The 127,621-nt window shown below is 42.8% G+C and overlaps 4 protein-coding genes across 9 annotated transcripts; 3 read left to right on the plus strand and 1 right to left on the minus strand.

Moving 5' to 3' along the window:
- The first annotated feature begins 10,106 nt into the window (after positions 1–10,106).
- Positions 10,107–26,960, plus strand: LMOD3 (leiomodin 3). Of its 2 annotated transcripts, XM_084901720.1 has the most exons (4): positions 10,107–10,382; positions 10,761–11,080; positions 13,690–15,090; positions 25,577–26,960. In XM_084901720.1, exons 2-4 carry the CDS (start codon positions 10,790–10,792, stop codon positions 25,601–25,603), a joined length of 1,719 nt encoding a protein of 572 aa, XP_084757846.1. In that variant the 5' UTR covers positions 10,107–10,382; positions 10,761–10,789; the 3' UTR covers positions 25,604–26,960. The 2 variants fall into 2 exon arrangements, with proteins under 2 accessions (XP_084757846.1, XP_084757845.1); XM_084901719.1 differs by lacking the exon at positions 10,107–10,382 and having other exon boundaries at positions 10,430–11,080.
- A 2,861-nt stretch (positions 26,961–29,821) lies between these two features.
- ARL6IP5 (ARF like GTPase 6 interacting protein 5) lies at positions 29,822–48,088 on the minus strand. Of its 2 annotated transcripts, XM_084901727.1 has the most exons (4): positions 47,464–48,088; positions 33,659–33,876; positions 31,118–31,322; positions 29,822–30,034 (listed from the first exon to the last, which is right to left on the minus strand). In XM_084901727.1, exons 1-3 carry the CDS (start codon positions 47,637–47,639, stop codon positions 31,150–31,152), a joined length of 567 nt encoding a protein of 188 aa, XP_084757853.1. In that variant the 5' UTR covers positions 47,640–48,088; the 3' UTR covers positions 29,822–30,034; positions 31,118–31,149. The 2 variants fall into 2 exon arrangements, with proteins under 2 accessions (XP_084757853.1, XP_084757852.1); XM_084901726.1 differs by having other exon boundaries at positions 29,822–31,322; positions 47,464–48,020.
- Positions 48,089–51,679: 3,591 nt separating this feature from the next.
- Positions 51,680–78,762, plus strand: UBA3 (ubiquitin like modifier activating enzyme 3). Of its 3 annotated transcripts, XM_084901722.1 has the most exons (18): positions 51,680–51,772; positions 51,955–51,996; positions 53,637–53,757; positions 55,268–55,348; positions 59,995–60,077; positions 61,971–62,051; positions 66,453–66,496; positions 68,014–68,078; positions 68,374–68,529; positions 69,100–69,202; positions 69,334–69,447; positions 76,146–76,199; positions 76,710–76,746; positions 76,832–76,913; positions 77,232–77,332; positions 77,450–77,513; positions 77,606–77,660; positions 77,985–78,762. In XM_084901722.1, the coding sequence occupies exons 1-18, from the start codon at positions 51,753–51,755 to the stop codon at positions 78,071–78,073; spliced, it is 1,392 nt and encodes a 463-aa protein (XP_084757848.1). In that variant the 5' UTR covers positions 51,680–51,752; the 3' UTR covers positions 78,074–78,762. The 3 variants fall into 3 exon arrangements, with proteins under 3 accessions (XP_084757848.1, XP_084757849.1, XP_084757850.1); XM_084901723.1 differs by lacking the exon at positions 51,955–51,996 and having other exon boundaries at positions 51,694–51,772; XM_084901724.1 differs by lacking the exons at positions 51,680–51,772; positions 51,955–51,996 and adding an exon at positions 52,023–52,310.
- Positions 78,763–81,229: 2,467 nt separating this feature from the next.
- TMF1 (TATA element modulatory factor 1) lies at positions 81,230–117,472 on the plus strand. 2 transcript variants are annotated; one of them, XM_084901715.1, is made up of 17 exons: positions 81,230–81,556; positions 84,226–85,436; positions 87,048–87,151; positions 88,702–88,828; positions 91,701–91,806; positions 99,106–99,248; positions 99,486–99,652; positions 100,597–100,753; positions 103,701–103,793; positions 104,198–104,354; positions 107,923–108,115; positions 108,839–108,908; positions 109,103–109,195; positions 111,150–111,251; positions 111,526–111,678; positions 112,996–113,121; positions 116,585–117,472. In XM_084901715.1, the coding sequence occupies exons 1-17, from the start codon at positions 81,415–81,417 to the stop codon at positions 116,726–116,728; spliced, it is 3,288 nt and encodes a 1,095-aa protein (XP_084757841.1). In that variant the 5' UTR covers positions 81,230–81,414; the 3' UTR covers positions 116,729–117,472. The 2 variants fall into 2 exon arrangements, with proteins under 2 accessions (XP_084757841.1, XP_084757842.1); XM_084901716.1 differs by having other exon boundaries at positions 81,247–81,556; positions 84,232–85,436.
- Positions 117,473–127,621: the final 10,149 nt, after the last annotated feature.

Here is a 127,621-nt window from a genome sequence, read left to right on the forward strand (position 1 = left end):
AATCGAGAGCGCCCACCAGAACCCACCGCCGCCCAGAGGCTCAGAGGCCTCAGGAATGGCAGAACCAGACACTGCCAAGGGAACAGGCTCGCTGGACTTGTCCACTCCAGTGTGTTCGTTAATAAAAATCACGTTTACCGCCGTTGTGGCCATGTTTCCTACACAGGGTTAGGTTATAGTGTTGCTATGTTAGTAGGAAGAGATCATCCACGGAGAAATATTACTACTTTGAAGTTACAGAACAAATTTTATAAATGCTAACGTTCAAAAGACAAATTTAGCACAGTGGGTAGAGTGTCAGCCTGCAGACGAAGGGTCTCAGATTCGATTCCGGCCAAAGGCACATACCGCGGTTGCAGGCTCCTCCCCAGCCTGGCACCTGCAGGAAGCAACCAGTTGATGTGTTTCCCTCAAGCCCATATTTCTCTGTCTTTCCCTCTCTCTTCCACTCTCTCTAAAAATCAATGGGAGCTGAAACCGGTTTGGCTCAGTGGATAGAGCGTCAGCCTGCGGACTGAAGGGTCCCAGGTTCGATTCTGGTTAGGGGCATGTACCTTGGTTGTGGGCACATCCCCAGTAGAGGGTGTGCAAAAGGCAGCTGATCAATGATTCTCTCTCATCAATGTTTCTAACTCTCTATCCCTCTCTCTTCCTCTCTGTAAAAAATCAATAAAATATGTTTTAAAAAATGATAATAAAATAAAAAATAAATAAAAATCAATGGGGAAATATCCTTGGGGGAGGATTTTTTTAAAAAATACAAATTTAAGTCTGGCCTGCATAGTTCAGTGATTGAATATCAACCCATGAACCAAGAGGTCACTGGTTCAATTCCCCGTCAGGGCACATGCTGGGTGTGGCAGGATCCCCAGGAGAGGATGTGCAGGAGGCAGCTGATCAGTGTGTCTCCCACCAATCTGTATTTCTATCTCTCTATATCTCCCCTTCCTCTCTCTAAAACCAATAAAAACATGTTTTTAAAAAAGACAAATTTAGGTGCTTGTCTAATGGGACAGGTGCCACTCTCGAGAGTGTGTTAAATGTCTCATTTTCACCACAAAAAGAAAAATGTAATTTCTCTCGTCTCTAGAAAAAGAGAAACGGAGAAAAGCATTTGAAGCTCACCCCGTGAGTCTGGGGTCAAACAGGATTAATTACATGATCAGCAAGGACAGCCCCGGGTTCCTGCAAAGTGAGATTCACAGAGTGGCACTTCGGTAATAGAAGAGGCAGAAACAGCTTAAAAGAAAAAATTATGGCATTGAACAAACACCTCACGTTAGGAGTGGTTTAACTGATTTCAAATTTGTTCTTCCTGCTTAGCTGTGGTTTCTATTTTTTCTATAATAAACATTTACGATTTATATAAATTAAATCCAAGTCCTTTTAAAGAGAGAAGAAGCATTAACGTGTCTCCAATGACCACATTCTCAGCCCTTCCTTTGGAAAGGTGCCAGAGAAGAGGCCTGCTCAGACCTCCGTGAGATTTGATAAAATTCCTGAGACGCCACACCTGGTTTCAGGTTGTGCTTCTAACGTTTCTGGAGGCTCCGGCCTTTTCTCTGATGTCCCGATGCTTCTCAAGTAACGGAACGGTGATACCCGCGCTTCTCCTTGCGTTTCAATCAGCCGCCGTGCCCTCGCCTCGCGTCCTCGGCCAGCGGTGCCCGGGCCTGCGTGCCGCCTGCCGCTCTCAGGGCCCAGCATGCCTTCCTGGCTTTGCCTTTGTCTCCACCCAGTCCGTACGGGGAGGGGAGTGTGCGTTAAGGGAAAGGCCGGCATCGGAGGGGAACAAACGGGGGGCTTGGGCCCAGCACCCACCTGTGTAACCCACACCCCAATCAAGATACCGCTGTCACCCCAGAAGCCTGCCCGTGCCAGCTTTCCAGGCAATCCCACCCGAGGAGCCAGTGCTCTCTGATTTCCATCTCCGGCTCTCTGTGCCTGCTCTGGTCCTCATTTACATAGGGTCTTGCTTCCAGTATTCTGTGTTTGGGTTCCTTCATTCAACCCAGTGTCTCTCGAGGTTCGTGGTTTCTGTTGAGCAGGCTCCCCTCGGTGCCTCTCCCGCAGTTCTTCCCCCCTTCTTCTGGGAGGGACTGAGCCGTCCATTCTTCTTAAAGTGGCTTTTCATTTTGTGAGATAATTCAGAGAAATTAATAGAATCTCATATAGTAAATCCTAGTGGGAACATCTTTATCATCTAATTATTTGCTTCTGATATTTTTATTCCACATTTTTTGAGTATTTTTAAATTGTGGTAAAAAGCATGTAACATACAATTCATCATGTTGCTCACTTCACAGTGTACAATTCAGTGAAGTTAAGTATTAATATATGTACATCCTGGGCAATGGATCTCCAGAACGTTCTCATCTTGTAAAACCGGACGTCTGCACCCCCAAACAGCACCCCGTTTCTCCCTCCCCTCCCCCCGGCAGCCACCATTCCTGACGCTGAACCTGACCAGGGCAGGCACCTCATACGTTGGTCTTTCTGTGACCAGCTGACCTCACCTCACAGAGCGGCCTCCAGCCTCGTTCCTGTATCGCTCATGCCGAAATGGCCTTGTGTTTTAGGGCTGAATAACATCCTCTGGGTGTGCACACCACGTGGTGCTTATCTATGTATGTGATGACGGGTATTTGAGTTGCTTTCACCTCTTGGCTATTGTGAATAATGCTGCCATGAACAGGATGTACAAATATTTATTTGAGATCCTGCTTTCAATTATTTTGGATCTAAACCCAAACGTGGGATTGCTGAGTCATGTGGCAGCCACATTTTTAAAGTTCGGAGAACCCGGCAGCCTTTTCCACCCTCGCTTGTGCCATTGACATTCTCACCAACGGTGCCTGAGTGTGTCTGAAGGAGCCAAGTGTTAGAGTCACATTGGCGGCCCCGGCCACCTCTCCTTTCCTTCTTTCTCTGCCAGAGAGTCGGGCCTGCGTTTGGTCTCTGCCTCCCAGCGTGTTGTGATGTCCTGCTCCTGAATGACCGCATCTGCAACTGCAGAGAAATGGCTCCAGCGAGTAGCCCTGACTGTCCTCCGCCGATGCCTTTCCTCTCTCCGTAGCTGCCTGGCGATCTGCGGGGTTGCCACAGTTCTCCACGGCGGCCACGCATTCCGAGTGGTTTTACATGTCATGAAACTGACATTGCTCAGTGGCAGAAAACGCTTCCATTCCGAAGGCCGGGGTCTGTCTTCAGTTCTGGACAATCAGCAATAATCTCTCTTCAGATATTGCTTTTCGCCATTCTCTCCACTCCTTACTCTGGAATTCCTATCCAGCCAAGCCCGGGCCTTGGCACCGCTCTGCCTCCTCCACCGCCTCCTCAGCCTCCGCTCCCTCCGCCTGCCGACCGCGTGGTGCTGAGCCCGGGCACAGCACTCCCGTCCAGCCAGGCTTCATCCACCCATGCGTGGCTTGTTTCCACAACCTCATCACTTCCTTCCAAGGTTTTTAATTTACATTTTCCTGTTTAGTGATTTATAATTATTTCTTTTTAAAAGTTTTATTACAGCCGAAACCGGTTTGGCTCAGTGGTAGAGCGTCGGTCTGCGGACTGAAAGGTCCCGGGTTCGATTCTGGTCAGGGGCATGTATGTTGGTTGCGGGCACAAACCCGGTAGGGGGTGTGCAAGAGGTAGCTGGTCGATGTTTCTCTCTCATCGACGTTTCTAGCTCTCTAGCTCTCTTCCTTCCTCTCTGTAAAAAATCAATAAAATATATATTTAAAAAAAAAAAATAAAAAAATAAAAAAAATAAATAAAAGTTTTATTACAGTTGACATACAATATTAGTTTCAGGTGTATAGCATATTATTACTTCTTAAAGGGAAATTGTTTTTAATTTCTCTGAATGCCTTTAAATATTATTATGTTAAAGTCTATCAAAATCTATAAATTAATTTATTCTGCAATGAACAAATATTCAAAATAATGATTCTGTTGGTTATGATTTTTCCATATAATTTGTCTCCCTGACCTATTTACTTGTTGTCTTTAAAAAATATATTGTCTTAATTCTTATACTTTTATTTTAAAATAGTAAAAAAAGAGGGAGATGCTAGCCTCCCCTGATAATGCTACTATAAGTAGTATGCACAAGGATATTCCCTATATATTAACACACTTAGAATATGGTTTCAGCCCAGCCAGTGTCGCTCAGTGGTTGAACATTGACCCATGGTTCAATTCTTGGTCAGGGCACATGCCCAGGTTTCGGGCTTGACCCCCAGTAAGGGGTATGTAGGAGGCAATCAATCAATTTTCTCTTCATTGATGTTCTCTTTCTCCCTCTCTCTGAAATCAATATATATACCTATACACATATACATATATTAAAGAATATGGATTCAGACTTTTCTGCTTATAAAATTATATAATATATACTAGTGAAATATTCAAATAACTTGTAAATATTTAAAGAAGAAAAGATGATCTGTTTCATGTTGATATAGATGCTATCAGACTTTTTTCTGTGCTTACATACAAAATAAATACATGTTTTAAAATTTTTAACAAAATGTGCTATTTTAACAATAAGCAGTTTTGTGGCATTGGTAGTAGGAATAGAACAAAGTTTGTCTTATTAATCCCCCATTGTTGAACTTTTGGGCTGTTCCCAGGCCTCTGTAATAAACAATGTTATAAACACACTTCTAATACCTAAAGTTGTGAGGAAGTTTTAAAACAAAGTATGCACCCACATCTATGTCATTATCCCTGCTTTTTGTTATGTAGTGAAATATACAGAACATAAACTTTACCAGGTTAACCGTTTTAAAGGTACAGTTCGGTGGCAGTAAGTCCATTCACATAGCTGCGCACTCACCCTTGCTCTGATTGTGAATTCACCAGTTGGTTAAGGAAATCTCTGTGACAAAGCGCGCACTGACCACTCTCAGGAAACCTGGGGCTCGCTGTCGGTTTTTAAGCGTTTTCGTGTCTCTGCCTTGGAGACGGGGACTTTGTCAGAGTGGCTGGGCAATGTCTGCGCTGGGGGGATCCAAACAGGAAGACTGGAGTTTGCCTGCTGCACGCACACATGTCGTGGGAGGTTATTAATGGGTTGTTGTTGATGCTGGTCATGGAAGGGTGACGTGTCTTGACCTGAAGACTAGTCAGGCCTGCGTTTATTTTTCACCTGTTTTAGGGGGTCAGAGCCCATGCTAGGGAGGAGACTAAAGCAGCGATTCTAAAATTGACTTAAAAAGCATCTGGAGTTACTGTCCCTGTTTTAAAAAGAAAGCAGCATGTACTTGTTTTTCTGGAACCAAAAAAACACACCCCTTGATCATGAAACAAAGTAAAAATCATTGGTAACCCCTCCACTTGGAGTTGTACCATTTTAGAGTGTTTTTTTTTTTTAATCCATTCTTCTTTTCTATGTTAACATATAATATATAGTTTGCTTTCTTTATTTTATTTGTCTTGCTTAGATCAACATTTCACAAAATGTGTTCTAAGGAATATTAATCTATGGTATGTACTAATGTAAAAAGTTTTCTGTGCTCACCAGTTCAGAAAAAATATTTTCTCAATTTAGACATTCACAGTTCTCACTGACATGCCCAAAGCTCTTGGGTTAAGAGACATCTCTAACTTCTGTAACCCAGCCTTCTCCAGACCGATTTTGATCCCGGAACCTTTCTCTCCATGCCTTACTGCTCTCGGTGGTGTTTGAAGGTGACCGTGCTGCTGTTGCTAATTCCAGCATCTGCAACCTGATCGTTTTTTTCACCGTTTCATTCCCACCAGTGAGCAGGCCTGGGAGCTGCCCTCTGCTGGCCCGGCGGGTGGGTCGGGACACCAGGAAGAACCGGCTCGCAGGCCGCCAGCCTTGGGCTCAAAGGCCTATCTCAGCTCTAATATCTGCAAAAGGAGGTCAATAGAGGTGACGAAGCATTGAAGATTGCTGGGTGAAGAGACGGATCTATCCTGTTGGGCTCCAGGGGATCGCCTGCCTCACAAATCCGGAGGCCGCGCCGCCACGGGCCAGGGGGGTGGAGGAGAGGGCCAAGCATTTGTTTCGAACTCACGAAACCGTCTGGGAACTTGGAGCCAGTGAGCGGAGTGTTGGTGACCCAAGCGGAAGGGCTAAGTGAGCAGACGCCACAGCCAGGACGGAACTGATTCCTTTGGGAACACTGGGAGGCAGCGGGAGAAACCCGCCCAGGTCCCGCCAGGGCGCGGCTGGAGGAGGTGGCAGAGCCAGGCTGGCCCGCCGTGGCTGGGGGTGGGGCAGCGACCGCGGCGGCAGCGTTCCTCTCGCCTCAGGCTCCTCATGAATGTATCCAAGCTGCACACACTCTTTGACATGGACGCTCCGTGCTCTTTGGGAAGAATGGAAAGCCATTTATTTTTTCAGTCCTGAACAGTATCTGTTAGGAATCAGACACTTTCTAGACAGAGAACCACACAAATCATTGGTGCTGTTATAATAACAGCTAAGTGTTTACCATGGCTTATTTTTGGGTTTTTCAAAACTCCTGTGAAGGAGGTCCCTTATCATCCCACCTTTGCTGTGAAGGACGCAGCTAGGTTGACTTGCTCAGCGCAGAGAAGGAAGAGTTCTTGTTCTTTTTCCCGCTGCTCTCCGTCTTGCCCAGGGGCCCGTGGATCAAACTCACTGAGGAAAGATCGGTGAGCAGGAGGCGTGCACATTCCCTTCATGTATGTTTCTCACTCATGGAGCCTTCGTGAGGGACCGGAGGCTCCGGGAAGGTTAAACTGTTTTTATACTGGCCACACGAAGAGCAAGTTATGGGGACATGTGACAGGCCCGAGGGTGTAGAGGTCAGAGAGTCCTCCTGCACCTGCTGTTTCTCAGATGCCTCCAGCCTGGCACATTCAACTGCCAGGTGCATACTGGGGCAGAGAGTCTCCTAAGCTCAGGCTGTAAAGCAAGTCACCTGCCCTAGTGCTGGGACTGTCACACCTATTTACCCCTCAGACTCACCTGAAGAGCTTTCAAAAACTACAGATTCCTGAGCCCAAACCTGAGCACCCTGACTCCGTGGCCCCGGGTGGGGCCCAGGGTGTCTACGCACTCCATGGCCTCCGCTGGGGACTCTGACCTGATGCCCATCGGGCCCTGAGGGTGGTCAGTTACCCCCAGTTAGCTGCGTCCGCCGCTGTGGTATCGGAGCAGCCTTCTGAGGTGAGAAGCTGCTGAGGTGGCAGCCGCAGCAACTCGTTAAGAGAAAGCACAGCTAGGTCATCTGTGTGCCAAGTGAGGCTGACTCCACCACAAACCCTCCCTGTCAGCATGTGGGCAGAAGCACAACGCAGGCAGCTGGGAGGATGTGCCCGCCCCAGACTGAGTCAGAAGATGGGCATTCACTGAAGGTGCGTCTCTCACAGAGATTCCAAAATCTGCTTGCTCATCCAGCACATTTAATGGCATCAAATCAAGTGGAATTCATCGGAACAGAATTTGAATCTGAAAGCTCACTAGCAGCAGTTCAGATCATTTTCTGGGGAAAGCTTCATATTTATACATAAGATGTTTTTCTATTTTCTTTATAAACAATTTCTTCTAAAAATCTCAGAGTTGCCGAAATCGGTTTGGCTCAGTGGATAGAGCGTCAACCTGCGGACTGAAGAGACCCAGATTCAATTCTGGTCAAGGGCATGTACCTTGGTTGCAGGTACATCCCCTGTGGGGGGGGTGCAGGAGGCAGCTGATGGATGTTTCTCTCTCATCGATGTTTCTAGCTCTCTGTCCCTCTCCCTTCCTCCCAGTAAAAAAATCAATAAGATAGATAGATAGATAGACAGATAGATAGAAGTCTCAGAGTTTCTTTCTGTAAAAGCAAGATTTTTTAAGTTCTTTTGTTTCTTGTCATTAATATAATGGTTTCAATTGTGGAAATGGTTTACAAAATGCATTACATCTTATGACTGGCTTTGTTTGTGTGATTATCCATGAAATACGAGAATAGTAATACTTAACATTTATTGAGGGTTTACCCTGTTATGCACCATCCCACCTAATTTTCATATATCTCTCTATATAACATCATTTAGTTCTCCCAATAGTTGCATATATTAAATCTTATTCTGCATCCCTTTTCTATGATGAGAAAACTGGGATAGGTCGACAAAGGTCACTCAGGTAGAGCTGGGGCTTGAATCCTTCAGACTGATTCCAGACCTTCCTCTCTCTTAATCAGGTCGGTATTTTCCAAAGTGTGAATTTTGGAAAGTTAATTGCACAAGATATGAAGGGATTTTTGGAATAAAAAAGTGTGCATTAACTAAATAAGGTTGGGGAATTTGGGCTTAAACAAATGTGCTTCTTTCTTCTATGATTTTTCAGAGTATCTTAAAGATAATAAACTTTAGAAATCTCTAAAAGACAAATGCAGAATGTAGGATGGCCCGGTTTTCCTTGAACACAAAACTCTTTCTGGTCAAGTCCTTTTAGACCACCGGCCTGCAGACTGAGTCTATGAAATAACTGCCTGCAGATCAGTGATGGGCAACGTGGTTCACAGATCTCTCTGCATGGGCCAAGCTTCCACTTCCCTCTCCCAGGGCATAGGAAGACCTGGCTGGGGTTGTACGCTTTACTTTAAAATGATTATGCAGGTAAATTGGCAATACCTTTCTGGGGAATCATTTGCCTGTATAAATGGAAAGCCTTCTAACCTTGGGGAATTCAAGGTCAACCACTGAGATAGGAAAAAAATATTAAAACATCAGTTTAAAACTCACTTTTGACTTTTTTCATATAAGTTTTGCTAGATATGTGTGTGTAAAAATGTGTCAAAATTATGAATTTTATTTATAATTGTTTATTATTATTATAACTACAATATTTAAGAATATATTATTTGAGCCCTGGCCAGTATGGTTCAGTTGGCTGAGCATCATCCCATGCACAAGGTTCTATTCCTGATCAGGACATAAGCCCAGGTTACAGGCTCTATCCCCCGTATGGGGCAGGCAGGAAGCAGATAATCAACATTTCTCTCTCATTGATGCTTCTCTCTTTCCTTTACTCTCTCTCAAAAATCAGTAAAAAACATATTTAATATGTATATATTATTTCAATATGTATTATATTAAATATATACTATATACTAGAAATATTTATAAATAATATATTAGAATTGTAAAATTTTTATACTTCACAAATAATTTTGTATCTATATATACATTTTTATATGATGGGTTGCAATAATATTGTAATAGTGAAATATACAATAGCCTAGAGCAGTGGTTGGCAAACAGCAGCTCATGAGCCACATGTGGCTCTTTGGCCCCTTAAGTGTGGCTCTCCCACACAATACCACATGCGGGTATGCACGTACAGGGCGATTGAAGCTTTGTGGCCCAGGTGCAGCAGTCAGTTTTCGGCCTGGGCCAGTCTATTCTGAAGAAGTGGTTCTAACACCGAGCCACACTCAAGGGGCCAAAGAGCCTCATGTGGCTCACGAGCCGTGGTCTGCCAACCACTGGCCTAGAGAAAAACCCTGTAAATAAAAAAATAAATAAATAAAAAGTAAAAAAAGTACCACGATGTTGGGTTTATATGCTAGCAGAAAGGACTACAATGACAAACGAAAATGTTCATAGTGATGGCCCTTAGTAGTGGGATAAGGGGAAATTTCCATTTTCTTTGTGCTTCCTTGTATTGTCCTAGTTTTATACAATAAATGTATATTTTTAATAAGTATTACACTCACAGAGTTCACATTTTTAAAGGACACAGAGAAACAAAGTCTTTTTCAGACAGCCCGTAGCCTTCCAATTATCCAAGAGTGTTATGTCTTGTGAATCTTTCCAAGGATGCATTATGTTGACAAAATGTGTTCAATTACATGTATTCTTTTCACGTTTCATCACACACACAACACACAGTGTTTCCCTGTGGTGTTAAATAATCTTGTGCGCCTGTTATTTCATCCATGTGGGCTGTACCTGTGGGATGAAAACATGGATAAAAGATTCCAAAAGTAGGATGGCTCGTTCAAATCACACCTTTGCCAGTGGGATAAACATTGCTGTGTGTGAAAGGTACCAACGTCCTCTGAAGCCAGGAAGCACTCCCATGCTCGGGCTTCTGGTTTTTGTTTTGACCCTTCAGTTCAGATCCATTGCCATGGATCCCGGCTGCACGGACACTCGAGAAAAACAAATGACTTAAAATGTTCAGAGTCCCCCTCGCAGAGGCAATCCAAGCACCGTCCGCCCCACCTGTCAGGTCACAGGATCTGGGCGCAGATGAGCCTGTCGTTGAGGTTCGGCTTTCACTCAGGGACAGCCAGGCCGGCCCGCGGTCACCTGCGTCCGGGCCGCACCGCAGAGAAGAGGCGGGTCCCACTTCAGTAGACCCCAAGGCGCTGGCTGGATCTGCATCCCGAAATATCGTGAGTTGCTTTAATTGTTTAAATAAAAGGAAGGGCTCCGGGAGGGTGGTGGTCAGCAGGAACAGACAGAATGAGAGCCTGAGAGGAGCTCCCCACCCCCCCCCCACCCCCCGCCACTCTGCAGAGGAGCTGGAGCTCCAAGCCCGGCAGCTGCCGAAATGTCAGACGGATTTGCACAGCTGACTCAAGCTGCCCGAGAGAGCCGCGCGGTGGCTCCCCAAGCTGCGCCCCAGCCAAGCCGGCTTAATATAGCCGCCGGGGCCCGCCAGCCCGGTCCCTGCGGGACTCTGTCCCAGGGTGGTGGCCTGGGACGTTTGTCAACCGGGGAGCCTTCTTGAGAGCTTTTTAAGTCCTCTCTGACTGTTCCTCCTTTTCTAGGAAGACAGAAACGAGCACGGAAGAGAATCATGTCCGAGCACAGCAGGAGTTCAGACCCAGAAGAGCTTGATGAGGAGATTGATGAAGATCAGATCTTGGCCAACTTGTCCCCCGAGGAGCTGCTGGAGCTGCAGTCGGAGATCGAGGTCCTGGCCCCGGACCCCCGGCTCCCGGTGGGGATGATCCAGAAAGACCAAACCGACAAGCCCCCCACGGGCAGCTTCGACCACAGGTCCCTGGTGGACTACATGTACTGTCAGAAGGCGTCCCGGAGGCTGCTGGAGGACGAGCGGGTCCCGGTCACCTTCGTGTCCGCCCAGGTAACGGGGCTGAGTGCCGGCAGCGCGCTGGCCTGCCAGGGGGCCGCGTGGCAACGCTGATTTCGCAAGATGACGTGTCATGAGTTGTTTTGTTGCCACTTAAAGATTAAATCATACTATTTAAGATTGGGACTCTCTGAAACACTTACATGGGGAAAGTTGGTCATGTCTTATAAATGCCTCTTTTTTTAAATGGCTATTGAGTTTGCCGTGTAGGAAAGCTTGTAGTCTACAGGCGTGATATTTAATGAATTAACTCACAGCCCAGGAAAAGTTGCTCTTAATCATTTTTTGGCTCACGAGCCCCTTTAAGATGCTGATGGAAGTTCTGTGCCTTCGCTTCAGGCATGTACATACATGCCGTCCTTCACATCAGCTTCCAGGGCACAGACTTCTGAGGTCCAGCCCGTACCCTACAGCTGGGCCCGTCAAATAACTGAGAGTGTCCAATATTCCCGCAGGCCACTTGATAATTTACCAGATTAGTTTAGAGATTAATACCTATTAAGCTGTTTTAAATATTGTCCTATGACAAGTAGAATTGTGGTTGAATCTATAAGTGGATTGTATTTAGCAGATTTTTTCCAATAGAGACCCCCCTAAGTAAAGTCTCTTTTCATTATCCCTGATAATACCGATAGATTTTTGACACATTAACTGTCACACAGGCCGCAGGTGGACAAGTTACAAATTGTTCAGGTCAGGAGAATGTAAACATGTTCTGAACTCAAGAAAACAAATGGCTTGCTTGATAAGGTTAGAAGTTTAAGATTCAATTTTCAGACATTTTATAATTGGAGTAAAATCTAATTCTATATGAATTATTCCAGAAGAAAACTGGATACTTTCCACATCCTTTCTTCTCTTGATAGAATGTAAACAGCTTGATGGCTGCTCCCCCTGCTGGGGAAGATGACAATTGCTAAGGGACTGTCAAGTGTCACTCCCAACCTACCATTTGTTATGTGCAAAAAGATCAAGTTCTTGTTCTGATGAACCTGTGACTCCACTGCTAAAACCGGCTTTCAAAATGTCACCTATGAGACATACTGGGCAACAATCTAATGGACAGTATTGATAAAGATGGCCACTTTCCTTCCCGGACTGAGCAATTTCCCCTAACGCTCTGCATAATCCTGGCCCTCTGCAGCTGGAAATATTTGGTTTCTCCTAGAGACCGCCTTCGAAAGGAGAGAGACTAGTGAGCCTGCTCTGGAGTGGCCAGGGCAGTTTTCACAGAGCTGAGGGACCAAGCCAAGGCTTTCGGTACAATCCAAAATATCAAACTGCTCCCATTTCCCCCATAATGTTATTTTTAGGGAAACTTGATGTATACAGTTTAGTAGATTAGCAAGCATATGAGGAATGTAAATGTTGGTTATAATAATAAGGAAATTGTTGTGTAACTCTGGGTTATTAAATACAAATATATCTATTCAGCTATATACAAAACAGTGTGTTGGTAGACAACTCCCGGAGTTGCAGTGTTTCCCAAAGTGTGGTACGCATACCCCCAGGGGTACGGGAAGAGTTTGGTGGGGATATGCACTGCACCGTGCTTAGCTGCGCCTAATTCTACGTTCTCATGAGTACAAGGGGTACTCAGCGTTACGAAAATTATGGAAGGGGTACACATATGTCAAAAGTTTGGGAAACACTGAAACCTAATGGTTTCAAAAAAATAATTGTTAGCTGCTTCTGAAATTGTTCAGCATTTAAAAAAAATATAAAGAGTCTGAACACTAAATCTAGGTTTCATTTTAATATATCGAATGAAGTAAAACACAGCCCCCCAAAATGTGAGTTTATCCTAACTAATAAAGAGGGAATATGCAATTGCCCACCACACCATAACAAATATGGTGGCACCCATAGCCACAAGATGGTGGTGCCCAGTCCCTTCAGCCCTGCCAGAGTCCCACAGTTCTTTCAGCCCAGCTGGGGGGTGAGGGACGGCAGGCACATGATGCAGCCAGAACCACCCTCAAGCCCCAGCCCCCCAGGGTCAGACTAAGGCACAGGTAAGCCTCAGATGATGGCTGCCCAGCCACCCAGGGCTACCGGAGGCTTAGGTAACCAGGGCCGGCTGAGGCTTGCGCTGCCGGTAGTGGCAGCAGTAGAAATGTGATGGAAGCATCACCTTCCCCTGATCGCCAAGTCACCTCCTGCCCCTGAGGACTCCCAGACTGTGAGAGGGGACAGGCTGGGCTGAGGGACCCCCCCTCCAGTGCATGAATTTTCGTGACTGGACCTCTAGTGTGTCTATAAAAAATTAAATCTCTACAAAGTTTAAAACACACAAATACCCCTGAATTGCACACTATAACAAGTGAATAAGCTCTAAATACTTTCCCTCTTCACTTACCTTAATGGTTACCTCTCTTCCTAAAAGATAACTACTAATTTGGTGAATAATTCGACAGACTTTTCCCCTACACATCTATAAACTTTTCTATGCTGTGTGTGTGTCCCACAAATTGAATACTATACATAGTTTGTTAGCTTAGTTTTTCTCAATAATAAATCTTTTTATTATCTCCAGTAGATATTGCTCTTCTTCATATTTCTGCACCGCTATGTATTCTAACCCTCATAAACCTCTCTTTCAGAAAAACACTCAAGAGCAGCATGAAGAAATGGACAAAGGTAATAGAAAAGTGGCCCAGTATTTAAGGGAAAATCTCAATAATGAAATCACTGCAAGTAAAAAGGGCAGCAACGATGTCCAAGAAACAGATAGTGAGGATAACAATGATGATGATGAGGAGGAGGAGGAGGAGGAAGACGAGGATGACGAAGATGAAGATGATGAAGATGAGGATGATGACGGAGAAGATGAGAGTGAAGGGAGTGATGAAGAAACAAAAAGAGAAGAGAAAGGCAAAATAAAGGAGCCAATCAGAAATGGCGAGAGCAACTGCCAGCAGAAAACCAACACAGCCTTTGAAGAACAGAAAGACAGACCAGAGGCCCAAGAAAAAAGTGAGAAAAAAGTATCAAAATTAGACCCTAAAAAGTTAGCTCTAGATACCAGTTTCTTGAAGGTAAGTGCAAGGCCTTCAGGAAACCAAACTGACCTAGACAACAGCTTGAGGCGAGTCAGACAGAACGATCCTGACATGAAGGAACTCAACCTGAACAACATTGAAAACATCCCCAAGGAAATGTTGCTAGACTTTGTCAACGCGATGAAGAAAAACAAGCACATCAAGACCTTCAGCCTAGCCAACGTGGGTGCGGACGAGAACGTGGCCTTCGCCTTGGCCAACATGCTGCGTGAGAACAGGAGCATCACCACACTCAACATCGAGTCCAACTTCATCACCGGCAAGGGCATCGTGGCCATCATGAGGTGCCTCCAGTTCAACGAGACGCTCACCGAGCTGCGCTTCCACAACCAGAGGCACATGTTGGGCCACCAGGCCGAGATGGAGATATCCAGGCTTCTCAAGGCCAACAACACGCTCCTGAAGATGGGCTACCATTTTGAGCTCCCGGGCCCCAGAATGGTGGTGACCAACCTGCTCACCAGAAACCAAGATAAACAAAGGCAGAAGAGGCAGGAGGAGCAGAAGCAGCAGCAGCTCAAAGAGCAGAGGAGGCTGATCGCCATGCTGGAGAACGGGCTGGGCCTGCCCCCAGGGATGTGGGAGATGCTGGGGGGACCGATGCCAGATTCCAGTCTGCAGGAGCTCCTCCAGCCTCCTCCCCGTCCTCCCAACCCCCCGGCGGTCCCCTTCGGCCGGCGAAACGAAGCGACGAGAAAGCCATCGCAGTCCCCTCCACACAGGATGGACCCCGACTCCTTCCGGGGCGTGAAGCTCAAGAGGACCCAGCGCAAATCCCGGATGCCAGAAGCCAGAGAAAGCCAGGAGAAAACCAACCTCAAAGATGTGATCAAAACGCTGAAACCCGTGCCCAAAAACAGGCCGCCCCCGTTGGTGGAAATCACTCCCAGAGATCAGCTCCTGAACGACATTCGTCAAAGCAACGTGGCCTACCTTAAGCCTGTAAGTAGACGGAGGGAGAAGCGGTGAGCCAGCGCCAGCCGCGTCTCAGCTCATCCTGCTCATCGTAGTGTCAGGACCATCTCACTAACTGGCTCCCGGGAGGTCGGCATTGCTGGCTACGCCCAGGACATACATCCACTAACAATAATACTAACATCTAAATCACTAGCACTTACTATAGTGAGCTTCATTATACGAACTAACTCACACGATCACCTTCACAACCCCAAAAGGTAGGTATCAGGATTCTCCCCAGGTCACTGAAAGGAGGCTGAGGCTTAGAGAAGTGAAGTCACTCACCTGGGAGGTACCGGCAGGAAGCGCTACACTTGACATTGAAACTCAGCTCTGAGTCCATGGTCAGGTGTTAGTTCCCGCCAGCGGCTCCGAGCTGACGTGGAGGTCTGAGGAGCTGCTGTGGGAATAAGAATGGCGCCCTGTGAGTGAGGCCATCACTGGTGGATGCCTGGTGCCTTCACCCAGCGGGAAGCCGGGTGCATTGTACATAGACCATTTTTGCTTTTGACCGCCTCACTGTGTGGCACACGGTAAACGTCAGGGTAGTGTCTCCACAAATTAGTAGCTTTAAGTATTTTACTACTATTTTCGTCTGAATATTTACTATGATTCACTATTACTGCTGCTGATGGATGAGAATGTTCTTTTCTTTGCAGTTCAGTCACAGGAGTACATTTCTCCTGTCATTGCTAAGATAGATTTTATGGAGGCAGAAAGGTGGATGTCCAAGGGTCTCGGGTGGGCGATGATTCGCTATTATTTTAAAACTTGTGTGTAATTTTAGTCAAGAGATGACATTGACAAAATAGTTATTAATAATATATTATTCATCACAGAGAGTCACCATTTTGTTGTTAATCCTCACAAGAGGATATTTTATCATTGATTTATTTTATTTTTTTTTTTGAGAGAGAGAGAGGAGGGGAGAGGGAGAGACAGTGAGAGAAACATCGATGTGAGAGAGACCCATCTATTGGTTGCCTCCCTCATGAACCCTGACCAGAGCTAGGGATTGAGCCTGCAACTGAGGTCATACCCTTGACTGGAATTGAACCTGGGACCCTTCAGTTCATAAGTCGATGCTCTATCTACTGAGCCAAACCTGCTAGAGCTGGAGAATCACCATTTTTTTCAAGGTGTTTTAAACAATTTTTCATGTAAGCTTGTTCTTTTTCTGCTTCAAAAAGCTATACATTTTAAATGAAGAAAGCTGTTACTTATACACACACACACACACACACACACACACACACACACAGGTCCCCTTTCTCATCCCCTGGCAATGCAGAGCTGACAACATTCCTATGTTCTAGATCAAAGCCGACTGTCCCTTAGGCAGGGGTGCAGAACCTTCTCTCTGCCCAGGGCCGGTTGGACATTCATAACATCATTCTTGGGCCATAGAAAATTACCAGCTTGAAAATAAGCCTGCTCTATTTGGTCAAACGTTCAGTTAACTCACCCCAATGCCTGGGCAGGCTTAATCTCGCCTGTAGGCTGGCCACCCCCCACCCTGACCTGCCTTAGGGGGACTCTGACCCTTGCTGGGGGTCGCATGAGGTCAGGTGAGCGTTCTCTGCCTGTGCTTGGGCACAGCATCAAGATTCCCTGCACCTGCTCCTCTCCTGGCAGCCAGCCTCTGAGGGGGAGGGAGGGTTGTTTTGAGAAACGATCACTTCTGTAACCAGTCACCAGTGAAGCATAGCCAAGCTGCCTCAGTGGTGGTACGGTCTGAAAATAACATTAGTCTGAAAAGCATGAAGAGAGCTCTTTTTAAAGTGGAAGAGAGAATGAAGTTCCAGTGATCATCTGACCCAGCTCCCTGCCCTTTGTGGGAATGCTCTACTGAGCAAACCTGCCTCCCCAAGTCTGTCCCACTCCAACGGACCACGCACTCATTAGTGCAACAAGTATTTACGTGGTGCCCCCAGCCCACCAGGCCCCGCCGAGGGGTCAGGGATGCCACAAGGGGGAAGGCAGGGCCGGTCTCCGTGGCATGGAGCATACAGTGCAGGGGTTGCCATCTTCACAGTCAAAACACTGCCTTTCCCTCACCAGAGAGCACTTGTTTTTGTCCAGATCCTAAAGCACAGGCACCCTCCGTGTACCGTCCACTACGTACTATTTTACATTCCCACTCAGTTCTACAGGGCTGTCACTTTTACGTTGTGTGTTTTCATGTCAACTAAGAAAGAAAAGCTGCTTCGAAGTGCACTCCGGGGCCTCTGCTTGGAAACGCCTTTCCTGTGTGCAGGGCGTGCGCCTCCCACTGCTGCCAGGGCCCGGCTGGGCCTGCAGCAGCCTCTGCCTGTGCCTCAGGGACAGCACGTCCCGCAGCTTCTCTGCTGGCCCTGTAAGACGCCTGGGGGGGCGGGGGGGCATGCATCGCCTCTGATGAAAATGCCCGGGGCTGCTGTCTGCCGCTCCGGCTGCCCTGCCTGTGCCCGCTGCACACACAATAAATGTCTGCTTTAACGCCGGGTCATGGTGTGATCTGTAAAAGACTCATTCTGAAATCATTGTAGACTTTCAGAAGCTCAAATATAATATAAAGAATTCCTACACACGCGTCACATTCTGCCACATTTGCCTTATCGTGGTTCAGAAGGTATTTTAAGTGGCCACACCCCTGTGCACGTGCAGTCAACAGGGTCTGCAGCTCCATGGAGGTGCGAAAACTAAGAAAGGCCCTGGCGGGTGTGGGGCACACGCAGCTGACCACGGTGAACCCACAACTCTGTTCAGGGCGCCTCAACCGTCACAAAATGTGCATCACGGACTCGATGGAAAGCTGTAGATGCCATCAGCAAGGCTACCACAGGCCCCAGCGCGAAGGGAGGCCGCTGGCAGCCAGAGGAGACGCGCCTGTGCTCACTTCAGTCAGAGGAGAGGCACCTCTCACTGGGAGAGGGGGAACTAAGGCTTAGGGGTCCCCCCTCTTGTCCTGTAGGACAGAGATGGCCCCCTAACTCCTGGATTTTTAAGGATACGGTTAAAATTGAAATACAATTTTGAAGTTTTGTGATTTTCCTTTTTACTGAGGTTCCTAACTAGATTACTGAATACCAAAAATGTACTTAGAAATTACTCCTAGAAAACTTTAAGAAGAAAAAGATTATTTTCCTCTCAAGGACTTAGAAATATGATTTTTGTATTTTCTAGAATATATCTTAAATAGTCCATTTATATCCTAAGATTGTATTTTTTCATTTTAATGTTTACCCTCTATCCCATGCTTCTGGCACAAGACCCTGAAGCGAAGTTGGCAGCAGAGAATAAAGGAAAATCTGTTCAACTTGCTGGGCTAAAGGTTACCTCCTCCGAGGAACTGCCCTTTTAACCAGCTTAAAGGAGAATTAGTGTGTAGGCCAGGTACTGAAAACTTTGAAAACTGCCAGACTGCAGGCCAGATCTGAAAGCCTGTTTTGTTTGTCTTGTGTATCCTATATAATAAAAGCCTAATATGCTAAGTGTCTGGTTGACCAGTCACTGGTTCAACCAATCAAACCATAATATGCTAATAATATCCTAAGCCTGCTCAACTGCATGCTATGACGTGCACTGACCACCAGGGGGCAGATGCTCTGACTGGTAGGTTAGCTCAGTGTTTCCCAACCTTCTCTCATGATGAGAATCACCTGGTGGAGTTGTTAAAACACAGATTCCTGAATCCCAACTAAGAAGTGCTAAACTAGAATTTTTGAGAACATATAGGTAAAATTGCATACCTAACTTAGTGCTCTGTATATAAAATCTGTCTTAGAGCACTAGTTAAGTATACAATTTTACCTATATGTTCCCAAAAATTCTAGTTTAGCACTTCTTAGTTGGGATTCAGGAATCTGTGTTTTAACAACTCCACCAGGTGATTCTCATCATGAGAGAAGGTTGGGAAACACTGGGTTAGCTTGCTGCTAGGGTCTGGCTGACCCAGACTGAGTGAGACAGGCTGGACACACCCTTGAGCCCTCCCATGGTCCCTCTCTGGCTGGCCAACCTCCCGTGTCCTTCCTGGGCCCCAGTTGTGCACTGGTGGGGTCTCTTGGCTTGGCCTGCACTCTCTTGCAATCTGTGACCCCTCCGGGGATGTTGGACTGCTGGTTTTCGCCTGATCCTCCGAGAAATATACCAGAGTACCAAGTGGCAGGCAGCCGGGAAGGAGCTAGGGCCTGGCACTATCACTCCTGCTCTTCCTGGCCCTGTTGTGCCTGCCACCACCGCTTGGTAGCACTCCGCAGAGGTGGGAGAGGCTCCCGCCACCACTGCTGCACTAGCCAGCCATGAGCCTGGCTTCTGGCTGACCAGTGCTCCCACTGTGTGAGTGCACTGACCACCAGGGGGCAGCTCCTGTGTTGAGCGTCTGCTCCCTGGTGGTCAAGTGTGCAACATAGTGACCAGTTGAGTGGTTGGCCAGTTGGTCACTTAGCTTTTATATATATAGACAGTAGTCCAAACCAAAGACATTCGGCTTGTATAGATGTATCCCTCACAGCAAATGCATGGTTTCCTTTCATAAGAAAGTTCTGTGGTCCGTTTACTGCTCACCATCTGAGATGAGTATTTAGACTCTTCTCAGAAGCCACCTGTGCGTAAGCTGCTGTGCCAAACTAGGCACCTCCAACATTCTCTCATCCCCTTCGGCCTTGCCTCTCTGTGTGTCCCTGTGCTGCTTCCAGCCGGCGCCTGCAGACATTGCTCAGTGTCTGGTTGGGAAAGTCTTTGGTATAATCGTGTGAGCAGCTGCCGTAGTCAAAACAGTCCTTATGATCACAGAATGTAAGATTCTAGACTCTCGGCCTCATCGCCACCTCTGGCCATTTCTCCCATGTCTCATCTATAAGACCTTCTCTCTCTATAACAAGGCTTTCCAGGTCCTCTCCTTCTGTGATTTTTCTCCTCTTTCCCATCTTACCTTCTCCCCTTGTTTCAATGACCACATAATCCAGGGCAACTCCCAAGTCCCCTTTTCCTTAGGTCACCCAGGGTTTTCTCGGTCCTTCATTCGGCCTGTTCCCCAGGTCAAGCTCTTTCTTGGTAGGCCTGCCATTGTTCACACTTCCGTTTCCCTGCTGTCTCCATTCCTGCACACCTTCAAGTCTAAGGCACAGAGTTCTCTTTTTTAAATTTTAATATATTTTCATTGATTACAGAGAGGACGAGAGAGGGAGAGCGAAATAGAAACATCAATGATGAGGGGGAATCGTGTGCCTCCTGCACACCCCACACTAGGGATGGAGCCTGCAACCCGGGCCTGTGTCCTGAACGGGAATCAAACAGTGACCTCCTGGTTCAGAAGTCGAGGCTCAAGCACTGAGCCACACCGGCTGGGCAGCCCCAGTTTTGTCTTTAACTCCCTTTTTTGGCTCCTTTTTCTTGCCTCCAAAAAAGAAACCAGGAGAAGCTACAAGCCACAACACCTATCCTGGTCATTGCTTTGGAAATGTTAGGCTCTCATGTAGGGAATCTCCATGGGAGAAAGCAAAGTAATGTTTCAAACTCATCTCACAAGAGCAGATAGTCACCAGAAACTAGATAGACCATAAGTTGCCTTTCCCTAATAGCTAGAGGGAAAAAGAGTTTTTATACAGGGTGGGCGACAGAAGGTCTAGAGTTGTATGAGAAACAGAGTTTATTCTTATATTATGTATTAACTAGAGGCCCAGTGCACAAATTCATGCTCGGGTGGGGTCCGGCTGGCCTGGCCCCAATCAGGAGGATCGGGGGAAGAGATGACAGGTGGTTGGCCAACCAGCTGGACCTGATTGGGCCTGATCAGGGCCAGGTGGGCTAAAGGGAGGGGCTGACGGCGATTGGCCAGCAAGCCCCACCCCTGATTGGAATGGGAAGGCCAATTGGGGGAGGGGATGTGGGTGGTGAGCCAGCCAGCCCTGCCCTGGAATGGGGTGGGTGGGGCCAATCGGGGGTCAGAAGCTGGGGGAGGGGCTATGCGAGGTGGGCCAGCCAGCCCCACCCCTGATTGGTTGGGGGGAGGGGCAATCCTGGGTGGAGCTGGCTGGGGGAGGGGCTGCGGGCTAATGGGGATGGTGGAGGCCCATCAAGGTGGAGCCAGCCAGGAAGAGGGGCCTCAGGCAGTCGGGCTGCCGGCCCTGCCCCTGATAGGGGTGGGGGGCCCATCTGAGGTGGGGCCAGGCTGGGGGAGGGGCTTCAGGAGGTTGGCCAGCCTACCCCACCCACTAATGGGGTAGGGGGCGGGCGATCAGGAGCGGGGCCAATTGGGGTGGTGCTGCCCAAGGGGAAAGGCCACTGGGGGGTTGGCCGGCTGCCCTGCCCTCGTTCCGGGTGGGAGAGGCCAATTAGGGGCAGGGGTGGTTCGGGGGAGGCACCAAGGGAGGTTGGGCAGCCAGCCCAGGTTCACTGGCCTGGGTGTCATAGCAACCAGTCATTCCAGTCGGCTTTTTATATATATAGAATCGAGGCCCAGTGCACAAAATTTGTGCAGGGGGATGTCCTCAGCCTGGCCTGCACCCTCTCGCAATCCAGAACCCCTTGGGGGATGTCTGACTGCCAGGTTAGACCTGATCTCACAGTCGGACATCCCTCTCACAATATGGGACTGCTGACTCATAACTGCTCCCCTGCCTGCCTGCCTGATCATCCCTAACCACTCTGCCTGCCTCCCTGATCACCCCTAATTGCTCACCCTAACTGCCTCTGCCTCGGCCCCTGCCACAGCAGCTTCATCTAGATTCTAGGCGACCCAGTGACCCACAGGCTGAGAACCACTGCTGCAGAGTCTAAGACCGTCGGAAAACACAGATATTTACATTACAACTCATTAACAGTAGCAAAATTAGTTATAAAGTAGCAACAAAAACAATTTTATGGTTGAGGGTCACCACAGCATGTATTAAAGGGTCATGGCATTAGGAAAGTTGAGAACCACTGATCTAGAAGGTTGTCCGGAATGACATCCAGAAGGTCATATGGCTTTCTGGACTGATTAGCATATTATGGTTTTATTATTATAGATTATTGTATTATCGTCCTATGTAAACCTCCTTTTGCCTGCTCGGTATTTTGCTTTTCTAATGTCCATGGGAGTGAGTCTCACATTTTAGCGTGCCTCAAACCCCCCGGAAGCCCACGGGTGGAGGCTGAGCCCACCCAGAGCTTCTGAGTCGGTGGGTCTCAGAGGGCCCTGAGAATGCACATCGGACAGGTTTCTGGGTGCTGCTGCTTAATTAGTGTCTATACTTCGGCCACCACGGGTCTGTGACATCCAATGGAACCCATATTCCTGAGACTTCCCCTGACAGGCACCTTTCCTATCCCCCCACCCTCCTCTGTTCAAATTGACCCCACAGGTCTGGTTCTAATTAATGTGACTTTTTAAACCAAAGAAAGTGCATGGGATATCAGGGGTGAGTGTTCACCCTTCCTGATCCACTGCCCGCTATCTGCATCTCTCCCCACCTCTCTTCCTTTCTCCCTTTCTCTCTTCTCTCTCTCTCTCTCTCCTCCCCCTCTTTTCCTTTCTCTTTCTCTCTCTCCCTCCCCCACATTCCACTTCGGGGCGAAGCCCTATGGACACTGTAGGTCTCCTGGTGGATTCCAGTTCCTCCAGCAGGCCTTCCTGGACACACACACACACACGCACACGCACACGCACACGCACACGCACACACACACACACACCCAGGTGCCGGCAGGAGCAGGAACGCGCTCAGGGGTGAGGAATTTGAGAGCCTCCCGCCCTGCCCAGCCAGGCTGTGTGCACTGGTGAGGCACTGCACATACGTGTGCAGGCAACACGCTGTTCTTAGACGATTTTAAACAAGTGAAGGGCAAACGGAGCCTAACAATACTGCTTGTTGCTTCTCAGCTGTTTGTAAGTTGTATATCTTTATAGCAGCACATCTAGCTGTCTCTTCCTTTATGGTTTCTGTCTTCTATGTTCTGCTTAGAATGTCTTCTATGAAAGATTATAAAATACTGTACTAGAGGCCTGGTGCATGAAATTCATGCACTGGTAGGGACCCTAGGCCTAGCTGGCAGTCAGGGCTGAACAGCCTTCTGGCTACTGGCTGGGGCCTCCCTTCCCTGGCTGTCAGCTGTTGGCCAGGGCCTTCCTTCATTCTGCACCACCCCCTAGTGGTCAGCACACGTCATAGCAATCAATCCAACTCCCAGTCCCCTGGTTGAACTCCCAAGGGGACACTTTGCATATTAGCCTTTTATAGATATAGATTTGCCTATATTTTCTTGCTGCTTTTTAAAAAAATATATTTTATTGATTTTTTACAGAGAGGAAGAGAGAGGAATAGAGAGTTAGAAACATCAATGAGAGAGAATCATTGATCAGCTGCCTCTTGCACCCCCCTACTAGGGATATACCCACAACAAAGGTACATGCTCTTGACTGGAATCGAACCTGGGACCTTTCAGTCCGCAGGCTGACGCTCTATCCACTGAGCCAAACCGGTTTCGGCTTCTTGCTGCTGTTATAGTTTTGTTTAACATCCCACATCACAGGCAAATCAAAGCGGGGTGTTGAAGTAGGAAGTAAGAAGTCTGCTTTGCTATTTCTTCCCCAAGCAGCCAGCCACCGGGCATGTCGTGGCTCGCTTCTGCTGTTGTCAGGACCTGGACCGCCATCCTGGTCCTATTTTAAAGTCAGTGGCTCTGGCTTACGACTGGGTCGGTGCCACATTTTGCTTTTTAAAAAATATTTTTATTAATTTGGAGCCCTGTTGTGCGTATGAACAGATATTGAGAGTAGTGCTGTATAAAATGTGTTCTTATTCCACTCAACAATACAGAGAACACACTGTCTTACTCATTTATTGCAGCTTTGAGGCTAGTTTTGCTCCTTGGTTCCTCACTGTTGGTGTTCTCCCTGTAAGCCCTGCCAAGTGCAGTCACGGCTCCCTCCTCGGGCCTGGCTGGGAGGGAGGCCAGGCCACAGAAGGGGCCGCCGTCTGTAGGTCATGAGACAGCAGCACATCAGAGTCCTCTCTGCGGGCAGGAAGTGGGGAAACTTTTCTAGTCAAAGGTCATGGGTGGAGAACCAGCTGCAAGAGGGGCCCAGGCAGATGGCCCAGATGGTTCATCTCATGGGCAGGTGGGCATGGGCAACACAGGAGAGGCAGCCTCGGTCATTGCTGTTCAAACTCTGTGTCCCCGGACCTCCCCAGCACCCTCTGGAAGGTGGCGCGTACGTGAAGGGTGAGTCACCCTCTGAAGATATAACTGCACACAGAACCCCTGAAGAACTGGCCTTAAGTCATTCCTATGAAGCAAAGCTACAAGTTCACTTGCAGTCAGATTTGAGCTTCTCTTTTGTGAATAACATTTTGTTTTTAGATTTTAGAGAGCACTGAAGTAGAAACATGCTTCCCACAGAAAAGATGGGTTGTCAACATAATGCATATTGCTGTGGTGGTATTTTTTGGTGGTTGAGACATAAGTACTGAAATCAGACTGACCTGGGTTCAAACCCTGCTCTGCCACTTCCTGCTATGTGACCTTAAGCAAACTGTAGTGCTTACCCTGTCTGAGTCTGTACCTCTTTACAAGAAATGAGAAAATGTTTTAAAAATAAGTGTTACAAAATAAACAAACAAAATGGAAACAGACTTGCAGATACAGAGAAGAGGGGAGGTTGAGGGACTGGGTGAGAAAAGTGAAGGGACTAGGAAGTACAAATTGGTGGTTACAGAATAGTCACAGGGATTAGCGGCCCACAGAGGGAATGTGGTCAATAATATCTTAATAGCTGTGTCTAGGCGGGTACTTGAAACATCCAGGGGGAACCACTCTGAAAAGCCCATGATTGTCTAACCCAGGGGTCCTCAAACTTTTTAAAGTGGGGGCCAGATCACGGTCCCTCAGAGAGCTGGAGGGCCGGACTATATGAACTACTAATTCCTACTGTAACACCTCGGCTGCGCTCACTGCCCAAAAAACCTGGCGGGCAGGATCAGACTCCTCTGCGGGCCGCATGTGGCCCGCGGGCCGTAGTTTGAAGACCCCTGGAACCACTCTGCTGTGTATCTGAAACTAACGCAGAGTAATATTGAATGTAAACTGCAATTAAAAAGAAAGGGGGGGAATAGCTGTGAACATTAATTACTAATCTGTAGTATATTATTCGATCCTTAAGACAACCATGAGTTAATGCTGCCATCGTCATCTTACACCTGAGAAAGCTGATGCCCAGGCCACACAGCTGCTAAGCCTCGTCCCGGGGGTTGACCCGGAGACGCCAGCACGTGGCCTCATTTCTATGTTGTCTTCACTGTGTGCTCACAGCCCTGGATCGGCTCCCATCACAAGTGCCCAGTGGAGGTGCCTGTGGTGGTTGTTTTGTCATGATTTCAGGGGCTCACTGGCTAGAATTTTCACTCCATTGTACATCCTTTGAGGCATGTAAATGTCGTTTTTGCTGTAAAGCTCTTGAATTTCCAGGACTAATTCTTCCCCTTTCCTTCAAATGCTTAAATCACAGGTGCAGCTGCCGAAAGAACTGGAATAGGAGGCCACAGACGAACCTAGAAGAACAGGAACTGGAGTGAGGACTTGGACTAGAGCTTGAGGCTGCACGAGCAGCATGGCTCTGGCTGCAGGTGGAACCGGGAACAACGCTCACCTCTGATGAAGGGATTTCATAAAAGGCAAAGTGCTTGGCACGTGGCAGTATGTGGCTGAAGGGGAAGAGGAAGGAGATTAAATAGTAATATTTGGGGCAACATTTTCTACTGCCCATCAGTTTGAGTAACTATGGTGAAATTTAGTCATGCTCCCAGCACAAAAGTTAAAAAAAAAACACAAAAACCACACATTTTTCGTAAACATTTGCTTTACTATCGCTTTCTTCTGCTAGGCAACAATAAATACTGTAGAAGTGTTGTTAGTATAGTTCCGTTTTTTCACCTTCCATCTCCTGTGCTGTAGCTCACCACACAGTCTCTTAAAGGAACAGCTCATGTTTCATCTCCGGAAATGTGGTGGGTGACTTGAGCTCCAGGCCCTTCTGCTGCTTAGAAACGGAAGAATCGTTAATTAGCCCCTCTCTCGGATCCACCGAGGTTTCCAGTTTCCAGCCCTGCCTGGCTTTCTCCCTTGGCCATCTCCCGGGACTTTGGGATACACTTCTGACAGAAGTGTCTGTGAGGAGCAGAACGTTTAAGCCACAGGACGCGGAGAAAACAAAGTGTCTCCAGAAAAACTAATGAAGAAGGTGAGCCTTTACGTGCACAAAACCTTCCCTGTTTCCAAACACACGGGGACAGCTACTGTCTCAATGCACAGGTTTTGCCGAGGGACAGGCAAAATTATGCTTTTTCTATTGACCCATTCCCTCGATAAAAATCTCTAAATTGAAGAGTTTAATTTGTTTTTAAAATGTAATCATTTTTCCCAAAATGTTTGCTTCTTGCTTGGTTGCGAGGGGGGTCAGGAGGTCTCACCCTGCCTGTTTAGATAGATGATGTGAAGTGGGCATGCAGGCCCCGGGGCTTCTGCTGCCATTTGGAATACTCGCCACCCGTGGATCCAGCCTTAACGTTTCATTACTAACGTTTTATGACATGTTAGCGATAGCAGACCCCACACAAGTGGGTAGCCAAGCTACTACTGTGAAGAGACAAGATACTGAGAATAGTTTTTCCAAAGATAATCATCATGTGATGCCTGCATTTTACCGTGGTTCTGAGTGTATCCTCTAAAAATGGAATGTAACAAAAACCCAGGGCATTTTTAGAAACTGTATGCTATCTGGCAACCTTTTATAAAATGTTATAAAAATAGAAAAAATGTAATAGTTTAGAGCATTCACATGCTAGTTTTCTAGAATTGACACTGTTACTAATTAAAATGAGTACCTTTTCAAATTTCAACTGGTCATTTTCTCCAAGTTTATTGTGTTTAGTCAGCAGAAAACATTGTGTAGAAAATGGAAGTGGCTAAATGTGTATAAACCCATGTCAGGTTTTTTTTTTTTTTTTTTTTTTTTTTATATATTTTATTGGTTTTGTACAGAGAGGAAGGGGGAGATATAGAGAATTAGAAACATCGATGAGAGAGAGTCATCGATCAGCTGCCTCTTGCACACCCCTACTGGGGATATGCCCGCAGGCAAGGTACATGCCCTTTGACCGGAATCGAACCCGGGACCTTTCAGTCCCCAAGCCGATGCTCTATCCATTGAGCCAAACCGGTCCTGGCGCATGTCAGGTTTTTTAAAAGGACCTCATTGGGACATCAAAATTACAACTACATTATAGAGCAACCATCATTCAGAACCACCTGAAATCGAGCTGAATGGAAGTCCTACAAGTAAGGATATATAGAAGAAGCCATATCGAGGTTGGTAGGAGAGATGGAGACATGGAATAGATGGGGCCCATGTCCACATGTGGCAGATAAAAATCGGGAGGGATATCTCAGCTGCAAAAGTCCCATATTTCAGGGTTCCGATGCCAAGAAGAAAAGTCCCCATAACTTCTGGCTGTAAAAATCAGCAGGGATTGTGGCTGAGGGAGACAGAGGGCTGCTGGAGTCCCAGATGTTCCTCTTAAAGGGCCCACACACAGACTTACTCAGACTCACTCATTCTGAGCTTCAGCACTGGGGCACCAGCCTAATGGGTACCCAGGTACAGTCAGGGAGGAACTGAGTTCTCTGGCTTCAGGGCCAGGGCTGGAGGGGTGGCTTTCTCAGACAAAAGTGCAGGCAGCGGCCATTGTTCCTTTGATGAGCCTTTCTCCACAGAGCTGGTTGGGAAGCTGCCATATCTGAGACTCCATCAACCTGGCTCACACTGTTTGCCTCACCCTGGTGATTCCCCAATACCCAGCCCTAGACAACTTATGGGTCCACCCAAGTTGTTTCCAGTGGCTTTTCCATACAAATGGACTGTCTTGGCTCATGCCTCAGACTTTTTTAAAATCTCTCAAACAAGAAACATCTGGCCTCAGAGTACCTCTCACTAAGTGGATCCAGGCCCAGCTCTAGCAGCAGCCAGCTTTGGTTCACAGCTTGGCCTCTCCTGGGCACCTCCAAGCCCAGCACAAGTAGCAGCCATCTGCAGATCACTTTGTAGTTCATGCTAGGAGGCCTCAGGCAGAACACAAGCAGTGACAGAACTTGGCTTGCACCTCCCAGAAGGCCCCAAAGCCACGGCATCTAGTTAACAGCTTCAGAATACATCAAAGCACCACCCAACTACCTCCACAAGGGACACGCTCAAAGGTGGACTCAGCAGTCACCAGAGCCCAGATGAAGTAGGTCCTTCTGCTTGGGGTGGGCCCCTGCACTCCTGATCCTCCACAGTGCTCACAGCCACTGCTCAAAGCCAGTCCTTGCAACTGATTGGCCTGGGGCTAAATCCTTATTATTGACATGCCAACAGCAATCAAGGCTTACTTCGACAGGAGGGTATACACAGCCCCACAGGGGTTGGGGCACACACCTGGAGTGCCTAGCTCAGCGGAACAGGGAGGCCCTGCCACGGGGCCCTACAGGACACCTACTGCATTAGTCCAGTCTACGAAGCCAGGGAGACTGAGCCGCTCTACCTAATATACATAGAAGCAAACTAGGGAGGCTGCCAAATGAAGAGACAAAGAACCAACAGATGAAAGGACAGAACAAAACTCCAAAAAAGAACTAAACAAAATGGAGACAAGCAATCTACTAGATGCAGAGTTCAAAACACTGCTTAGAAGGATGCTCAGTGAACTTAATGAGAACTTCAACAGCATAAAAAAGGATATGGAACCATAAAAAAGAACGAGTCAGAAATAAAGGATACACTAACTGAAATGAAGAATAATTTATAGGGAGTTGATGAAACCAAGAATCAAATCAGTGATTTGGAATATGGGGAAGCAAAAAATATCCAATCAGAACAGCAAATAGGAAAAAGAATCTCCCCAAAAATGAGGATACTGTAAGGAGACTCTGGGACAACTTTAAGCGCACCAACATTCACATCTTGGGGGTGCCAGAGGAGAAGAGAGAGCAAGAAGTTGAAAAACTATTTGAAAACATAATGACAGAAAACTTTCCCAAACTGGTGAAGGAAATAGACATACAAGTCCAGGAAGCACAGAGAGTTCCAAAGAGGCCACACCAAGACACATCATAATTAAAATGCAAAGAGTTACAAAGAATTTTTAAAAATATGAACAATAAAATGACAATAAATACATAACTACCAACAATTGAATCAGAAAAATAAGATAAATGAACAAGTAAAACAGAAACAGACTCACAGATACAGAGAACATTTTGACGGTTGCTAGATGAGAGGGTTGGGGGATGGATAAAAAAGGTGAAGGGATGAAAAAGTATAAATTGGTAGTTACAGAATGTCATAGGGATGTGAAGTATAGCATAGGGAATATAGCAATAATATTATAATAACTATGTATGGTGTAAGATGGGTATGAGATATATCAGGATGATCACTTAATAAGTTATGTAATGTCTAATCACTGGGGTGTACACCTGAAATAATGTAAACTTTAATTGAAAAATGAAAAAATTATTTAAAAATTTTAAAAGGATCCCATTGGAATTCAATTTTATTCAGACTGGAAATTTATAATAAAGTTCTAAGGTTTTATTAAACAGTATTTGAAATGCAATATGAGTGTTTACTGTGTAGTACATCATTTAAAAAACCAAGTTGTCACTGAGTTTCTTAGACATTTAACATAAATGTGCATTAAATAAAGTCTCACAAACAAACCTTTGAAACATTTTATTCTTCATATTCGGGTCAGGGTACAATTCCCAGACCGTGTCTGTGAAGTCGGGATGCCGTCACTGCGCTAGGGATGAAGGCTGCAGGCTGGCTGAGAAATTAAAGTGCAAGGGAAGTCAGGAGCACATGCTGTGGCCTCATTCTGGGACACAGCGCCCCCTCACAGAGTGCTGCTCCACTGTCTTCCCGATTCAGCTGGAGGGAAAACAAAGTGTGTCCTATTCACCTATGAAATCACTTTGCATAATCTATTTCTAAGCACAACACATGGGGAAGGAGATGAAGAAAGGAACAGAATATATGAACACATGCTATCTTAATTCAATGTCTATTTATAAAAACACATGTTTGTAACAATTGCTGCTTAAAGTTTCTATGAACTGCCAATGCTGGTGATCACTCCCACTTTCATTCCCATTTTAAAGTCTTCCTGGATCATCTGAAGATGCTTTTCAGATTTCAGACAACCAGCTATTAAGTGTCCTTTCTGTGCCCCTAAGAAATTGAAACACACATTCCTTTTAAAGCTGAAAATGAAAAAATATAGGAAATGTTATCTTAGACACCTTTCTGTTATGATAACAAAAAAATGTGGGATATAAACATGGCTTGTTTATTACTTTTTAAAGAAGATGGTACACAGCTGTAAGTGCCTTAAGGAAGATGACATTCAGTTTGCAGCCAATACCTGCTAGTAAAAACACGTGACTAGCATTTCAAAAATTACAAAATTCGACAAAATATTCTTCTAAACAGCTATCTTTATATTTGTAAACAAAATATAAACAACTGGTTTGTCCAGTTTCCTCTGCATGTCAAACAGGAGGCAAAGTGATAGAGATCATTTTTTATTTTAAACAGTAAACACTAAACTAGTTTAGAGCCCACATACGATCCCGGGGAATACACTGGAGGATGCTGGGGGACTGAACAGGCGAATGCATGACGTTATCTACATGAACAGTCTCCCACTGCTCCTCGCCTTGAACTCTACAGTTACTTTTTCCCCTCTAACTGTATTGTGGCTGCACAATCAATTCCTACATTTTCTTTATTCCCCTAGGACATAAGTGTGCTCCATTTCCTATCAGTTTTCATAAGCATAGTTGAAAGTTCAGACAGACTGGGAGGGGGTTTCTTTCGGTCCCTGGGCCTTCTCTGTAACATCAGAGGTGCTAACAGTTTGGCCCGCAGATGCATGCGGCCATCGGCTATTGGTGGTCTGTCCCCCTCACCGCAAAAACACACACAGAAAGTGGGCCTGGACGAGCACTGCACCTGGCGCTCGGCGGCAGCCTCGCCAGGCGCCGTCACTCCCTCGCTTTGCTGAGATAGTCAGTGAGCTTGCCCAGGCCTTCCTCCTGCTGCTCCAGGGCGTCCAGCACGATGCCCATGGGCGTCCTCTTCAGGCCGATGCCCTCCAGCTTATTCTCCATCTTGTTCTTGAGGTTCCTAAGTCTGAGCGAGGCATGGATGAACATCACTGCAGAGAGGGGAGACACGGAGACACGGTGAGCCTCTTCCCTCTCTCCCAGCCACAGCACACCCCCTCCTCCCTCCGTCCCCGCCTTCCTGAGCGGGAGTCCACCCGGCTCTCTGACCGGTCCAAACCTCACATGCCCCTCGGCCTGCACAGCTGCCTCACAGGTGTGTTCTTATCATGAGAAGAAGGGGATTGCTTCCAGCAGGAAGGATGCGGCCCAGTAGCCACTCTTCACACCTGCAGGGTGCCGCCCCCTCCAGCTGCTCCTGCAGGGCCCACATTCAAAGCCACCGACATGCTCCGGCCACAGCCGAGCCCGCCTCGCACTGGCGTCCAGAGAGGAACCCGAGCTCAGCCCTGAGACAACCAGGGCGTGTGGCGAAGCCCAGCCAACAGGCCGCTCTCTGAAGTGTTGGATATAGATTTATAGACAGAAACTAACAGTTCTGTCGATTTTTAAAATAGCTTATTGGTTTTTAGAGAGAGGAAGGGAGAATCTGCCTCCTGCACGCCCCTAAGGGGATAGACCTTTCAGAGCATGGATGCCCACCCCCTGAGCTGACAGCTTTATAGATTTAATGTGTCTCGTGTTCCCCAAGTTTGCTTCATCGTTGAGAATTACCAAAGTTTGTTTATTAAGAAACAGATATGCCCTACCAGCATGGCTTAGTGGTTGAGTGTCGACCTATGAACCAGGAGGTCAGGGCACATGCCTGGGTTGTGGGCTCAAATCCCCAGTGGAGCATGCAGGAGGTAGCTGATTAGTGATTCTCTGTCATCATTGATGTTTCTCTCTCTCTCTCTCTCTCTCTCTCTCTCTCTCTATCTCTCCCTCCCTCCCTCCCTCCCTCCCTCCCTCCCTCCCTCCCTCCCTCCCTCTTCCTTCCTCTCTGAAATCAATAAAAATACATTTTTTAAAAATATAGTTGGAAATTTTATATTTTTGTTTATATAAGCATCCTGGGTGATCCTCACAATCATCGAAGTTTGGGAATCACTTACCTTGTGTAGTTTTCCGTGGTTTATAGAATGTGTGAACTTCGGCCCATACAGTATACCTGCTCGAAACCACATGGCTGCTTCCCAGCAGGTCCAGGAGCAGAAACCAAACCCTCTGACTCCCTCCCTGTGATGCCCCTTCTACACTGCCTGTCTCGGGCTCTGAGGTGAAAAGGTGCTCCAGGTAACAAGCGTGTGCCTAAGAGAATCACTGAACTACTGACCACGCCTCTAGCAGAGAAGGACAGCTTGAAGAATTCAAAAAGTCTGAATCTGCTGGTGTACCGTATTTTCCGGGTATAAGACGACCCCTAATTTTACAGTTAAAACATAAGTTTAGGCCTATATTCGCTGTATAAGACTACCCCCCACTTCAAAGAAAAGACTTACTTTGCTGTCAAGATATGCAGGTAATTTTTGTGCAATTTTGGTCTTTTGCCCCGATTTTCGGTTGACTTTTTTCGTTGCAAAAGTCGTCTTATATGCCAGAAAATACGTAAATATTTTGTCAATTATTGTGTGGGATTCATCTTGAAATATTCTTAATCTAACGCAACACCAATTGATTTTACTTAATGGGATAAAGCACATGTAAAATGCTATTAAAAGTTAAAGGGATGTTTCTGTCACTTAATACTCTAGAATTTTAATCAGATTTCTGCCAATGGGACTGAATTTGATATATTCTCTATTTCAGGCTTCATGGGCCTGGAATCTGAGTTAAAAAAAAAAAAAAAAAAAAAAAAAAAAAAAAAAAAAAGCATGTAAAACTCACAAACTATCTACTCCTCACCAGAACCGGAGGACTTGGTATTGATTTCTGGGCCGATTATTTCTACAGGCTTATAAACCTTTTGACAGCAATGACGATCTTCTGCGTGTCCCTCTCGCTAGAGGAAATTCATTGAGAAAGTACACATGAGCAGAGATTTCCCGTGGGCAGCTCCATGCGCTGCCTGTGACCTCCTGAGCGGCACAGAGGAAGCGGCTGCTTCCCAATGACCTGCACTGGCCGGAGTGCGGACTGTGATGGCACTGAAGACTGGCCCAGACCCCTCTCAGGCGGCTCTCCCCCGTGCGGCTGCGCCCCCCACCGGCCGCGGCTGGGAGCTATATTTCTCTTGACCTTGTGTTCCCCAGAAGGGGCTGGCACTGAGCAGGTGCCCAGTACATATTTGTAGAATCAATATCCTGCATCTGCTATTTCAGAATATTCTGGTAATTTTGCAGATATGCCAACACTCGTAAGAAACAGGTGATGGTGTAATGCTTTCAACAATAACTAATGTAAATGTAAAAAAGAAACAGGTTGTGTAATTCCCGCGCGGCTCACTCACACAGCAGAGGGAAGGTGATGCCGAACACGAAGACCATGACGCCCCCGAACATGGAGATGAGGAAGTAGCTGGCCACCATGACCACCATGACGAAGGTGGTGGGGTACTGCTTCTTCAGGCGGCGGAGCACGTCCTTGTTGTGGGCGGCCCACACGAACCCCGTGAACACCAGCACCACCACAACGCCGCCCAGGATCATGTTGAAGGGGCTCAGGAACCTGGGAGGGGAGAGAAAGGGAGGCGGGGTCAGCAGTGGGGCAGCAGGAACAGGAAGAGGAGGACAGGAGGGGTCAAAACAACTGGGTAGCATTTACTGGGCATTTTATCTGAACTGCTTCATGCAATCCTTAGAACCGGGGAGGAGACACCACTCAGTCATTTCTCGAAAAAAGAAACCTGGGTGTGGAGATTAGAGAATGGGGAGGTGAGAGTCACATCGAGGCAGTTCGACTCCCACCGGACTCGTCAGTTCATCTCATCAGAGGCCCACGTGGTAAGCCTTGTCCATTTAGGAGCCCCCTTGTGGAGGGGCTGTGATTAGCGCTCATTCTTTGGGGTCCAGTGCATGAAATCCTGTTTTCTGAGGGCTTACTTAGATCCGTACAGAAATGGCCATGACAGGCGAATGTAGCACAGAGCGGTGGTCACCAACCGGCAGGCCACAGACCACTGTGGTCCGTGAGTCCAAAAGGCTGGCGACCGCCGGCACAGAGGTCACACAAGACCTCCGTGGGCCAGAGCTAGTCTGCTGTCAAATTTGTGTCTGAAATGGACAGTCCCAGAGTTTAAAAAGTCCATAAAACTTGGGATTTCTTGCTTCCCGTGGAAACATGGAACTCTAACAAGACCGGGCCCACTCTCCCACCCGTCCGCAGGGCCGGAGCTGCCTCCCTGCTCAGAGAGAGCAAGTGTCTCCCCGGTCCCCGGTCTCCACCACCACCCCGGCGTCTCTACACAGGGGCCCAGGGAGCCGCACTGCTCATGGTTTACCTAACCATTGGCCTGCATCGTCCTCTTACGTGACCAGCCCTGCCACGGAGGCATTTGAGTTACGATTCCTGCATAGAGAGTCCATTGTAGTTCTTTAAAAGGGCCCCGAGCCTCACTGGGAGGTGGGTTACCAACTGGAATTCCCAAACACAGAGCTTGCAGATTCACTGGCCCGAGTCAGAATGACACTACGTTGATAATGGAGAACACACTGTGCAGAGGAGATTTAGACCAAGTGAAGTGACAGGGCGCTGCACTCCACCCCTGTGCATACAAAGCCCTAACAGACAGTGCGGTCAGCAAGCACACAGTTACTAGCATTTCACCCTCCCGAGAGGCTAACGAGCATTCACTTGGGAAGGACATGGAGGGTCAGTGTGTTTGCATCGTGCTCTGGAGCACCGTGAGGGGCTGTGGAGGACGGGGAAGACAGGGTAATAACAGGTGAGGCCACAGCTTCCTCCCTCTGACACAGAGGAGGCTTCGTAGTCATGCTGGGATTCATATGCAGGATAACTAAGAAACCTTTGAAAAATCCCTTTCATCGTTAGCTCTGATTCTACCTCTTAAAACTATTACTTAAATTTTTAAATTGATATTTAAAAACAAACAAATGAAAGTGAGAAAAGGTACTGAAAGAAACAAACCCTTTTATGTAGCCTTGACGCACCCACGGTTTCTAAGCTGTAAGGAGGAGACCAACACTAAGGCAAAGAACTAGAGTGCAGGTTCGAGTTTCAGGAGGTCCTTTGCATGAAATGTAAATTGATGATGACTGGTTGGCAGCAAAGTGTCAAAGCTTTCCTCCTCAGTTCTCCCTAGAATACCTATTAGAATAACTCATGAAGCGAGCGAGTAATAAAATGCATGCCGAGCTTTTTTTATTTTCCTCTGGACAAGTGAAGCAGACACTGGGGTTGGATGTCTAAATAAAGCCAAGGACAAAAGAACAATGAACAATCCAGGCCTGACTCCAGCAACTCCAGATTTGCTCTTCACCTGTTCCCGTTGCTCATGTTCAAGAACAGAGCAAACAGACAGAACTGATTTGAGTTTACAACATGCCCAGCCACAATCTACAATTAGAAAGTAACCAAGTTCCGAAGCTGGAAAAATGAACAAAATTACTCAGGGCAGGAATGGCGTCCTGCTTTACTCGGATTACAGGCAATTCCCTTCTACGGAACGGTGAAATGCACACCGCTTCCGGTAGAGCAAGTAAGTGCACACACCAGCCAGAGGGAGAGAGGGGAGGAGAGAGGGCGAGCAGCAGAGAGGGAGGGAGGGAGAGAACGTGGATTTTCTGTCCTTGGTGGAAACAGTCCCTAGTTTCACAAATCAAAAGCAGAACAAAATCTTCAAAGAGGAATCATTTCAGTCTCATTACACATGAATAAGCTGAGGCCCAGAGAAGTGAAGAAATATTATATATTCAGAGGGACACAGGGGAGAAAAAGGGTGTCGGTTGGGGGAATTGTGACAGCAACTCACCATAGAAGCCATTCTGTGTTGCTAACCAGCCTCAGAAATCTCTCTCCCAGTCCCACATCCTAAGAAACCCCATTCTTGTAGTTGGCATAAGCAGCTCAGGATCATTCCGGGAAGTCCCTAGCACTCTCACTCCCGCTGAAGGAAGGCAGCCATTGCTAGGTGCGGACACATGCCTTAAACACGCAGTGTGATTCTGCTAACTGTAGCCATATGCCAGCACAGCTGCTGAGGGGGGAAATCTTGGCCAGTCGCAGAATTTGAGAGCTGAGGGAGCTTGAAAACTCGCCTCATTCTACATAAAATAAAAGCAAGCTAAGGAACAGCCAAGTTACTGAAACGGAGACCCTCAGCTCAGTTCAAGGGCATATGTAGTCACTTCTCTCAGGCTGCCACGCCAAGAACCAAAGAGGCACATGTTTCCTGCGCAGGAGAAGCAGCTTTTGTAATGATTCACAATGTTTAACCCAGAAAGCTGTCTTCGCAGTTTGGTTCCTGAGGAAGCCTGACTCACCCAGAAAGGGGGAACAACACTCACGGGGAACTTCTCTAATTGCTGCTGTTCTCACAGTCCCTCCATCATGGCGGCTGGGAAGCCACCCCTCCATGTCCTTGCTTCTCATTGCTTTCAGGATAGGAACACAACTCCTCCCACATCTACCGGGCCTGCAGAGTCCGCCCGCCTGCCTCCATGTCAAGGGCACGGCCGCTGACACCGACACCGACACCGCGTGTAGCTGTACCCCCAACAGGGGACCCGGCTGGAGGAGGAAGCGGAGCCTGAAATCCAGCCACAGGGTACTGGCCGAGCCCCATTTGGCTGAGCTGCACCTGCTGGCCTCACACGGCGGAGGGAGCCAAGGCCACAGCCGCCGGGCCGCGCTCTCACAGACCACCTCCTCCTGCTCCGGGCTGCTACGGCTTCCGGCTCACCTGCGCTGGCCGTGCCCTGGCACAGTGTCCTCCACCTGAGCACCCGCCCCCCATCTCCCAATCGGCTTCTCCTCAGTCCTCTGACCGGCAGAGCCCCATCTGCTCTCCTCCCAGCGCGGCGCCTGGCAGGGCTTTATCTGCGGAGCACTCTGTCCTGTGAGCATGGAGGAGCACTTTGTCTCCCACCGCAGATCGGGCTCGGTAAGGGCAGGCACCGCGACATTCTCTCCCCAGCTCCTAGCACAGAGCACGTATTCAGTAGATATTTGCGGAAAGAAGGAAAAAGCTAAGTAAGAATCTAGCACACTTTCATGTTATTGAAACTAGCCCAGCCCTTTCCATGGCCACAGAGGAACTGACGTGAGTTTTATCTCGGAGAAACCACTGTTGTTCTCACTGGAGAAACAGTCCCTGTCTGTGCCACACTGAGCTGCGGTGAGAAAAACAAATAAAAAAGCAGAGTAAGAAAAATCACCCAAACTCCCATGCGAATGTAAGCAATAACAAGGGTGTGATCAGTGAGGTTGGAAGTGCTGTCACTCGTGCAGGGGGGCCAGAGGAGGTCCCACCCGACCTGTCTAGAAGGGCCCGCTGACTCTGACAGCGCCCACAGCCCACTGCCTTCCTTCTGTGGTGACGTGCGTTTCTTTCTTCCTTTTCTTTTTAAGAAGTGGGGCCAGGCAGAAGTGTTTTCTTTTTCATATCCTCACCTGAGGATATGCTTATGGATTTTTATTTTATTTTATTTTTTTGAGAAAAGGAGGGAGGGAGGGAGGGATAGAGGTAGAGGGAGGGGGGGAGAGAGGGGGGAGGGGAGAGAGAAAGAGAGAGAGAGAGACTCAATGTGAGAGAGAAACACCGATTCCCTGCCTCCTTTGGCATGAGCCTGATAGGGCACTGAGCCTGGAACCTTTCAGTTTACCGGATGATGCTCCAACCGACTGAGCCACACTGGCCAGGGCAATGTTGGTTTCACACGGGCTTCCGTCTGGCAGGAACTATTTCTACTGTAAAGTACAAATGTAAATGCACAAGCCGGTTTGAGTAATGGGAGCAGACTCTCCGGGGCCCCATGGCCAGAGCAGTTAAGACCGGACGGGAGCCGTCTGGTCACAGCAGCCTGCCCGTGAGGGGCCCCGCAGTGACCGGGAAGCCCGCGGTGCTCTCTGCTCTCGCTGTGAACTGAGAGGTGCTGCACCCGGTCCCTGGCAGCCCCTGCAGGCTGACGGTGTTCACAGGGAGACACCTGGTGGACCGCCATGTTTTTGTCTGTCTGTCTGTCTGTGTTTGCACTAATCCAGCGAACTGCTTGCTTTATTGCTAACATACAGCAGGTTGGGTCTGTGTTAGAAGTCACTGTCTCCTACTCCCCTCCCAGGGAGCTTCCAGTAACCATCAGTTACCAGCTCGGATTAGACTGCAAAAACCCTTAGGAACTTTTTATTACGGCAAATGTCTAACACACACCGAGACAGAGAATGGTATAACGAAGCCTCACGTACGCGCCTTCAACAATAAGGAACAATGTTCACAAGTGACGCTGAAGTGGGAAGATGACCTGAAGTGGGAAGATAGTCGTTTATAAATTGTTCTTTCTGAATGACCTGAAGTGGGAAGATAGTCGTTTATAAATTGTTCTTTCTGAATGCTTTCAGTAGAGTAAGTTAAGTGGTCACACGGCACGTTCTTCCAGAGTGGGAGCGAGGGCAGGGGTTGGCCAAATGCTAAAGAGCCCAGGGACACACCAGTTCCCTTCGGTGAGCGTTTCCTGCCTAGTGGCTGCCCACCAACCCACCAACGCCTCGGCTGCTTCCCTCCCGCTCCCCGGGGACCAGGGGCAGCTGCGTGAGGAGAGCAGGAGCTGGGGAACCAGAAGCAGGAGTAGAACAGAGCCCCCGTTTGCCACCTCGGATGGGCTTTCTGCCTCTGGCCGGGCCCCCTGGGTTTCCCCCCCGGGACAGAGGGCCAGACACCGTACACATTTGTGCTCAATGCCCACCAAATGGAGAAGCGCCTGCAGGTTTTGTTTAAGATCACGGCATGGAAGTGCCCCCTGGAACAAAAAGCCACCCTCACTCAGGAGACAGGGAGATGTTATGGGCAAATATTCTGAAGCCGAGTGATCAAGAGCAGAATTCCGTCGAAAAGCAGCATAATAAGGCATTTCCAACAGTGCCATTGTGCTACTCCATTTGGTGTTACATGGATAGGTCAAGTTGATCTTGTAGAATTGGATTTCCTGCACAGAGATCTCGTCCTGTAATAAGTTGAGAGCTGTTGCCCTCTAAAAAATCCAACACATGCTCACTTCTTTTGCACACTTATCCGAAACCACTGTTAATCCTTACAGAGTAAATGGATAGAAACTACCAACTGTGCTGACAGTGGCAGGGACATTAAAAAAAAAAAAAAAAAAAAAAGTGTGTGGAGAAGTGTAAAGAACAAGGTTACATAGTGCCAGAAGATGACTTAGAAAAAGACAACCCTTATTAGATGGCACATTTTGCAAATTATCTGAGGTCAAAGTTGTATTGAGTGTGTACAGACCTTTTAAAGTCCTGTGGTCAGAAGAAACACATAACACACTGGGAACAAAGGCCAGCATGCCGGGCTCTGCCCCACCAGCAGGAGGGCTCTGTGAGCGCGGATAGGAGAGGAATTCTGGGAGGACTCCGGAGGGCAGTGTGGACTGTATTTTTGCTGTATCCTCAGGCTTCACATGGTGTCTGGCAAAAGTAAGTGCTTAGTAAAAGATCTCTTTTTTTGTTTATAAATTTTTTTATTGACTTCACAGAGGAAGAGAGAGGGAGAGATAGAAACATCAATGATGATAGAGAATCATTGATCGGCTGCCAACTGGGGATCAAGCCCACAACCCAGGCATGTGCCCTAACCAGGAATTGAACAGTAACCTCCTGGTTCATAGGTCAAGGCTCAACCACTGAACCACACCAGCAGAAAGTAAAATATTTCTTGAGCTGAATAGAAGGGGAAGGATGAACATGGTAGAGTTCTCCAGTTTGAAGCTTGTCCACATACTAAATGCCTCTCCCATTTTCAACATCTGAGAGTTTGGGAATTTAGAATCATAAAGTAGAGAGGAAATAAAATAAGGCAGACTGAAAGCAATGTATGTTTACGTAGATGTGTGTTTCTGAATGCTTGCTTTGCCTGAAGTTGCAGAGTGATGAATTCGTACGTGCTGTGTTGCCCAGTTGCCCCTCTAGATTCTAAATACAGCAAAGGCAGGAAGCACAGCTGTTCATTCTCCAGGGCATCTCCTGGCAGAGTGTCTGAGCAGTTGGTAAGGCTTAATAGTTTGTGGAGTAAACGAATGAAGCAACACAAATAATAGTATCGTAATAATATAAGACAGTTGGTGTTGAAGCTGATTAATCTTCAAAAACATTCCCACTACGTGTTAGCATGAACAGGCTGCAATAAATTTCCTATGCGAACGTTTTAATACATTCCTATCCTAAGCATCCCAAGGCTCTCTTATTGCTTTCTTCTTCTACTAACTGGAAACTTGGTTATCCATTCCTGTGGCATTGAAAGGTCCAAATAATCAAACCATTTCTTAATACCAGATGTTGGTAGCCACAGTCCTAGATCATTTTATGGGACCACACTCATTCTGAAAAGATTATTGCAATGCTCTTTTTTTTTTTCTTTTTCTTTTCTTAAAAATATATTTTATTGATTTTTTACAGAGAGGTAGGGAGAGGGATAGAGAGTTAGAAACATTGATCAGCTGCTTCCTACACACCCCCTCTTGGGGATGTGCCCGCAACCAAGGTACATGCCCTTGACCGGAATCGAACCTGGGACCCTTCAGTCCGCAGGCCGACGCTCTATCCACTGAGCCAAACCGGTTTTGGCAGCAATGCTCTTTTACACTGAATTACCAACCCTCCAAAAAGTCCTTTCCATTTCAAGCAACTGAAAGCATGAAGGGGTAACTCTAGTTTTCACCCCGGTAACAGGCCACAAGGTGATGACATACTTTCTACGAAAATAATGGGCATTTTCATTTATCAGCTGCATTGTGCTTAAAGGGAAGGCGTGAATGTACACAATTGAGCATAAATGTGCCTTTCTAATGGGAGGTGCAGTGGAGGCACTTATGTGTTTGAAGCTCTGTGTGTGGTTGATCTTCTGATACACCAGACGATATGGCTCTGCTAGCAGGACAAGATTGTGAGAATAAGACTTGCAAATAGTCTTGGCCTGCTTGGCTCAGTGGTTGACATGATCCTATGCCCCAAGAGGGTGCAGGTTTGATTCCCAGTCAGGGCACATGCCCAGGTTTCGGGCTCGATCCCCAGTAGAGGGCATGCTGGAGGCAGCTGCTCAATGTTGTTCTCTCCCTCTTCTTCCCTGTCTTTAAAAATCAATAAAAACCTTTAAAAAAAAAAAAAAAAAAAGACTTGCAAAAATACAGATGTTGTGAAAATCAAGTAACTATTCAGGCGGAATTGGTTAATCAGGAGTTTCAGGATATCTGCAATATGATTAAATGGGGAAAGCATTTCACTTTATATCAATAGAAGCAGCTGCTACTGGCAGCTTTGGTCCCAATTAGCCACATGACCTCAACCATTTATGTTTGTGAATGCTGAGGAGTTAGAGGGGATTAGTAGCTCTCAACTTCAACTTGGTGGTGTGTACCAGAATAACCTGGGGAGTTCACATAAGACTGTGGTTGCTTGGATCCAGTCAAGAAGTATATACTGAGAATCTCTGAAGGTGACACCGGGGCATATAGGTATAGTTATTTAAATTTTCCCAATGTTTCTTTTGAACCAGACCAGGCTTATCCTTCTTAAATTTTCATGTGCCTGTGAGTCCTCTGAGAGTCTTGTTAGAATGCAGATTCTGCCCCCATAGGTCTGGGGCCTGAGGTTCTGCGCTTCTCACAAGCTCCCAGAGTGAAAGGTGCGTGCGGTCCCTGGTAGAGTTCTCTGGCTTGAGGCTTCTGACATTCTATTCCGCACACAGACATTCCTGTTCACAACCGGAACGGCTCACACGCTTAGTCCTTCCCTGCAAGTGCCATCAGCTGTGGCCTTCGCTTCTCACTTTAAAAATAGAGGCACGAGCTTCTATCGCTGTGTGTGTGCTCAAAGAATATCTAGTGCCGAGCTGTCTCCTGACAGGGTGGAGGAGATAAGCCATGTCCTCTTCATCTTAGACATCTTTCCTTTCTGGATTTAAAGGAACACAGCCATTTTCAGCAACACACACTTTGCCCAGCTCGTGGTTCATGTTTTTCCTTTAAGTCATTCAGTCTCTTCTGAAGTGACGCCTGAATCTCAAAAGGAAACTCAAGTCTTCAAGGGAAGCAAAGTTCTATAAGAAACACAAGCTGCATTTATGACAAAACCACTAAAGTTTCCATCTAGTACTTCTGCCCAAAGGACAAACAAGTTGTGAGAATTTCACATAGGCCTGTAACCAAGGATTTGCTAGAATAAACACCTAACATTTCAGTGCTGGCATTTGCGAGGACTTGAGGAGCTTTGTTTTAAGTCACTTAATTCCTATTTTATAACAGCAGAACTCAAGAGAAAGTGAACTTTTAACCAGAAAGCTAATAAAAGCAACTGCCAGAATTCTGTTAAAAATAGATAAAAAGAACTAGATTGTGGAACTAGTAGAGTCTTCTAGGCAGATGGAGAACGATAGCATAACAATTTAATAAATTAAGGAAAAAGAGCAAAGCTATGTAAAGCTTCAAATACACTCCACTCTTATATTAGAAAAGTCAGGAGCTAAGTCAAAATGCTTCCCTCTGTAATTGCCAAGAGCTCATTTAGTAACTTGTTATAAAGCCCCTTGCCTTCAGTGATGATGCTGAAGAACCATCACCATTTTCTCGGCAGCGCAGCAGAGGTTCTCAGTGGGGGGAGGGGTGCTCCCTGGGGACATGGGCAATGTCTGGAGACAGATCTGATTGTCACAGCCCAAGCGGAGGGTGCTACTGGCAGCCAGTGAGTGGAGAGCAGGATGCTGCTCAGCACCCCATGACACATAGGACAGCCCCACCACAGAGAGCCACGCGAGCCAATCCGGCAGTGCCGAGGTGCAGAAACCGGGCAGGAGAGTCGTTCATCAAAAGACGACAACGGCAGCATGAATTATAATGTTTTTCAAAATTGAGTTTTTACACGATAGTAATCCTAACAGATATGTAGCAAGTGTTGTCAGCAATGAGCCAGTTAGGGTCACTTGAGGCATGTTATTGTTATGAACTGGCATGCTGCCATGTGTTTCATGATAATTTATTCCATTAAGGAGGTTAAAAGTGACCCTGGGATCATGTTGAGGCCTTACGTTCATTATTTACTCCGTGCACTCACCAACTAAGCATCCGCTATAGAATAGGTCTCAGAGGTACAGAGAATAAAAGTAAACTACAATAACAAGAAAAAAATAAGTCACAAGTGAAACCCATAGTCTCTGGCCTCAAGAAGTCCACAGTCCAAGAGTGGAGGCAACTTAAAAGCCAGGAAAGATACAGACAAAGGTGAGGGACCCAGCTCACACAGGGAGTGAGGGACAAGACGCAGTATTTCTTTACAGAATGGTACCCAAGTTGAGCCTTGTGGGAGAAGCAGGAGGTGAGTAAGATGGGGACTAGAGTTTGGATGGAAAGAGCTGCCAGGAAAAAGATGGTATCTATATTTCTCAGTAATCGCTATGACAACACCAACAATAATAAAGATGGTATCTATATTTCTCAGGATTTGCTATGACAACACCAACAATAATAAAAATTAAGAAGTAACATTTGTAGCCCTAGCCGGTTTGGCTCAGTGAACTGAGAGGTTCCAGGTTCCATCCCAGTCAAGGTCGTATACCTTGGTTGCAGGCCTGATTCCAGCCCCTGGTTGGGGTGCATACGGGAGGCAACCAATCGATGTGTCTCTCTCACACCAATGTTTCTCTCTCTGTGTCTCTCCCCCTCCCTTCCACTCTCTCTAAAAATCAGTGGGAAAATATCCTCCAGTGAGGATTAAAAAAAACAAAACAAAACAAACAAAAGAAGTAACATTTGTGGACCAAAACCTCAGCGCCACTGTTCTAGACTTGCCTCTATTAACTCAGGATATCCTCATAGAAGGCCCGGGAGGCAGCTCTACAATTAGCCTCACTGCACAGAGGAGGGTGCTGAGGCACAGGGCGGCTCCAGTGGCCCAGGGTCACATGGCTGCCAACTGGCAGTTGGGATTCAAATGTTCTTAATCTGGCTCTGCTGCCTAAACTCTCACCCACTCGCTTCTACTACGTGAAGACTCAGAAGGTCTGACAACTGTCTCCAACAAGGGTGGAAGTTAAGAGGCTTAGAGTTAACGGAAGAGGCCGAGGAGGCCTAGTGAGTGGAAGTCACGTGGCTGGTAAACCATGCTTTTAGGAAGACCAGATGTGTCAACATGGTTCCCAGGCCCTAACCCCTCTTTACTTTCCCTTGGTATACCAGTGTTTCCCAAACTTCTCTCATGATGAGAATCACCTGGTGGAGTTGTTAAAACACAGATTCCTGAATCCCAACTAAGAAGTGCTAAACTAGAATTTTTGAGAACATATAGGTAAAATTGCATACCTAACTTAGTGCTCTGTATATAACATCTGTCTTAGAGCACTAGTTAAGTATACAATTTTACCTATATGTTCCCAAAAATTCTAGTTTAGCACTTCTTAGTTGGGATTCAGGAATCTGTGTTTTAACAACTCCACCAGGTGATTCTCATCATGAGAGAAGTTTGGGAAACACTGGTATAGGCAGTCCTTTCCAGTGCTTTTGGAGCTAGATGATGTCCTCTTAGTCTTCCCTCCCCCTTCCTGCAAAGCTGAAGAGCAGGCCCTCTCTATCTTCATTCAAGTGGGTTCCCACACAAGAGCATTCAGAGACTAGAACTGAGACTAGAACTCTCCCCAAGCCTTGGAAGCCCTTCCGCCCAGCAGGGATGCAGCCTGGCAGGACACCCTGGGAAGAGTCCGTTCCCCAGGGAGCAGAGAGGCCACATTTCATACAACTCGCCCAAGACATGGAGAACTCTCAGGTGCCAGCGAGGATCCAGATCACAGCCTCCAGCGCTGCTCCGGCCCCGCCCATCTACTCACTTCATCAGGAGACTTCTCTGTAGGAGAAATGTTCCAGAGTCAACTTAGCTCCCTGACCCTGAAGATATTTGGTTTCTTCCAGCTTTAAGAGACTATAATTCTAACCCCCGTGACTAACAGGAAGATGGCACAGTAGCTAAGAGTACCACTCTGGGGCTGAGACTTTGAGCAAGTCATTTGAGCTCTTGGAGCCTCAAGTTTAAGAGTACAGTAGCAGTAATATCACAGCTCACTGGGTTGAATGAGGGAATGCAGGTAAATTACTTTGTTATAGATTAGAGACGGGATGCATGAAATTAGTGCAGTAGGCCTTCCTTCCCCTGCCTGCCAGCACTGGCTTCCCTCTGGCCGCCAGCAGGTACCTGGGACAGGGACCCAGGCTTCCCTCGCAGCCCCAGCTTCGTCCGGAAGGACATCTGGTCTAATCATTATAGGTTATAAAGGAAGAAAAGGGCAATTTGTGGGGAAAAACTACAGGCTGTGTATGTTTGTAGACATACAGAAAACAGTTGATCATACAGTAAGATTTTACTGGGCTACAAAGGAAATCTCACATTTTGTACAGTTTTCAAAGCAGCTTATTTTAAAAAACATAAGAATAATAAAAAATAAACATGGCTATCTTTTATCTTCAAAAATTTCACTGTCAACCAACACCTCCCATTTGAGAAGGGAGTGAGAAAGGCAAACCCTCAAACTGTCTGAGTGAGCTCAGACCCCCAGGAGGGAGCTACCTTTAGTCAGGAAGGTCCTGCCTCCCAGTGAGAAGGAATTCCAGCCCGGCTGCGGGCCTGTCTGGGCAGTGCATCTCTTTGGAAAGCAATGGTTTGTTTTTGTTTTTGTTTTGGAAGGGGGTACTGTTACATTTGCTTGGTCTGTGTCAAGCCATGCCCCATATCTCAAAACAACAACAGAAACCCCTAACTAGATCACCAGATAAAATGCCTCGCTCGCTTCTTTACAAAAAGAAACAAAGAAGAAATCAAAACAACACATACAACCCTACTTACTATTTTGTTTTTTAAAGTAATTTTAGTGTTCTGGGAATTAAGCCTCCAGCATCAAGGCGGGCAGCTGCCCCAGGCCTGCTCCACCCAGCTGATGTTTAATGGTAACGTGGCCGCTGACTCAGCCAGCGGGCGGCCTCCCCCACACCAGCCGCTCCGAGTGCAGCTCCTCCGGCAGCGCGGGGACCAGGTCACTGTCCCCGAACCCACCAGCGAGCGATAGCTCCGCGTCGGGGTGACGCTCTGAGCCACACCCAGAGATGCGGGCTCCCCTGTGCCACGGCTTCGGCACGCCGCCCTGCCCGGGGCCAGCTTCCTCCCCCTCTTTTCCCCGATCCTGGCACAGAGGGTGCCCCTGAGTGAGTCAGAGAGCAGCGAGCGCCCGGACCCCCCTCCCCAGGCCGGCGTCTCCCTCCGCTCCGCCAGCAGCTCCGCTCCGCGGCCCGGGACCCCGCACAGGGCGACCCCGCGGAAAGGGGGGCTCCAGCTGCCCCCGAGTGCATGTGAAACCGTGTGTGACACGGCACTTCCAGCCGCCCCCGTGTGCATGTGAAACCGTGTGTGACACGTGTGCATGTATGATACCGCGTGTGACATGAACACTTCTAGCGGCTCCAGCGTGTGCACGTATGATAGCGTATGTGACACGGCACTTCCAGCCGCCCGGCGTGTGCATGTATGATACCGTATGTGACACGAACACTTCTAGCGGCTCCAGCGTGTGCATGTGTGAGACCGTGTGTGACACGGGCTCTGGGCGCGGGGGCTGGACAGGCCGCGGCTGGCAGTGGAGCCCGAAAGGGGACCGCGTCCGGACCCCAAGGATAGGACCCCATTCCCGGAGGCGGGGAGGTCAGCCGTCACCCCGCGCTGGGCGATGCCACCCCAGGGAGCACCTCCACTCCCACCCGCGCCCCGCGCCCCGCGCCCCGCGCCCCGCGCCCCGCGCCCCGCGCCCCGCGCCCCGCGCCCCGCGCCCCGCGCCCCGCGCCCCGCGCCCCGCTGCGGGAGCAGAGCGCAGGCGCGGCAGCGCGGACGCCGTGGCCCCAATGCCCTTCCCGCACCTGCCCCGGCCGGCCGCCCGGGTGTCAGGCTCACACCCTCCCGCCCTCCGGTCCTTCAGAGACCGGGCACTGCGCTCTCCCCCAGCGGGACCCACCGGGGCGGGAGAGGGGCCCTGGCTCCTGCCGAGGCCGGCGGCGTCCCCGCCCGCCCGGCCCGCCGGCCCCGCCGCCCCCACCCGCAGCCCCGGCCGCTTACCCCACCACGGAGACCATCATGGCGGCCAGCACCAGGTAGTTGGTCTGGTAGTAGAGCAGGTTGCTCACCACGCGGTTGTTCCATTTGGAAATGTCCCTGAAGTCCGGCCGCGCGAAGCGGTCGGAGCCGGGGAAGAAGTCGTCCCAGGCCCGGAGCGGGGCGAGGTTCACGTCCATGTCTGCCGGCTCCGCGCTCTGGAATCCGGGGCGGCGGCGGCTCTGCGGTTGGCGGCGGCGGGGCCCGGAGCCGGAGGCGGGAGGGCGTTTTCCGCCCTCACTTCCTGGTGGCTCTGCTCCGCTCTGCTCTGCTCTGCTCTGCTCTGCGCGGGGGCCACAGGGCAGCCGAGGTCCTGCGGCAGAGCCAGGGGCAGAGGTCCAGGGAGAGATGGGGTGACCGGCAGGGGCCGGCGGACACCCGGCTGCGGGAGGTGGCAGCACCTCCCGGAAGGCCGGGCACGGCTCCTTTAAAACTCCCTGGGCGTGTGCAGGAATGCGTGGCCTTCGGGGAGGCTTCTGCAGCTGTCCCCACGCCAGCCTGAGCGAAACGGAATGGAGGCGACTGTGGTGTCACTGGAGGAGGAGCCGGTTTTGGACAACTAAGTCCTTACTAACTTCTGCACATCTGAATGGGATGATCGTGTTTTCTCACGAGACCCTATGAGTGAAATCAGACGGGCAGAACCGGGAAGAAGACTGTAGGACCGAAGGGTTGGTTTGTTCACTTCTTGTCTTTGTTCTCCATGTCTATTCCCTCCGGGCAAAACTTTCCCACGACGGTGCCGTTCTGATCAAGTGGGCACTCTGGGCACGACGGCCCGATCTGGGCACGCTGTCTGCCTTCGAAAGCAAACCATGGTTTGCAGTGAACTCTTGTTCTGCACTCAGCACTGACTGGGCAGACACATGGATTCCTCTCAAAAAGACCTTTCTTAGTTTGGTCCTGATGTTTGGGGACAGCTTTCAGTAAGGGAGCACAGTGCTTCTGAAGCTGGACGTAACCGGTCCAAGGCCACCTGTCACTCCTCGAGCCAAATTAAACTGAGACCGGCTTGAATCATGTATGAGTGTTTATTCCAATAATGCTGGCAGTATGGTAGAGCAGCAGGTCATCCTGGAAATTCTGCTCTAACCTCTACTAATTCTCTAAAACCCAGCTCAGCCCGTTGGCATTCCTGAGGCAAACTCCCCGAGGGGGTCAGGGGTCCAGGCACAGCAACCAAATCAAAGCTTGTGCTGTTCTTTGTTCTCAAAATGTATTTTATTTTCTGAGTCATGGACTCACTGGGCTTAGAGGAGTCTCTTATCTCTTTAAAGCCCTGTTTTTCCCCTTGCAGAATGTCCTCCAGATTCCCAGGGTCCGTAAGAAAAACGTCTTATCTATAGGTAGCAAGGTGAGTAATTGTAAACACCTGTGGTCCTATTCTTATTCCATGCCCTCTCCCTATCACTCTAATAGAAAATGGTCGTTTTGTATCCACGCCCAAACAATTTATTTGTACATTCCCTGCTACAGCTTCCAAAGGGTTTTCCCTTCTACCCCCTCCCCCCCCCCCAGTTAAGGGGCTGGTTGATAGAGTAAACCTCCTTTTATCTCAAATGCAAGAGGAAAAGTATTTTAATTTACTTCATAGTGTGGAAGGGAAAATTCTAAGATGCTAGTGTATAGTATAAGGATAGCAACTATGCCACCATTTTTCAAAAAAGTCAGAAAACAATAAAATATACCTAAAGCAAAGTCTAGAAGACATAATTTGATTTTCCTTGATGATTTACAAGGTAGTTAAGGAACCTACAATGACTTAAGAAATACTCCAGCCTGACCGGTGTGGCTCAGTGGTTGAGCATCGACCACTGGTCACAGGTTTGATTCTTGTTCAGGGCACATACCCAGGTTTCAGGCTCGATCCCCAGTGAGGGACATGCAGAAGACAGCGATCAATGATTCTCTCTCATCATTGATGTTTTTATCTATCCCTTCCTCCTTCTCCCTCTAAAATCAATAAAAATATTATTTAAAAAAATAAAAGAAAATGCTGCTGTCATTGGTGTTGAATAAAGTTTAAAATGTGAAAATACTAGTATTCCTGAGCTCTCACATTTTCTTGATTCTAGAAAAATGGGAAGATTTAAAATCAGAGCAAAATTAGTCCCAACTCCTCCATTTGTTGCTGGTGACTTTGAGAAATTACTTAGTTTCATTCAGCCTCAGTTTCTTCATGTGTAAAGTGGCTATAGTAAGAACATTTGTCATGAAGCTGAGTAAGAGTGAATGGGAAGTGCTTAGTGTATAGTGTAGAGTAATTGCTCACAGTTAGATATTACTATTATTGATATTAATAACACAGCCCATGATTCATTTGGTATCATGGTATTAATAGTGCTTTAACCTGATTTGTTTTCTATGATTTCATAATGAACATCCACTGACTTTGCTCTATTTTGTTGCAACTTTATTGTTGTAGTTGTAGCTGGGTAAACCTGGTAGGGTATAAGAGGTTGAAAATTTTTAGTGTGATGTCAAAGATATTTTGTATCCTGTCAAGGCCCCATGAAAACATTCTGAAAGACAAACAAGTTGAGAAGAATGCAGCCTTTCCCCGACTTCAAGAACCTTGCAATGTAGTGAACACACTAACTTAAACACCAAAGAGTGAGAGGAATACTATCTGGAGATGAGCCAGGCCTTGGTGCTGAGTTACAGGAAGGCAGAGGGTGTGGGAGAGTTCCCTGGGGTTCACAAATGTCAGGAAGCTGCACTTACTTCAGGGTAAACTGAATAAATGATCTTGGTCAAGACCAACATAGGGGCCCCTGTAGGGCCCACATTTGTTGGACTGTGATCAAGAACTGTTACCTTTCAATTGCTCAGTATCGCATAACCACAAGCCATCAGTGTATGTTAGTAATAATGTGATTACTCATTGATCATAAGTAATTGATATTCAATAAACATTTATTAAGTGTAATTTTATTTATTTGTCCAAACACCCAAAGAGGTTTAAAAATAAAAGAGCTCTGGCCAGTGTGGGGCGGTTGCATGGAAAGGTTGCTGGTTCAATTCCTGGTCAGGGCCATACCCAGGTTGCAGGTTCAATCCCCAGTTAGAGTGAGTGTAGGAGGCAACTGATGGATGTTTCTCTTTCACATCGAAGTTTCTCTCTCTCTCTCTCTTCTCCCTCTCTCTTCCTCTCTCTCTAAAAAAATCAATAAAGACATATTTTTAAAATGTCAAAATAACAAAAGAAATGGGTGGGAAAAGCCAGGTATAGTGGTACAGAGCATGAACTGCTTCTCCCTCTCCCAAATGTTATATATGCTTCTCTTTCTAGTTGGATTATAATTACAAAGCCCACTGGAGTATCAGCAAAGTCCACCTCACCTCCCTGCCCACCCCGCCCTCAGGCCCAGCCAACCCCGCTCTCCGGCGCCCACGCACTGCCCGCCTCTGCCCCACAGGCCCCGCCCCCACGCGCTGCCCGCCTCTGCCCACAGGCTCCGCCCTCTGGCTCCCACCAACCACGCCCTCCGGCCTCCGCCCCCACGCACTGCCCGCCTCTGCCACAGGCCCCGCCCCCACGCACTGCCAGCCTCTGCCCCACAGGCCCCGCCCCCCACGCACTGCCAGCCTCTGCCCCACAGACCCCGCCCCCCACGCACTGCCAACCTCTGCACCACAGGCCCGCCTCCACGCACTGCCCGCCTCTGCCCACAGGCTCCGCCCTCTGGCTCCCACCAACCACGCCCTCCGGCCTCCGCCCCCACGCACTGCCCGCCTCTGCCACAGGCCCCGCCCCCACGCACTGCCAGCCTCTGCCCCACAGGCCCCGCCCCCCACGCACTGCCAGCCTCTGCCCCACAGGCCCCGCCCCCCACGCACTGCCAACCTCTGCACCACAGGCCCGCCCCCACGCACTGCCCGCCTCTGCCCACAGGCTCCGCCCTCTGGCTCCCACCAACCACGCCCTCCGGCCTCCGCCCCCACGCACTGCCCGCCTCTGCCCACAGGCCCCGCCCTCCAGCCCCGCCCCCCGCCCACATCAGCCCCGCCCTCTGGCTCCCACTAACCCCGCCCTCCGGCCTCCGCCCCCACGCATTGCCCACCTCTGCTCACAGGCCCGCCCCCACGCATTGCCCGCCTCTGCTCACAGGCCCGCCCCCACGCATTGCCCGCCTCTGCTCACAGGCCCCGCCCCCACGCATTGCCCGCCTATCAGACAGGCCCCGCCCCGGCCCCGCCCCCGCGCCTGGCCCGCCCGCCGTGGGGGCACCTGGGAAGAGGCGGAGAACAATATGGCGGATGGCGAGGAGCCGTAAGTACCCGGGCAATTCGGGCACCGGCCGGGCTGGGTTGTGACCGAGCGCGGCGGTGGGTGGTCGCCGCCGCCACCCAGGGTCCCCCCACCTCCCGCTCTGTCTCCTCGCTCCCCGTCCTCTCGCGGCGTCCAGTATGTAGCGTGATGCTGACCCTTCTTTTATTCTCTCTTTCTTTTAGGGAGAAGAAAAGAAGGAGAATAGAGGAGCTGCTGGCTGAGAAGTTAGTGCTGCCGGGAGGCCGGGGCCCTCTCCGGGGACCCCCGCCTCCCCTCTCCCCAGGACTAGGGGACCAGCCGCAGCGGGCCCGGGGGGCTGGGAGCGGGGCACCGGATCACAGGCCGCGCGGTCTCGGTCCCCGCCCGGGCCCGGCCGGTGCTGGACCGCGGGTCTGGGGACCCCCTGGCGCCCCCCTTCCAGCGCCCCGCGGTCAGAGACGTGACTTGGGAAAGGGGCTCTCACTTGCACACGAAACGAATGCTGGCCGTTCGCAAACACGGAGCCAGGCTTAATTGCAGACTTTGAGAACTTTCTATGGTATCGGACCAAGCACTCGTGTCATTTTTGCAGAATAATTGGCTCCTAGAGGAGAGTTGGCTCCAAAGAACTTATTTAGCCCGTTTACCACCCGCCCTGCCGCTGTCGGGCGCTGAGCGCTGCCGCTGAGCAGGTGTAAACAGTGCCCGCCGCCCGCCCGCACCTCGCTGCTCCTGCGGCGGGGCGGTGGGTGTGGCGACCCAGTCAGCCCGGGCCGGTTCCCACGGCGGAGCCTTAGGCTTGGGGTGTCGCCCTCCAGGTGGCATTGCATTTGCAAGGGATAGGCCTGGCGAGCTTCTTTCCACACTTCTTCCCGCCTTTCCTTCCCACTTTTGCTTAAAATGATAAAGTTTGCCTCCTTAACACTGTTATATGCCAAGTATTGTACTAAGGCCTTTTATGTGGATTACCTCATCCTTACCCTAAGTAGCTAGAAAAATCTGTAGATGAGTTTTATGGCTGTTAAGTAATCTACTCAAGGTCACAATGCTATTAATTATGGAACCAAATGAGCTGGGATACCAAAACCCAAGGTCTTTATTGCCAGGCCATAGTTATTGGTCCCTTTTGTAAAAATTGGATATTAATAATGTATTTGAATGCAGAAGTTGTGGAGTTGTAGGAAATTAGAAAACTAAAAATCATTACAAAGTAGATAGAGGAGTCCAGTCTTAGAACACACTCAGTTGTGTGATATAAAAGATTTCAAATGCTTATATGTGACATAATTGTAACCTAAAACTTTTTGTGTTCAGTGGCAACAAAAACCATCTCATAGTTTTTAAAAATATTCTTTTTTGAAAATTGGGACCTCTGTTTCAGATAAAAATGCGTGAAAAATTACTTTCATCAAAGATCTTTAAATCACATCTTTAAACTTGGAAAGGACACAGGAGCTAGATGTGAATCATCACAATTCTGAAAGTGGAGTTACATATTTATTTTCCTCTTATAACATATTTCCCGACCCAAGTGTGTTGAAGGAACAGATTGGGGAAGTTTGCAATGATCTTTTATAAATTTCAAATGTATAAAAGCCCATTTCTCACTGATTAAACAATAATCCTAAGTTTGATTTTGGCTTGCTTTGGGAACCCAGAAACAGGTAGACTGATTTATTTAATCAAACACATGCAGTTCTTACCTTTAAATAATTTATAATAGCCAAGAAAAAAGTTAAAAGCTTAAGCATAATCACATTAAATAATTCCTTTTGTATTTGGGCAGGTGTGGTGGTGCCTTTTCTTTTGGGGAAGCCATCGTAGTTGTAGGTGCGGTTTTCTTTCATACTGACGTGTGCAGCTGAATTTACTGTGTTCTGTGCAGAATGGCTGTTGATGGTGGGTGTGGGGACACTGGAGACTGGGACGGTCGCTGGAACCATGTAAAGAAGTTCCTCGAGCGATCTGGACCCTTCACACACCCTGATTTCGAACCCAGCACTGAAGTGAGAAACATTTATTTTTATTTTTAAATAACTCCTCTAATAGTTTTATTTCAAAAATAAGATGCTTTCTTTTTCACTTGCTCTCATAGTAAAAATACTAATAAAATTGTGTAAGTTATCTTGAAATACTAAGTTGAATACTTGCAACTGGTTTCATTTAAATGGCTAATATTTAAGTCATTTTTACATTTTTTATGTAATATGTTGACTTTTTTTTTTTAGTAAAAAACTTTATAATCTCATTTAAAATTCTAACTTAAATTTTACTTTAAATTTTAGTTTAAAATGATTTCTGAGAAACTCCCTTTTTAGTTTTGCTCTTAGAAGTTACTTTTGATAGGAAGATATGTATGCTTGTTTAAATTTTGGAATTTAATTCAACTGAGCATCTTTACTTAGTATTGAGTAAAACTAATTGCATGTTAAAAATTATATGAGTTCTGTGAAACAGGAATGGACTTTTGGACAGATAGTATCTTGACTTAAAGCAGATGTTCAATTAGATAAGACTTTTTTAATTACAAAGTAGAAAAAGTTGCCTTTTTAGTAAACTTTTATGTCATTTTGTATGTGTAAAGGGGATACTGTTTTGAATTAAAAATATTGTGCTCCTCCTAGAATTAAGGTACAAACTCTTGGATTTGACCAGTGTCTCATCTGAATTACTTTTCTCTCCTTTAGTCTTTGGGCAGAATTGACAGTGTTTTGCCTTTTGTTGGATATATCTTTCCTGTGCTTTCGAATTTTATTTTATTTTTTTGCCTGATTATTTAAGATACTTTTGTTAAGTGATTGTTTCAAATTGTATTTCTGTTAATATACAACTTTCTAAGAATTTTATGGTTATTTTTCTTCCTGAAGACCTTTAAACACCTTGTGCAGTGTTTGATCCCCAGTTCTTAAGATTTTTATACTTTTCTCTTTTTAGGAAGCAGTTAAATAATGAATTTTATGCTTTTCATCACTTTTCAAGATGAAAAAAAAAAAAGATAACCTTTAACTAGCCATAGTTTTTCTTTTTTCTTTTCTTTTTATTATTATGTAATATCTTTTTATTGATTTCAGAGAAGAAGGAAGAGAGAGATTGAAACATCAGTGATGAGAGAGAATTATTGACTGGCTGCCTCCTGTATGCCGCCTACTGGGGATCAAGCCTGCAACCAGGGCAGGTGCCCTTGACTGGAATCGAACCTGGGACTCATCAGTTCCCATGCTGGTGCTCTATCCCCTGAGCCAAACTGGCTAGGGCCATAGTTTTTCTTTTTAGAAATAACCTTTAATTTTATACAGTAAGAATCAATGTAAACACATTGAAATTGAAATGCTCTGAAATCATTAGGGTTATAGAATTTCAGATCTACCTTGTTCATAAATTTAAAAGTTTATTAAATAGAAAGTCTGCTCTTGATCTTCGTTTGCATTTTTCATAGGAACATCAGAAATTATGGCTTATTGTTTTAGCTTATGTTTTTTGTAACTAGGTTTTAATATGCCTTTTCATTCTTTACAGTCTCTCCAGTTTTTGTTAGATACATGTAAAGTTCTAGTCATTGGAGCTGGCGGCTTAGGATGTGAGCTCCTGAAAAATCTGGTAATATATATGTAAATACGTGTGTATATATATACATGCATGTGTATATAATGTGTGCTTTTTCTCCTTTGTGGTATTTTCCTTTTCTGTCATACTAGGAAATTTCTTTATTATGATTATTAACCTCTGTCTTGAGCCTTTGTTAGATAAGTTTAGCAAGTCAGCTTCCAGACACTCTTAATTATAAAGTGCTCAACATAAAGTCATTGATAGACATTCTTGTTTTCTTCTCTGCTCTTTATCAGAGAAATCTCTGTGCATCCTCTTGCAAAGCACTCATAATTTTAAAATGCAATTTGCAAGTATTGATTATTTCTTTTTCTCCTTAAGATAACCCACTTGGAGAGGGCACTGGCTCATGTTATATTCTAGTAGATGGAGATGTGGTTCTGAGAGGTGATGTGGCTTACCTCGCTGTTTGGATGACAGTGATGGGCCGGGAATCTAACCCAGATGATCAGTTCTTAGGTGTTGACTGAACCATGTTAATTTGTTTTTAACAACTATCATTTTAAGAGGGTACTATTTAGTGAATCTATTTTGTATACTGGTTTGAAATCCATAATTTGTGATTTAATTAATTAGTTTCATTGACTTCTGATAACCACAAAGTAGCTTTTTTTATTTTTGACAAGTATTAGTTTATTTAACAAAGATGGGTAGTAGGAGAACTGATTGAGAGCTGATGTATGCCAGGCTTCTACTGATGTGTAGAAAAGTGGAAATGCTAGAGTACACTCCTTAGAAAATGGAGTAAAAGAACCAGATAAAAAGTCAGCCATGTTGTTAAAGTTTAAATATAAACAGCCATGTTAATTTTGCTAGGAAGCACTAACATCACTCCTAGTGAAACTGCAAAAACTTAATACACTTCATGGTACTTAGTGCTGTGCTGGTTCTGTGGGGATCATCATGGTCTCTGTCCTTAATGAATACGAAGTTTCATTGGGGAGACAACTCACACAAAATAAATAGCAATATGTATGATGTACTCTGTAGGGTACCCAAATGTCAGTACCTTCCCAGAGTTCTAGAAGGGAAGGGTGGGTAGTGGTTCTGATAGGCATTGCATGCACATATTTCCTAGTGCTTAACCTTTTCCATTTTGAAGCTGTTATTTGCAAAGGAGATACATACTCATTTTAAATGTAAGGTAATTGGAGATTAGATCTGAAGAGTAGTCCTCAAGCAGCTTTAGGTGGCCATGTTATTTATTGCATTGTAATACACTCTTACACAAAAGAAGAAAATAGGGTTTTTAATTTTACCACTTGTTATTTTGCTTATTTCAGTACATAAGAGATACACATCTTCTTATAAATTGTAAGCCCCCCAATGCTCATTGTTAAAAAAATGAGTATGACAATATTATTATTACTTAATTGATATTTAGAGAGGAAGGGGGACAGAGAGAGAGAAACATCTATGTGAGAGTGAAACATCAGTCTGCTGCCTCTTGCATGCCACCTACTGGGATCAAGCCCACAAACCAGGCATGTATAGCATTGAACAATATAGACAGGTATTTGTGGGGCTTACATTTTAGTGGAAGGAAAAAGATAAGTAAAATATATTATGTCAGATGATAATAAATGTTTTGGAGCAAGGAAAGATGAAATATAGGTAGCCTGGTCAAAGGGAGTGGGCTCATGAGGTACAATTTGAGCAAAGAGGTGAGCAAGGACATTCTAGACAAAAGGGAACAGCAGGTGCAGTAGCTGTGAAATGGGAGCATGATGGTCCTGTTCAAGGATAGCAAGGAGGTCCTTACAGCTCCAGCAGAAGTAGGTAAGGGAAGTATTTTTGGAGGGGATATCAGAGGCAATGGGAGATGGCGATGTTTGAAATTAATACCACAAAAGGCATTGGAGGTCACTGAAAGAACTTAGCCTTTTTCTCTGGGTCAGAATGTCTGGGGAGAGGTTTAGGCAGATGAGTTGACAGGATCTGACTTGTAACCAGGACCACTATGGCTGATGTGTTTAGAAAAGCTGCAGGAAGAACAGAGGAGGAGGCTGAGGGCTGGGTGAAGGTTGTTGCCGTCATCTAGGCCAGAGATGACTGACGTAGGACAGGGTGGAAGTGTTGGAGGTTTGAGAGGCAGGCAGAAGATAAAGTCAACAGGATTTGCTACTGGTTTGGTTGTGGGACAGGAGAGAAAGAGGAGTCAAAGATGACAACAGGGTTTTGCCCTGAGCAACTGGAAAGATGGACTTAGCATTCACTGACATGAGGCTGGAGAAGGACAGATTTGGTGGGGTTGGTGAAAAAGACTGTTGAGTTTGATTTTGGAAACTGTTAAGTTGAGATGTCTGTTGGATATGCTTAGAAGATTGTCTGGGGCGGGGGGAAAGATTGTCCGAGATCACCAGAACTAAGCACAAGGGCTCTCAAGAATCTAGCCAGAAAAGCAGGAGGAAAACTGAATGTGGGTAAGTACAAATCCTCATGTGTGTAGGGACTGAGTGAGGAATGTGTTCTTAGGAATCGATCCACACAGTGTCAAATACGAGTACTTCAGACAGGTCAGGTCACTGGAGGTGGCAACACTGGTGACCTAGACAAGTGCTGTTTTCAGTGGAGCGGTGAGAGGGGACGTTTGTTTAGAGCAGGCGTGGGCTGATAAGGCCCATGAAGTCTTTTAGTCTGGTCCTGCCAAGGCACTAGGGATGAGTTAATTCCATGTTTGACCAAATATAGCAGGATAGTTTTTAAAAATACATATATTTTTATTGATTTCAGAGAGAAAGGGAAAGGGAGAGAGAAACTTCAATGATGAGAGAGAATCATTGACAAGTGCCTCCTGCATGCCCCACACCGGGGATTGAGCCTGCAACCTGGGCATGTACCCAGACCGGGAATTGAACTGTGACCTCCTGGTTCACAGGTTGGTACTCAACCACTGAGCTCCACTGGCTGGGCTAGAAGGCTGATTTTTAAGTTGTAATTTTGTATGGCCCTCACATGATGCTGTAAATATCCACATGGCCCTTGGCAGAAAAATGGTTCCCCACCCCTGCTTAGAGGATAAGCACCAGAGAGAGTTTGAGAAAGCAAGTATAGACTTGCTTGGTTATAGACTAACACAACTCTTTTGAGGATTTCTTGTAACCATAGGGGCAGAAAAAGTGGGAAAATTATTAACAAGTGATTTAATTTGGTCACTTACACTGACCAAGACCAGAAAAGTATAATTAATTAATGAAACTTATAATTTTTTACCCCATATTTTGCTTCTGGTAAATTTGAGCAGTGGTTGTATTGTTAGAATGCAGGACATGATCACTGACACACGAAAGTTTTTTTCTAGCCGTTTTGATTGTTTTTTTTTAATATATTTTATTGGTTTTTTACAGAGAAGAAGGGAGAGAGATAGAGAGCTAGAAACGTCGATGAGAGAGAAACATCGACCAGTTGCCTCTTGCACACCCCCTACCGGGGATATGCCCGCAACCAGTGTACATGCCCTTGACCGGAATCGAACCTGGGACCTTTCAGGCCGCAGACGATGCTCTACCACTGAGCCAAACCGGTTTCGGCTGATTGCTTATTTTAAAAAAAAAATACATTTTTATTGATTTCAGGGAGGAAGGGAGAGGGATAGAAAATAGAAACATCAATGATGAGAGAGAATCATTGATTGGCTGCCTCCTGCACCCCCCCTACTGGGGATTGAACCTGCAACCCAGGCATGTGCCCTTGGCTGGAATTGAACCTCGGGCTCTTCAGTCCGCAGGCCAACACTCTAGCCACTGAGCTAAACGAGCTAGGGCTGATTGCTTATTCTTGACTCAGTACTTTTGTTGTTGTTAATCCTAACCCAAGGATTTTTTTTCATTGAATTTTAGAGAGAGAGGAGGAAGGGAGAGACTGCGGGGTAAGGAGAGAGAGCGAGAGTGAGAGCAAGAGCGAGGGAGGGAGGGAGGGAGGGAGGGAGGGAGAGAGAGAGAGAGAGAGAGAGAGAGAGAGAGAGAGAGAGAGAGAGAGAGAGGGAGAGAGAAACATTGATTGGTTGCCTCCCACACCCGAGCAGGGCAGGAGATGAAACCCTGCAATTCAGGTGCATGCCCTTGATCAGGAATAGAGCCCAAGACCCTTTGGTGTTCGGGCTGACACTCTAACCCTGGAACCACAATGGCCAGGGCTTGACTCAATACTTTTAAGCTTTTTCTTTTACATGTGCTGTGTGTGTGTGTGTGTGTGTAATATATGTACCTTATAATAGGTATTTATGAATGGTACATGCTTAATGTTATATAAACTAAGATAAAGCTTGTATGAATTGCTTATAATAATATTCTGAAAAAAGACTAGTAAGTGCAATTATTTAGTGAGATTAGTAAAATTAAAGTATCCAGCAGTAGCAAAGCAATAAACTTTACAGATGTATTTATAAGATTATAAAACAACTGTAGAAATTTTGAATTTTCTTTTTTGGTTATAGACTAAAACTGAGTATTTACACATTTTGACCTTTCCAGGGACATAAATATTACATATGCTTCACAAGTCCCTTTAACAATTGAATACGATAATGCAGAATTTATTATTGAGAATTTGTAGATTTAGGACTACATTGAAAATAAATGTCAATTTTTTGGAATGTGAGGGAATTTCTACTTAATTGGATTTCTTTATTTCCACAGGCTTTGTCTGGTTTTAGACAGATTCATGTTATAGACATGGACACTATAGATGTTTCCAATTTAAATAGGCAGTTTTTATTTAGGTAAGTTTTAATATCCTAACAGAAATTTCCAACAGGTTTATGTGATTTGGGGTTGATTGTGCTCTGAAGACACAAAGTTCAGCCTCTTCCCACTGGTGATTTCATAAGAGAACAGCAGCTGGAATATTAGGCTCTAGTGAGATACATTGGTGGGGACATGGGAGCCAAAATCTGAGTGGTGACTCAGGGACAAAGAAGTTGTGATGGAATTTGAGCTGTTTACAGAAGGGGGAAGGAGATGAAGAATAAAGTAGAAAAAACCAAGAGCAATTGAAATGGAAGAAAGGGATAATTAATTACCTTAGACATATATGAAAGACAGAGTCCTCTAGGAATGGTTTGTTAGAGAGACTTCTGAGAACTGGAAGTGGCATACATATGTAGTTCCGAGGAAAAGTTCATTAATTTTAGTATGTAACATATAGGGGTTTGAGTGGCTAGATAAAAGTGTCTGTTAATTAAAGAATTACAGATGTGGAGAGATAATGAACTACTTTTCTTTTTCTAGTTATTAGATTACTGACAGTAAGCAATCAGTTTGTCCTGGATTTGAAAGGTGAGGTTAGGTTAGCAGAAAAGATAAGAGATTTAGGATAGTATAAAACCTCTAACTTACCTTTGTGGAAGTTCTTAAAGAGATTGAAGAATGGGTTAAACTAAGTCAAGTTATTGAAATGTTACAATGTGAACTCTTCATTTAACTTTTATTTATTTCTTTATATTGTAACCCTTCTCTATAGAAAAGTTTTTTTTTTGGTGTCCTTGCCAGTCTAACTTTGCTGCATAAATGTTCTAAAAAAAAACAAAAACTATTGAATTAATTGGTTATCATAATAATGGCCATGCCTTTCAATTTAATAATAAAGATTTAAAATAATGAAGATTTTAAAAATGTATATATGAGAGGAACATCAATGATGAGGGGGGATCATTGTTCAGCTGCCTCCTGCATGCCGTATTCTGGGATTGAGCTGTAGCCTGGGCATGTGCCCTAACCGGGAACTAAACTGAGCCTGCTGGCCTTTAATATTCCAATTTTAAATAAAATATTTCTAATCACACTGATTTTTTTAAAAAAATTTATTTTTAAAGTGTTTTTTCTGTACTTACATATGAAGGAGATAAGAATATGGTCATTTCCCCCCAGGTGTTCAGTCCAGTAGGTATGATAGACCTATGTATATAACAAAAATATGTTGTAAAAAAGTAGTAATGAAGCACTAAGTATATATTTGTGAATGATTTCTGTGAGGAGAATGAGCAAGTACTAGGAACGAATATGCCATATGCACTGAGATTAGAAGAGAGAGAATGGTTATTATGGAGGAGTAATCTTTTGAGGCCTTGTATTTTTTTAGCTTCATGAAAATATTAGTGACATTTGAATATTAGATAATGCCTTTGGAATTAATTCTTTTTCAAAAATGGATTGCAGGTTTATTACAGGACACAAAATTGATTACTGTGATAAGTGAAGGTTCTTGCATCCCTAGAATGAATCTCATTATGTATGTTTCAGCCAAGACCTGCATAGTAATATCTTGAAGTTCTGGGATTCAGACTAGATACTTGGAAGGCCCTAGGCCTGGGATAATTATTTTTTTTTACATTGAGAAATGCTACAATGAGAAATTGCCAGGAAACATGCCATTATTATGCTTTACCTAAGGGAATAAAACTTCTCTTTTTCATCTAAATAGACTTGTCAGTACTTAATTTGGAACATAAACAAGGATTGACATTTTGATTGTTCATCCCAAATACTTAGTTACAAATATTTCTTCTAAATGTTCTCTAATTAAACTCTCAACATGGATATTTTTATGTTTGAAATTATGTAGCTCATCTAGATTGATATCATGAATAATAATTGAAATATAATTTTTCCTATAGGCCTAAAGATGTTGGAAGACCGAAAGCTGAAGTTGCTGCAGAATTTCTAAATGATAGAGTTCCTAATTGCACTGTAATTCCGTATCCTTTTCACACACAAAAAAATTACTTGATTTTGTGATGCTTTTGTGAGTTTTTCTGTGCTATGAAAGACATGTTTAACACAGAGAATACAGATAAGCAAAAAGAAAAAGATCAATAGCAGTAAGTTATCTGCTGATAACATTTTGCTCTATCTTCCAGTGTTTTTTGTAAGGTTGTATACATTTTTTAATACTAATTTTTAAACTAAGCTTCTTTTAACCAGTTCTGTTGTTTATTCTGCATTATTACCCTTATGTTCTTTGTTAGCTGCATATCTCCGCTCCTAGACTCTAAGCCCTAGGCTGGATCCAGTTAATCTTGTGTCTCCTTAAAGTAGCAGACAAAAGAGAGAATCAGTATATTAACCAAATGGAAGTCTGTCAAAGTCAATTTATTTTTATAAGAAGTATGTTTTTAAAAATAAGTATTCACTTGCTTGGTTTTCATACTTTTAGATCAGTGGAATTTTTAGTATTTTGTAGAAATTCAGAGATGGGATTTGCTGTATAGAAAATCCTATAGGGTACAAAGTCAGCATACAAAATTCAATTATATTTCTGTGTACTAACCGTGAACACATGAAAACTGAAATTTAAGATACAATGCCATTTATAAACCACATAAAGAAAAACACCTTAGGTATGAATAAAATAAGTATATGATTTATATGCTGAAAACAGTGAAATGCTAATGAAAGAAATCAAAGAAGATTTAAATAGAGATTTCATGTTTAGGAATTGGACAGTTCAATATAGTAAAGATGTCACTTATCCCCAAATTTGTATCTAAGTTTAACACAATCTGCCAAAATCCCAGGAAAATTTTTGTCAGTACAAACCAGATTATTCTAAAATTGATATAGAAAGACAAAGGAATACCTAAAATGCTGGAAAAAAAAAAGGGAGGGGTTACTATCTAATTTCAAGACTTTATATGTAGTTACAATAGTCAAGACTGTAGGATTGAGAGAGAGAAAGAGAGAGAGAGATATCAGTAAAACAGAGTAGACAAGACAGAAATAGCTCTATGCAAATATGGCCAATTGATATTTGACAAAGGGTTAAGAACAATTTAACAGAAGAAGGATCATCTCTTTAACAAATTGTTGTGGGCCAGTGGATAGCTATAGACAAAAAAAATGAATCTTGACCTAACCTCAAAAAGTAACTCAAAATGGATTAAAGGTTTAAGTGTCAAACTTAAAACTGCAAAACCTTTGAAGATAACAGGAGGAAATCTTTGGGATCTAGGGTTTGGTGACGTGTTCTTTGACCAAATTAAAGGGGTGATACATAAAAAATTTGATAAATTGAACTTCATCAAAATTAAAAACTTTTATTTTGTGAAGGAGAATGAAAAGTCAAGCTGCAGATTGGAGGATACTTAGGCAGGTATTTGACAAAGGACTCAGAATATGTAAAGAAGTTTCAGAACTCAACTGTAAAAATAATGCAATTAGAAAATGGACAGCAAAGAAAGATGTTTCACTGATGTAAAAAGCACATGAGAAGATGTTCAACATCACTAGCTATGAGAAATCCAAATTATGGCCACATTGAAATATTACCACTCAACTATAGGACTATCTAAAATGAGAAATTATAATTTATTTAGTAATTTAAAAAATGCTGGCAAAAGTACAGAAGAATTGGATTGTTCATTGCTGGTGGGAAATATAAAATACTATAGCCATCTGGAAAGTAGTTTGTTTCTGAAAAATCTAAACATACACTTTCCATTCCTGGGCATTTATCCCAGATAAATGAATACTTAAGTCTGCATAAAAACTTGTTCTCGATTGTTCAGAACAGCTTTATTTGTAGTAGCTCAAAACTGTAAACATCAAAACATCCGTCAAATGAATTGTCTAATGTGATACAGCCAAACTATGGAATAATACTCAATATAAAAACATAACAACTATGAAACAATAGTTTGGATTTTGGATAGATATCAAGGCCATTATGGGTATGGAAAATGCCAATCTCAAAAGGTCATCTATGGTATGATTCTATTTATATAACACTCTAAATGACAAAATTATAGAGATGGTAATAAATCAGTGATTGTCAGAGGTTAGGCATGGTGGGGGCAGGGAAGGTGTGACTCCGATCGGGTAGCAGGTGGGAGATCTTTGTGCTGATCGATTATGTGTCTAGACTGGTGGTTACACAAGTCTACACATAACAGAATGATACACACTTGTACCAATGTTTCATTCACTATTTTGAGATTGTACTAACGTGTTTCCCCGAAAATAAGACATCCTCCGAAAATAAGACCTACTTACAGGTTTCCTTCTGAGTGAAATATAAGGCATCTCCTGAAAATAAGGCCCCCCAAGCTAAACATGAGAGATTTGGTCCACTGATTCTGAAAGAAATGGAGTCACAAGAAATTCACCAGGAAATTCAGGAATTGGATTGTTATGATGATGTTCCAGAAGATGATGACATGATTGTCATTGAATAAATGAGTAAATTCTTGATAGTGTAGGATTCACAGTTTGTCTGGTTTGTGTTGACCACTACCATACTACCGTACCATATACAGGTAAATTTCCTTTATTTTCATTTAACAATAAATGTGTACTGTATTCTTCTTCATGGAAAAATAAGACATCCCCTGAAAATAAGACCTAGCGTATCTTTAGGAGCAAAAATTAATATAAGACACTGTCTTATTTTCGGGGAAACAGGGTAATGTAAGATATAACTGGTGGGAGAAACCTGGTTGTACTCTTTACAACTCCCAGTGAATCTGTTATTTCTAAATAAAAGGTTTAAAGATACAAATACAGGCCCCTGCTAAGGAGAAAGAAAGAAACATGTACACTTTATTATCCCCATTATTTAGATCTGACCTAACCTCTGACAATCACCAGTTTATTACCATTTTCTAGAAATCCAGGGGATGGGCTTTTTTGGTCTGGCTCCTTGGGTTCCTCCCTCATTGCTGCTCCTCCAGTGCTTGCTCAGGTGCTCTTGATCTTTCTGTTCGAGTTGTCACTTATGTGCCGTTTGCCTAGCTTCAAGAAATAGAACTGAATGGGTGAAGGCTTGAATTTATTTTTTATAGCTTTGTTTGTAGGCCAAGTTTTTTCCCTCTTTTCCATTTTGCTTTAAAAACATGAATAATGGATTATTATAATTTTAGAGAAGTATAACATATATTATTAAACAAAATTGCTCCGTTAGGACAGTTAAATGCTTTGCATGCATATGGGTTGTTACAATGATTGGTTGGTTGATGCCCAGCCAGTTTTGAAGGGGGTTCCTTTTGCACCCCCAGGCAGGAGGAGACTGCTGGTAGGGTTTTGTTGGATAAAAGCAAGAGACTTAGAAAACAAATAAACAGAGAGGAAGAAAGAATTCTTTCTCTCCATCCCCATCTTCACACCCCAAAAAACAACAACAAATCATTGACAACTGAAAAAGTTGTTTTTTGGGATCTTCTGTGTTTTTTTTTGTTTTGTTTTGTTTTGTTTTTTAATATTTTTTTATTTATTTTAGAGAGGAAGGGGGAGAGAGAGAAACAGCAATGGTGAGAGAATCATTGATCAGCTGCCTCTTGCACACCCCCTCTTGGAGACTGAGTCAGGCTTGTCCCCTGACTAGAATACAAACCATGACCTCCTGGTTCATAGGTTGACACTCAACCACAGAGCCACACCAGCCGGGGTGTGTTTTTGTTTTTTATTAGTTTTGCAGTAACTCTCAAAATCACCCAGCTAAATAGGAACTATGATGTGCTTGATCCATTGCTAAATATTTATTATCTCTTGGCTTGATGCTGATGGTTGAGGATACACACATTCTGCTTTCTCAGGGCTTAGGATTTGATATAAAAACAAGTAGAAAATATTACAGTCATAAATATAATTAAACTAGGAGCCCATTGCAGGAAGATTCCTGCAAGTGGCCACCTCAGCTGCCACTACCTCTGCCGCCCACCCTGCCCTGCCCCGCCCGTGCTTTCCCTCTGGCAGCTGCCTTGCTTTCTGCTTTTCCTCCCTCTTCTAAGCTGTCTTCAGTCTTCACTCCTCCCTCCCTCAGCTTATGCAAATTAACTGCCATCTTTGTTGGGTTAATTTGCATACTCTGGCTTTGGGCAAAGCAAAGGTACGGTCAATTAGCATTTTTCTCTTATTAATGTAGATGATATAGGGGTTCAGGGATGACAGGGAGACTAAATAGTTAGGGAGAGGAGTGTTATAAAAGCAGTTTTGTCAGGAGTAGTTTGTGTTCATTTTGTCATCTTCCTTGAATTCCACTACTTTGAACATTTATCAGCTATTTCTTGTTTTAAATATACATTTATAAGTTTTTCCTATGGTATTTTTGAACTCACTTTACAAATTACAAATTTAGCAGTTCAAGTTCCTTTACTTATATTCAGACATTTCAACAAGATCCAGGATTTTAATGACACGTTCTATCGACGTAAGTTGTGTTTTTGAAATTCATCTCTCACTGAATTCTATTACTTGGTTAGTAGCTACTTGAAAGCTATTTAGTTGTTTTCATATATTGGTGTTGCTTTTTAGGAAGGTTGTTGGCGGGTTGAAAAGAGCACAGTGCCATTGTTTTAATTCTTACTTGACTCCATTAACTGCATTTTGCTGCATTGACTTGAGTAAGGATTATTCAAGGATTAGCAGATGTTTGTATATATGTGTGTTATAATAAAAAGTGGGTGTTTTTTGTTTGTTTGTTTGTTTTTTGTTGTTGTTGTTGCTGTTAATCCTCACCTGAGGATGTTTTTTTCCATTGATTTTATTTTTATTTTTTTTATTTTTTAGATAGAGTGAAGGAAGGGAAGAGAGACAGAGAAACATTGATGTGAGAGAGACACATTGATTGGTTGCCTCCTGCATGTGCCCCAACCAGGGTTGGGGATTGAGCCTACAACCAAGGTATGTGCCCTTAACTGGGATGGAACCTACCCTCAGGCCTGTGCTTTAACCACTGAACACCCCAGCTAGGGCTAAATGTGATTTTTGTGAGTGTGTGTTTTCTTAGAAGGTGTAAATTATATTGTACCATGGCACTTTTATTTTATTTTATTTATTATTTTTATTTTTTAAATCAATCTTTATAGTTCCTATTATTACAAAGGTTCCTCATTTCTTCCCCCCTCCACCAGGTTCCCACCCCACCCTCCGCTCCCCCCACCCCCCATTGTCCTCATCCATAGGTGCACAGTTTATGTTCAGTCTCTTCCTCCCTCCCTTTCCCCGATAGTAAATCCCTTTTCAGATAGTAAATCAGTTACTTAGCATTTTCTCATATCAATAATACCTCCACATGCCCAATGATACATTTCACACAAAAGACATTTCCAAATAGGTCAACCAGCCTCATCCAGGCCCCTCCCAAGGCACTCAAAGATCAACACCCCAGCGCTATACTAACTCGACACATCCAGATCTAAGCCTTCATCACTTGATTCAGCAGACCCTCAAGTTCCCACAAAAGTTTCCAGCCATGTCTGAGAGGCAGCCTTGGGGCGGGGGCAGGCAAGGAGCGAGCTATTCCGGGCCTGGCTGCTCTGGGCCTGGCCTCTGTTGCTCTGGTCCGTTCCACAACCAGCTGCTCCGGGTCTGGCCACTGCCGCTCCCGACCTGGTTGCTCTGGGCTTGGCTGTTGCTGCTCCGGGCCTGGCCGCACCCAACCCGGCTGCTCTGGGCCCGGCCGCTCCGGGCCCAGCCGCTGCGGGCCTGGCCGCTCCCAGCCTGGCAGCCGCTTTTCCCGGCCTGGCCACACCTGACCCGGCTGCTCTGGGCCCGGCTACTCTGGGCCCGGCTGCTCCGGGCCTGGCCGCTCCCAGCCTGGCAGCCGCTGCTCTGGGCCTGGCCGCACCCGACCCGGCTGCTCCAGGCCCATCCGCTCTGGGCCTGGCCGCTCCCAGGTACCATGGGACTTTTAAAAACTAAACTTGAATTTTTTTTTTCTTATAGAATTTCATATAATTGTATGTGGACTGGACTCTATCATAGCCAGAAGATGGATTAATGGCATGCTGGTAAAGACTTCAGTATTGCAGTTCTTTGAAGTTCTTGCTGTTGCTCTTAACACACTGAAAATTAGAATTGCATTTCATATTTTTTTTAAAAATCAGATTTTAATTTCAGTTAAGTTCATGTACTTGTTTATTGCTATCATTAATTTTTAGATGAGGACCAATATTGCCAATATCCCTTGATTTGATATATTAATATTCAGTCATGCTATTGATTTGTGGAATTACTTGACAGCATGCTTTATATTTTGAATTCTTATCCTCTTCTCCTTTTAAACCCTTCAAATAATTTTCCTAGATATCTCTTCTCAATTATGAAGATGGTGTATTAGATCCAAGCTCCATTGTCCCTTTGATAGATGGGGGGACAGAAGGTTTTAAAGGAAATGCCCGGGTAATTCTGCCTGGAATGACTGCTTGCATTGAATGCACACTGGAGTTGTATCCGCCACAGGTAACCCTAAAAAGCACCCGCATTTGTTTTACAGTATCTTGGGATGGAATTATGTTGAAATATTAAGTCTATTCAATATTTAGGATTTTTAATTAGGGGTAACCATATTTTAAAAATCATGCTGAGAAGAAAAATGATAAAATATGAAATTTGCTTTATTTGAGGGGAAAATATAGCTTTGCTACTATTGTTTTCATAATTTATTTTTTATTTGGATGAGGGATTAAGGGATGGGTTTTAAAATTGTATGTTGGATAGAGCTACCATCTGTTTTCCTTGCCTGTGATTGTTTCTGGGAAATAAAGACACCAGGGATGAGAATGATCGTTCCAAAGATGAGGTTCTTCCATCTATGTATCTACTTTAGGGGACAGTTAGAATTTTTATCTATTTATGAGTATTCACTTGGAATTAATTTCATTCTGTGAATTTGCTTCTGTTTTATACATTCAGATTCAGAGCAGGGGGTAAGGTGAATTATAATGAACTGTTATATATAAATCATAACTAGAAGTTAAATTTTAAAATAAGTCATTGTTTTAAATCCACTAAAAAGGGCTTGGTTTTTAGGTTAATTTTCCCATGTGCACCATTGCATCGATGCCCAGGTTGCCGGAACACTGTATTGAGTATGTCAGGCTGCTGCTGTGGCCAAAGGAGCATCCTTTTGGAGGTGAGGAACCTAATTCATAATCCAGAGTCACATGAAGTATTCGTCTATTTATTCATTGGGATAATTACATAAAAACCAAGTTGATTCATGTTTCTGTTTCTGTTTTTCTCTCCTCTGTTTTTCCCTAACAGAAGGGGTTCCATTAGATGGAGATGATCCTGATCACATTCAGTGGATTTTCCAAAAATCTTTAGAGAGAGCATCACACTATAACATTAGGGGTGTTACTTATAGACTCACTCAAGGTAAGTTAGCAAGTTGCCATGAATAATGATTTGGGATGATGCTTTTTTTACTGGCTGGGGATACTTTGGAGGAAATAAATGATACGTTATTTGAGATACTACCACCCGTTTGAAGTTCAGTGAAGGTAGCATGGGAATAAAATTTTCAGATGCCCCACAGTTGGAAATGAGTTCAGCAGAATCCACACTACTACTTAGCTAGAAGACTTTGATAAAACCATTGAATCTTATCTACCTAGTATTGGAAATCAACTCATTCACTTTATTATTCAATGAAGAGCAATTTATCACCTTCTGGGGCAGTCTGTTTCACACTTGGACTAGACTGTTAGAAAACTACTCTATATATTGAGCAGAAATCTCCATCTTTAATTTGGTCTGAGTATTGTCCTAGGGTATACCATATATATATAAACCTAACTCCCTTAAGTAATAGCACTTAACACATTGAGAACCGTGGTCATATTCCCTCCAAATCTTTATCACTGCCATGAACCTCCCTAATTCCTTTAACCCTTTGACATGTGCCTGACTTAAGTACCCATCATGTTATTTTTCTATAACCATATTTCAGTTATCCATAATTTTCTTAACTAGGTTAGAATCTACATAGAATATATAAAATATTCTTATTTAAGGTAACAGCCTTCTGATAATTCTGACAATTGATGTAGCCTTAGAGGAGAGTAGGGTTTTTTGTTGTTTACATTGGTCCTATATTTTCAACTTTTTGAGGTAATTGCCCATGAAAATCTAGAAGTTCTTTCATATATGCAATTGCTAAGCCTCATCTGTAAGACTAAATTGGCAGAGAATTGATGTCTGAATCATACTTCTGGCCCTAGATTTTAGGTTTTATCTCATTCTATTGATCAGGCCTTCTTGTACTTCATATTTCTTTGTCTTGTTCACAAGGATGCCATGAAACACCTTTCCAGATGTTCTAAGCTAGTCAGAGTGACTAAATGAGACTAGTGAAAGAGGACTTGTCTCAGTGAACTATCATAGTGCTCAGTCTTAGGGATCAGTGCTTCCTGATCTAGGAACTCACAGTTTATCCTTTATAGAAATTTTCCAAAGTCATTGTCAAGTTTTTTTAAAATCGGCCATTTCTGCCGAAACCGGTTTGGCTCAATGGATAGAGCGTTGGCTTGGGGACTGAAAGGTCCCGGGTTCGATTACGGTCAAAGGCATGTACCTTGGTTGTGGGCATATCCCCAGTAGGGGGTGTGCAAGAGGCAGCTGATCAATGACACTCTCTCATCGATGTTTCTAACTCTCTATCTCTCTCCCTTCCTCTCTGTACAAAATCAATAAAATATATTAAAAATAAAAATAAAAATAAAAATAAAATCGGCCATTTCTCTTCTGTGATTATTTTCTTATATATACTGATATCTTAGTAATGTCATTTGAAAATTCCATTCTTACTGCTTTTTGCTTCCTGAATTCCCCCTATTCTGACCTGCTTTGTGTTTCTTGACCACAGCAAGCTTATTCCTGTGTTAGAGCTCTAATATCCTCCTGATTCTTATGTTTGTACTGCTCTTCCTTTGACCCCCTCCAGCCTGGCTGCTTATCCCTTAGGTACCAACCAGTTCTCCTGATCATTCAACTGAAAATGACTTCTTAACCATTCAGTATTTTACTTTTTTTTTTTTTTTTTTTTAATATATTTTATTGATTTTTTACGGAGATGAAGAGAGAGGGATAGAGAGTTAGAAACATCGATGAGAGAGAATCATTGACCAGCTGCCTCTTGCACACCCCCCACTGGTGATGTGCCTGCAACCAAGGTACATGCCCCTGACCAGAATCGAACCAGGGACCTTTCAGTCCACAGGCCAACGCTCTATCCACTGAGCCAAACCGGTTTCGGCAGTATTTTACCTTTTTATAATTGCTCAGAACGAATGCTAGTCTCATTTTTCTCTGCAAGGAATGTTGCATATTCGCACACTCATATGCATCCCTGCTCTGGGGCCTTTGCCCTTGCTGTTTGCAGAAATGCTCTTTCCCTAGGTCATTATGTGGCCGGGTCTTTCTCAGGGTTTAGGTTTCAGCTCAAACTATCACCTCATGAAAAAGGTCTTCCCTGATCATCCCAACTGTAACATATACCTCATTTCACTTTTCTTCATAGAACTCTTCAGTATCTGAACTTTCCTAATGTACTTACTTGAGTGTTAATCCCCCACACCAGCATGAAAGCTCTATGAGACCAGGTGTGTTTTGTTTTGTTTTGTTTTGTTTTGTTTTGTTTTGTTTTGTTTTGTTTTGCGTAACACCTAGAATAGTGTCTGGCATATGGTACACATTTGGTAATGGTCTGAATTAATAAATGAATTCAGTTTGTCCTGATCAGGAACTGGAAACTCTTCTTCATATGTATTCTCATTCATCCCTCCGTACCTTTGAGCAGGGTGCATGCTTTGCAGCCTGGTGATTAAGGTTCTTCACAAGGAGTACAAAGTAAAATGAGAAGTGAAGTCCAGCTTTTTTGAGGGGTGGAGGGGATGGGGAGTCCTTATCATTTTGGCAGTTGGGGGTGATCAGGCCAGCAGGGTAAGGCAGTAAGAGACGACCAGGCAAGAAAGCAGGTCAGCGATTAGGAGCTAGCAGTCCAGGATTGTGAGAGGGATCCTGGATTGGAGAGGGTGCAGGCTGGGCTCAGGGGAATTTCATGAACTGTAAGATTTTTGGCCAATCTCTTCTTGGCCCCCTTCCCTCCTACCCTCTGAGATTTGTCTGTTCCATATTTCCATGCCTCAGGTTCTATTTTATTCATCAGTTTATTTTATTCATTTGGATCCTTGTTCATTTATTTTGATTTTTAGATACTATTGTTGATAGGTATGTGTTTATTGCCTTTTCGTTGTTCATATTTTGGCATTTTTATTTTTTATTTTTTTTACTTTTCTTCCTCTTAAAAAAAAATCCTTCAACATTTCATGTAATGCTGGTTGGTGGTGATGAAGTCATTTAGCTTTTTATTATCTGACCTTCAATTCTAAATGATAGCTTTCCTGCGTAGAGTAATCTTGGTTGTAGGTCCTTGCTATTCATCATTTTGAATATTTCTGGCCTGCAAAGTTTCTGTTGAGAAATCAGCTGACAGTCATATGAGTGCCCTCCATAGGTAACTAACTGCTTTTCTCTTGCTACTTTTAATATTCTCTCTTTGTCTTTTGCTCTTGGTATTTTATTTTTTATTTATTTTGTATTTGAATTATGATATGTCTTGGTGTAGGTCTCTTTGGGTTCCTCTTGTTGGGGTTCTCTGTGCTTCCTGGACTTGTAAGTAAGTCTATTTCTTTTACAGGTAGAAGTTTTCTGTCATTATTTCTTCAAATAGTTTTTCAATATCTTGCTCTCTACTTCTGGCATCCCCATAATGCAAATGTACCCTTGAAGTTGTCTGAGAGGCTCCTTACACTATCTTCATATTTTGGGATTCTTTTCTTTTTTCTCTTCTGATTGGGTTTTTTGCTTCCTCATATTCCAAATCATTGATTTGATTCTTAGCATGCTCAACTCTACTGTTGAGTTCCTGTAAATTATTCTTTATTTCAGTTAGTGTATCCTTTATTTCTGACTGGACCTTTTTCATGTCTTTGAAATTCTCGATAACATCCTTGAAAGTCTCACCAAGTCCATTGAAGCTCTCATTAAGTCATTAAGGAATGTAACCATTGCTTTGAACTTTGTATCTAATAGTTTGCTTGCTTCCATTGTATTTAGGTCTTTTTCTGGAGATTACTTCTGTTCTTTCATTTATGACATGTTTCTTTTTGTCTCTGCATTTTGGCTGCTTCCCTGTGTTTGTTTCTATGCATTGGTAGAGCTATGTCTCCTGGAATTGATAGAGTGGCCTTGTATAGTAGGTGTCCTGTAGGGCCAGTGACTCAGCCTCCCAGTCACCTGAGCTGGAGGATTTAAGTGTGCCCCTGTGTGGGCTGTGTGCATACTCTTCATATAGTTGAACCTTGATTGCTGTTAGCATCACTGGGAGGAATTGACCTCCCTGCCAGTTGGCTGTGAGGACCAGCTCTGACACAAGTGTGAGAGCTGCTGTGCAGGAAACACCCTATGGAGCAGGACTTGCTTAAGTGGGGTGTTTGTGCTCACTGGGCCTGCTCCTTCAGTGTGTCACTTGTGAATGAATAGAGTTGTAATCTGGTATGGTCTGAAGCTGTCCACCAGGTGCAGTGGTTCTGGAGCCTCCCAGGAGGTGCAAAGTCAGCCATTGCCTGGGGCTGCCTGGCAAGAATTACAGAGAAATACATATTTCTCCTATTTTTATGGGCTTGGAGGTGCTCAGCTGAGGCCAAGCTGTGAAGCAAGGCAGGCTGCTGTTAGTGCTGCGTCTTGTGCCTCTTATTAATAGGTTTGGGCACACTGATGGCAGTTGCTGCTTGTTTGAGAGATTGTAGGAATGTCTGAAGCCTGAGCCAGGACAGGCCATTCATATGGAAAAGCCACTGCCAACAGCCTGGGTGGGCCTGCAAGTTGGTTGGGCTGGGATATCAGGAAATCACCAGGATGGTTTCAACATTGTGAGCCATGCTGATGGGAACTCAGATGCAGCTGCCAGTTAGCTCTGTGACAAGGGCAGGGGAGAGAGGTCTCAACATAGGAATAATGACCTCTTTGAGTACCCTTGTTTGGGAGAAAGCTACCCCTGAGTTCTTGGGCCAGTGCTAGATAATCCAGTTCCCGAATGTCCCCGAATCCCTCCTAAGTCGTTGCCCCAGGGCTGGAGCTCAGTGGAAGCAGGACTGTGTAAGTCTGAGTGGTGGCCCTTTAAGAGGAACTGCCTTGGTCTCCAGCATCCTCCCTGTCACTCAGCAACAATCCCGGCTGGTTTTTGCAGTCCAAAGTTTTGGGGATTTCTCTTCCCATCTCTGGAAACCCTGGGTTGGGAGGTCTGGTGTAGGCCTGGGAACCATGGCTTCTCATTTAATGCCTCCGCAGGCGAGATATCCCAATTAAAAACACACCACACTGCCCGGCTGGTGTAGCTCAGTGGTTGAGCATCGACCTATGAACCAGGAGGTCATGGGTTCGATTCCTGGTCAGGGCACATGCCCAGGTTGTGGGCTTGATCCCTAATGTGGGGCGAGCAGGAGGCAGCCAATCAATGTTCCCCGCTCATCATTGATGTTTCTATCTTCCTCTCCCTTCCTTTCTGCAATCAATAAAAATATTTTAAAACAACAAAAAAACCACACCACACCTTGGTGTCGGACCAGCTCGTTCTGTACCTTTGCCCTTCCTACCAGTATTGATATACTTTTATTTTTCTAGTTGTAGGACTATATAATCAGATTTCAGGTGATTCTGAATGATGATTGTTCTGCATTTTAGTTGTAATTTTGATGTGGTTTTTGAAGGCGGTGAATATTGTGTTTACCTATGCTGTCATTCTGGTTCTTGCTGGGCAATATCTCTTCTACTCCTTGCTGTTTGTGACTCCCCGCTCCTCCTTTCACTACGTCCTGCTACATGTGGCTCACTGGAGAATATCCAGCTTAACCTTCATCAGTTAGCTTCTCCATACTTCTGCTCTGGAATTATACATAATCATGTGGTCAGAATTAACTTTTTAAAATCAGCTTTCCAGATTTAACTGACTTCGTGTCTTCTAAGAAATTTGCCCTTTTTTTGAAGTTTTTGAATCCTGCCTACACCAGAAATCCCATCTTTCAGTGCTCCCTCATACTCTAATTAATATAGGTACTTGCCTTTGTAGTTTTTTTTTTTTTTTTCCTAAAGTGAACAATTCAAACGTAGTCATAAAATAGAATATTTTCTACTTAAAAAATTAGCGGAAACCGGTTTGGCTTAGTGGGTAGAGCGTCGGCCTGCAGACTGAAAGGTCCCAGGTTCGATTCCGGAAAAGGGCATGTACCTTGGTTGCAGGCACATCCCCAGTAGGGGGTGTGCAAGAGCAGCTGGTCGATGATTCTCTCTCATCGATGTTTCTAATTATCCCTCTCTTCCTCTCTGTAAAAAATCAATAAAATATATTTTTTTTAAAATTATTTAAGGTAGAGCTTTGTACATTGCTAATCTGAGTGCTATATAAAAAGTAGGGTAGAAATAGAGGACAATGCAATAGAGGAGTGCAAGCTGTAGAGTGAAATGAAGATAAAGTAATTCTTGTTCTTTATAGTTTACCCAAACTTCCCTGAGTGTAGTGTTATATCGTGTATCAGTTAAGATTATGCACTTTGGGATGATCTGGATTTCATATACCACCCCATCACTTACTAGGCAGATAGCTGTAGATGTGATATAATTTCTCTCAACCTCATTTCCCTTGTCCTTAAAATCAGAGTAAGAAAATTAACCATAAGGATGTTAGGAAAAGTCAGTAATATCTATTTCATTTTCACAATGTTTTTGAAACATAATAAACACCTAATTGTTAGCTGTTATATCATGTTCTTATCTATGAAGCTTAGCGAAGATTTAACTTTTCATTGCTACTGTAACTTCCTTAAGAATCTGAACATGCTACAAAAGGATGGGAATGTGGAAGAAGATTGCTTCATGGTTCAACTTAAGTCTGTTTTGGCACTTGAAAGCCTGACACATCAAGCTGTGGAAAATGTTATTTAATAAATCGTATTGCCTAACTTAAAATAACTACTTTTTGAAAGAAATTATCATGTTTTATCCGTATGTTTTTTCAGGGGTAGTAAAACGAATCATTCCTGCAGTAGCTTCCACAAATGCAGTCATTGCAGGTGAGGAAAAAAGGCCATCACTGTTTTCTTGCCTTTAGTTTTTGATTCGATATCTAAGTTGACATTTCTGCAGCTTCTTGATCTCAGAAAACTGGTGTGATAGGAATGTGATATCTTTTAGTGTGGATGGCCTAATTAAGCTGTCCAAAAAGAATTAGCTATTAGGCCTCGTATATAATTTGTTTTATATTATATCACAGAGTGGTCTGTAGCAAGCAGACATTTTCATACCATTTCTGTTTAATCATAACAGGCTGCTCATTAATTTGAAAAGGAAGGAAAACATTATTCTATTACTTGGACTGTCCAAAGCAAATATAAAGTGTTATTTTTTCAGTGTTTTAAAAATAAGAGCATATAAATTTTAATCTATTTTTAATCAATAGCCTTGTAAATTTATCTGTTCTGATTTACAACTTACTTTCTAAAATTTTTTAAAAATTTTTTTGTTTAATTTTAAATGTTTAATTTTCATTGAGTTAAAGCACCTTTATTTTCTCCCCTTTTCAGCTGTGTGTGCCACTGAAGTTTTTAAAATAGCCACAAGGTAATGAGTTTTATTTTTAATGTGGATGTAAATTTCTGTTTTGATCTGATTCAGTTATTTAAATGTGGACATCTTTTCATTACAGCGCATATATCCCCCTTAATAATTACTTGGTATTCAATGATGTAGATGGACTGTACACATACACATTTGAAGCAGAGAGAAAGGTTAGTATTATTATACTAATGAGAACTGTTTTTGATCATGCATACTTTGATTTTTAAATATTAATAAATAAAATTGCCCATACCCTTTCAGAACCTTAGTTACTATATATCTTTTGTAGTGGAGCCTGAAAGAAATACTATGTAGCAAAGTAATTTAGGAAAAATGGCTATTCTGAAAAGCATAGATTTTTCAAGCATAAACATTCGCTCATAGGAAATATGCATGGTTATAAAACAGCTTCATTTTTATTTCATTACTATAAAGAGACTATTATTGGTGCATGTGCCGCTGTGATTTATTGTGTTTCATATATGTAGGAAAATTGTCCAGCTTGTAGCCAGCTTCCGCAAAATATTCAGTTTTCTCCATCAGCAAAACTACAGGAGGTTTTGGATTATCTAATCAATAGTGCTTCTCTGTAAGTGTTCTGGACTTCTATTATGTTGTAGAAATAATTTTTGAGATTTTAAAACTTTAGAACTAGGATTGTTTGTTAAAAAGTGATCTTTGATTTTCCCCTCATACTTGTATTTAGACAGATGAAATCTCCAGCCATCACAGCAACATTAGAGGGGAAAAATAGAACCCTTTACTTACAGGTGAGAAGTGTGCAGTTTTCATTTCTTTCACAATTATATTAAAAGTCCAATTTCATTTAATGTGTTTACATTAAAATAATTTTGTTTTCTAGTCAGTAACTTCTATTGAAGAACGAACAAGGCCAAATCTCTCCAAGACATTGAAAGGTATTTTAAATGAGTATATTTAATAATCAGCTTCTTTTTTTGGTAAAAGTGGCAATTCCTTTTAGATTAGCTGTTAATACTTTCTTCATATAATGATACCATCTTAAATATTTATATCTTTAGAAATAATAGATTTAATTATTCTGTTAGGAGAATACACGAAAATTTCTAAAGAAATCAAATATATTGTTTCCTTTAATCAATATATTTTTACTGATGTTTATCTCAACCATAACATTCTATAGTTTGTGTATCTGTGAATCGTTATCATTTTTGTTGAGTTTTTTTTCCCCCCTTGGGTTAATTATACTTTTTCCGTTTTAGAATTGGGACTTGTTGATGGACAAGAACTGGCAGTTGCTGATGTTACCACACCACAGACAGTACTATTCAAGCTTCATTTTACTTCTTAAGGAAAATAATTCTGCACATAATATTAAATGTATGGAAATACTATACTTTGTGGATGCTAAGAAAATTATTTTTAGCATTAGTATTGCTGAAATTTGACATTTTTTCTTTTTAAATGTAATGAGCCATTCTTTTTTTTAATAACTTTCCCTTGAAGACAGAATTTGGGGTTGGTGCTTGTAAGCATTTTCATTAATAATATGGGAAATGATGCTTAGAGATTATGAGCAAAAATGTATAGGTTCTTCTAGAGGAGACAAACACCCTCTTGTGTGTGGATTTTGTTATTACGGTCAGAGTGCATTCCTCAGTTTTCATTCGGGCACCCACATATACAAAAGATGTCCCTTTAAAGAAAATAAGAAAATTAAGTTCCAAATAACATTAAATGTTACAACTTGACATCTGGTGCATATTGAACATAGTCTGTATCTTGCTTGTTTTAATATTCATTTAATCGTGGCTGTTCAAATGAATATTAACTTTTGCAAAGGTTACCTTGCCCATGATAATTTGTAAATGGTGTTAGAGCTGAATACCTGTGCATGGAAATTAGAAATATTTTCATGTGTTTATTTGAGGTGCCATAGAGGCCAGTATATGCAACATTAAAGTCAAGACATGGTTGTTTAAAAGAAAAGTTATCATTGATGCTTTCACACTATTTATTAATAAAATCATATGTTGTCTACTTTTCTCACTGAATCTTTAAAAAATATATTAAGGATCATAAGTAGTTCTGTAGTATCGTAGGAATAAATTTTAAATATATAGCAGAATTACTAATACAAAATTTTTATAGCGCCTGCATTAATATTTTGACACAGTAAATATCTACTGTTTTCATTTAATTTGCTCTCACATAAATATTGTAATGAAGAATAACTATATTTTTATATTAATGTTTCTTAAAATTCACCACCCCCCCCAAAAAAAAAAATCAAAACAACACTGAGGCTTAAAACAAAGTCAAGCATAAGTTCTGAAAAATGAGTTTTAGTATTTCAGTGTGGAAACATGCCTATGTTCTCACTGTGTCTTTGACTTAGATGGCAATTTAGTCTTCACGAGCTTTGTGACTATTACTAGGCTACGTATTCATTTTTTTTTTTTTATTTTTTTTTTTAGTTCCACATTGACAATTTGTTTCATTATAAAATCATACAGGATAGACTTTCTACTTAAAAAGTTACAGGGTTAGTATAAATTTTTGCACTTCTTTTACACGGGTGCAATAATAATTCTCAAGGTGGGCTTGCAAGGTGGGCTTGTAAGGGGTCACTTGGTAGCTGCCCCTGCCTTTTCCTTTCCCTTTCCCACTCCTCCCTGCCCCAGGCACCATGCCAGTAGCTTCGTCACTCCCAAGCTCCAAGAGCCCTTCCTTTACCTCCGTAACTAGCAAATAAATGTAAGAAGGTGACAATATCTCCATCTAAGACAGGGGTCTTCAAACTTTTTAAAGTGGAGGCCAGATCACGGTTCCTCAGCTGGAGGGCCGGACTATATGAACTACTAATTCCTACTGTAACACCTTGGCTGCGCTCACTGCCCAAAAAACCTGGCAGGCAGGATCAGACTCCCCTGGGGGCTGCATGTGGCCCGCGGGCCGTAGTTTGAAGACCCCTGATCTAAGAGCTGAATAGTTTTAGAGAGTTTAGGTCATTCATCCAAAAATGTACAATTAGAGATATTGGAAGGGATTTTCAAAGAAAAATATTGTAGTTCCTTGTAAAATGCTGAAATATAGGGTGGGGGATGGTAAGGTAAAGAACCACAGCAAGGGAGGGTGTAATAGAATACAGTAAGATTAGTTAGGGTCTGTGGCAAACTGGAGTGAAAAGTATTTTTCTATAACCCTCTATAATAAAAGGCTAATAGTCAAATTGACCAAATGGCAAAATGACTGGTTGCTATGACACACGCTGACCACCAGGGAGCAGACACTCAATGCAGGAGCTGCCCCCTGGTGGTCAGTGCACTCCCACAGGGGGAGCACCAGCTGGGCTCATGGCTGGCCTGCCCAGTGGCAGTGATGGGAACCTCTCCTGCTTCCATGGCGGTGCTAAGGATGTCCAACAGATGGCTTAGGCCCGCTTCCCCAAGGGCTCCTGGACTGCAGGAGGGGGCAGGCTGGGCTGAGGGACCTCCTCCCTCCCCACCGCCACCAGTGCACGAATTTCATGCACCGGGCCTCTGGTACATTCTATAATACATCATTTGTATATTGTATTGGGTATACATCAACCCAAGTCAAGTTTCCTTACATAAACAAATCCCACCCCCTCCCTCCCCTTCACCCTCTCTCACCTCTCCCTACCCCGGAGTGAAAAGCACTTGTTAAAAGGGGCAACCACTTTATCTGAGTTTTCCATGTTGGAATCCTTATTTTTCAAAATCAACTGGAAATTTGGATTTTTGTATGAAATCTGGCTTTTAAATGTTGGTAGAATTTTATCTTGAACACCACACTATAGGGGCCAAACTAAGCAGCCTCTGATTAGATTAGGAAGGGCACCAGTTAGATTTCTTCATATAGCTACCGGTAGATGTTTGAGGAGTGCATGCAGAAAAAGTGGCGTTTTAAGTAATGTGCACAGTACACATTAATAGAGGAATAAGCTTAGTGCTTCCCAGGTTTTTGACAGGACAGTATTGTTAGGGAGAGATGGTGCCTGTTATACCCTTGTTCCAGCCTGTAACTCATTGTGGAAGATGGCTTTTTCTCTCAGGTGGGCTGGGTCAGGTTTTTTTTTAATACAAAGCCCAGTATTTCTAGGTATACCCCCCAAACCAAGGTACATGTCCTTGACTGGAATCGAACCTGGGACCTTTCAGTCCACAGGCCGACTTTCTATCCACTGAGCCAAACCCAGGTTTCTTCTTACGACCAAGTTACACAGAAAGAAGTAAATATTTGAGACAAAGCGCTAAGCAGAAGTGCGCTTCTCAGCTTCACTTGTTTGCACTCATTGTTGGCAGAGCGCTAGTTCTCAGAATAGCGAGCGATTTTCTAAGAAGGAACTCAACAGGAAAACATGTGAGTTCCTGCTCTACCCAGGAATCACTGTCAATGGAAACCGTTCCGCGTTCCTCGGTAACTAATGGCAACCCTGCGCGCCGGATGTGACGTCAGCGCTCTGCTTCCGCCCACCGGAACTCCGGTTGTTGTGGACGTGGAAGTGCCGGCGCACGCGCAGTGCGCCGGGCGCCGGGGTGGGCTGGGCTGAGGGGCCGCGGCTCGGTCTGTCCGTCTGTCATGGGCGCCCGCTGACGCCCGCCGAGCAGGAGGGCGAGGCCGCTCCGCACGCTCCCGGGCCGCCCGTGGCGGCCGGCCGGCGGGAGGATGAGCTGGTTCAACGCGTCGCAGCTCTCCAGCTTCGCCAAGCAGGCCCTGTCCCAGGCGCAGAAGTCCATCGACCGGGTCCTGGACATCCAGGAGGAGGAGCCGGGCGCCTGGGCCGACACCATCCCCTACGGGGAGCCGGGTACGGGAGCCAGGCGCGGGGTCCGGGTCCGGGGTTCGGGTCCGGGTGCGGGGGTCCGGGTACGGGAGCCGGGCGCCTGGGCCGACACCATCCCCATCCGGCTACGGGGTCCGGGCGCGGGGTCCGGGTACGGGATCCCGGTATGGGGTCCGTGTGCGGGGTTCGGGTATGGGGTCCGGGTACGAGGTCCGGGTGCCGGGTCCGGGTCCGGGGTCCGGGTATGGGGTCCGGGTACGGGTGCGGGGTCCGGGGTCCGGGTTCCGGGTGCGGCGGGCCGGCTCGGTCCGCTCTGCCCCTTCCCGCGGGAGCGCCGCCGGGTCCCCGCCGCCGCGGCCTGGGGGGCGGGCCGGCCCCGCGCTCGGAGCTCGGCCTCCGGGAAGCGGCGCCCAGGCCGCGGCGGGGCCTCCGGGGGGGTCGCGCGGTCCGTGCTGCCCGGGAAGCCGGCGCAGAGAGGCCGCGGCGGCGCTGGGGCTGGTCCCGGGAGCCGCCCGCACTCGGCGGGCCTCCGGTTGCTCTGGGCTCTGCGTCCCCAAACCTGTAGCCTTTGTTGTGGGGTAAAGGTGCATATTTGGGGGTGTGGCCTCCGTGAGAAGGAGTAAGTTATTCTTAACGACTCCGTCCTGGGTTTTGTTCCTAATTTTACATCGTTGAAAGGATAGGACCTGAATTGGAGGTACCACGTTTTGAGTTTTTTTTGGCCCATGTCTGCTGTCATGATCCTGTTACTTTTTTACAGGATGTTAGACCTTGTTGGAGTAGCTCAACTACCCTTTTCATAGGTACCCCACATTTTTAATTCCTGACTTTAAAGGAGATGATAAGTTTTAAATATTAGAATACTCGTTTTATGAAACCTGGGGCTTGAGTTGTGCTATAGAATTCATTTTAATTTTTTATTGTTTTAAAAATATTTTTTTATTGAGTTTTAGAGAGAAAGGAAGGGAGAGAGAGAAAGAAAAAATCCATGTGAGAGAAAAACAATTAATTGGTTGCCTCCTGCACACATCCAGACCAGGGATCGAACCTGTAACCTGGGCACGTGCCTTGACCAGGATTGGAACTGGCAACCTTTTGGTGCATGGGATGCAGCCCAACCAAACGAGCTACACCAGCCAGAGCTATGTAATCATTAAAAAAAAAAAAAATGTTATCCAGAATAGACTCAGATTTTAGTGAAATGCCATTAATGTTTATTAATCACCTATTTTTATTTTACATTGCCATGATTACAACATGACCAGTCTTCAGAAAGTAGTATTTAAAAATATATTTTTATTCATTTCAGAGAGCAGAGAGAGAGAGAGAGAGAGAGAGAGAGAGAGATATCAATGAGGAGAGAGAATCATTGATCTGCTGCCTCCCGCAGGCTCCACACTGGGTATTGAGCTGCAGCCTGGGCATGTGCCCTGGCTGGAATCAAACCGTGAGCCATGCTGGCTGGGTCAGAAAGGAGCATTTTAAGTGGATATCAGATAACCTGGGCTTTATATAAAACATTTTCCAAGAGGCAAATTTGACTTCTGTAATTCATTAAGATGACTTAATAAACTAAATTAATTAGACTTATTCTTGCTTGTTCATTTGCATCTTAAATTTTGGATTTCACCTTTTTACATTGTTGTCATATGCTGAACAAGTGGATATAAACTATGTCCTTAAACTGAAGTTTTCTATTATGAAGTCATATTAAAGGATAGACTTTAATATAGGGGTTGGCAGTTTGTAGGAGTTTTTAGGTATTTGTGTTCTGGCCACCAACTTCTAATTGTGTATAATTTGTGATAATTCTCAGCCACTTTTGAATATAGAAAAGGCATAATTAAAAAAATTCTTTAAACATTTTAGGGAATATGCCATACATGTCTAGACTAATATAATTACCTTTTTTCCCCCCAGTGATATTTTCTCCTGTTTTTTAAAAATTCTAGTAAGTTACCATCTATATCAAAGAGCAGTAATTTTAATAAAAATGCACATTTATGAAATTCATATGACCTAATTGCTGACATAATTTAGAAATTAGAACAAAACTTTCTCATGTAGTGGATTTGGAAAGTGGGACTTGGAGAATGAGCTTGTTATTAAATGAATGAAAATGAATTTCAAGTTGCTGTCCCCGTCATTTACTTTGATCTTTTGAAAAAAGGACATCTGCCACCAGTATTTTGGTTTAGTTTTTTAGTGTTGCTCTCTTGTCTAGCTCATAACTATGTTTTATTCTTGATATTACAAGAATAAAATTAATATGAAGCTAACTTAATAGAAGGTAAAATCAATTTGCCATGACTGCATATACCTAAAAGTGAAGATACTGCCAGTTATCATGAAATACAGCATCTGTGTCTTGGGCTTAGCATCTTTCAGAACATACCATTATTTTCTTGATTTGTTGTGGGAGGGGATAATATATTTGCTTTGGTAGTCCAGACCCTGTCTAGTCTTTGTCTTTGTTCTTAGTTTCTCTTGGGCAGATGCATACCAGTTTTCCCCTTTAAAGTCCAAAGTTAACCCACTAACTAATTTTTACATAGTAGGCAAGGAGTTTAACAGACAAATTATAGATTGTATTCCATTGACTTTCTTTTTTTTCAACATATTAATATTGACTTACAATAATGATTATTATATAACATATATATATATATATTCCCCCCCCCCAAAAAAAAAAGGAATAGGTCCCCCTGTCAGTGGAGGATGGGATACTTCAACCTGGGGAGGAAAATCAAATGCAGAGCCTCAGAGTCAGCCGGCAGCCTCTCCTAAAGCAATCACAAAGCCAGTGCGGAGAACGGTGGTAGATGAGTCGGAAAGTTTCTTCAGCGCCTTTCTCTCGCCAGTGGATGTCCAGCCCATTCAGAAGAGCCCGGTGGTATCCAAGCCGCCAGCTAAGTCACAGAGACCAGAAGAAGAAGTGAAAAGCACCTTACAGGAAACCGTACACCCTGGAGGGTCAAGGACACCTGAAACAACGGAATCAGAAGTGACGGACTCTCTTCCCTGTGTGTCCCCAGGGGAGACTCTGGCAGCAGCCACTCTGCCACCGAAAACTGAAGGCGAGCATGGAGAAACCGGTAACAAAGATTCCGACATGAAGGTGTCAACCACAAGTTTGCAAGAATCTGAGAATGTGATTAATGTGAAAACAACCGGGGAAAGTGTACCTACCGTGTCTACGCAGTCTCCCACGGCAGAAACGAAGGACATAGCTTCAGAAGCGAAGGAACAGAAACACGAAGACAGACAGAGCAATACACCTTCTCCTCCCGTTAGTACCTTCTCATCGGGCACTTCTACTACCAGCGATATTGAAGTTTTAGATCATGAAAGTGTGATAAGTGAGAGCTCAGCAAGTTCGAGACAAGAGGCTACAGATTCCAAATCAAGTCTTCACTTGATGCAGACATCTTTTCAGCTTCTCTCAGCATCTGCTTGTCCTGAATATAATCGTCTAGACGACTTCCCCAAACTCACTGAGAGTTGCTGCTCATCTGATGCTTTTGAAAGAATAGACTCGTTTAGTGTACAGTCATTAGATAGCCGAAGTGTAAGTGAAATTAATTCAGACGATGAACTGTCAGGGAAGGGTTATGCTTTAGTACCTATCATAGTTAATCCTTCAACCCCAAAGACAAAACTTGTTGAAGCTGTTGAAGGAAAATCTGAGGAAGAAGGAAATGAAACATTAATTATACCCACTGAGGAAACAGAAATGGAAGAAAGTGGACGGAGTGCAACTCCTGTGAACTGTGAACAGCCTGATTCCTTGGTTTCTTCTACACCAATAAATGAAGGACACACCGTCTTAGACAAGGTGGCTGAGCAGTGTGAAGCTGCAGCAAGTCAACCAGAAGCACTTTCTGAAAAGGAGAATATTTCCAAGGTAACTCTGGAAAGTGCAAGAGGGTTTTTGGGTACTCTTCAGAGATTGAATCATGTTTATTCTCTGTATTAAAATATTTTTATTGACTTTAGAGAGGAAAGGAGAGGAGAGGAGATAGAAACATCCATGATGAGAGAGAATCATTGGTTGGCTGCCTCCTGCACAAACAATACTAGGGATCAAGCCTGCACCCCGGCATGAGCCTTGAGCAGGAATTAAACCATCACCTCCTGGTTCATAGGTTGCCACTCAACCACTGAGCCACGCAGGCCAGGCTGCATGTGGCATCTTTAATAGATTCCTCTGAGAAATACAGGATGTCTTGGAGAACTCCCTGTAAATGCCATGCACTGAATTAATGTAAAAAAGTGCCAGCCTCTCTACCTGGGTCTAATATTCACAATGAAATCCCTTGCTGCAGCAGTTTGAATTCCTAGAAACCAGTACTCTTTATTTCAATAAAATATTTTGAACTGTTTCAGGAGATAAGTGATTTCTAAATTAATCTAGATTTAAATCAAGTAAGAGTTAATTTTTTTAGTACAAAAGCCACCATTTACCCCTTTTATAAGTTTATCACTGCTCCAGCATGACCTAAGAAATCAGATATTCTAAGCATTTCTTTTTAAGTTACTTTTTAAGTGCAGTGTGTTATATTTAAAAGGTTACATGTTACATGTTTGCATTAAAGAATAACATGGGGGGAAAAGACACTTGTATACCTACTACCCTCTAAGATATAAAACGTTATTAGAGGCTTTGAAGCCCTTCTTTGATTTATTTACCAGAGGCCCAGTACACAAATTCATGCACCAGTGGGGACCCTCAGCCTGGCCTTCGGGATCAAGCTTAAATCGGCTCTCTGAGATCCCCGAGGAGTTTTGGATTGCGGGAGAGAGCAGGCCAGGCCGAGGGACCCCACCAGTGCACAATTGGGGCCAGAGAGGGATGCAGAAGGTTGGCCAGCTGGGGAGGGATTTCAGGAGGGCTTCATGGCATCTCTGGCCCATCTTGCTCTGTCCCTATCCACTGGACCCCAGCAGCAAACTAACTGGTTGGAGCATCTGCCCTCTGGTGGTCAGTGCACATTATAGAGAGCAGTTGAGCAGCCTTAGCATATCATTAGCATATTGCACTTTTATTGGTTGAACAGAGGACTGGACAACCGGACACTTAGCATATTAAGCTTTTATTATATAGGATTTTTTTTTATTTTTTTATCACATCTATCTCTCTTCCTCTCTTGCACACTCTTTGCAAGTTTTGCTGTTACTAACTGCTGTAGGTGTTCTTATATAACACGTGCAGCAAGTTTCTCCTCTAAGGTAGACCTGAAAATAGAATTTTCTACATCTTCAGTTAGATACTGCCAGATTGTTTTTCAAAGTGGTTTACTAATTTATACTCCCATCTATTAAGTGCTTATATTACTTTATACTCTCCTATAGCTGTATATGAATTCTTCTTGTGATGTATTCATTTTGTTCTCAATATTTAATTCTTTTTATGAGATAATGCTGGATTTATTTATTTATTGATTATAGTGGTTAGTTATTTTTCAACTCGTCACTGCATGTTAAATGTTTGACTTTTGTTATGCTCCTTATCTAGAAAGTTGAATTTCTGAATGAGAAACTGGACAAAAGGGAGGCGCAGTTATTATCTCTTAGTAAAGAAAAAGCACTTCTAGAAGAAGCTTATGATAATCTGAAAGAGTAAGTATTTTACAAATGTGAGTAATTTTTTACATTTCGTAGAAGCCCATACACTTGGTTATTAAGAAAATGGTTTATAATTTAACTTGTTTATAATTATTAAAATTTGAATAGCATTTCAATTCTAACCTTAGAGATTACTTTTCCCCTCACTTTATCTTGAGCATATTCCTTTGGCATTGAAGAGAGATATTTTGCAAAATAAAAACTTTTTTACCTTATTAACTACTTTCATGAAATTCTTGCATGCTGGGGGAGGGGGGGTGTGGATCCGCTCAGCCCAACCTGCACCCCCTCCAATCCGGGACCCTTGGGGGGATGTCCGACTGCCAGTTTAGGCCTGATCCCGGGATTGGGTTTAAACCGGCAGTCTGACATCCCTCTCACAATCCAAGACCACTGGCTCCTAATTGCTCATCTGCTTGCCTGCCTGGTTGCCCCTAACTCAGCTTGATCGCCCTTCACTGCCTCTGTGTGCTGGCCAGGTTGCCCCCAATTGCCCCCCCACACACACCCTGCCTGCCTGGTCACCTCTTATTGCCGCCCCCCCCCCCCCCATGCTGGCCTTGTCGCCCCTAACTGCCCTCCCCCCCACCCCGCTGACCTGATCACCCCGCACAGCCCTCTGTTCAGTCGTTTGGTCATCCCTCACTAACCTCCCTGCCGGCTTGGTTGTAGGCAGCCATCTTGTGAGAATGAGAAGGTCAAATTGCATATTACATCTTCATTATATTTTAGTACTAGAGGCCTGGTGTGCAAAATTTGTGCACAGATAGGGTCCCTAGGCCTGGCCAGCGATCAGGGCTGATCGAGGCCTTCCAGCTGCAGGTCAGGGCCTTCCTTGGTTCTGTGCCACCCCTGGTGGTCAGCACATGTTGTAGCAAACAATCGAACTCCTGAGGGAACTCCTGAGGGAAGATACATGCAAGAACGGACCTTCCTTCCCCTGCTGCCAGCACTGCTTTCGCTCTGCAGGAGCTGCCTTTCCACCTCCCCATGCTGCCCAGAGGCCCAGAGTGGCTGGAGCAGTGCAAAACGCATGTTGTCACCATGGCCCCTGTGTATGCAAATTAACCCGCCATCTTTATTGGGTTAATTTGCATACTCATTGGCTGGTGGGCATCACCAAGGCACGGTCAATTTGCATCTTATTCTTATATTAGTGTAGATATTAGAGATTTAAAACAGGTCTTTAAAGAAAACAGCAATATTATAAGTTTTTTAAAAAAGAACAAGTATTGACTTGCTTTATGAAGTTGATTGGTAAAATGTGACAAAATTCAAAATGAAAAATTTCATTTACTTTTATCTTATTTTTACATATCAAACATTGTTAACGTTTTCAGTTATTAGTGGATTTTCTTTCAGGTGTTTTAAAATAAATTAAGTGGGTAATTTTTCTCTGGAAAGTTAACAGGACTAAAACTAATCTATTTTATTATAGTATGTGTTGAAGACAATGCCATTTTTCTTTTGCAAACTGAACTCATTTTGTTAACTTTGGAATATTTAAACAAGTATCCTCAGTCTCAGTATTATTTTAAATTTAGTGAAATGTTCAGAGTGAAAGAAGAAAGCAGCAGCATTTCTTCCTTGAAAGATGAGTTTGCTCAAAGAATTGCAGAAGCAGAAAAGAAAGTTCAGCTAGCCTGCAAAGAGAGAGATGCTGCTAAAAAGGTAATGGAAGTTTAAAGTAATATTAATTAAACTCTATAGGGTACTGATTTTTGAGCAGTGCCTTCATTGTATTTTGGTATTAGAAATAGAGAGGTAAGAGTAAAGGGATACTATAGAATATTAACACTTAATTTGTAAATTTTTCAATACCTTTAAAATGATAAATTTTGATACTTTAAAAATTCTAAGCAAATACTTGTCTGTGTAATTTATAAGTCCTTGCAAGATATATAGCAAGGATCACTAGAATAATTTTTGTAAATGATAATTTCATCAAAGTAAGTAACACAAGTTATTTAAGTAAAATTTATCATTACTCTTGTTAATTTTCTACCACTTCAAACATATATACTTCTTCAAGTCAAAGTAATTTTAAAATATATTAACTTGCCGAAACCGATTTGGCTCAGTGGATAGAGTGTTGGACTGCGGACTGAGGGGTCCCGGGTTCGATTCTGGTCAAGAGCATGTACCTTGGTTGCGAGCATGTCCCCAGTGAGCGGTGTGCAGATGCAGCTGATTGATGTTTCTCCATCATTGATGTTTGTAGCTCTCTATCCCTCTCTCTTCCTCTCTGTAAAAAATCAATAAAATATATTTTTAAAATATAAACTCCTGGGAGGCATAACATTTATTTATTCTAATGTAAGATTTCACAACCTTAGCACTTTTGACATTTTGGGCTTTATAATTTTATGTTGTATAGAACTGTCCTGTGCATTATAGGGCGTTGATCAGCGTTCCAGGCCCCTCCATACAAGGTGACAGTATTACCCTTCCCTGTTGCCGTCCTCCTCTTCCCCTCAGCTGTGCTTCCCTCAGCTAACATTTCAATGAAAATGTTAGCAGACATTGTCAGATGTTCCCCTTGGAGTCAAATCACTCCTAGTGGACCATTGTTCTGAGTCTTATAATTTGGAACAGTTGGTTATTTCAGAAATTGGTAACTAAGGTTAGTAATTATTGCTTGTATTCCAATTGTGAGTAATCATATTTCTTAGCATTTGCCATTCTCAGTTAGGTTGCCTTCCCCCTTCTTGACCACTGTTAATGTTAATTTAATTTTTCTGCATATTCTCTTATGAAAAGAAATGTCATATACCTCCATTTGCTTGGTTGTTTTAACTAGCTAGTTCATTTCAGATACTAGTAATAACCTGAGACTACCTAACCAACTTACCTCTTCTTGTCCCTACTGTATTTCATCTGGACCAGTTTAATCAAGAAATTGGATTTTAAGTAATATTTGTTTCCTATAGTACACTTTGAATTATAGATCTAAAATAGATTGAAACCATTAACTGTGCATTTTTATATGTATTGCCATGTATGACCTGCTTAAGAGGTATAGGGCATTCAGAGGTAAATTGAATTACCTTAAGTGACGAATTTGCTTTTCTAGTGATAGAAGACAATGTCAACAAGTGTAAAGTATGAGGCAGAATTAAATAAGTCACACAGATGAATAAGCAGCCTGGAATGGTATTATTAGAGGATGAATTCTGACCAGGGTAATTGAGGAAGGTTTCATGGAAGACATGATGTTCTTACTGGACCTTAATGTGTGAATCAAAATGTTAACAGTTGAAAATGGATAGCAATGTTATGGATGGTTCAGAGGATGGGCTTTGGAGTTCCACAGACCTGGTTTCAAGGCGTAACTCCACCACTTAATAGTTTTCTGACCTTGAGAGTTTACTCAGTCTTTCTGAGTCTTAGTTTCTTGTTTGTGTAGTTGAATCATACAGTAGTTGCCACCCTCATAGGATTGATGTCAGGATTAAGAGGAAATGGATACAAAATATGCTTTACATACCTGATAAATGTTAGCTGTTTTTAGCTATTTTTAATTCCAGAGCAACTCTTAAAACCAGATTTTAAATTATAGAAGACTTTTCATCTCATCATACTTGTCCATTGTAGCTTTTAAAGATAAACTATCTTGACATATTTCTGCTGAATCTCTGCTTTATTAAAGTAGATCAGACTTTATTTAATCATGTTTTTCCTTTCCTTTCACAACATGCTAGTAAGTGTGAGAGAGGTTTTTTTATTTTTATTTTATTTTATTAATTTTTTTTTTATAGAGAGGAAGGGAGAGGGATAGAGAGCCAGAAACATCGATGAGAGAGAAACATCGACCAGCTGCCTCCTGCACACCCCGCACTGGGGATGTGCCTGCAACCAACGTACATGTCCTTGACCGGAATTGAACCTGGGACCCCTTCAGTCCTCAGACCGATGCTTTATCCCCAGAGCCAAACCAGTTCTGGCTTGAGAGAGTTGTAATAAGGAAAAGAAATACAGTAAGAAATGGAGACATGTACTGTTTGAAATGTTGTTCCAATTATAATGCTTGTAGAAAATGTAGATAAGAAACTCAAGAAGAGTATTGAAATTTAACTTATTCTCATTTCCATTTTCATATTAAAACCTGTGTTTATCTGAATTCAAGTTTTCTATATCATTTTCAAAGCAGTTTTCTTAGTCTTAATTAACCAAGGTAATAAATTCAGGGTAATGGAACAAAACTTACGAATTCTTATCAAGAATGTCATTATTGCCAAAACAGGTTTGGCTCAGTGGCTAGAGAGTTGGTCTGCGGAATGAAAGGTCCCAGGTTCCATTCTGGTCAAGGGCATGTACCTTGGTTGTGGGCACATCCCCTGTAGGGGGTGTGCAGGAGGCAGCTGGTCGATGATTCTCTCTCATCAATATTTCTAACTCTATCCCTCTTCCTTCCTCTCTGTAAAAAAAAAAAAAAAAAAAAAAAAAAAGAATGTCATTATTGATGACTTTTGGGAATATGGGAAATAATTGAAAAATATGCTCAGAATGAAAGTAATTCTTTATGGTATTTTTTTTAAATTAGGAAATCAAAAATATGAAAGAAGAACTTGCAACTAGATTAAATTGTAGTGAAACTTCAGACCTTTTGAAAGAGAAAGATGAGCAGATCCGAGGATTATTGGAAGAAGGTGCGTATTTAATTGATTATGAAAAATCTGGTAAAGACAGGAAAAATTCAAGCTGCTGCTTCCTAATAAAAAACATTGGGAGAAAGTAAGGTCTGCACTTAAATCTCAGAAATGGTGGGTTATAATTTATGGGAGAATGAGGAGCAAGATGTACAGAGGCAGATACACACATAATGTAGCTTTTTGTTTCTAGAGAGGAAAATAAATAAATCTCTGAAAAATAGAAGTATGTGTTTCCTAAAGCAAGCTTTTAATAGGTCTTACAGCCTGTCATTCATTCATTCATTCATTCATTTATTTATTTTAAAAAGTATTTTTATTCTTCTAGTTTGTTTGGCTCAGTGGATAGAGCATCAGCCTGTGGACTGAAGGGTCCCAGGTTCGATTCCGGTTAAGGGCGTATGCCAGGGTTGTGGGCTCAATCCCCATTGGATTTCAGAGAGGAAAGGAGAAGGAGAAAGAAACATCCATGATGAGAAAGAATCATTGATTAGCTGCCTCCTGCATGCCCCCAGTGGGGATTGAGCCCGAAACGGAAGCATGTCCCCTGACCTGGAATTGCACTATGACCTCTGGGTCATAGATTGACACTTAGCCATTGAGCCACGTCCGTTGGGAGCAGCCTATCATTTAAACGAAGATGCTTAATGCAGGAGCTGCCCCTGGTGGTCAGTGCGCTCCCACAGGGGCAGTGCCACTCAGCCACAAGCCAGGCTGACAGCTGGCGAGCACAGTGACCAGCCTCAGCAGCAGCGCTAAGGATGTCCGCTTGCAGGTTAGGCCCCCTCCCCACAGTCCTTCGGACATCCCCGGAGGGCTCCCAGACTGCAAAGGGCACAGGCTGGAGGACCCTCCTCCCCCAAGTGCACGAATGTTGTGCACCTGGCCTCTAGTATTGAATAAGAGTGGTGAAAGCGATATCCCTGATCTTAAGGGAAATGCTTTTTAATTTTTGCCCATTGAGTATTATGTCGACTGTAGGTTTGTCATATGGCCTTTATTTTGTTGAGGTATTCCTCTGTTCCCACTTTGCTGAGAGTTTTTATCATAAATGATACTGGATTTTGTCAAATGATTTTTCTGTATCTGCATGATCATATGATTTTTATCTTTTATTTTTATTTATGTGGTGTATTACATTTATTGATTTTCAAATATAGAACCATCCTTGCATCCCTGGAATAAATCCCACTTGATCTGGGTGTATGATCTTTTCAATGTATTGCTTGATCCTATTTGCTAATATTTTATTGAGGATTTTAGCATCTGTGTTCATCAGGGATATTGGCCTATAATTTTCCTTCTCTGGTTGTCTTTATTTGGTTTTGGGATTAGGAGAATGCTGTCCTCATAAAAAGAGCTTGGATATCTTCCCTCTTCTTGAATTTTTTGGAATAGTTTGAGGAGAATGGGTATTAATTCTTCTTTAAATGTTTGGTAAGGCTTACCAAGAAGCCATCCAGTCCAGGGCTTTTGTTTGCTGGGAGTGTTTTGATTACTGCTACAAAATTTCATCAGTTGTTATTGCCCTTTGAGGTTTTGAGGTTTTCTGATTCTTCCTGATTGAGTTTTGGAAGATTGTATGTTTCTAGGAATTTGTCCATTTCACCCAGGTTGTCCAGTTTGTTGGCATATAGATCTTCAAAGTATTTTTTTAAAAGTATATTTTATTGATTTTTTACAGAGAGGAAGGAAGAGGGATAGAGAGTTAGAAACATCAATGAGAGAGAAACATCAATCAGCTGCCTCCTGCATACCCCCCACTGGGGATGTGCCCTCAACCAAGGTACATGCCCTTAACCGGAATTGAACCCGGGACCCTTCAGTTCACAGGCAGACTCTCTATCCACTGAGCCAAACCGGTTTCAGCTTCAAAGTATTTCCATTGTGTTTCTATGATCTTAGTTGTGTTCTTGCCTCTTTCATTTCTGATTTTATTTATTTGGGTCCTCTCTCTTTGTTTCTTGATGAGTCTGGCTGAAGTTCTATCAACCTTGTTTATCTTTTCAACGAGCCAGCTCTTGGTTTCATTGATCGTTTCTTTTTTCCCTTTTTCTCTCTTAGTCTTTTTGTCATTTATTTCTGCACTGACCATTATTATTTCCTTCCTTTTACTTACTCGGGCTTTTGTTGTTTTTTTTCTAATTATTTTATTATGCTATTTAACAGTATATTAGATATTATGTTTGAGACAGTAATAAATACAACATACCCTGGTGTCTTTCAGAAGAATAAAATATAAGTACAAAGATAATTATCAAACACAGTCTTAACACTGAAATAGAAAAATGAAGAGTTTATTAAAACACTGTGAAGGCACTGCCTTATGCTACAATGTTAGAGATTGAGGGGAAGGCTAAGTACAAGGTTTTATTATTAAAAATATTAATATCGCCCTAGCCAATTTTTCTCATTGGATAGGATGTTGGCCCATGGTTTGAAGGCTCTTGGGTTTGATTCTAGTCAAAGGCACGATCCCTGGCCCTGGTCTGGGCTTATGTGGGAAGCAACCAATTGATGTGTCTGTCTGTCTGTGTGTCTCTCTCTCACACATCATTGTTTCTCTCTCTCTCCGTGTCTCCCCCTCCCTTTCACGCTTTCTAAAAATTAATGGAAAAATATCGGGTGAGGATTAACGAAAGAAAATTTTAATATCTAATGATGAGAATGATTTATCAGCTGCCTCTTACATGCCCCCTACTGGGGATCAAGCCTCCAACCTGGGCATGTGCCCTGACCTGGAATCGAACTGTGACCTGGTTCATAGGTCCTGCTCAACCACTGAGCCCACTGGCTGGGCTAGCACGATTTTTTTATGGGAGTACGTACATATTGCTCCTGTATCCCCCAGAGGTATTTTTAAACTCACAGTTGAAAAGACTCAAAGCTAAAAACATGCTAGTGAGATTTCCTTGGTTCATCAACTATTAACGTTTAGCAACACCTCCATATCTTTCTGTACACACTATACTTTTGCCAAGCATTTTTTTGTGGTTTTTATAAAATATGTATTTTTGTTGATTTCAGAGAGGGAGAGAAAAAGAGAAACATCAATTATAAGAGATAATCTCAGTCATTTATGGATAATAAAGAACATTATAAACTGATGAACAAAAAGATAGATACAGAGACAGTAAAGCAACAAACAGACTATCAAATTATAGTGGGGATGGTAGGGAGATATGGGAGAGATAAGAGATCAACTGAAGGACTTGTATGCATGCATATAAGCATAACCAATGGACGCAAAACTCTGGGGGATGAGGGCATATATGGGAGTGGGGGAGGGGGGCAGCGGTAAGATGTGGACACATATAATACCTTAATAAAAAAAAAATAGTTCACCTAAAAAAAAAATTATTAGAATCATTGACTGCCTCCTGCACACTCCACACTGGGGATTGAGCCTGCAACCCGGGCATGTGCCCTTGTCCAGAATTGAACCCGAGACCCTTCAATCTGCAGGCTGATGCTCTATCTACTGAGCCAAAGCAGCTAGTGCTATGAATTCAACTTTTTAGATTTTAGATATAAGTGATACCATGCAGTATCTGTCCCTGGCTTATTTTATTTCTTCTAGGTATATCCATGTTGTTAGAATTGGTAGGATTTCCTTATTTTTAAGGCTAAATAATATTACATTTACACACACATACACCACTTCCTTAAAAAAAAAAAATCCTTACTTGAGGATATGGTTATTGATTTGAGAGAGAGAGGGGAACATGGATTGGTTGCCTCCTGTACACATTCCAACTAGGGACTTTGGGGATCAAACCCACATCCTTTCAGTCAGGACGATGCTCCAACCAGCTGAGCCACACAGGCCAGGGCCATACCACATTTCCTTTATATACCACATGCATTCATCCAGTGACAGACACTTTGGTTGTTTCCATATCATGGCTATTGTGAATAGTATTACAGTGATCATGGGAATGCAGGTAGCTCTTTGAGATGATGATTTCATTTTCTTTGGTTATATACTTAGAAGTGGGATTGCTAGATCATAAGGTAGTTCTATTTTTAATTTTTTGAGGAATCTCCATATTGTTTCCCATAATGGCTTCACCGATTTACATTCCCACCAGTAATGTACAAGGGTTCCCTTTTTTTACATTCTTGCCAATACGTATTTTTTGTCTTTTAAAAAATAAATATTGAGCCGAAACCGGTTTGGCTCAATGGATAGAGCGTCGGCTTGGGGACTGAAAGGTCCTGAGTTCGATTCCGGTCAAGGGCATGTACCTTGGTTGCGGGCATATCCCCAGTAGGGGGTGTGCAAGAGGCAGCTGATCAATGACTCTCTTTCATCGAGTTTCTAACTCTCTATCTCTCCCCCTTCCTCTCTACAAAATCAATAAAATATATTTTAAAAAATAAATAAATAAATATTGATTTCAGAGAAGAAGGGAGAGAAACATTGATGAGAGAGAAACATTGATTGGCAGCCTCCTGCATACCCCCTACTGAGGATCAAGACTGCAACCTGGGCATGTGCCCTGACCAGGAATCGAATGGTGACCTCTGGTTCATAGGTTGATGTTCAACCACTGAGCCATACCAGCGATGCTATTTTTTTTTTTTTTTGTCTTTTTTATAATTATTCTAACAGGTCTGAGGTGATATTTCATTGTAGTTTTGATTTGTATTTTCTGAGGATTAGTGATGTTGATCACTTTTTCATATACCTGCTAACCATTTTTGTCTTTCAAGAAATGTCTATTAATATATTTTGCTCATTTTAAAATTTTGTTGATGTTATTATTGAGTAGTATGAGTTCTTTATATATTTTGGATGTTAATCTCTTATCAGATATATGACTTACAAATATTTTCTTCCATTCTGAAGTTTGTCTTTTATTTTTCCCTACATTTGACATTCAATATTATATTAGTTGTATGTGGATATCATAGTGATTAGACATTGATGTAATTTGTGACGTGATTCCCCCAGTAAGTCAAATACCCACCTGATACCATGCATAGTTATTATAATATATAGTTTGTCCATTTAAAGTGTACAATTCAAAGGTTTTTGGTATGTTATATTATTTTTAATTGTGGAAAAGTATAACAAAAATTGCCATTTTAATGATTTTTAGGTATACAGTTCGGTGGCATTAATTACATTCACTATGTTGTGCAACCATCACTATTTCCAAAACTTTTTCATCGCCTCAAAGAGAAACTCTATAACCGTTAAGCAATACATCCCCATTTTTTCTTCCCTCAAGTCCGTGGTAACCTCTAATCTGTTTTTTTGTGTCTAATAATATGCATATTCTAGATATTGAAATATTGATTTCACTTATATGTAGAAACTAATGAACAAAATAAACTAACAAATAAAATAGAAACAGACCTACAGAAACAGACTGACAGCTAGCTGTCAGAGGGGAGAGGGATGTGGGGCTGTGTGGAAAGGATGAAGGGATTAAAAAAAACACAACAACCTCAGAGACTCGGACAAAAGTATGGTGATTGCTAGATGGAAAGGGGGAACAGGTGGGGGAGGTAGACGATGGTGAAGAAGGGGTAAATGGTGAGGAAAGGAGACATGACTTGGGGTGGTAAACATACAGTACAGTATAGAATGTATTATAGAATTGTATACCTGAATCCTATATAATTTTATTAACCAATGTCACCCCCAATAAGTTCAATTAAAAAAAAAATTGAAAACCAGGAAACAAGTATTGGGGAGGATATGGAAAAATTGGAACCCTCATAACGTTGCTGGTGTAGCCACTATAGAAAGATTTGGAGGTTCCTAAAAAACTAAAAATACAATTCTATTGATATATGATTCAGTAATTCTGCTCCTAAGTATATACCCAAAGGAATTGTCCCTGGTCAGATGCTTGTACACCAATGTTCACTAAAACATTACTCATAATAGCCAATAGGTGTAAACAACCTCTAATGTTCATCAACAGATGAATGGATAAACCAAATGTGCTGTATCCAAACAATGGAATATTACTGAGCCAAAAGTAGAATGGCATTTTGATACATTCTATAACATGGATGAATTTTGAAAACAAGAAGCCAGACACAAAAGGGCAAATATTTTAATATGTAGATTGTGTTTTCACTCTGTTGATTGTTGTCTTTGCTGTGCAGTAGTTTTTAGTTTGATGTAATCACATTTGTTTATTATTGCTTTTGTAGTCTATGCTTTTGGTATTATATCCAAAAAGTTTTGCCAAGACCAATGTCAAGCTTTTTTTATATCTGGTAGATGATAAGGTCCAGTTTTTTCTTCTGCATGGGAAACTCAATTTCCCGTAGCATTTATTAATCAGACTGTCCTTTCCCCATTGTGTGTTCTTGTCATCCTTGTTAAAGATCAGTTGGCTAGAAATGTGTGGATTTATTTCTAAGCTCTCTATCTATTCATTTGGTCCATATGTCTGGTTTTATGTATGTACCATATTGTTTGGATTGCTGTGGCTTTGTAATATGTTGTGATACCTTGGACTTCGTACTTATCTAGGATTGTTTTTGCTATTTGAGGTCTTGCATGGTTTCAGATGAATTTTAGGATTATTTGTTTATTAATTTTTGTGAAGTATGCCCTTGGAATTTTGATAGGATTGCATTGAATCTGTAGTCCACTCCTGAATTTTTCTGTCTGCATCTCTTAAGGACAAATAATTTTCCTTCACAAGCACATCATAATCACACATAAGAAAATCAGCATTAATTCAGAAGTGTGTCCCAGCATATATTTCATCATTTATTCCAATTGCCTCTAAAAGTGACCTTTATAGCTGGTCATTTGTCCTGCACCAAGATCCATTCAAACTTTATACATTGCATTTGGCCATTATTTCAACAATCTAGGATAGCTCTCTCTCCTTTATGACATTAAAGACTATATATAGAGTCCCGGCAAGTTGTCCTACAGAGTGCCCCAGGTTCAGGAATTTTTCACTTTCTTTATTATTATATTCAGACCAAACTTCTGATAAGAAATACCATAAGTGATATTATGCACCTGCCACTTTATCACTTCAGTAGACACATAATGTCAGGCTGTATATAAGACAATCATCGAACTCATAAGTAATATGTGGGAATGCTTCTTTAAGACTGTATATATCCTGTTTCCCACCATCCTTCTACCTACTAATTCTAGCATTCATTAATGATTCTTATCCAAAACATTGGTGCTTACAGTGTTGTGATTTTTAAAAACATTCTATCATTTTATATTACTCGTTAGAGAAACATTCAATTTAGATTTGGAGGGAATCATTGTTTTTTGAACTTACACATTTTTACCATTGCCAGGCGAAAAACTTTCAAAACAGCAACTACAGAGTTCTAACATCATTAAGAAATTAAGAGCTAAAGACAAAGAAAATGAAAATATTATTGCAAAGCTGAAGAAAAAAGGTAAAGAGCTAGAAGAAGAGTTGCATCATTTGAAACAGGTGAATGTCAGTTATTTTCTATATAAATAATTATTCCTATATGAACAGTCCACTGTGGCTTATAAAATATTTGGAATGATTTATTGGGATATATCATGTGGGAAGTATTTTTTAATAATTTAATAGACAAATGGTAAGATTATTATTTATTGTTATAATACTTGAGATTCCTGGAATACACTTACTTACCTTAGTATTACTTATTGAAGAATACTTTTTCCTGTTTTTATAATATAGGTCCTTGATGGTAAAGAAGAAGTTGAGAAACAACATAGAGAAAATATTAAAAAACTAAATTCTGTGGTCGAACGTCAAGAGAAAGATCTTGGCCAACTCCAAGTGGGTATGAATGAACTTGAAGAAAAGAACCGAAGTATTCAGGCCGCTCTTGACAGTGCATACAAGTAAGAAAATGAATAAATATGCAACTCATTCACAATCTGTTAAATTCAGGATGTTAAAGAAATCCTTTTTCTGATCACTGACAACACGTAAATTTAGCAGTGAATGAACTTGTAACTTTTCAAAGCAAGTTCATCAGAAAGTACTTACTGCTGTGAACTCTCCCTCATTCTGTAAATCTAATGGAAATCTACATGGAACCTTTATGTCCTTGGCCATGTAATTACTGTAAATTATTTTTAAAAAATTTTTTTTCCTTAATCCTCACCCGAGAGAGAGAAACAGTGATGAGAAAGAAACATCATTGATAGGTTGCTTTCTGCACACCTAATGGGGTTTGAGCCAGCAACCCGGGCATATGCCCTGACTGGGAAGCAAACCTATGATCTCTTGGTTCCTGGATCAATGCACGGTCGATGAGCCACACCTGCCAGGATCCATTGATTTATAGTGGGAAGAGGAAGGGGGGAGAGAGAGAAATATCGATGTGAGACACATCAATTGACTGCCTCCCATGTGTGTCCTGACTGGGCCAGGGATCAAGCCTGCAACCAAGGTACATGCCCTTGTCTGAAATTGAACCTGAGACCCTTTGGTCTGTGGGCTGACACTAATCACTGAGCAAACCGGTCAGGACTACTGCATATTATTTTATTTTATTTTATTTTATTTTTATTTTTATTTTTTAAAATATATTTTATTGATTTTGTACAGAGAGGAAGGGAGAGAGATAGAGAGTTAGAGACATCAATGAGAGAGAGTCATCGATCAGCTGCCTCTTGCACACCCCCTACTGGGGATATGCCCGCAACCAAGGTACATGCCCTTGACCGGAATCAAACCCGGGACCCTTCAGTCCCCAAGCTGACGCTCTATCCATTGAGCCAAACCGGTCTCAGCTGCATATTATTTTAAATAAAACTTACCAATCTAATTTTTTTTTAAGAGAACTTACTGATCTCCATAAAGCCAATGCTGCAAAGGCTAGTGAGGCACAGGAAGCTGCTCTGAGCCACGAGATGAAAGCTAAAGAAGAACTTTCTGCAGCACTAGAGAAGGTCCAGGAAGAAACACGTCAGCAGCAAGAAGCATTGGCCATTCAGGTGAGCAGTGGAGGGAGAGTTACATTCGTTTTTTAGATCTTGGTGCTTCAGTGAATTAAAAATCTGTTAGTATGCGTCAAACCTCCTTTAGTGGTTCATTGTTACATTTCCTTTATAATGCTGTTAGGCAAACTTAATTGTGTATTTTTAACTGTTGTTAAAGTGATGCTTAAATTATACAAGTATTACTTAATTTTTTGTGAATTTCAGACTTATTTGAGAATATTATGAAAGCTAAGACCTCTTACCAGAGAAATGCATGTATTCAGAAAAATACTAAACATTCATATAATTTAAAGAGAATCTATCCTGTTTCCCCGAAAATAAGACAGTGTCTTATATTAATTTTTGCTCCCAAAGATGCGCTAGGTCATATTTTCAGGGGATGTCTTATTTTTCCATGAAGAAGAATATGGTACACATTTATTGTTAAATGAAAATAAAGGAAATTTATTACCTGTATATGGTCCGGTAGTACGGTAGTTGTCAACACAAACCAGACAAACTGAATCCTACAGTATCAAGAATTTACTCATTTATTCAATGACAATCATGTCGTCATCTTCTGGAACATCATCATAACAATCCAATTCCTGAGTTTCCTGGTGAATTTCTTGTGACTCCATTTCTTTCAGAATCAGTGGACCAAATCTCTCATGTTTAGCCTAGGGGGGCCTTATTTTCAGGGAGATGCCTTATATTTCACTCAGAAGGAAACCTGTAAGTAGGTCTTATTTTCGGGGAAACACGGTATGTAACTCCATGAAACCCAGATGGATGAGGAACCCCAAAATTTGTCAGACTTTGTCTTATAAAATCATCAGTTGATGGATGGTTGGATTTTTCACACTCTTTGTTAATATGAAAAGTGCTGTTTTAAACCTTCATTTATAGTTTTTTTGTGTGAACATATATTTTAATTTCTCTTAGACATGTACCCTCGAGTCATATGGTAGCTCTGTATTTAACTTTTTTGAGGAACTGTCAAACTTTTCTGCAAAGGTGCATCATTTTACATTCCCACCAGCGATATAAGAGGGTTTTAATTTCTCTACATCTTTCCCCATATTTTTTATTGTCGATTTTTTTTCAGTGTAACCCTTTAGTGGGTGTGAAGTAATAAATGATTGTGGTGTCAATGACTAGTGATGTTGAGCATCTTTTTATGTGCTTATTGGCCATTATGTATCCTCTTTAGAGACTTTTTTCAAATATTTAAATCCTTTGCTCATTTTTAAATTGAGTTGTCTTTTTATTAATCTATATATTCTAAAGATTAATAAAAAGACAACTATATACTAGACCCTTGTCAGATACAGGATTTGCAAATATTTTATCCCATTCTCTATAAGTTGTCTCACTTTCTTAATAGTGTCCTTTGATGCACAGAAGAGAAGTTTTTTAATTTTGATAAAGAGGCAAGGAAGATTAAAAGAAAACATATATAGTTTACTATTTATACTGTTGACAGCTTGCTTTATTTACAAAATAAATTATCTTTGTGATCATTCCATAGTTAGAACATAGAACTTTTGTTTTAACCTAGAGCTTTTTAAAAAAATTATTTCTACAGTTATAATGCTTCATTGTATTCAGTCAGTTCTTAATAATGGATATTTGGGTTTAAGTCATGCAATGGTCCATATACTCCTTGTGTTTCTGGGACTCTATTAATTACTAATGCTTTACATTAAAAATACACTAGAAAAATAAAGTAATAAAGAACAATTGGAGGAATGGGAAAGAGTGTAGGGCACTACCATTCATTCATAAAGTCATCACTTTTAGGAGTACCATCAATTTTGTGTATTACCTTCTTGTTCTTATTTCCATGTACATATTTTTATACTTTATATATTATTTTACATTTTTTTCATTTAAGATTAAATCATACACTTTTACATGTACCATAATTTTTTGAGTATGCTTATGTCCTATTAAGACTTGTAAAAATAGCCGGGACCGGTTTGGCTCAATGGATAGAGCGTCGGCTTGGGGACTGAAGGGTCCCGGGTTCGATTCCGGTCAAGGGCATGTACCTTGGTTACAGGCATATCCCCGGTAGGGGGTGTGCAAGAGGCAGCTGATCAATGACTCTCTCATCGATGTTTCTAACTCTCTATCTTTCTCCCTTCCTCTCTGTATAAAATCAATAAAATATATATTTAAAATAAAAAAAAAAAAATAAGAAAAAAGACTTGTAAAAATAGATGACTACTGATGGATATTTAGAATATTTCATGATTTGTGTGTTATTGCTAATGTAGCTGATGGTATAGGGAACATGTCTGTGTTTATAGAGATCTGCTTCAATAGAGTGAATTCTCAGGACTAGCTTTCATAGCTAATGTAGCTATTATATGCAGCCTGTACTGCAGACATGTGTGGATGTCATCATCTCTCTTTTTTTTAAAATATATATTTTATTGATTTTTTACAGAGAGGAAGGAAGGGAGAGAGAGAGAGAGCTAGAAACATCGATGAGAGAGAAACATCGACCAGCTGCCTCTTGCACACCCCCTACCGGGGACGTGCCCGCAACCAAGGTACATGCCCTTGACCGGAATCGAACCTGGGACCTTTCAGTCCGCAGACCGACACTCTACCGCTGAGCCAAACTGGTTTCGGCACCATCATCTCTCTTATCTTATGGGGCAGTGGCTGTGCCTTGTACACACACACACACACACACTCACACATTTTTTATTTATTTATTTATTTTTTTGCCTAACAACCTAACAGTACTTTTCTTAGTACAAAGTGAACACACATATAGTTTCGGAATTGCTTGATGAATGGGATCTGTGATGATCATATGTTAAAGCTCATTGAATAGAATAGAGTATTATACATGAACAGTAAGTCAACAGAACACAGAATATGTAGTTAGCATGCAGTTACAGACAATGTTCGAGAAGGTGATAGTGTATTGGTTTTCCTCATGCAGGTGGGGGACCTGAGGCTGGCCCTGCAGCGTGCGGAACAAGCAGCTGCCAGGAAGGAGGATTATTTGCGCCATGAGATCAGTGAGCTCCAGCAGGTGCGGCCACAGTTCTTTTAGAAATAAAAAGTGACTCGGCGGGAATGTTTGTGGAATTGGGAGGATTACTGCCATATGTATCATTTGCTATGCAACTTCAATCGACTTGCCTGATGATAAATACTTAGGAATTGGATGAGGAGGCCACTACAGGGAGGTTTGGATGATCCTCGTGTTTACCTTATGATGGTCAAAGGCTCTCTTGATCTTAGCAAATGCTTTTTAAAAGAGCACTTATCAGATACTCAATCATGTAACAGCGCTAACTGAAGGATTGAATAATTATAAAACAATTTAATTTAAAAAGTCTTGGAGAAGTAATTTTTTCCAGAAATCCCATAAAGTTTGTTTGCTAGGGTTTTTATTGTTACCAGTGGTAATAACTTAAGAATTTCATGATTCAGAGACTCCAGGAAGCCGAGAATCGAAACCAGGAACTGAGTCAAAGTGTTTCATCAACGACAAGACCATTGCTTCGACAGATAGAAAATTTGCAGGCAACGCTAGGGTCCCAGACGTCGTCGTGGGAGAAGCTGGAGAAGAACCTCTCGGACAGGCTGGGTACCGGCTTTAGTTCTTAGCTCAGGGCAGAAGCCCTTTCCTCTTGTCTGGGGAATGCGGGGAATGGTCTGAAACTGAAATTCACTGATCTGATAGTTGTATTTTGTGTCTGACTTTGGATTTTTACCTCTTTTCCTTTTTTATGTTATTTTCTAATATCTTAATTGGTTCTCAGATCATTTGTTTTCCCTAACACAATATATCAGATACTATCTAAATTACTTTCATGTCATTTTTCATTCATATTTACAGACTACTGCACTTAGCTTTCCCCTTGTTTGTTGTGAATCTGACCTTTTTCTAGCTTGTCTGCAATAGTGTGAAAGGTGCAGAACAGATACGTTCCAGTCAGTGGAGGAGCTTCTAGAGCAGAGCCAGGTCTGTGGGGATCAAGGTTAAATAAATCTAGTATTCAGGTGCTATGCAGTCCTAAGATTTCATGTTCTGCTTCTTTACAGGAATGCCCCCGTTTGCCCTTCTGTGCTGTTAATAAAAAAAAATTATTTTTCCAAGATGTTTATTTCAGCACAGACAGGTGATACATATATGTACTAGATATCCCTGAAGCTAGCAAATTCATGAAAAGTCCATGGAATTGGAGAGACATCATGGTGTAGTGATCAAAGCAGACCTGACTCAGGGCTCTGCTTTGCTTTGTGTGAAGCAAGTCACTTCCCTTTTCTGGGCTCCTTGCTGCAAGTCCTGAGCATCGAACTAAGTCAGTGGCTTTCAGGTGGCCTCGGTGGCTCCTCGGGGCGGCTCCTCCTCAGGGCTCCTCAGGGCTCCTCCTCGGGGCGGCTCCTCAGGGCTGGCTCCTTAAGGCTGGCTGTCGGAGAAGCTCACAGGGACATGCTGGGCCTCCACCTGCTTCAGTGGAAGTAGTGTCTCCGTTGTCTATCTTTTTTTGAGTTCCATGTTGGATTTTGTCTCAAAAAAGACTTACCTGGTTAAAAAGAAAACCACAGAACTGATGACCATATATTGTTTAATTTATATGCATGCATCTTAGATCTGTCATTTATCTCTGTCAGTTTGAGAACAATTTGTTATGAAATGTGAGGAATCTGAAAATGACCCTGAAACAAATACCTGTCTAGCACCACGTGATGCTAACAGCCCCATGGTTGTTGCTCTGTGCGGGGTCTGCACACTCTTGGGGACAGGTGGCATTGTGGTGGGAGAGGCAAAGCCACAGGACACACACCTGGGACGCTGTTAATAGGACCATAGATGCAGTATAATTGAACATTTTTATTGAGATAATCGTAGATATACATGCTATGATAATTCTCACTTTCTCTAGTATATCCAAATGCTAACACTTTGCAGAACTATAATATTGCAACCAGGGTATTGACACTGATACAGTTTACTGATTTTATTCAGATTTCCCCAGTTTTGTTGATACTCGTTAGTGTGTGTGTGCGCTTCTGGGTGTATATTAAGTTCTACACAATTTAATAAAGATATAAGCCCGGCCAGCATGGCTCAGTGATTGAGCATTGATCTATGAACCAGGAAATCACGGTTAGATTCTCAGTCAGGACACATAGGTACCCAAGTTACGGGCTGGAATACCAAATGGAGGTGTTGTGCAGGAGGCAGCTAATCAATGACTCTCTCATCAAGTCCCTTCCTCTCTGAAATCAAAAATCAGTGTGTGTGGGTGTGTGTGCGCGCGCGCGCGCGTGTGTGTGTGTATATTATATTGACAGAGAGAGAGAGAGAGAGAGAGAGAGATCAAGCAGTTCCAACATCGCAAAGACCCCCCCCCCTCATGTTCTTTTATAACCATACTCTACTCTGTCCTGTGTTTTGAAAACTTTGGAATTTCAAAATGTCATATGAATAGTATTGTATAATATATGACATTTGGGGATTGGCTTTTTTGCTCATTCCTTGGAGATGCATCCAAATTGTGTGTGTCAATAATTAGTTTTTTGTTTTTTTTTTTAAATATATTTTATTGATTTTTTACAGAGAGGAAGGGAGAGAGATACAGAGCTAGAAATGTCAATGAGAGAGAAACATCAACCAGCCGCCTCCTTCACACCCCCTACTGGGGATGTGCCCGCAACCAATGTACATGCCCTTGACTGGAATCGAACCTGGGACCTTTCAGTCCGCAGACCGACGCTCTACCACTGAGCCAAACCGGTTTCAGCAATAACTAGGTTTTTCATTACTAGGTGTTTTTTCTTTTTCAAATATATTTTATTGATTTTTTACAGAGAGGAAGAGAGAGGGATAGAGAGTTAGAAACATCGATGAGAGAGAATCATTGATCAGCTGTCTCTTGCACACCCCCCACTGGGGATGTGCCCACAACAAGGTACATGCCCTTGACCGGAATCGAATCTGGGACCTTTCAGTCCGCAGGCTGACGCTCTATCCATTGAGCCAAACCGGTCTTGGCACTAGGTGTTTTTTTCATATGTATGTATCACGTTTTGTTCACTTGATGAAGGCTGTATGAGCTGATTCTAGATTTTTTCTGTACAGATAAGCTGCTCTGATGAACATTCACATACAAGTTTTAATGTGAACATAGTTTTTTATTTCTCTGGATAAATGCCCAAGTATGCAATTGCTGAGTTGTTTGGGTAGTTGTATGTTTTGTTTTTAAAGAAAATGCCAAACTATTTTCCAAAATGGCTGTTTGAGTAATTCAGTTTCTCCATATCTTATTTTAAAATTTATCTTTATTGTTGAAAATATTACAGATGTGCCCCCCCTTTTCCCCCTAGAGACCCCCTTTCACCTGCACTTGCCCCTTCTAGGCCTTCACCACACTTTCTGTGTCCATGGGCAGTTTTTCCATATCTTTTCTAGGATTTTGTGTCTCCCTGTTTTTTGTTTTTCATATGTTTTTATTTTAGAGAGAGTGGAAGGGAGAGTATGAGGGAGGGAGAGAGAAACATTGATGTGAAAGAGAAACATTGATCAGCCACCTCCTACATGGTCCCTACTGGGGATTGAGCCCGCAACCTGGACATGTGCCCAGACCAGTTATGGAACCACCAACCTTTTGGTGCTGGGACAATGCTCAACCAACTAGCCTCTCCTGCCAGGGCCCTGTTTTTTATACAGTCATCCAGACAGGTGTGCAGTGATATCTATTACGATTTTAATGTGCATTTCCCTGATGACTAATCATGTTAAACATTATTTCATATGCTGCTTTTATTTTTCTCTTATTTTTATTGCTGATACGTTTATTTTCTATTTGTGCATTCTCTTTGGTGAAATTGTCTGTTGAAATCTTCTGCCCATTTTCTAATTGGATTGTTTGTATTTTCACTGTTGAGTTTTGAAACTTGTTTATATATTGTAGATACTAGTTTTCTGTAGATATTGTGGTTTGCATTTGTTTTCTCCAAGTCTATAGTTTGTCTTTTCATCCTGTTCACATAGAGCAAAAGTTTAAAATTTGGAAAAAGTCCTTCCTTGGGCAGTAAGCAGTGAGAGTTTTAAGTGTGGCTACTTGCATCATTGGAAATCAGAACTACTTGGTGTCTTGGCCTCGTGGGTATATGCGTATGTGAATTCTCTTTTTATCTTCATTCAGGTGAATCGCAGACCTTGTTGGCAGCAGCCGTTGAAAGAGAACGTGCGGCTACAGAAGAACTCCTTGCCAACAAAATTCAGCTGTCTTCCATGGAGTCACAGAATTCTCTTTTAAGACAGGAAAACAGTAGATTTCAGGCCCAGCTAGAATCAGAGAAAAATAGGCTAAGAAAACTGGAAGATGAAAAAAATAGGTGAGCATATTTCTTGAGTTATTTTTGGTACTTGCTGACATTTTAAAGCACTTAAAAACATGTGCTCTTAAAAACATGGGATTTGTTGACTCTAACTTGCATTCTGAAAATTGTGTTGCATGTTCTATATGCACATTTTCTAGAAAAAAGATTCATTGCTTGAATCGAATTTGTTAAAAGAGTCTGTGACCAGAAATAGTTTGGAAATCTATTGGAGTTATTTTTATATAGATGTACTGGTTCTTTGGAAACCACAAGCTATAAAATATATCCACCTGAAATTATATAAGGCTATCTTTATATAAAGGCTATGATTAGTGCATTTTTACCCTCGGTTCTTTCTTGGAAATTTTACTTTTAAAAATGTAGTCAAGTAAAAATGACTTATAAAGTAAAATACCTGAACTTTTGCAAACATTTTCATTGGACCCCCTAATAAGCTTTTGCAGAATCTGAACATATTATGGAATGGTTGCATTCAAAATTCTTTTTAGGAAATCTCTTTTTAAATGAAATCTTAACCCAAAGCATCGATAAATACAATGCACAAAAGTTATAGTTTGGCTTCTGAGTAAAACCCAAGTCATCTGGATAAAAGCAGTAGGAAAATCAGTCTGGTAATAAAAATGACTACATATATGTAGCTGGAGTTAATAAAGTAGTGAGTTTTAATAATCTATACTATCACCTTTTTGTTTTGTTTCATTCCCTCTGGCTTAATAGGTACCAGGTTGAATTAGAAAACCTAAAAGATGATTATGTGAAAACACTTGAAGAGACAAAGAAAGAAAAGGTATTTCTGTTAGCCGTGCGCTAGGGGGTGGTAGCAAACTTCTGACAAGATGAAATGAGTGAGCTTACTGCTTTTGGGACTGGCTCTTTAGTAAGACAAATAGGGCCTTTTTTTTTTTCATGCTACTAATTTTGAGATTGACTTTTGGGGATGATTTAGTATAGGAATTATCTAACTGTATTTCTCTCCATTAGACACTGTTGAACAGTCAGTTAGAAATGGAGAAAATGAAAGTTGAACAAGAAAGAAAGAAAGCCATTTTTACTCAAGAAGCAATAAAAGAAAAGGTATTGAATTTTTTGGTGTAACCGGTTAGTAGCTGTTGTGATTAATCATTGTTTTGTAATTTTAGTTGCACTTTAATAAATAACATTTCTTATGTCTAAAATCAGTAGGATGATGAACTGTAGTAATGTAATCAGTGTCTTGTTCAGAGTAGATCCAAAATAATTTGAGTTTATCCAAACAGATCTGTGATTTCTAGGATTTGAATTGTAGAACCTTATTTTAAAAGTGAGTTTTCTATATTTAAAGGATTGGAATGTACTCAGTAGTTAGTATAATAGATAGAAACTACCTGTAACAACATTGAAATTACCTTTTAAATTTATTTGGAATTTTAAAAAATAAAATGGATGAGCCAGAAACTTTTTATGGTTTATAAAACTCATTGGTAATCTTTTTTTTTTTTTTTTTTTTTAATATTTTATTGATTTTACACAGAAAGGAATTGAGAGGGACAGAGAGTTAGAAATGTCGATGAGAGAGAAACATCGACCAGCTGCCTCTTGCACACCCCACACTGGGGATGTGCCCGCTTGACCGGAATCGAATCCGGGACCTTTCAGTCCGCAGGCCGATGCTCTATCCACTGAGCCAAACCGGTCCCGGCCTCATTGGTAATCTTATTCTAAAGAAACAGGCTTACCCCCAGCAGTGTGGCTCAGTGGTTGAGTGTCAACCTATGAACCAGGAGGTCACAGTTCCATTCCCGGTCAGGGCACAGGACCAGGTTTCGGGATCATGCAGGAGCAGTTATCAGTGATTCTCTCTCATCATTGATATCTCTCTCTCTCTCTCTCTCCCACTTTTCCCTCCCTCCCTTCCTTCCTCCCTTTCTCCCTCCCTCCCTCCCTCCATTTCCCGCTTCCTTTCCCTTCCTCTCTGAAATCAATTTAAAAAGAAAGAAATAGGTTTAGTCTGCCCTGGCTGTTGTATCTCAGTGGTTATAGCATCAGCTCACGCATTGAATGTTCAATTCCCAGTCAAGGGCAGGTACCTGGCTTGCAGGTTAAATCCCTAGTCCTAATTGGGCTGCATGCTGGAGGCAGCCAATTGATGTGTCTCTCTCACGTTGGTGTTTCTCTGTCTCTTTCATTTTCTCCCTCTCCCCTTTCCTCCCTCCCTTCTACTCTCTCTAAAAATCTGGAAAAAATATCCTCGGTGACGAATAACAACAACAAAAGAAGAAATAGGTTATATAATATGAAGCAATGAGTTCATATAATTGTTTAAAAAAAAGAACATTTTAGCCCTAGCTAGTTTGGCTCAGTGGATAGAGTGTTGGCCTGCAGACTGAAGGGTCCTGGGTTCAATTCCAACCAAGGGCACATGCCTGAGTTGCAGGCTCAATCCCCAGTGGGGGCGTGCAGGAGGCAGCTGATCAATGATTCTCTCTTATCATTGATGTTTTTATTTCTCTCTTCTCCCTTCCTCTCTTAAATCAATAAAAGAAAAATATTTTAAAAACACATTTTATTCCATTAAAAATCAAATTATGTCGTTGCAATATACATGAGTCCCTAGATGATTTGACCAAGTCTGTTTATACTTTTAGATTACCAAATATTGTGCCTTGCAAGGATAAGACTTCAAAAATTATATCTGTAGCCGAAACTGGTTTGGCTCAGTGGTCTGCGTCGGTCTGCAGACTGAAAGGTCCCAGGTTCGATTCCGGTCAAGGGCATGTACATTGGTTGCGGGCACATCCCCGGTAGGGGGTGTGCAAAGAGGCAGCTGGTTGATGTTTCTCCCTCATCGACGTTTTTCTAGCTCTGTATCTCTCTCTCTTCCTCTCTGTAAAATATCAATAAAATATATTAAAAAAAAATTATATCTGTAACATTTTATGAGGAAGTTAGAATGAGTCTTTGTTGTCATTAATCTTAGAAAAGTTTCTTGTTGTTTTATTTATCACTTTGCTCTTTAATCCAAACTGAATTTTTTTCTTACTCTTTATAGGAACGAAAACCATTTTCTGTTTCTAGCACGCCCACACTGTCACGATCAAGTTCAATAAGTGGAGTTGAGATGGCGGGGCTGCAAACATCTTTTCTATCTCAGGTGAAGTTTTACTTCATATAAGTGCTTATTCCTAAACTGAGTAATGATAAAAGGAATGTGCAGGTAGCAGTTAGCTTGTCACCATGATCTTGCCATTCCATAGGCAATTCATCTGAATATTTGTGAAACCGAGGAAGTATAGATGATTTTCTGCTTTTGAGAGTCAGACATTTTAAAGCCAGAATTGACAGACGCTTTTTTTTTTTTTTTTTTTGAACCTTATAAGGGCATACAGTCTATACTCTCTGAATAACTGTGTGTTTTCTTAACATAGGATGAGTCTCCTGATCTCTCACTGGGACCGATGTCTGTATCAGCAAACGGAAGCAATCTTTATGAGGCTGTAAGGATGGGGGCAGGATCCAGCATTATTGAAAACCTACAGTCTCAGCTACAACTGAGGGAAGGAGAAATTGCTCATTTACAGGTACTGGAAAATTAAATATGCTGTGGAAGTAAGTGAAAATCTGAGGGCCAATACGTAAACCTGAATTTATATTCACCTGAATTCTGAACACGTTTAGAATAAAATGAAGTGGTGGCATGTGAAGACCAAAGTGTATCACATGTAGTAATGATAAGGGCCAGTTGGAGGAGTTCACCCAGGAAAAGAGCCAAGTGAGTCTGCTGAGGGCCTACCTCCGTCCCAGGAAATGCTGGGCTGGAGTAGGCCTCCCCAGGTGGGGTAGCTGCCCAGGTAAGATGCAGGCATCAGAGCAGAACACTCCTTTCAAGACGCTTTCCACACATTACAAAGGAAAGCTGTTGCCCCGCTGGCAGGGCTCAGTGTTTGATTACTGGTCAGCGCCCATGCCCTGGTTGCGGGCTCGATCCTCAGTAGAAGTGTATAGGAGGCAGCCTAGCAATGGCTGTTTCTCATCACTGATGTCTCTCTGTATCCCTCTCCCTTCTGCCCTCTTTTAAAAAATGAATAAATAAAACAGTTCAAATAAAAAGGAAGTTGCTGATCTGAGCATACTCATTTTATTCTTCCTGGATTTACCACTCATATAAGTGGCTCTGACTCCCCGTGAGGAATGAGCAGAGAGATTAGAACTACAACCTGTGCACATGAAAGTAAACATCGTAAGTGGGAAGGGAGGAGCTGCTCATCATATCTTGACTTTTAAAATATAATGTAGTGAGAAATGTTAAAACGTTTACCGATTTTTGTTAAACTTGATACACTCAAAAGTAAAATTTCATTTATTCCCATTGTATGACTTTAGTAAGTTGAAAATATTAATCTATTAAAGAAGATCTTGAATTGGGAAAAAAATAGGTTAGAATAATCTTAATACTTTGTTTAAATAGCCCAGAATGCTGTGCTTGAGGGACCAAATGAACATTTTTGGTAGTCTGTCAATATGGTCTACCCAGTTGGAGATACACGAAAGTATGGTTTTATTTCTCAGGGATTAATTTAGAATAACTGAATTAGTAGTAATTTAGAATAACTGAAATATATGCTATTTCCTTAGATTAGAGAAAAATATAAGGTTGCATAGTTCAAACAGATGATTGAATTCTCTTTAGTTCTTTGTCTGTCATGGTACACCCTATCAATGGTATACCTCTGAAGAAAGTTGAAACTTTTTTTTGTCACTATTTCCTTAAGAGCTACCTCATGGTTATATGTTGTTATATTTTTCTTTAAAAACAGCACATTAAATATGTTTATATTAGTAGGAACATTAAACCAGATATATTTTTATTTAAATTTCTTTCTGATAATGTTTCTCAGGTAGAAATTGGCAGTCTAGAAAAAACACGCTCCATAATGGCTGAAGAGCTAGTTAAATTAACAAATCAAAATGACGAACTGGAAGAGAAAGTGAAGGAGATACCCAAACTTCGAACTCAGCTACGAGTAAGTATTCTTGAGGTGAACCTAAGATATTTTAATCCTGTTACATTAAATCACATATTTTTAATTTATGTAAAATGTATATATGTTAATGATTTATTTGAAAATTAGAGTATTAGTATTTTAGTAAATAACTTTAAAGGTAAATCTTTTATCTTACCTCATTATATAGTCAAAGCATTTTTCACAATCATGTTTAATCTCATTTGAAAAATAACTAGATTTTATTTGGCCAAGGGTCATTTACAATATAAAACACTTTCACCATATGTATTATCACCATACTACTTGTTTATTAATATATATATCACAATTAGCATATTTGGTATTAGTAGTCACTATTTAGCCGTATTTAATTTGGGTAAATGCCAGGTAATACTTAAACCACAGTGAACCAAAGAGACTAAAATATCAGATGTGCTTCAGTTAATTGGAGAAATCACTGATTAGGCTATGTAGGGGGGAAATTGTAGATTTAGTGGAGAGATTGATAGCCATTTGCCCAGCCAGTGTGGCTCAGTAGTTGAACTATGAACCAGGAAGTCACAGTTCAGTTCCTGGTCACGGCACATGCCCATGTGGTGGGCTCGATCCCTAGTGGGGGGCATGCAGGAGACAGCTGATCAGTGATTCTCTGTCATCATTGGTGTTTCTATTCCTCTCTCCCTCTCCCTTCCTCTCTGAAATCAATAAAAATAGATTTAAAAAACCCTAAAATAGGTGGGGTTATTTTAGCATTTGTAAACATTTAATTAGCATCTGTTGCATTAAAAAGTATTAAACACCTATATATTCAGGATTATCTTGTGTTTGTTTGTTTTTTCTGAAGGAAAAAATATGAATACTCCATATGTTTCTTTTCTGGATAGATAATGATTTATTCTAAAAATCTAAAGATCTTTGGGTTTGTGCTGTTATTACTGTATAAAGCTTAACAATTTTATTTGGAGACAATGAAGAATAAAGATGAGAGACCCTAACCATTCTGATTAGGAATAATAGCCCTGGGAGATCATAGAACACCAGACAACAAGAAATGCAATTCAGAAAAAAAATTAACAGAATGAAATGAAAATGTATTCCTCATTGCCTTTGAACATATCTATGTACATTGACACACTGATGCTTTTTTCTTAGGGTAATCTACTCCATGTCCTTGTAGGACATTAGAACACAGTTTCAACAAGAAGCTGTGAATTATTCCCCAGGCACTGATGGGAGGATTTGCTATGGAATTAGGAATGGGGGTAGAGGCCCAGTGCATGAATCGGTGCACCAGGGGGGTCCCTGGGCCTGGCTGTGGGATCAGCCGAGACGGGCTCTCTGACATCCCCCACGGGGTCCCAGATTGGGAGAGGGCAACAGGCCAGGCCAAGGGACCCCACCGGTGCATGATCGGGGCTGTAGAGGGACGTGGGGGGTTGGCCTGCTGGGGAGGGGCATGGGAAGGCTCCTGGGCATGTCTAGCCCATCTCGCTCAGTCCCGATCAGCCGGACCCCAGCAGCAAGCTAACCTACCCGTCAGAGCGTCTACCCCCTTGTGGTCAGTGCTTGTCGTCATAGTGAGCAATTGAGCAGCCTTAACATAACATTAGCATATTACGCTTTGATTGGTTGAACAGGACACTTAGCATATTAGGCTTTTATTATATAGGAATTTGGTCTTCCATTATTTTCATTTCTGTATGTCTTGTGTTGTTTCTGGCTCTGCTCCAATGCTTTCCATGCTGTCTGGCATTTGTGAAAGGGAAGGTTGTTTTCTGCATTTGGAAACACCTTCCATTGGTGAGGGCACTAACCATCGGCAGTGTGAGCATGACAGTCCCCGTGCCTGTGCTGCAGCAGCAATTAAAATTAAAAAAAAAAAAAAAAAAACTTATTTTAAAAAATCAGTTACTACTTCCATGGCATATGTTCAGATTTGGCTAGCATTTGTTCATGCCTATTTTGTACTAGAATCGTATTTATACTTAACAGTTGTTATTTAATTAAATTGTTCCATATAAGCCTAACTCAACAAAGAGGCATATATTAATTGCCTGAAATTCAGAAATGAGCAATGAACTTGTTTCTGTTAATACAAGCATATGTGATAGTCAAGTTTCAATGTTCTAAGTTTCATGATGGACACTTCCATTTTATTTTTTATTTAAATAATTTATTTAAATATACTATTTGTATTGTTTTAATGAAGCTACATGTGCTTATTGTAGAGTAATTTTAATAGTATAAACAGTAAAATTAAGATTGTGTTTCTGCCACCTAGAGGCAACAATTATTAACTCATTTCTGTATTAGCTTTCAGCCTTTTTTAGGGCGTGTGTGTGCGTGCGTGTGTGTGTGTGTGTGTGTGTGTGTGTGTGTGTGTGTACACGCATGCAGGCATGCATGTGCTATTTTAACGTATTTGGGTTCATACTGTAAATACATTTTATATTCTACTCTTAAATCACTTGATATTGTATTGTGAAAATTTTCCCATATTGTTAAATTTTCTCAAAGCATAGTTTTTACGAGTAATCCTATGGCTATATCATAATTTAGTTAATTCCCTGTGGTGGCTGTGGAGGTGGTTGTGAGTTTTTTAACTTGATTTTTAAAAGGTGCTATAAACAACTTTATGCATAAATCTCCTTCAAAACCTCTGGCTCTTTGTTTAGGCCTGGGGTTACTGCCCCGCCCCCAGCTTTTGTTTGATGCCCTGGAGAAATGGCTTTCCATTCCAGACGCTTCTTTGAGTCAGGACACCGGGTGTGAATGACCTGGTATTTTCACACCTTTGGGGTCGACAGTGCTTGATTGTATGTTTGTATGTGTAGGGGAATACATAGTAGTCTTTTCAGGTTTGCCTTTTTCTTAGCAGAAATTCTTGCTAGACCGAAGCCATAAACTGACCAGCTCTGAGTCTTAGTTTTGTTGGAAGTGGGAATTTCAACTTTAAGATGGTCTTTACAGGTATTTTAATATGATCTTGGGAGCAGCTCAAAAATGCTAGCCAGATACACGATACTGATCACTTAGCATATTAGGACACTTATATGTTAATATAATATTAACTTAATATTTAGTTAATAAATATTAATTTTTTATAACTAAAAAATTAGTTATTATTTTAATCTTAAAACCCCTATCCTCCCAGGGCACTTTAAAGATACTTTTGAAGGTAATCTTTGAAGTTTCTATAGAACTAATCATTTTCCTAAAAAGTAAAGAAATACGGCATGACAGATGTGCAAAATAAGTCTGTAGGGGGACAGAATAGTGATTGCCATGTGGACGGTTTTTTCTTAAGTTCCTTTACTTGCTATTTATTCCAAGAGGCTGGAGTACTAATTTAATTTTCTTAAGAGCTGACTCTATAGTTTTATTTAGGTTGTAATGTATTTATTGGTGACTTGTTTATGATAATATAAATATAATCAAGATGTTCTGTACTTTATAAATTGTAAACAAATCTGTTTTGTAGGATTTGGATCAGAGATACAACACTATTCTGCAAATGTACGGAGAAAAAGCGGAAGAGGCAGAAGAACTTCGATTAGATCTTGAAGATGTAAAAAATATGTATAAGACTCAAATAGACGAACTTTTAAGACAGAGGCTCAGTTAACTTCTGAAAATTACATTCCCATCAAACTGAATGTAGTCATTTAATAACAAAATACAGACTTTCAATAAATTCTATTATAAATTAGAAAGTGGAATTTATTATAGAGTTAAAAAATTGAAGAAAGTTTTATAGTATATAGTAATATTTGCAGTTAAATTATTTTGTGCAATATTTGAACTTTATTTTTGAAACTATCTTTAAAGATTTATTTTTTAAAGCATCTTCCCTCCCCCCCCACCCCCCCCATGAATAGCACCAAGATTTATTATTTTTTCCTTATATCAGTATGGTTAGGGAAGAAGAATGCTGTTCATACATTGTATTATAGATAAAAACTAATTATATCTATAATTTATATGTGTTTGTATATACTGACATTTAATGAGTGATATTGACATATTGAAATTGAAATCTTTCACATTCAAATCTTCAACATTTCTAGTTACTGCTCATGAAAATGGACATTAAGTGCCCAATTAAAAAACTTCCTGTTAATAAATTTTGAACTGAATATTTTTCCTTTAAAGTAGAAATCACACTGACACAGAAGATTAAAGGATGAATGAATTAAAAGCATTTTTATGGCTCTAGCCAGTTTTGCTCAGTGGGTAGAGCCTGCAGATCAAGCCTACATACCTTGATTGTAGGCTCCTTCTGGCCCAGGCCCTGGTCGGGGCTTGTGCAGGAGGCAGCCAATCGATGTGTTCTCTCACATCAGTGTTCTCTCTCTCTTTCCCTCTCTCTTCCATTCTCCCTAAAAATCAATAAAAAATATCTTCAGGTAAGGATTAACAACAACACCACCACCACCACTAACAAAAAACCACCCAAAAAACTAAAAACATTTTTGTGGTCCGAAGATTTATTTTACCCAGATTCCACAGTTAAGTGTGTACAAATTGTGTTACTATCTGGAGAAAGCTAAGCTATGCAGTTATCTAGGCATGGTTGGATAATGGGGAAAATGTGCTCATAATGATTTGTGATGGTTATCAGTAACATTTAAGTGATTTTGAAGAGGTTTTGTTTTTACTATCCTATGAAATAAATCAACATAAAATTGATAACATAATTTTCTCTCAAAATTTTTCACATTTTGTAAAACCTTATTTGTAGCACATTAAAAATGAGTGTTTCATATTACAGAACATTCATAACAAAAATAGAGAAATTGTAAGAATTAATTAAAATTTGGCATTTGCAGTTCTGTGTAATTTATCATTTTATTTTTTTTCTTGAACCTTTAAACACAAACACAGTGCAAATAGCTATAAAAAATAGCTATGCCTTCTTCCCAATGTTATTTTATTCAGAAGTTAACCAGTCTGTGTTGTATACTTATGAAATATTTTAATATCTTTTATTACTGAAAGTCATTTCACTGCCTTTGCTTACAAATAAAAATTCTCAATTGTGAGTTAAATTTTAAACACTAGAACTTTGGAGTATAATATAAGTAAGCCAGGTTAAGGAATTGAATACTTTTCAGGGTAATTCAAGTGACATTTTTTCTTTCCTTTTTGTATTCTAGACCCTATTTCTGGCACTGGATTTCTGGTGTTTATTTGGCATTAGTAAATATTCTTTCAGAGTGAGCCAAATTCATAAAATTATATTTCTATATTTTAGTGGTATATCAGTGTAATCTTTGTCACCTTGATTTTTTTTTAAATTTAAATTTAGGGCTGACAGGAAATGGCAAGACTGATAGCAATAAGAAATATATAGAAGATATAGGAAACTTAAGTTGCAAAATTTTGACAAATGTTTGAAATTAGAAGTTTAGGAATTATGAAATTGTTTTTAAAATATTCATTAGAGAAAAAACCCTTTAGTTGTGGGAAAAATTGAAATAAAACTATATCTTCTATTTTCATATTAAATATTCTCTTCTCTTAATCCTTCTAAACATTAATAAAACCAGTTCAACTTAAAACTTTAAAGTGTTTTCAGTTTATTTAATTAAAAAATTCAAAGCAGCTAATTTCATCTCTGGCTGTATATTACCATATGTTGTTCTTTATCTGCAAATGAATAGTTGATACTCACACTGATCCTATTTTACTGCAAACCTAGATATCTCAATACATTTATAAGTTGAGAAGTATACTAAATCAATTTCTTGAAAGACTCCACTAAGTAAAAGGATATATTGAATATTGGTTGCCATATTTTGCTTTGTCATTAAGGCTTTTCCATATTCTAATAAAATAATATTTTAATGGATAATATAGTTTGTAGTTAGATGTTTCTATTCTTGGAAGAAAACAGATACTACAAATCTTAATTTCAAGAATATGAAAGAAGTGTAAAAGAGGTACCAACATTATTTTTTATGTATAGACATCTAAGCACAGATGGTAGGCGTCCTTCCAACTCTGGGGAAACTAAATTGAGAATACCATTCCTTTTCCCCCTTTGCTTCTGTTTTGAGAACTTCTAGTGTTACAGTACTTAGCACATGGAGGAATGTATCTATATTATAATTTAAGATATTCTAAGTATGGATAATTTCTGACCTAAGGAAACAGTTTTTGTAGTTAAATGAAAAAAATGTTCAGCCTAGTTGGTGTGGTTTAGTGGTTGAGCAGTCGACCTATATGATCCAGGAGGTCATGGTTCAATTCCCCATTAGGGCACATGCCTGAGTTGTGGGCTTGATTGGCAGTGTGGGGCTTGCAGGAGACAGCTGACCAATGATGCTCATCATAGATGTTTCTATCTCTTTCTCTCTGAAATCAATGAAAATAAAAGAAAAAGAATGTTCAGGAAAAAATTTGTTCTTACAATCCCTCAATTGGCATTTGATTTATTAATTGAATTAATAAATTAGCCATAGGAAAACAAATATTAGAAGTATATGATTTATAGTATTTAGAAAGTAGCGCTGTGACTGGTTTGGCTCAATGGATAGAGCATCGGCTTGGGGATTGAAGGGTCCCAGGTTCGATTCCGGTCAAGGGCATGTACCTTGGTTGCGGGCATATCCCCAGTAGGGGGTGTCCAAGAGGCAGCTGATCAATGACTCTCTCATCGATGTTTCTAACTATTTCCCTTCCTCTGTACAAAATCAATAAAATATATATTTTTTTAAAAAGTAGCTATAAGAAAACAAAATGACTTTGGATACTTTATCTTGTTTTACTTCTGTTTGTTTAGTATGTATACATTTGTACTATGGTACAGAAATTTTTCATTTTTATTTTTAAAATTATTCAATTTTAAATTACGAAATTTTGTAAAGGGCTGAAAGTATTATTTAAGCAAATTGATATAAACATTTTAATTTTAAATGAAATAATCCTATCTAATAAAGAGGGAATATGCTAATTGACCATCACTCTGTCACAAAGATAATCATAATCAGAATTATGGGGGGGGGTCAGAAGACGAGAAAGAGCAAGATATCAAAAACATACTGAAAGAAATAGTGACAGAAAATTTCCCCCACCTGGTGAAAGAATTAGACTTACAAGTCCAGGAAGCGCACAGAATTCCAAACAAAAGGAATCCAAAGAAGACCACACCAAGACAAATCATAATTAAAATTCCAAGAGCAAAAGACAAAGAGAGAATATTAAAAGCAGCAAGAGCAAAGCAGGTAGTTACCTATAAAGGAGCACCTATACGATTGTCAGCTGATTTCTCAACAGAAACCATGCAGGCCAGACGGGAATGGCAAGAAATATTCAAGGTGATGAATAGCCAGAACCTACAGCCAAAAATAATCTACCCAGCAAAGCTATCACTCAGAATTGAAGGCCAGATAAAGAGCTTCACCAATAAAAAAAAGCTAAAGGAGTTCATCACCACCAAACCAGAATTATATGAATTGTTGAAGGGGGTTCTTTCGGAAGAGAAAGTAAATAAAGATAAAAACTATGAACAACAAATATGTAACTATCAACAAGTGAATCTAAAAACCAAAAAAATCTGATGAACAATATTAACTGGTGAATATAATAGAATCAGAGGTATGGAAGGGGAGTGAACTGTCGATTCTCAGGGGGGGGGAAAGGGGAGAGGGGGGTGTGGGAAGAGACTGAACATAAACTGTGCACCTATGGATGTGGACAATGATGGGTGGGGAAAGGGCAGAGGGTGGGGTTGGGACCTGGTGAAGGGGAGCAATGGAGGGGGGGGGGGCGGGGAAGAGGAACATCTGTAATAATATGAACAATAAAGATTTATTTTAAAAAATCATTTTACATCGCAAAAAAAAGAAAAAAAGAAAAAAGGGGTCTCCCTTAAAGATGTCTTAAAATAACGCCTGGCTGTTTCCATTCTCACCCTTCAAGTGCTTTTTCTATGGCTGGTGACCTGTCTCATTATAGAAAAACTCCTATTTGGGCGGATGAAATACTACGTGGTGATGTTGATTCACAGGTCTGAGAATACAAGACTTTCCATAGATAAGCCGCCTCCTCTAGGAAGCTGGGGTCCGTCTTCTTTGCACACACAGCCCGTGACCGTGTCAGGACCTGATGATGACCAGAGAACCACCCTGTGCGTGTTGTGACCTCTGAGTGTGGGCGGGGCATTCACCAACAGCATTGTTGACACCTTTGCCTGATTCATTAAAAGTGGGGTTTGGCTTCAGGTGAATTGCTTGTTATAGAAAGAACAATGGCTTAGGAATTTTAAATCCTGAACTTGAGCAGTGTCTGAATCTTTTAAAAAAATATATTTTATTGAGAGAGAAACATAAATAATGAGAGAATATTATTGATGCCTCTGGCACACCCCATATTGGGGATATTGAGCCAGCAACCAGGCATGTGCCCTTGACCCGAATAGAACCCAGGACCCTTCAGTCCGCAGGCCCACGCTCTAGCCATTGAGCCAAACCTGCTAGGGCTGAATCTTCTAAAGTTGTAGATCTAAGTGCATGTGTTTCACAATAAGTAACTCCTCTGACTTTGCACATCTGATTCGTTAACCCCCCAGAGCAGTTGTCGGCAAACTGCGGCTCTCGAGCCCCATGCAGCTCTTTGGCCCCTTGAGAGTGGTTCTCCCACAAAATACCAAGGCCTGGGCGAGTCTATTTTGAAGAAAGTGGTGTTAGAAGAAGTGTAAGTTTAATAAATTTGGCTCTCCAAAGACTTTCAATTGTCATACTGTTGATATTTGGCTCTGTTGACTAATGAGTTTGCCGACCATTGGTTTAGAATATAAGATTTTAAGTTCCTTCAACATTGCGCTAAAAACATTTCAATAAAATCATGCTTTCCACTCTTCCTTTTTATTTTTTTTTATTTTTTATTTTTTAAAGTACTCAATTCCCACAAATCTATTCTGTGTAGGACAGTGTCTACCATATTTTCCTGTATATAAGACGACCCCCTAATTTTACAGTTAAAACATAGGTTTGGGCCTATATTCGCTGTATAAGACTACCCCCCACTTCCGAGGCAACACCAGTTCTTTTTTTTAATTAAATTTTTAATGAATGACATTTTTCGAACATACCGTAATATACCGTACATTGATACAATAAATGGAAGGTCTCTTCACAAATGGCAATGCCATGAACTTGACCGAGAAACAAGAAATCCAAAAGAGAACATTAACACAATGATGGCATCATCTGGAAAGAAAATTACATGAAGAACTTGCAGAAAACGCTTGTTTGTGACTGACTGGGATGATAAGTGGTTTTTCTAGGCAGAGGAGCATTGTGAGCTTAAAATCCTTCAAAATCCTCATCATGTTCTTTTGACATCATAAGTTCATCAATGACCTCTTGTGGCACATTTGTAAGACAGTCATCATATGGATCAAATTCCGAATCAGATGGTGTGGCTTCAGCTTCGGCTTCCCCTTCATCTTGCCACAAGAAGTCATCCTCCATACCGTCCAAAGAATTTGATATGCCACACTTCTTGAAAGACCTGCTTACTGTTTCTTCAGTAATATCATTCCAGGCTTTTATGACAAAGTTACACAAAACATCCAATTGTGGCGCATGCATGTTTCCTCCTTTTGTGACTATAACCATTTTGACGATGCTCAAGAACCATGTCTGCTACATGCTTTTCAAGTTCTGGCCAATAAGGGGTGCCTCTTCTTAATGCACACTTACTCCTTGGCATACTCTTTAATGCATCTTCATTTGCTTTCCAGTCTCGGACCATCTTTTCTGTTACTCCATATTGTCTTGCCGCAGCACAGTTATTGTGTTCCTTGGCAAAGTTTACAACTTTCAGTTTGAAACTGGCTTCAAATTTCCTTCTTCTTGCTGGAGCCATGATGGGTTCTTTTCTACCAGCCATTTGTTGTACACCCACTAATCTTTTAGGCCGGGGTTATACAGTACTGTAGCTTCAGCTACACACAGAATGTTCTATTATGGTACCTTTTAACTCACTGTATGTGTCCTGATACAGCAGCTTTGGCTACACAGAACGTTCCTGTGCTGCAACTGTATGTACCACGGTGAGCCAATCACAACAAGCAAAGGTTCAAAGGTTATAATAGACCACCTCTCTGACTCTGGCCAATCTGAGCAGGCTTTTTACTAGAACACAGTGTAGCTTCGGGTACAGAACATGTATAATTTGCATGCATAAAAAGCCTGTTTGGATTGGCTGAGTTAGAGAGGCGGTCCGAGCATCCTTGCAGTGATTGGTGCGGGATCGAGTTGGAAAATTCGTTTAGCGGCATATCGAGACATTTTTTGGGATATACTCGGCGTATAAGACAGCCCCCCCGATTTTCGGTTGACTTTTTTTCGTTTCAAAAGTCGTCTTATACGCCGGAAAATACGGTAGTTCACTATTGGATCCTTGCACCTGAAAACCTGCTTGGCATATAGCAAGCTCCCAACAAGGGCCTGTTCACCACAGAAATGGTTGGAGCCGCCGCAGGAGAGAGTGGGGTCCCTCTTACACAGAAGACTGGCAGGCTGAGAGGGGAAGCTCAGGGCTCAGGCTCAGGGAAGGGTCTAGAATCCTGGGAAATCGGTTTGGTCGACAGGAAACAGAGGAGACAGAACTGGCCATTCTTTGAGATAAAAAGCTTAAAAGTCATTGGTCTAGCCGAGAGCTAGCCGGGTTGGCTCAGTGGATAGAGTCTCCGCCTGTGGACCAAAGGGTCCCAGATTCAATTTCAGTCAAGGGCATGGTCGTCGGTTGCAGGCTCCTCCCTGGCCCGGTCAGGGCTCCTGCAGGAGGCAAACAATTCATATGTTTCTCTCACGTGGATATTTCTGTCTTTCCCTCTCTCTCACATGCTCTGTAAAATGGAAAAATATCCTCAGGTGAGGATTTAAAAAATAAAAAAGTCATTGGTCTTTGTGAAACTACTGTTATCGGACGAAGACGAAGTGGCGGGTCCTTTGTGCCCGTGGCTGCTGGAAGTGGAATCTTTAGATATCTGGGGAAAAAGAATTGTCTGAGACTCGCTTGTGAGGGAGAATGAATGGGTCTGCTTTATTTTTTCTCAACCTGAAATTCTCACGATTGACTGCATTGGGGGGTTGTGTCCTTTTTCAGTCCATCTTGTCCTCAAAGACGGAGAGGAACGCTGGGTGCCTCTGGCCTTCAGGATGTGAGACTCTGGCTGAGCCGCAGCAGCTGTGCCCAATGGTGCATCGTGACGTCACACCGGAGGCCGGGATGCTCTGTCACAGTGGGCCTGGGTGATATCTAGCTGGTCCTGATGGCGCCGGTCCTGATGGCCACTCTCTGTGCTGAGTGTTTAGCAGGAGACATTGCTAGTTGTGTGCTGACAAATCTCAGAATGAAGAACCTTACCTCATCAGAGTGAAGAAAACGGAGGATAATGAGCCAACATGACGTTCCCAGGTTCTTGTGGCTTCTGTGTGGGATTGGAACCCAGGTCCTGAGACACCAGCACCCAGAGTCTATGTTATTATGCTCCGCTGCCTTCTCGATGGTCTCATCTAAATAAAGTGTTTGTCCCTCACTCACTCTGATAGGTGTTCACATGGCACACAAAACTCTATGATGTCTCTGAAGTCCAACGCTGACTCAGATGGCATTTCTGGGAACCCCTTAAGCAACGGGTGCTAACTGACAATGATTTGTGCTTTTCCTCTGGCCTTTCACCATCAAGGTGTCCATAGCTCTGTGTGGTGTGAATGCCTTTCTCACCATCTCTCCCGGTGGGTTTTCCTACAGGAAAAGCTCCAGATGAAAACGATATCCAGTTTGTCCATAATCATTTCTACTGGCGAACCGTCCAGGTCTACCCTATGGACCAATGTGGGGAAGGTACTGTGGGAATTCCATCACGAACTTGATGCACTTTTAATAACGGCCACACGTTCCATTTCCCATGTGTAAGGAAATATCTATCACAAGACTTTTCAGCCCAGCTGGTGTAGCTCTGTGGTTGAGCATCCATCTGTGAACCAGGAGGTCAGGGTTCCATTCCCGGTCAGGGCACATGCCCTGGTTGCATGCTCCATCCCCAATGGGGGGCGAACAGGGGAAGCCAATCAATGATTCTCTCTCATCATTGATGTTTCTATCTCTCCCTCTCCCTCTCCCTTCCTCTCTGAAATCAATAAAAAACACATTAATAAAAAGGATTTCTCAACTCATACCTTTACTTCTCTTCTTCCTTGGCATCTTTCCCACCCAATACGACCACCCAGCAGCGGCTCATCCATACTTGGTACCCAGCCCCCTCCCTACACCATGGCCCCTTGTCCACAGCAAGCAGAGCTCCCTGAGGAACTCATGGTGCGCAGCCACCCGTGTGCTGACCGTTGTTCTGTGTTCCCCTAGCTTCAACCGAGACCTTCTCCGAGGCACATCCTTGAGGAAAAAGAGTTCTGTGTTCCCCTAGCTTCAACCGAGACCTTCTCCGAGGCACATCCTTGAGGTTTTCCGGTAGGGCCCCCTCCGTTCTGTTCTTTTGAAATGTTGCTCTCACAGTGTCTCCCTGGTAAGTCCACTTCACATGTAAGAAGCTGACAAGGTGAGTGTACAAGACATGCACAGCGCCCTGGGTTCTGGGAGTGACGGTTGAGTGGAAGTCTTCCATGGGCTCATAACCGATAGAAGGAGACGTCTCAAAGTGACAGCACCCAGGACAGAAAGTACAGCCCGCAGAATGCAGTCAGTTATATTGTATATCTCATTAACGGTTAAACCGCTTACATTGGCATTATCTTTAAAAAGTTATATTTGATCACATAGATACCGTGTTCTGGTAGATTACAGACAAAGAGTTGATTTATTGGTATGTTCTTAAAGTCATTAAGCATTGGCACAGGTAAGGCCAAAAAAGTGGATTTTTTGTAGAAACCAATGAATGGCCCTGGAAATGAATGAAACAACTACACTACCATGGAGATTCTGATTTAAAATATATATACTTACATGATTATGTTTCTCTCACAGCCAATGTATCCTCCGATGAACTCTATTCCCACAGAGGATGCCTGCATCATCATGAAAGCGAGATGTAAAATCGTCGCTGGCCAGATTGTGCGTGCTTCTCCTCCTCCCACCTTTTTGTGAGGAGGCATTGAAGAGGTAGGTGAAAATTAGCAAGCATTTCCCTGCCTGAGTGAGAACGCTGTCAATGCTTATTCTGCTAGGAGAGCCACTGCATCCTTGTTTACTCAGAGAACCAACAGTCCATCCCAATTCTAGTCTTGGTCAGCCTTGGTTCCTGGTCCCATGTGAAGTGTGCAGAGACATAGTGGACACTCGTGGGATGTCTGTCTTTGTGATGTTTACACATGGACGACGCTGAGGAACACGGGGTTTGGGTCAGGCTGCCGGGATCCAATCCTGGCTCTGTGGCTTACTCGCATCGTGAGAAAGCCCTGGGCGCCCGGCAAAGGGCAGTGGTGGGTGGGACCGCGCCCTCAGGTGACCTTTCCTCCCCTAGCGTTTGCTGGCCATGCCTCGACCCCTGACCTCTCCTCCCTGGAGATAACATTTAGGCCTCAGTTATATGTCAGCTCCAGGCTCAGGAAAGCAGTGAAACCAGACCAGTGACCCCATGGCTGACCTCAGGACCAGCTGCATTGAATAACGACCCCTCTCCAGGCTCGGGCCCATTCATCAGTGGAGACCCAGACCCTGAAAGGACACTTGGAAAGCTGCTGATTATGCCATTGAGATCTTCCCCCGGGACCTCCCCTAAAATCTCACCCTTAAAACCCTAGGATGGAGGGCTCAGTGCCTCTCCCGCCCAGGAGCACAGGGACCCTGCACCTCCCTCTCCCCCTCTCCCCTTCCCCCTCCCCCCAGCAGGCGCCTGACCACCACCGCCTTCATTCCTGAGCTCCAAGGCCCTTCCTGCATCTCAGTAACTGGCTTCCTCAGCCCATCTCTTCTAGCAATTCCTTCTCCCCCTCTGTGATTTACCAAATAAATGCTTCTCTTATTTGGGCCTTGGCTCTGATTTCCTTCTTACCCAGATTTCAAGTTAAGAGGTTGCCAAACCCAGGTCCGGTCAGACGCCATCCGTCTAACACGGGCTGCCCACACAGAAATAAACTGCTGTGTTTCCTCCTGATCCTGTCACTTAACACTGCGCCTTTCTGTGTCTGAGCTTACGGTTACTTTGTGTGAGCCTCCGAGTATCCGCAGTCCGCTCCAGTGTTGTCAGTACTGATCACCTCCAGCGTGCTCCATACCAGGTGGCAGATGGGGGTGCAAAACATGATACAAAAAACAGGTAATCATAAGATAACCGAATGATAAAAATTAACCTCCACAGAGTAGCAGTTGAACTTGGCGAGTTTTCTGATGGGGAGAGAGGCGAGTGCACTACACACAGTGTGAGTGACCCCAAAACAGTGTCACCCCAGAAAGCGCCCAGCGGAGAGAGCCAGGGCGCCGCTGGTCCTCACTCAGGGAACAGCAGAACCCGCCTCCGGGCCACGCGGGGGAGAAGCGGAGCCGGGCT

This window comes from Pipistrellus hanaki (assembly GCF_964339955.1).
Source record: "Pipistrellus hanaki genome assembly, chromosome: 13".
NCBI lineage: Eukaryota > Metazoa > Chordata > Mammalia > Chiroptera > Vespertilionidae > Pipistrellus > Pipistrellus hanaki.

What these genes read in the sequence shown, in the direction of transcription:
- LMOD3 (XM_084901720.1), top strand. Translation starts at nt 10,790, where the DNA reads ATGTCCGAGCACAGCAGGAGTTCAGACCCAGAAGAGCTTGATGAGGAG. An exon ending in TCACCTTCGTGTCCGCCCAG is followed by an intron (nt 11,081 to 13,689) that starts GTAACGGGGCTG and finishes CCTCTCTTTCAG; the next exon opens with AAAAACACTCAAGAGCAGCA. An exon ending in ACGTGGCCTACCTTAAGCCT is followed by an intron (nt 15,091 to 25,576) that starts GTAAGTAGACGG and finishes CTTAAATCACAG; the next exon opens with GTGCAGCTGCCGAAAGAACT.
- ARL6IP5 (XM_084901727.1), bottom strand. Translation starts at nt 47,639, where the DNA reads ATGGACGTGAACCTCGCCCCGCTCCGGGCCTGGGACGACTTCTTCCCC. An exon ending in ATGATGGTCTCCGTGGTGGG is followed by an intron (nt 33,877 to 47,463) that starts GTAAGCGGCCGG and finishes CTCCCCTCCCAG; the next exon opens with GTTCCTGAGCCCCTTCAACA. An exon ending in CATCACCTTCCCTCTGCTGT is followed by an intron (nt 31,323 to 33,658) that starts GTGAGTGAGCCG and finishes CCCTCTCTGCAG; the next exon opens with TGATGTTCATCCATGCCTCG.
- UBA3 (XM_084901722.1), top strand. Translation starts at nt 51,753, where the DNA reads ATGGCGGATGGCGAGGAGCC. An exon ending in TACTTATAGACTCACTCAAG is followed by an intron (nt 69,448 to 76,145) that starts GTAAGTTAGCAA and finishes ATGTTTTTTCAG; the next exon opens with GGGTAGTAAAACGAATCATT. An exon ending in CATTTGAAGCAGAGAGAAAG is followed by an intron (nt 76,914 to 77,231) that starts GTTAGTATTATT and finishes TCATATATGTAG; the next exon opens with GAAAATTGTCCAGCTTGTAG.
- TMF1 (XM_084901715.1), top strand. Translation starts at nt 81,415, where the DNA reads ATGAGCTGGTTCAACGCGTCGCAGCTCTCCAGCTTCGCCAAGCAGGCC. An exon ending in CATCCCCTACGGGGAGCCGG is followed by an intron (nt 81,557 to 84,225) that starts GTACGGGAGCCA and finishes CAAAAAAAAAAG; the next exon opens with GAATAGGTCCCCCTGTCAGT. An exon ending in AGATCAGTGAGCTCCAGCAG is followed by an intron (nt 103,794 to 104,197) that starts GTGCGGCCACAG and finishes TTCATGATTCAG; the next exon opens with AGACTCCAGGAAGCCGAGAA.